Source organism: Phyllobates terribilis, unplaced genomic scaffold (assembly GCF_046119375.1).
Source record: "Phyllobates terribilis strain yellow unplaced genomic scaffold, ASM4611937v1 Scaffold_2__4_contigs__length_985480577, whole genome shotgun sequence".
Lineage (NCBI taxonomy): Eukaryota > Metazoa > Chordata > Amphibia > Anura > Dendrobatidae > Phyllobates > Phyllobates terribilis.
In genome coordinates, this window is record NW_027362762.1 from 172,685,964 (window position 1) to 172,830,142 (window position 144,179).

General features: G+C 44.0%; 1 protein-coding gene across 2 annotated transcripts; it reads right to left on the reverse strand.

Moving 5' to 3' along the window:
- Window positions 1–5,995: 5,995 nt before the first annotated feature.
- LOC141250856 (solute carrier family 26 member 10-like) lies at window positions 5,996–87,003 on the reverse strand. 2 transcript variants are annotated; one of them, XM_073670124.1, is made up of 18 exons: window positions 86,599–87,003; window positions 73,587–73,697; window positions 70,953–71,113; window positions 69,014–69,178; window positions 66,175–66,327; window positions 64,711–64,793; window positions 54,748–54,895; window positions 42,367–42,480; window positions 36,989–37,066; window positions 33,883–33,978; window positions 31,723–31,829; window positions 30,160–30,229; window positions 28,509–28,688; window positions 26,384–26,444; window positions 16,665–16,744; window positions 15,225–15,279; window positions 12,472–12,578; window positions 5,996–7,286 (listed from the first exon to the last, which is right to left on the reverse strand). In XM_073670124.1, the coding sequence occupies exons 1-18, from the start codon at window positions 86,861–86,863 to the stop codon at window positions 7,248–7,250; spliced, it is 2,073 nt and encodes a 690-aa protein (XP_073526225.1). In that variant the 5' UTR covers window positions 86,864–87,003; the 3' UTR covers window positions 5,996–7,247. The 2 variants fall into 2 exon arrangements, with proteins under 2 accessions (XP_073526225.1, XP_073526231.1); XM_073670130.1 differs by lacking the exon at window positions 15,225–15,279.
- Window positions 87,004–144,179: the final 57,176 nt, after the last annotated feature.

A 144,179-nucleotide genomic window follows, 5' to 3' on the forward strand; every position in this document is an offset into this window, starting at 1 on the left:
GGGTAGAGCTGGTCGTGCAGCGGTATGGTGGAGTAATGGTTACTGCAAGTTGTAGGCTTGTCGGAAGAGGTGGGTCTTCAGGTTCCTTTTGAAAGTTTCCACGGTAGGCGATAGCCTCATATGTTGGAGTAGAGAGTTCCAGAGTAGGGGGGATGCACGGGAGAAATTTTGTATGCGATTGTGGGAAGAGGAGATAAGAGGGTAGAAAAGAAGGAGATCTTGTGAGGATTGGAGGTTGCATGCAGGTAAGTACCGGGACACTAGGTCACAAATGTATGGAGGAGACAGGTTGTGGATGGCTTTGTATGCCAAGGTTACGGTTTTGAACTGGAGTCTCTGAAGCCAGTGAAGGGATTGACAAAGAGGAGAGGCCGGGGAATAGCGGGGGGATAGGTGGATTAGTCGGGCAGCAGAGTTTAGGATAGATTGGAGGGGTGCGAGAGTGTTAGAAGGGAACCCACAGAGCAGGAGGTTGCAGTAGTCGAGGCGGGAGATGATGAGGGCGTGCACTAGTGTTTTTGCAGATTCGTGGTTGAGGAATGTGTGGATCCGGGATATATTTTTGAGTTGGAGTTGGCAGGAAGTGGTAAGGGCTTGGATATGAGGTTTGAAGGAGAGATTAGAGTCCAGGGTTACCCCAAGGCAGCAAGCTTGCGGGACTGGGGAGAGTGGACAGCCATTGACGTTAATAGATAGGCCTGATGGGGGGGGTTGAATGAGATGGTGGAAAGATGATGAATTCTGTTTTATCCATGTTAAGTTTTAGAAATCTAGGAAAGAAGAAGGATGAAATAGCGGACAGACATTGTGGGATTCTGGTTAGTAGGGAGGAGATATCGAGTCCAGAGAGGTAGATCTGTGTGTCATCAGCATAGAGGTGATACTGAAAGCTGTGAGATTCTATGAGCTGTCCCAGGCCGAAGGTGTAAATGGAGAAGAGCAGGCACCCTAGAACTGAACCTTGTGGGACACCGACAGATAGGGGGCGAGATGAGGAGGTGGTGTGTGAGTGGGAGACACTGAATGTCCTGTCTGTTAGGTATGAGGAGATCCAAGATAGGGCCAAGTCTGTGATGCCAAGAGATGAGAGAGTTTGTAGTAAGAGGGAATGGTCAATGTGTCAAAGGCAGATGACAGGTCCCTGAGGAGGAGGACAGAGTAGTGCCGCTTTGATTTGGTGGTTAGTAGGTCGTTGGTGACTTTAGTCAGGGCAGTTTCAGTAGAATGGTGCGGTTGGAAGCCAGATTGTAAGCGGTCAAAGAGGGAGCAGAAGGAGAGGTGGGAGGACAGTTCTAAATGGACATGTTGTTCCAGTAGTTTTAAAGCATAGGGGAGAAGTGATATGGGGTGATAGCTATTCAGAGAGGATGGGTCAAGGGAGGGCTTTTTGAGGATGGGTGTGATCGAGGCATGTTTGAAGCATGAGGGGAAGACACCAGTTAGTAACAGGTTGAAAATGGTGTGTTAGGGTTGGGATGAAGGCTGGGGATGAGGTGGGACGGAATTAGGTCAAGTTCACAGGAGGTGAGGTGTGACTTTGAGAGTAAAGAGGAAAGTTGATCTACTGTAATGGTGGAGAAGCTGGTTTTGGAGCAGGAGGATTGAGTAAATATGAGGGGTGGGGCTGTGGGGACTTTAGGCAAAAGCTTTGTCTGATAATGTCAATCTTCTGCTTGAAATCTTTAGGCAAAATCTTTGGCTGAGATAAGAGGAGAGGGAGGAGGCACTGGGGGACAAAGGAGAGAATTGAAGGTGTTGAATAGCTGTTTAGGGTTGTGAGACAGGTAGGATATGAGAGATGAGAAGTATTTTTGTTTTGCTTCAGTGAGTGTGGACTTGAAGGTAGTGAGGGACTGTTTGAATGTGATGAAGTGCTCATTGGAATGGGACCTTTTCAATCTACGCTCAGCAACCCTGAAGGCCTGTCACAGTTCTTTAGTTACGCTGGTGTACCAGGGTTGCCTGTTGATTGTGCGAGCTTTGGTATGTGTGAGGGGGTGACCTAATTGAGAGCTGCAGCTGTTGTGTTGTATAAAGCGGCAGCAACATCTGCATAATGTAAGGAACTAATGTCTATAAGAGGGAGAAGGGATTCAGAGAGTGAGTGTAGGTCAAGGTGTTTGAGATTTCTGCAAGTGTTTGCAAGTTTATGGAGTGGGCATTGTGGCCCTGGAGAGGAAAGGGTATAGAATGTAAGTAGGTTGTGGTCAGAAAGAAGGAGAGGTGAGTTAGAGAGGTTAGATAGGGACAGAGGCAGATGAAGATGAGGTCCAGAGTGTGGCCATCTTTGTGAGTGACTGCGGAAGACCATTGAGCATGGCCAAAGGAGGAAGTGAGGGATAGAAGCTTAGCGACAGCTGTGTCAATGGGGATGTTGAAGTCGCTCATGATGATAGTGGGGATGTCAGCGGAAAGGAAATGAAGCAGCCAGGTTGTGAAGTGGTTAAAGAAGGTGGTGGCTGGTCCTTGGGGGGCGGTAAATGACAACTAGTTGGAGGTTGGAGAGGGGAGTAGATGTGCACACAGTGCACCTCAAAAGAGGGGAGAGTAACGGAGGGTGGCAGTGGGATTTGGGTGAAGGAGCAGTTATCTGACAGGAGAAAACCTACTCCTAAACACCATGCTTGCCAATGGGGTCGGGGTGTGTGAGAAAGATGAAATCCACCGTACGAAAGTGCAGCTGGAGAGGTTGTGTCAGAAGGGGTGAGCCAGGTTTCTGTAATGCTGAGGAAGGAAAGTTTGTAAGTGATGAAAAGATCATGGAAAGTTTGCTGCAGACGGAGCGAGTGTTCCATAGAGCTCCTGTTAGAGGGACTGGGGAAGTGGTGGCTGGGCGGATGTGCATAACGTTAGAAGGGTTGCAAGTTTTTGTGATAGATCGTGGATAGGAGGTGGAAGTGATTGTGGGGATGTGGTGAGGAGGGCCAGGATTTGGGGAGATATCGCCAGCAATGAGGAGGAGCAGAGAAAGTGTTAGTAGGTGGGAGCAGGAGAAAGCATGAGGTGGCTGTCTGTGCTTAGAGACACAGGATTGAATGTTGAGGAATAGTTTTGATGAGGTGTTGAGATGAATGGGGAGGATGGAGGGAGAGATGACCAGTTGCTTGCTAGTTTTAGGGCTTATGGGTGGTTGTAAAAAGTGAAGGATTAAGGGGGTGAGAGTGAAAACAAACACAAACATTGTTTACAGTGTCCAAGTATCCAGTTTCCTTCTGTTTCAATTCTGGTATAATTCTTATTTCTCACACTTAGGCAATGGACACTTAAGGTAATGGACGCAGTCTAAAGTCATTGTAGATAAGTAGCCCATTATCTCATTTAGTATGATGGCCCCAATGTCCACCACTCAGTATGATGGCATCAACAGCCTCCACTTAGTATGATGGCCCTCACAGCCCCCAGCCAGTATTATGGCCCCCCCACAGCCTCTCAATCAGTATGATGGCCCTCACAGTCCCTCACTTAGTTTGATGGCCCCCAGAACCCATCCCTCTCGCATTGTCTCCACAACCCCTCAGTATGATGGCATCCACAGTCCCCCACTCAATATGATGGCCCCACAACCTCTCAGTATCATGGCCCCTACAGCCCTTATTTAGAATGACCTACAGCCAATCCCTCCCTCATTATGATGGCCCTCACAGCCCATTAATCAATATGATGCCTCCACAGTCACTCACTTAGTATGATGGCCTCTACAGCCCATCACTGACTGAGTTTGATGGGCCCACACAGGCCCTTACTCAGTAAGATGGCCTCCACATCCACTCAGTATGATAGCTCACACAGCCCCTCACTTAGTAAAATGGACCCTTGATATCCACGCTTCTCTGTATAAGTAACGATCCGGTGTTTGTTTAAATTTTTTTTAAACTTTTCTTATTTTAATAAATAACATATATTGTAATAAGCTATGGTGAAATGCGTTTCATGGACGTCCTGTCTGCTTGTTCAGTGAATAGCTAATCACTACTACTACTACGTTACTTATATGGAGAAGCGCGGATATCAAGGCACATATATTTTCTTCTCATCCACGTGTTGATTTATCTGGACCCTGCCAGGGTTGGTGTCATCTGCAGCACTCCGCAAGCATTTACATTTGTTGTGCATTATCACAACACAATAAGGTGAGCATCATTTTTATATTCATTTATTGTCTACTGGGTAACGGCACTATTTGCACCCCTATTCTATTTCTAGATTAAAATGGACCCTGCAACACCCACTTAGTATGGTGCCACCCACAGCATCTCAGTCAGTCCGACGGCCTCACAGCCCCTCACTTAGTATGATTCAGCAACAGCCCTTCCCTCAGTATGATTGCCCTCATAGTCTCTCACTCAGTATAATGACCCTCACAGCCTCTTAGTATGATGACCTCCACAGCCCCTCAGTATGATGGGCCCCCACCACACCTCAATCAGTATAATGGCCTCCAACAGCCCCTCATTTAATATGATGGTTCCCACAGCCTCTGACTCAGTATGATGACCCCAACAGCACCTCAGTATGAAAGCCTTCACAGTCCCTCAATTAGTATCCCCACAGTAATATGGCACCCATAGCCCCTTATTTAGTTGGATGCCCCAACAAGTACTGACATTTCAAAAAAGTAAAGTCTACTTACCTACCCTTGTTCCCCCGGCATGTTGCTTGAGTCTGTACAGTACAAAGACTGTGGCGCCTCATAGCAGGCACAAAGTAGTGATGTCAACATGCCTGCAGAGTGCTTAGTCTCAGACTCAGGCAAAAGCCGTATACTACAGTAGTACATATAGGAAATGGTACAATTTCAGATGTGGTGTCATCTACTGATGTGGAAGTACACATACAATACAACAAGAAAAACAGAAAATCAGATGCGGGAGTATAATATGAAATTTAAATTAATTGGAATATCTTAATTAACAAATGCTAACTAAAACAATAAAAAAAAAATCATACTTTAAAATGAAAAAGAATACATAATCCACAAAATACTGTACAATATAATAAATTAACCCGTTCACCCCCCCAGCCTGTTTTCACCTTCCTAACCAATCCAATTTTTTCAATTCTGACCAGTGTCACTTTACGTTGTAATAACTCTGGAACGCTTCAACATATCCCAGTGTTTCAGAGATTTTTTTTCATGACATGTTGTACTTCATATTAGTGGTAAATTTAGGTTGATATGATTTGAAAGTATCAAAAATTTGACAAAAAAATAACAATTTTTGCATTTTTCAGACTTTGAATTTTTATGCCCTTATAACCACACAAAATAGATAATAAATACCATTTACCACATGTCTACTTCACATCAGCATTATTTTTAAAACATAATTTTGAGGACTTTGAGGGCCTATGTGACAGAAAATACCCAAAAGTTACATAATTTTAAAAACTACACCCAGCAAAGTGCTCAAAACTCCTTTAAAGAAATGTATTAACCATTTAGGGGCTTCACCAGAATTAAAGCAAAGTGGAAGGAAAAAATGAAAATTTTACTTTTTCCCACCAAAATATTGATTTAAACCCAAATTTTGCATTTTCAAGGGTAACAGGAGAAAATAGACCATCTAATTTGTTGTGCAGGTTCTTTTGAGTACACCGATATCGCATATGTGATGGAAAACTACTGTTTGGGTACACGGCAGAGCTCGGAAGGGTAGGAGCACCCTTCAACTTTTTGAGCGCAGAATTGGCTGGAATAGACAGCAGTTGCCATGTCACATTTGTATAGCTTCTGATGTGCTTATACAGGATTTTATAACATTGAGTGGCCAATCAGCGTCATATTAGTGTGGGCCCGGGAGCGGCGCTGCTTGTGCGGCTCCGTATTAGCGAGGACCGGGGAGCGGCGCTGCCTGTGCGGCTCCTTCTGCTGCGAGCAGCTGGGAGATGAGCGGCTGCTCGCAGCAGAAGCATCCCGACCGGCGGCGCCGCTCCCCGGTCCTCCGTTCACACTTGCTGTCGGGAGATCAGCGGGCCAAGCCACTGATCTTCCGACGTTAGCCGCATGGAGGTCAGCGGCGCCAGTAGGGGTAGTTGTGCTGCTAGCGCCGCTCATCTCCCCGCTGCATCGCTGCTGACCTCCGTCCGGCAGATGAGCCGCTAACGGCCGCCATCTTTTTTCAGAAATCCCGCGGCGGTGATTGGCCGCTGCCGGACCAATGAGCGACGCGGGATTTCCTGGACAGACAGACAGACAGAGAGATAGACAGACAGACAGACGGGATAAGACAATTATATATATAGATGACTGTAATATATTAAGAAGATAAAAACTTTGATGGGAGTGCTTCTTTAAATTAGGAAACTATTGATCATGTACATTTTTTAATGTAAATGTATGAAAACAAATCACACATGGACATCACAATGATGTCACACGGACGTAAAAAAACGGACACACGAATGTCACATTTATGAAAATCAGATGTACTGCTAATAAATATACTGCCTTCTCCCTAATGATAAACAAAAGATGGGTGCAAAGTATAGCAAAGAAACAACAAAGCAAAAATCCTTTGCTGGAATCTCACAGACTGGCTCCAAACATCAATAGAATTTCAGAACATCCAAATGAATCTATCACCAGCAGAAAACGCCAGAAGGGGGACAGAATAAAAAAGCTGCACCCAAATCGTGATATGATGGCAAATGAAAACACCTGTGTTAAACTAAGCAGACTGCAACCAGAAAAGCAGAGCCCAAACACCAAGAGAAAAGGTGTGTGACGGTATTCAGTACTGTGTGACAAATAAAGCATTCACCTTTAACACATAATTTATTATTTTTGTCAATACCATATTTAATCAAGACACTTCCATACTTCTTAATTGACAGCTTTATAGACCTTGAAAATTAAACTGATTGTGAAAGTTCCAGGTTGTTTGCCATCAAGGTTATACTACGAGTATCATTAATAGATCTTGAAGCAAAGTTCATGAGAAAACTGTGCTAAAAATTGTGAGGTTTCCCTGCCAGGTATAAGTTGTCACACCCTGATGGCATTTTGATACAGTAATTGTTAAGTTCATGTGTTTAATAAGCAATGTTGATTTCATAACCTAACAATGACCTGTTTTTGCGTTTCTTGTTTCAGCTGAGTAAAAATCATGGCTGATGATCAGTAACACTCAGTCTCAGTATCTTCACTAGAATCCAAACTGCTAAAAATGCTTCTACTTTTCAGCAAGTAATACTTTGGAATTAGTCTTTCATTGCTTTTTTTCAATATTTTCAGTAAAAGAAGGTTCTTACACCCACACCATTGGGCTCTTTGGTGTCATACTGTCCTGTTGGGAATCAAATAAAGTAAAAAATTAGACTAAATACTGGAACAGTTCTTTGACCAACTGAAGAACAAAATCATGCTTAAAAAGAATGTATGCAATGAAACTAAGGTGTAAGTTGTTTTATAAAACCATGTGTATGTGTAAAAACCATAATCATCAGATGTTACAGTACAAACAACATTCTTACATAGATATAATATAAATAGATCTCAGATCTGATGAGGATGATGTACTTACTTTGAAAACTTGTGACAGAATGGCCATTTAATTTTTGCCGTATATTTTTGAAAGTTTAATCTCATTCTCCGCTCTCCTAACCTGATGGACAGCTCCTCACTGTCCCTCTTGCTACTGAGAACTCACAATGCTAAGTACAAGCTGCAGCTGTCAGTCAGGAGGGTGGGTGGGTGGATTCTGAATACACTTGGATTTATGAGCTCTTTCACTATTTAACTGGAATCATAAAATGCTATTTTTAATATTTTGACTATGCCGACATTCTGACAAAGTATTTCAAAGTAAAGTTTTCAGATACTTCTATTTAATAATATATGCAGTTTATATTGTGTAATCTAGAGACAGAGTAGAAGGACAGCATTATTCACCAGGATTATATTGTCGTTCCATTATATTATGGGGATTACAATAATGTATATTTTAGGAGAGCTGAAAGGTCCTATTTAGACAGAAGACAGCATCCAGCCGTTACAGGTAAGAGGAGTGTATGGCGCTGGAGATCGCAGTATGCGTAGACACTGAACGCATACCATGATCTCCGGCGTCATACTTAAATACTTACCTGACCGGGAGGAGCGTTGCCACGGCGCCTCTCTTCGCCAGAGACCGGGGCAGGAGTGAGACGTCGGATCGGCGCATGCGCATAGCGCTATCTGGCGCTATTTTACTGAAGACACATTTGCACTGTGTCTTCAGCAAAATGGCGCTGGACAGCGCGGTGCTCCGGCGCTGCACTCCTCCCCCGGCCTCCAGCAGAACAGGACACAGAAGCGGTGGAGCACAGAGAAGAAAGGTGAGTATAACTGTTTATTTTTTTGTATGTGTGTACGTGAAAGGGATGAGGGGGCCACACATACCAGGATTGTGGGGTGAGGGGTCCATGCATACCAGGATTGTGGGGTGAGGGGTCCATGCATACCAGGATTGGGGGGTGAGCGGACCACACATACCAGGATTGGGGGGTGAGGGGACCATGCATACCAGGATTGGGGGGTGAGGGGACCATGCATACCAGGATTGGGGGGCGAGGGGACCATGCATACTAGGATTGGGGGGTGAGGGGACCATTCATACCAGGATTGTGGGGTGAGGGGATCATGCATACCAGGATTGGGGGGTGAGGGGACCATGCATACCAGGATTGGGGGATGAGGGGTGCCATGCATACCAGGATTGGGGGGTGAGGGGGATCATGCATACCAGGATTGGGGGATGAGGGGTACCACACATACCATTATTGGGGGACGAGGGGACCATGCATACCAGGATTGGGGGGTGATGGGTGCCATGCATACCAGAATTGGGATGAATGGTACAATGCATACCAGAATAGGGATGAGGGGTACCATACATACCAGGATAGAAATGCGGGGTACCATGCATACCAGGATGAGGGATGGGGTGCCATGCATTCCAGGATGAGGGGTACCATACATACTAGAATAGGGATGAGGGGTACCATACATGCCAGGATAGGGATGAGGGGTACCATGTATACCAGGATTGGGGGATGAGGGGCCCATGGATACCAGGATAGGGATGAGGAGTGCCTTGCATACCAGAATAGGGATGAGGGGTACCATACATACCAGGATAGGAATGCGGGGTACCATGCATACCAGGATGAGGGATTGGGTGCCATGCATTCCAGGCTGAGGGGTACCATACATACTAGGATAGGGATGAGGGGTACCATGCATACCAGGATGAGGGATGGGGTGCCATGCATACCAGGATTGAGGATGAGGGGTGCCATGCATACCAGGATTGGGGGTGAGGGGTGCCATGCATACCAGGATTGGGGGTGAGGGGTGCCATGCATACCAAGATTGGGGATGAGGAGTGCCATGCATACCGGGATTGGGGATGAGGGGTGCCATGCATACCGGGATTGGGGATGAGGGGTGCCATGCATACCAGGATGGGGGTGAGGGGTGCCATGCATACCAGGATGGGGGTGAGGGGCCCATGCATACCAGGATGAGGGATACCATGCATACCAAGATTGGGGATGAGGAGTGCCACGCATACCAGGATTGGGGGTGAGGGGTACCATGCATACCAGGATTGGGGATGAGGGGTGCCATGCATACTAGGATTGGGGGTGAGGGGTGCCATGCATACCAGGATTGGGGGTGAGGGGTGCCATGCATACCAGGATTGGGGGTGAGGGGTGCCATGCATACCAGGATGGGGATGAGGGGTGCCATGCATACCAGGATTGGGTGTGAGGGGTGCCATGCATACCAGGATTGGGTGTGAGGGGTGCCATGCATACCAGGATGGGGATGAGGGGTGCCATGCATACCAGGATAGGATGGTGGGGACAGGAGGGGGCAGCACAAATACCAGGATGGGGGCAGCACATACCAGCATGGGAGACCATATACCAATAAAAATGCTCGCCACCTGGGCGTAGAACAGGTTCAATAGCTAGAATATATATATCTACTACATCTATATCTATGTATCTATCTACTGTATCTATCTATCTATATCTATCTATATCTATCTCTGATAGAGATAGATATAGATAGATCTCTCTCTCTTGTCCTCTGCCCCGGCCGCCAAGTACAGGTCTCCTGGAAAAATATTCGAGTCCTTCATTGACTTACATTATGCTCGGTTCTTGAGTTGACGAGATCCAAGCATCCGACCTGCTCATTTCAAGTACTGAGCACTCAAGCAGTTTACTGATTGATCATCACTAGATCTGAGGTCTAGAGATGCTAGAGCGTAATAAGGAATATTTAACTTGTATCAAATACATTTCATGCAAATTGAATTTCCTTGCTAAATTTGAGCAAACTTCTGAATTTCAATATCAGCAGACTATCACATCAAAAGAAGTTGAGCAAAAAGATTTGCAGGATCACGATAGGAGGAGGTCTGGTCCAGCACCTCATTGGTAGCCAGTAGCTGCTGAACTAGACTTCCTCTTACTTGCTGGCATCCCTCTTCTGATTCCACAGCGCTTTACAAACATCATCAACACTGTCTCCAATGGGGCTCACAATCTAAATTTCCTACCAGTATGTCTTTGGTAATGCCACTTTTTGCTCTAAAAAGATGGAAAAAAGGTAAAAGATAAAAATAAAGAATATTTAAAGATTATTTATGATTTTGAGCAAAATTCAAGAACTTGCAGAGACACCATTTGAAGAATCTGGCTCTAAAATGGCAACAAATACGACAAGATAAAAAAGAAAAGTGACTTTAAAAAACACAAATGATGAATCTGGCCTTTGATCATTACAAAGCATATAAAAATACATAATAATTGATCAAATGAACTCCTTGTTTTCAAAAAGGAAGAAGATACACCAGGATATAATAAAGGCACATCCCCAATAGTGTTAGGAAAATATAAACACAAATATTCTTTATTAAAGACCCATAATTACCGTATTTTGCAGATTATAACACGCATCGGTTTATAAGACGCAACCCAAATTTTGGGGAGGAAAATAGGAAAAAAATGTTTTTTAATAAACTGGTGAGTGTTATAATCAGCTTACCTGGGGGAGTGGCGTTGATTAAGCGGTGTCCCAGGGTTGCTGCTGGCTGAGGCAGGAGATTCTGCGGAGGCAGGATGGGGTGTTCGGAGGCAGGAGTTGGGAGATGGCTATAGGCCCCATGCTGTCTGCCACGTTCTGCTGCAGCTGTTCGGTGGTGTGGGGGCTCTGCAGAGATTTTGTGGAAGCCGGAGCCCCGCACTTTCCATACTCTCCTTTGCCGGAGGCGGCGCATGCTCAAATTGATGTCTTGGCTTCGACTCCGGTGGCCATTTTCCTGGAGTTCACAGAATAGGAGAGTATGGATGGTGCGGAGCTCCGGCTTCCACAAAATGTCGTCAGAGCCCCCGCACCACCGAACACCTCCAGCAGAATGTGGCAGACAGCAAGGGGCCCGCTGCCATCTCCTGACTCCTGCCTCTGAACACCCCATCCTGCCTAAGCAGCATCTCCTGCCTCACCAGCAGCAACCCTGGGACCCCGCTCCACCGCAGCCAGTACGGTGATTTCGCTTTGTAAGATGCTCCCCTATTTTCCCCACAAAACTCGGGGAAAAAAGTGCGTTTTATAAAGCGAAAAATATGGTAATTTGTAGACAAAACCAGACATTGTTTTATTTTTTAAATATTTTTAAAACCAAGTATAAAAAAAAGACCTCACAGCAGTGACCTATAATAAAGTCAACTTACTTCCACATTGACAAGTATGAGTGAAACAATAGCCTTTTTGAACAACTGTCCCTAGGCATAATCTAAACCATGGAAGGAAAGAAAGGGCGAAATATAACCAAGTCATAAAAATAGTCGAAAGGATCCAGAGTAGGGAGGGAGACTTCAGTTCTGCCACGTTGCCTGGAGTCTGAAATTCCTCTGTAACTCCCCCATAGATCTTTTATTACAATATGTGAAATAAATAAAAAAAAATATATATAAAAATCAGGTAAAAAATAAATGAAAAAAAAGCCACTGCCAATTCAAATTGCTGTTACTAGCCCCGCCACTGTAAAAAAATGTGCAATATTTAAAAATAATTGCTAGAGAATGGGGAATTCTTTTTTAATTTAATTAATAGTTCTTTGCAAAAAAAATTTGAAAAACAAAACACGCATTTCCTTTATTTTCTCACCAATATCACCCAATATCAGCAAAGAAAATTTAAAAAAGAGATTATGACAATGACATGTATCACGATAACAAGATGCAAAGACCATTTGAATATCTGAATGAGAAAAAAAATTACACCTCTTTACCATATGTATGAAAAAAAACAAAAATTTTCCAGTTAAGGTACGGGGGTAAATAGTTTGGTCTAGAACTGGTTAATGAAGACAATTGTGATTGCTCACACCAGCCTTTGCGCACTGTCATGTTTTATGCATATGGATATTTTACGGTACCTGGTAAAATTCATTGATTCCAAAATTATTTCCTTACCATGTTCAGTTCAGCAAAACATGCAGCATCATGCACAGTTACAAAAACTTGCTGTTCAGTAAGATGATCCATGATACCAATAGAGACCAATGTTCTAAGCACTTTAGCTGGAAAGCAAAACGAATAATTCATTTAGGTATGTTAAACATTAACATTCTTTTATTTTTCAGGTGTTTTAAAGTAAAAAAAAAGGCACGCTGAAACACACACACACATATAGTGTGAATGTCCAATACTTTTTTGTTAAGTATATAATTCCACATGTGTTAATTCATAGTTTTGATGCCTTCAGTGTGAATGCACAATTTTCATAGTCATGAAAATACAGAAAAATCTTTACATGAAAAGGTGTGTCCAAACTTTTGGTCTGTACTGTATATATAGTGAAACAACTGAAAATATGTCTTATATTCTAGATTCTTCAAAGTAGCCACCTTTTGCTTTGATGACTGCTTTGCACACTCTTGGCATTCTCTTGATGAGCTTCAAGAGGTAGTCACCGGAAATGGTCTTCCAACAATCTTGAAGGAGTTCCCAGAGATGCTTAGCACTTGTTGGCCCTTTTGCCTTCACTCTGCGGTCCAGCTCACCCCAAACCATCTCGATTGGGTTCAGGTCTGGTGACTGTGGAGGCCAGGTCATCTGGGGTAGCACCCCATCACTCTCCATCTTGGTCAAATACCCCTTACACAGCCTGGAGGTGTGTTTGGGGTCATTGTCCTGTTGATAAATAAATGATGGTCCAACTAAACGCAAACTGGATGGAATAGCATGCCGCTGCAAGATGCTGTGGTAGCCATGCTGTTTCAGTATGCCTTCAATTTTGAATAAATCCCCAACAGTGTCACCAGCAAAGCACCCCTACACCATCACACCTCCTCCTCCATGCTTCACGGTGGGAGAAAGGCATGTAGAGTCCATCTGTTCACCTTTTCTGCATCGCATAAAGACACAGTGGTTGGAACCAAAGATCTCAAATTTGGACCAAAGCACAGATTTCCACTGGTCTAATGTCCATTCCTTGTGTTCTTTAGCCCAAACAAGTCTCTTCTGCTTGTTGCCTGTCCTTAGCCGTGGTTTCCTAGCAGCTATTTTACCATGAAGGCCTGCTGCACAAAGTCTACTCTTAACAGTTGTTGAAGAGATGTGTCTGCTGCTGGAACTCTGTGGCATTGACCTGGTCTCTAATCTGAGCTGCTGTTAATCTGCGATTTCTGAGGCTGGTGACTCGGATAAACTTATCCTCAGAAGCAGAGGTGACTCTTGGTCTTCCTTTCCTGGGACAGTCCTCATGTGAGCCAGTTTCTTTGCAGCGCTTGATGGTTTTTGCAACTGCACTTGGGGACACTTTCAAAGTTTTCCCAATTTTTCGCACTGAATGACCTTCATTTCTTAAAGTAATGATGGCCACTCGTTTTTCTTTACTTAGCTGCTTTTTTCTTGCCATAATACAAATTCTAACAGTCTATTCAGTAGGACTATCAGCTGTATATCCACCAGACTTCTGCACAACACAACTGATGGTCCCAACCCCATTTATAAGGCAAGAAATCCTACTTATTAAACCTGACAGGGCACACCTGTGAAGTGAAAACCACTTCCGGTGACTACCTCTTGAAGCTCATCAAGAGAATGCCAAGAGTGTGCAAAGCAGTGATCAAAGCAAAAGGTGACTACTTTGAAGAACCTAGAATATAAGACATATATTCAGTTGTTTCACACTTTTTTGTTAAGTATATAATTCCACATATAATTCAAACTAATGAAAATACAGAAAAATCTTTAAAAGAGAAGGTGTGTCCAAACTTTTGGTCTGTACTGATAGATATATATATATATATGTTGCTGTCTTCTGTGATGTGAAACCCAGAAGCTTATCTCCAGCATGTTAGGTGCTGAAAAGGTTAATCAGCCATCTTAGGTTGGGTTTTTTGTGAGCAGGTGTGAGATTGGCGGCATGCCTGCTTACCATATCTCTATCTCAAGGGTGTGGCTGGAGAAGTTAAATCTCCAGCATTGAATGTTGTCTGTTTGGAAACCAGAGAAGTCTCCAGACTGTGTGGGTGGAAGCCAGAGAGCTCCACAGAAGGCCTTTGGTGAAACTTTGTTGTGTGACCTGGAGGGGGCAAAACCCTGCTCACTTATGAACTGTGCTATACATTATATTTCTGTTTTGCTTCTCGTTATGCCAGAAATGCCGTGTTTATTTTGGTGGAACCCGGAGTGGTTTATGCCATGTCCTAATAATCCAGCAGGAAGTTAACCCAAGAAGTGTTCCTGTGTCTACCTCTGTAAGAGCCGAGCAAGTCGTCTTACCACATATTATATATATATATATATATATATATATATATATATATATATATATATATATATATATATATATATATATATATATATATATATATATATATATAGTAATTTTCAAGAGTACTGGTGTTTCAGCATACCTTTCTGTCTAATATATATATATATATATATATATATATATATATATATATATATATATATATATATATACACATATACATATATATATATATATATATATATATATACATACATACATACATACACACACACATATACATATACTGGACCTGATTCACTATATATGTAGTGAATCAGGTCCGGTTAGGTTTGTGATGCTATTAATACAGGTAACTAATAATTCTCTGTGTAATGCACTTGATTTTACTTTTAGTAATGTAACACTACTTGAAGAATTAGAAGTAAAGTGAGTATATGCTCACCATTGCATCCAGCAAGGAGCAGATGCATGCCAGCCTTCTGACACTCAACACACATCTAAATAATATGAAGAACATATTGTAGTAAGTTTGGGGCAAGATATTTTTCTAAAAATCAAGCAAAATTCACAAATTTTTACAATTTGTCTAATACCATAAACTGATCTCAGTAATTGTGTAAACCTTAGGGCTCTTTCAGACGTCCGTGAACATCAGTCCTATCTCAGATCGCAATGGACGGGCTGAACACACATCGCCAAACTGAGCGTGACAGCCTCATAGAAATATATGAAGCTGGGTCTGGAGACATGCGGCCAGTCCTTGCATTGCGATCCAATATCGGACCGATGATCACAACGTTTGAAAGAGCCCTTAATGTGATTTTTGAAATTAATTTGGAAATGGACATAACTCAGTGTTCCATTGTATGCCAATATCCATGCTACTATCCGAGTGGTAGTAGAGAAGGAAGGAGCACATTACAGAGTACTTAATACTTTCGTCATTTTTGGGCATAAATGTATTTACATAGTTATTTCTGGCTAACCCGGTACCACAATATAATTTTTTATTGTACATCTTAGTTTTTAGTGTTATGTGCTCACTTACTACCACATCAGTACTGAGCCCACTGACTGCAATAGTCATCTGCACTGTAGTTGTGACATCATGATAGCAGCCTGTCAACCAAGATCAGGGGCATTTGTAGAGAGCTGGTGGTGTTTACCGATAGGTTAATCAATTTTACCTTTTGATAGATCAGACTTTTATGAAGGCTCTGATACTACATATGTGTATTTTTTTCGTATCTTTATTTTTAATGGGGTAAAATTTAAGGTAATCCAGATTTTTATGTATTTTTAATTTTTTTCAAAGTTTTTTAAGCTCTTTTTTACTTTTTACTGCATTTGTTAGTCCCTTTATGGGGCTGGACCTGCGATCAGCTGATTTGCTTTATACAGTGAAAATTATGGCCTCCTTTAAAGTCTTGCCACAATCTGGGTTTCAATGGAGCTCCATAAAGGTAGGCAAAGGGGTCTTTGACAGACCCCCTGCTGTGATAGCTAACCATTAGAGCCCCTTTATTCCAGCGCGTTGTTAATGCTGCTGTCAGAGATTAAAGTCGCAACTCAGAATAGGACCGGAGTGACACTGGATAATGAAGAAGTTAGCGATAACTGAGTATATTAACACATTTGTATGACTCTACAGTAACATTTACACAGCTTTAGGGAATAAAAAATGCTTCAATATAGAAAACAGTTTTAGATCTTGCAAATTATATTCACTGCAGATGTTTATAAACAAATTCCATACAGACGGTATATGGATAACAATAAAGATAAAAATAGTCTTTTTTTTTCTGGATGACTTTTTTTATACGGTCATGTGAACTTAGCTTAATGAATGATTTATACTTAAACTGATAAGTCATCTACTGACCTGTATAAAAAGACGAGCTCCAGCAATGTCAATAAATATAATCCCACTGCAATCAATGATAAGTGACTTAATTTCAGGGTCTGCAGAAAAAAAAACTGTTTTATTGCAATTTTATCTTCCTTCATTGACTAAATGAAACATGTAAACTTCCCCCATCTCAATTGTTTATTTTCATCTGTTAAAGTGAGAATAATAACCAAACAACTAAAATAAATATCAGTGACCAATATAGCCCCCCTTCTTTTCAATAACAGTCATAAGCCTTACATCCATGGAATCTGCCAGTTTATCTGTTGACAATCAACTTTTTGGGCAGCTCCAACAACAGCCTCTCAGACTGTTCAGAGAGGTTTACTGTTTTTCTTCCTCATAAATCTTAAAAACTGTTTAAGAAGGGCCCAAGAGATCTCAATAGGGTTTTGGTCAGATGAGGAAGGGGCCATGTCTTTATTCTTTCATCTTTAAGGTCTTTACTGGCAGCCAAGCAGTGGAGAACTTCAGTGCATGCGGTGGAGCACTGTCCTGCATAAAAATCAGGGTTTCCTTGAAACCTACAGACTTTTTCCTGTACCACTGCTTGAAGAAAATGTCTTTTAGAAACTGGCAGTAGGTTTGAGAGTTAATTTTGAGTCCATTTTCAACTCGAAAAGCCCTGACTAGCTTATTTTTAATAATACCAGCCAATAGCAGTACCCCCTCCACCTTGCTGGTGTCTGAGTTGAAGTGGAGGTCTGTGCCCATTGGAGTTCCAGCCATGGGCCCATTCAATTGGTCCATCAAGAGTCACTCTCATCTCACTAGTCCATGAAACCTTTGAAAAATCTGTCTTCAGATATTTCTTGGCCCAGTCTTGACATTTTAATTTCTCTGTCTTGTTCAGTGGTGGTCGGGTTTCAGCCTTCATTACCTCGGCCAGGTCTCTGAGCACTGAAAACCTTGCCCTTCTGGGCTCTCCAGGGAGGTTGCAGTCCTGGAATATGACAGCACTGGATGATAATGGCTTCCTATTGGTTTCACACTTGAGCCTTCTCAAATCTTGGGCAGTTAATGTGCTTCTTTTTTTCTCAACAGGTTTTTTTGCAACCCTGTTGATTGTTTGCAACTAAACTTTTGATGCTTCTGTGATCGCTCCCCAATATCTTAGCAATTTCAAGAGTGCTGTATCTCCGTGTAAGACTTAGAATATATTGCTTTTACTTTTTAGAGTCAGTTAAATCCCTTTTTTGAACCATTTTGCCTGAGGAAAACAAGCTGCCTAATAATTCTGCACACATTGATAAAGGGTCTTAATATCGTTAGGCCACAACCTCCTCATTACACAAGAACACATCACCCGATATGCTTCATCCAATAAACATTCGTGTTCATACAGCTTACAGTTGGAAAATAATGATATGGTCACAATACTCACTTGCCTAATAATTTTGCACACATTGTACAACAGGCATTAGCCCCGTCACAGTTGTGGTAACAATGGCAAATTTAAACAATCGTGTACAAATTGGGAGTAATGCGTATTTCTGGGAAGAGCACAACAATGTGCCGAATCCAAATAAAAGTATAGCAAGTCAGCATAAAATATATTGTCAAAAACACCCTATTTAAAATGTATTCTTTTCATTGTTTCATTTGCAGTCCATCCTGATACTTTTGCTGCTAATTACAAATCAGCATCAAGGTTCTCAACCTAATTTTTTTTATGTAAAAAGCAACATATCCAAACATTCAAGCAAAGACAATATCTTGAGAAACAAACGTGAACATAAAAAATAATTCTAAAGATAAGTGGTGGGTAGGTGGCTGTCATCCTGAAGAGCTAAAAGTGTTCTTCAGTGGTCTTGTGTCATCTACTTTGACATTACTGATGAGTCTAGTCAGTGATTAACTGCTGTGGATTGCACTAGACAGGACATCAACACTCATAAGTAAAAAAAAGTTTTTTTCCTGCTCACCTGTCCCTTTGTGACTGGCTGCAATCCCAAAGAGTCCAATATAAATATGAAGAAATCCGGCACCAGAGCAATATGTTCCAAAGCTTTATTCCAAAAAGTTCTTAGGTATAAAAACACAGGCCAACATTTTTTGGAGGTGGAGGGCTTAATCCAGCAAGGTCCCAGGACACTGGTTGTGTCCTGGGACCTTGCTGGATTAAGCCCTCCACCTCCCAAAAATGTTGGCCTGTGTTTTTATACCTAAGAACTTTTTGGAATAAAGCTTTGGAACATATTGCTTTGGTGCCGGATTTCTTCATATTTCTATAGGACATCAACACTGCCTTTAGACACACCGAGGGCAGGGATTTCATAAAATCACATCCACTTTGCTTGGACCTTTAGACCATGTTCACAAGTAGTGTAAATGCGGTATATTTTATGCTGCATTTTTTGCACAGAAATTTTGCTGTGTTTAACTGTCTAAGCAAAGTTGATGTGATTTTATGAAAACTGCGCCCCCTGTGCATCTGAAGACGCAGCTGAACTATGCGGTTTTGGTCTCTTTTTTTTATCTCTGGAGGCTTCTATGAGGAGCCTAAAATAAACACATGTAAAAAACTACAGATACTTTTTTAAGTGCAGAATCAAAGCTTTTCTGTACTATAAAAAGCAATTAAAAATGCAGCTTTACATCTGCAATAAAACCACATCATATAAGAGGGAAAAAGGCATAAAAAAATGCAGCAATAATCAGGAAAGATTGTTATTGTGTAGTTTGGTGCGGATCCTGCAGAAAACAAAATACACAGTATTTATGCAACGTGTGTACACGGCTTAACAAACACCAAAAAGCCGAATGTCAAATAGTGAAGCTACATAAAGATGAGAAAGTTCTGGCGGCTCCGACTGTGAATGAGAAACAAAAAATAAATCCACAGGTCCCAACTAGAGATGAGCAGGATGCACAGATGATGTCGCTCCCTTGCTAATCAAAAGCTGTGCCGAGGACACCAGAAGGTAATAGACTTGTGGATCTCCTTGAAGCTCCCGGTAGCACTGACCTGGGCACTGGACCAGAATCCAGTGAATCAATCCACTCATCTCTAGTCCCAACTGTCTTGGATACAGCGGGACAGTCTCAGATTTGAGTCTGTCCCGGGGCGGTCTGCTGAATGACCCTCACTGCCACCGCCCCTCTGACATCTCCTCCTGCCAGGGTAGAAAGAAATGGTAAATGGGCATGTTTTGGTGTGTGGCAAGGGCATGGTTAAAATTTGCCACGCCATGCTAAGCGCGCCGCATAATTTGTCCCTCTTTAGGTTCTTAAAAAGTTAGGATGTATGCGTACCGGTACGTCCTATTTTTTAGTGAGTTCTCGCAAATGGACATACTGGTAGGTCCTGGTGATTATGCAGGCACAGACAGGAGCCAAGGCCGCACGATGGCTGTCAGGAGCTTGGCTTAATTGGTAGCTGAGCTACAGCTGTAACAGCCAGGGCCCACACCTCCCCCGGCTGTTTAACCCGCTAAATGCTGCAATCAATAGCCATCGCAGCACTTAGAACATTAGGAGAGGGAGGGGGTTCTCTCTCCCACCCGACATGATCACGATGGTTGAAATGACAGTAGCCAAAAGCATGGTCTCTAAGGGCGTTTTGTCACTGTAACACTGACAGGTGTGATTCATTGCAGTGCATATGGATTGCAATGCATGATACCAGTGAGACCAGTGGTCAGAGTAATAAACATTAAAGTCCGATAGAAGGGCTGAGTAAAAAAAAAAATAAAAAAATATTTAAAAAATTACAAAATAAAGAACAAAAAAATAAAAGAAATACTATACCAATAAATACACTTATTTATGTAAAAACAAAAAAAAAGTACACATTTTTGGTATTGACGTTTCCAGAACAACTCGATCTATAAAACTGTCAAACTATTTAACCCCTTCAGTGAACACTGTAAAAGATAAATAAAAAGCATGGCAAAAAACTATGCTTTTTCATCACAATGCCAAATAAAAAAGTGGAATAAAACACGATCAAATAGTCAAGTGTAAAGTATTGTTTGAAAATATAATTTTGTCCCGCAAAAAACAAGTTATTATACAGCCCTATTTGTGGAGAAATAAAAAATCTATAGCTCTCAGAATATAGTGATACTAAAACAATTCTTTTTTTCTTTAAAATTGTTTTTATTGTGTAAAAGAGGCAAAACATATAGAAAATTATATAAATGTGGTATCGCTGTAATTATACTAACCCGAAGAATAAAGCTGCCTTATCAATTTTACCACACGGCGAATGGCATGAAAAAAAAAACTATTCCTGAATTGCTATTTTTTGTTCATTTTACCTCCCAAAAATTGGAATAGACAGCTATAAAAAAATGTTATGTGCCCAAAAATTGCATCAATAACAACTTTAACTCATCGTGCAATATACAAGCCCTCACATGATTCTGTTGGCAGAAATATAGAAAAATTATAGCTCCTAAAATTTGGCGATGGAAAAATTGATTTGTAAAAACAAACAAACATTATTTATTGTGTGATAGTATCCAAAACATTAAAAAATATATAAATTTGGTATAGCTGTAATCGCGCTGACCCGAAGAATAAAGACGTCTTATCGCAGTGAACGGCGCAAAAAAATTAAATAAAACTAATTCTTGACCTGCTGTTGATTTGTTTAAAGAAGTTGTCCAGTAATTTACATTACCCCCCAATGTATCCCCCCTGGGCCCCTAAGGATTTTTGTAATTAGCTTACGTTATGTGACTCAGCGCTGGGGTCCCGCGGTGGCAGCTGGGTTGTGGGCAGGGTTACCACCCGCATCACACCCAGCATCCACCGCGTGCTTTCCCAATGAATGGGGAGAGGCAGAGGTAGTAGCAAAAATGTAATTTTTTGTTCTTCACTGCCCAATGATATGAAATACTGTGACACACCTGTTTTGTCAATATTATTACTGCACCCTTAGATGAATTCATTGAGAGGTATAGCTGTAAAATGAGGTCACTAATGGGGGGTTCTGCTGTTCTGGCACCTCAGGGGCTCTTCCCATGTGACATGGCACCCGCAAACCGTAACAGCAACATCTGCACTATAATATGGCGCTCCTTCCATTCTTAGCTTTCCACTCTGCCTGAAAAGTAGTTCCCGATTACATGTAGGGCATTGGCGCACTCAGGATAGAATGCACAACAAACTATGCAATTTATTTTTTCCTATTAGCCCTTATAAAAATTAAAAACTTGGGGCTAAAACAACATTATAGTGATAAAAATGTAATTATTCTTTTCTCACCGCCCAATGGTATAAAATTCTGTGAGGCACATGTGGTGTCAATATGGTCACTGCACCCCTAGATGAATTCAATGAGGGGTGTAGTTTATAAAATGGGGTCACTTATGGGAAGTCTGCTTTTCTAGCATGTCAAGAACTCTGTCAATGTGACTTGACACCCTGAAACCATTCCAACAAAATATGAACTCCAATATGGTGTTTCTTCGCTCCTGAGCTTTGCACTGTGCCTCAAAAGTAGTTCTCAAACACATAAGGGGTATTGTCATATGCAGGGGAAATTATGTAACAAAATGTACCATTCATTCGCTCCTGTTACACTTTATAAAAAATAAAAACGTTGGGCCAAAGCAACATTTTAGTGGTAATTTTCTCAGCCCAATGTTATACAAATCTGTGAATCACCTGAAGGTTAAAAATGCTCACTACACCCCCTAGATGAATTCCTCAAGAGATGTAGTTTCCAAAATGTGGTCACCTGAGGGGGTTTCTGCTGTTTTGGCATGTCAGGGGTTCTTCAAATGACATGACATCCGCAATCTTTTCCAGCCAAAATGACGCTCCAAAATTCACATAATTGTCCTGTTCTTCTGAGTCAAGCTGTGTGCGCAAATAGTAGGTTTCCGCCACATTTGGGGCATCTTCGTACTCAAGAAAAATTCCATAACAAATTGTGTGGAAAAAATTTTTTTTTCATTTTTACACTCAAATGTTGTAAAATTGTTTGAACTAGCTATGGGAACTAAATGCTCACTGCACTCCTAGATGTATTCTTTGAGAGGTGTAGTTTCCAAAATGGGGTCACTTGTGGGGGGTTTCTGCTGTTTTGGTACGCTGGGGGACTTTAAATGCGACATAGCGTCCACAATCTTTTCCAAATAAAATGGTGCTTCAAAATTCAAATACTGCTTCTTCCCTTCCGTGCCTTGCCGTGTGCCCAAACAGTAGTTTCCAACCTCATATAGGGTTTTACCGCACTCAGGAGAAATTGTACATACAACAAATTGTGCGGTCCATTTTCTCCTACTTTTGGGAAAGTGAAAAATTTGGGGCTAAAGCAAAATTTTTTGTGGGAAAAAAATTAAATTTTTTATTTTCACGTCCCAATGTTATAAAGTTCTGTAAAGCACATGTGGAACCTAGATGCTCAAAATACTGACCGTCACTTCCAAAACAGAAAATAGGTGTGTACAGGTGCTTACTAAGAGTACAAACTTCATATTTCATGTTCCCAAACTTAGCATTGCAGAGTGCTACTTTATTTGTCAGTTACAGGTGCTTCTCACAAAATTAGAATATCATCAAAAAGTTAATTTATTTCAGTTCGTCAATTCAAAAAGTGAAACTCATACTGTATATTATATAGTTTCATTACAAACAGAGTGATCTATTTCAAGTGTTTATTTCTGTTAATGTGGATGATTATGGTTTACAGCCAATGAAAACACAAAAGTCATTATCTCAGTAAATTAGAATACTTTATAACAGCTTTAAAAATGTTTTTAACCCCTTAAGCATTTTCCGTTTTTTGCATTTTCGTTTTTGCTCCCCTTGTTCCCAGAGCCATAGCGTTTTTATTTTTTGGTCAATATGGCCATGTGAGGGCTTATTTTTTGCGGGACGAGTTGTACTTTTCAACGCCATTACTAGTTTTACCATATCCTGTACGGGAAAACGGGAAAAAAATTCCAAGTGCGGTAAAATTGCAAAAAAAGTGCAATACCACAGTTGTTTTTTATTTATTTTTTTACCACGTTCACTGAATGCTGAAACTGACCTGCCCTTCTTATTCTACAGGTCATTACAAGTTCATAGACACCAAACATGTATAGGTTCTTTTATATTTAAGTGGTGAAAAAAAATTCCAAAATTTGGTAAAAAAATAAATAAAAAAATAGCGCCATTTTCTAAGACCCGTAGGGTCTCCATTTTTCGTGATCTGGGGCTGGTTGATGGCTTATTTTTTGCACACTGGGCTGAAATTTTTATTGATAACATTTGGGGTAGATCCGATGTTTTGATCGCCCATTATTGCATTTTATTGCAATTTTGCGGCGACCAAAAAACGTAATTCTGGCGTTTAGAATTTTTTTCTCGTTACGCCGTTTACCGATCGGATTAATTATTTTTTTATATTGATAGATCGGGCGATTCTGAACGCGGCGATACCAAATATGTGTATGTGGGGATTATTTTTTATTATTTTATTTTGAATGGGGCAAAAGGGGGGTGATGCAGCAGAAATGGTCCTGTGCTATGAGCGCCGACCACTAGGTGGCGCTCTTAGCGACAAGATCATGACAACCTCAGGCGTCTGCTGCAGACCCTGGGTTGTCATGCCCACCCATCGGCGACCCGCGATCACGTGACGGGGTCGCCGGTGGGCGGGGCTTATGACGCGCTACCCGGAAGCGCACGTTAAATGCTGCTGTCAGAGATTGACAGCGGCATTTAACATGTTAACAGCCGCGGGTGTATCGCGATTCCACCCGCGGCTGTTGCGGGCACATGTCAGCTGTAAGAATCAGCTGACATGTGCTCCGTTCAGTGAGGGCTCAGCGCAGCAGCCCTCACTGAACGAGCAGTACGCAAATATGCGTACTAATACGTCCCCGGTAATTAAGGGGTTAAAATCCGAAATGTTGGCCTATTGAAATAAATTAACTTTTTGATGATATACTAATTTTGTGAGAAGCACCTGTATATATGGAGATGGCGACTCTTTGTAAGCAACTGTACACACCTATTTTCTGTTCTGGAAGTGACAGTCAGTTTTTTGATATTTGTATACATAGGCTTTCTGGCTGGGCACTCCACCCCTGGGCCTCAGGTGTTTTTTTATTACAGCAGGATCTTACCTTCCCATACACATGCAGACTTTAGTCTCTAAGAGAGGATTCACATTAGGTTGTTTCCTGGTAACAGAAACACCTTATTGTGGCTACCAAGTACACATGAATTGGCCAATTTATGCACTAAGATTTCTCAGTTATTTCTATTTTCTAGTGCAGTAATGCTACTTTATTTGTTATCTAGATGCTCAAAATACATGAATTTCTTGAGGGGTGCAGTTAACAAAATGGGGTCACTTGTGTGGGGTTTCTGCTGTTTTGGCATATCAGGAGCTCTTCAAATGCATCCACAATCTATTCAAGCCAAAATTACGCTTCAAATTTGAAATGGTGCTCCTTCCCTTTTCAGCCTTTTCGTGTGCCTAAACAGTAGTTTCTGACCACATTAGGAGTATCATCATTATCAAGAGAAATTGCACAGCAAATTGTGTCCTCCATTTTCTCCATTTACTCTTGTGAAAATTAAACATTTGGGCCTAAAGTAACATTTTTTGTTAAAACAATTACATTTTTTATTTTCACGTCCCCATGTTATAAAAGTCTGTGAACAACCCGGGGGTTCAATGTGCTCACCACACCACTTGTTGAATTCCTTGAGGGATATAGTTTCCAAAATAAGGTCATTTGTGGGGGTTACTACTGTCTTGGCACATCTGGGGCTCGATAAATTCGACGTGTCTGCAATCTGTTCCAGCCAAAATTGAGCTCCAAAATTCAAATAGCGCTCCTTCCCTTCTGGGCCCTACCATGTGCCCAAACAGTAGTTTCTAACCCCATATGGGGTATTTCCATGCTCATGGGAAATTGCAAAACAAATTGTATGGTCTTGTGACCCTTGTGAAAATGAAAAAATTGGAACTAAATAACTTTTTTTTTACATTTTTGTAATTTTTAATTTATTATTTCCACTTTGTTTAAATTCCCTTGAAGCACCGGAAGAGTTAACAAACTTCCTTGAAGGGTGCAGTTTTTTAAAATGGGGTAACTTTTAGGTGTTTTTTGACATGTTTTTTGTCCCCTAAAAGTCACTTAAAAAGTTAAGTGTTCTCTAATAAAATTTGTTTTTGTAAATTTTGTTAGAAAAATTACTGCTAAACTTTTAACCCTTCTACATTTCTAACAGCATTATGACCATCTATTTTAAAGGCATAAAAATTCAGAGATCAAAAATTGCAAATTGTTCAAAATTTTCATCAAATTTCCAATTTTTTTCATGTCATCATAAATTTACCACTAATATGAAGTACAATGCGTCATGAATAAACAATTTCAGAATTAGGAGGATATGTTTAAGCGATCCATAGTTATTACCACATATAATGACACGTCAGAATTCAAAAATTTGGGCTGGTCAGAAAGGTGAAAACAGGCTTCGGCGCTAAGGGGTTAAAGATTAGAAATGGAACACAGGGATCTACACCAACATTCAATTTTTCTTGTAGTCACCGAACAGAAGCCTCCTGTATATACAGACTATGGTGTGAATTTATGTCTGATTGGCAGCTCTGCATGGCTCCCAAGCAGAGTAATATGTTATTGAGTTTTCCATTGTGTAATGCAAACGTCAATTTCACATTCACGGAGCAGTGCTTTTCTCATTAATGAAGTTATGAGTGAACTTTACTGTACCTTGTTCTAGCTTTATGTTGCAGCCATCTGGATGATATACCGGGTTTGCAATTCCGGTATCCTACAATATAAAACACAGTTAAAAACAAATCATAAATGTGTAACTGTGGGGCTTCTCTCCAAGTTTCCCTTTAAAGCACCATAGCTTTCGTACTCCTTACAGTTAATTAATTAATTACTGTTATTATTTCTGCTAAGTCATATTTATTTAACGAGTCAGTCAGGGATGACTTCACTTTTTTCCATATTTTATAGTGTCCTGCAGCGTAACAACTCTACCCAGGAGGAGAAAATCTTAAAATATCTGGCAAGGTACCTCTCAGAAATAATTATGCTTCCCTACAGCAGTCCACCATATTTAGTGGCTTTAACTTCCAGAGAATGTTCACACAGATTTTTTTTTTTATCTGGCCATGTTTTTCTTGTGCTTTTTTTGTTTTGTGCATTTTTTTCCACATTAATTCATTTAGTGGCCAGATTTGGAACTTTTTTCTTATGCAGAAATGCTTCAAGAACTGAAACAAAAAAAAAAAATCACAAGGCAAAAACAGCAACATTTGTACTAAAAGTGTGTTTTTTTTCACTGAAATGGATAAGATACTCACAGAATATATGAAGTGGATTTTGTAGTAAAATCCTCTTTGAGATTTATATCTGTTTGAACCTACCTTTGATCCTAGCATAGCTCTTTGGATTAGAAGATCATGAGGAATATTGCCTGAATGGCCAAAAGTTTGTCTATTATTGACTGCAGCACTGATGTCACATCGACGGTGCTGCAGTCAATCAATGAGCGTAGCGGTTCATGGCATCAACTTGGACAGAACCGATGAGCTCAGTAATTGGCTGAAGTGCTGTTGATGTGACATCAGCGTGTAGACAGTAACAAACACCCGGAGCAGTGGCATAGAGTCAGCGCTAGACCTGGTAAGGGTAAGTAAGGCGCAGCTGTAGGTAGGGGACATCAGTTTTCCCGAAACACAGAAAACCACATTAACCAAAACTGCTAATTAATAACACTGCTTAGTGTTTTGCCCAGAAAAGTTTCTAGTTAGTTGGCATATGTATAATGAACATGACCATGTTATTTCATTACAGATTTATGGAATGCAAATATGTTATCTTATTTCTTTAGGTTTATATTTAAAGTTCTTAAGCAAGATATCAAATAGAGCAGAAAAGAAGCTGATGTAGGGAATGCATAGAAGCAATTTACATAATAAGTGAGAGTAGTCACAGCCAGAAAAGTAAATGTCCTGTGGCAAATGCCATTATCTATGGAGAAAGCATGTTATCATTTGCCATAGCCTTAAATGGGTTGTCCAGAACTTATATACTGATGAGCTATCCTTAGTATAGATCATCAATGTCAGATCAGGTCTGACACATGGTACACCCAGTGATTAGCTTTCTGCAGCTCCTGCTGCAACCGGATTTGCACATTGTACCAACCTGGATCACCACAGCTCCAAACATTGTGTAGGGGCCTTCATCTCAGCTCCCATTCACTTTAATAAGCGCTGAACTGTACTACTCCCACCAATCTTATATTGATGATCCATCCTAGGTCATTAATATATTCATCCTGGACAACCCCTTTGAAAAAGAATCTGTCTCCAGATTTCACAAAACAAACTGCATGCATTATCACTTACGGTAGATTTCTTAGACCAGATGAGTTTAGGGTGTACTTACTTTAAAATTCCATGTCATGACGCATGTATTACTCTTTTTTGAAAGTGTATACTTAATCACCGCCCACCCGGCCTGACTGATATCTTCTCAGTGTACCTCCTATCTGCTGGTGACGAGATCTCACACTGCTCAGTACAAGCTGCAGCTGTCAGTCAGGCTCGCTGGACAGAAGCTGAATACACTTGGACTCATGAGCTATTTCACTCTCTTACTGAACTCATTTTAATGGATAAAATGTTAATTATATCTATCAGCATCATCCATGGATTTTCAAAGTAAATTCACCAACCAGGCTTTCTAGAGCTATTTGATTATGTATGGCATTTTCAATGCAAAAATCTAATGATGTATCCGCTTATAAAATATATCTTTCTGATGATACTGTCCTCGGTGTATAGTGTCTATATACATGCACAAGGAATAAGCTTACAACAACAGAGACGCTCATCTTCCTGCCTTGCTCCATGGCTTTTAATGCTTTCTCACTCCTCCTTATCTTTTCCTGTGTCAGCCCCACGATCCTTCTCATTGTTTCCTTAAAGATGTCCCTGTTGCCGTAGTAGATGGGGGAGTTATAAGACAGGATCTTCATGCCTGGGATTTCAAAACACTGAAAACAAGAGCGCAGACAAAGGGTCTATAATTCTTGGCAGTGGATCCTGGAGGCAGTTTTTTTTTTGTTTGGCTTAAGAAACTGGAAATTTATAGCTAAAATATGCCATTGTTTGAGAGATGTATTATTGGCAGCGGCATGCAGTATTCTTGTCGTGTGTGATTGTATTGCTCTAATTGTGGTTTGGATGGCGTCCATCTCCTTGTGTAGAAGAATATGTCACTGTATAATTTGGTTAAAGACCATGTGAATACAGAAAGATGACTACATCCAAATACAAGACTTCGGTAGGACTACATCCAAATACAAGACTTCAGTACTACTTTCTGTGTATTAGTTGATTCTTGATTAACTTGATTAGTCATTTCTAAAAACTGGACAAGTAGTAATTAGCCTAAAGTTCACTCCACGGTCATGCACGGTGTTAAGAGAGTGTTAGGACGTGTTCACACAACGTGTTTTGGTTTTTTTTGCAGAGATTTTTCAAAAATGCTGTAAGATTACAGCGTTTAAACCACATTTTCGGAAAACACTTTGAAGATACATTGTGTGAACACGGCCTTAGCTTCACCAAACTAATTATATTGATAGATAAAGTAGAAAAAAAAAACTAATTTGCACATCAACTTTGAATTTTCATATAAATAGTGCTGCAAATCTATAAAAGACTAGGAGATTCCCGGATTGTGCATCTCCACCTACCACCACCCTATGGACTTGACTGACGTCCATTCTCCTCTGCTGATCAAAGTGACGTAGCGGCGCTGAACAGACATCGAGCACCCAGAGATGACTTTCTTCCAAAGACAGTGCCACACCTGTCTACAGATTGTTTGTGGTACTGCAGCTCAACCACGTTTATCTAGGCGACAGTGCCAGACACAACCCATGGACAAGTCTAATGCTTTTTTCTGTAAGAAATGCAGCCATATACCACCCCTTTCAGACAGGAATCACATGTCTAGTATGTATAGCAGTTTTCGGTTTAGTGCTTTTATAATAATAATAATCTTTATTTTTATATAGCGCTAACATATTCCGCAGCGCTTTACAGACATTATCGTCGCTGTCCCCATCGGGGCTCACAATCTAGATTCCCTATCAATATGTCTTTTTTACCCAAAGCCAGGAGTTAATAAGAAAATACAATAAAGCAAAGATGAATATTTTTTTTCTCTACCCCTCTTACATTTGGCGCAAAGACTGTAGAAAAAAGCCTGCATGTATGAATGCATCCCTGCGGTACACAAAAGACAAATTCATCCAGAAAAAGTTTTCTATCATGCAGGAGATCAGTGGGTGCAGAGGAGTGACTGACTGACTGAAGGGTGATGACATGTTATTATGGTATTATATCTGGATTACGTATTTAAGATGTGTCACTAATTGATAAAAGACACAAAACACAACACTAAAATGAAGGAATGTGTGTTCTCTGTACTCTAAAGCCAAGTATTTAAGTATGTACCTTGTCGTTTTGTTCAATGGGCCGATAGATTTCTGTATTGATGGCTCTTCCCAGAACTGAACACTGTGCTCTGAAATGTTAGAATAAAATTGCAATAAGGTGAATAAACGGTAAAGAGAAAGATAAAGGAGCTTATAAAAGCAGCCGCAGGTGTATTGTGCTCCCATATTCTGTACTATATAAAATTATGCAATCAGCAAGAAAAAAAAGTGTCTAAATATATTTTTGTTATCTATTAATAGATTCAAAATCCTGTTTTGAGAAATTTCATAATATCTTTATAGGTGGCTAAGGCGCTGTTTTTCTGGTATATATCTCCAAACTCCTTGCTGCCCTTTTCCCCCACGATTATAATTAAAGGGAATGTGTCAGCAGGTTTTAGTAACCTAATCCCAGAGTAGCATAATGTAGGGGCAGAGACACTGATTCCAGTGATTTGTCACTTATTGGGCTGCTCATTGTACTTTTGATAAAATCACTGTTTTATCAGCAAGAGATTATCACTAGACGACTATTAAATCTGCTGTCATGTAGTTCTCCATATTCATGAGCTCTGTATAACCCCACCCCCACCACTGATTGGCAGCTTTCTACCTATGCACAGTGTACACAGAAAGCTGCCAATCAGCATTCAGAGATCTGATAGATCTGCAGAAGTTAAAACAATGATTTTATCAAAGCTGCAGCAAGAGGTCCACTGTTGAATCAGGGTTTCTGCCCCTACATCATGCTGTTCTTAGAGGTGGTAGTAAAAATCTGGTGACACATTTCCTTTAAATGTTCTGTATATGTAAATATCCTGTAGATTGCTATAGGGTCCGTGTCCTGAGACCCCTACTGACAGCTCAAAAGATTGTACATTCCGCTCCCGAATGTGTGCATGTACCAAGACTTTGTATTGAGCACATACACCACCATGTGTACACTCTTGTAGTAATGGGCACTTCTGCATGGTAATTTAAACATCCTGGAACTGGACCAATCTGCAAAATTTTTAAGATACTACAAAGTATAAAAGAAAGTTAGTTTAGTAAAACTATAAAGGTCCTTTTACATTGGGTTTATTCCCAAGTTCAGTGGCCCCGTCAAGACTTACATTCGAACTACCCTGTAAAAGGGGATTTGGATGTATACGCCAATGAGGCCATTGACTATAATGGTGCGTGCATCATTTTCAGCCTTATATGCCTACTGGAAACATACAGCTAGTCTGCAACGTTTTGGTGTCCACATCTAATAAGCCTATATGGCAGAAAATGATTCATGACAGAGCACACGGTGACTCCGCCTTCACCATTATAGTCAATGGTCCCATCGGCGTATATGTCGAAATCCCGTTCTGCTGGGGGATTCGGACATAAGCCCCAACATGGCCACTGAACATGAGAATAAACTCTGTCTGAAAGAGCCCTAAATGATAATATGTTGTCTGCCTGAAGCCCCCAGTAGGAGGATTTCAGGAGAGTTCTGCAATTAGATTTATTATAAAGTTCAACTAGAGCTGTATAAATCCATCTTCAGTATTATCCTTCCAGCGGTGGCTACAAATTTTTTAGCACCTACCTTTGCGTTCTGCAAATTACAGTCATCATAGAGAAAACTACACCGACAGCAAGGCCCATTTCCACATTGAGAATGACCACAGCCAGCCATGTGACCACCCAAACAGACTGGAAAACAAAATCAGGTAATGACATTCCCAATCTGTGTCATCCAGTATAGGAAATAAATGATTGTAATATATAATTTTTTTTTTTTTCAGAAAAAAATTTGAGTTGCTGTCTAAGAGCTCGCTCACATCGCATCAATTACATTGGACAAATGCTTTTTTATCGGAGAGCACTTGTTCCAATGTTATTTAGTGGGATATGCTGCGATTTCACTCTGAAACTAGATGCCACTCACCCATTTAAGTCTATGGAAAACATCAGACTGCACTCAGATGACATCTGACGCAGTCCAATTTCCGAGTACTGACAATGGAGAAGATGGAGAAATAATGTTTTCCATCTTCTCCAGTGTGCTACGATTCTCTCATCTGAGAGACTTGGCTCACATTATGCTGACACTGATGAAACTTGGATCAGAGTTTGGAGTGTCATAAACATAATCGGCCCAATTCTCTTGGATGAGAGAATCTACGGTCACGTGACCCTGGCCTCAGGCAATCAATCTGATGACAGCTCATATTTTTAGAGGCTTTTTTAAAAATAAAAGCTGCAGCCTCTTTATGGTTACGCTGTTCCATACATTGACTACGCTCCATATTTTGTAGCAGGTGTGTTCAATTCACTTCAACGAGACAAAGCTGCAATACTTAGCACAGGTCTTTCAGATATACGCCATTGTGGTGTACGAAGCAGTGTATGTAATGAAAAAGCTGCTGAGCTCAATATATCAGCACAGACCATTCAAACCTCTGATCATTGAGGCTCCATAGTGTCAAATTCCCACTGATCTAATATTCATGGCTCATCCTAAGGCTAGGGTCACACCACCGTATTTTCTCTCATCCAAGGTCATATATGCTAATCACACTCTGATCAGAGTTTGATAAAAGTGTGATTATAGTGCAATCTGATTTTCTCTGATGTGGAAAAAAATTCTCCATTTAGACCATAAAAATCAGACCACATTCGAATATCATCTGAGTGCAGTCTGATTTTTCTGACAGACCCATTGACTTGCATGGCCGAGTGCGATGATGCGATTTACAGATCCAAATCGAGCATGCTGCGAGATATCCTCGGGCACACTCCGAGGAAATGATTGGACATGTGCACAGCCCCATAGAATAACATTGGTCTGAGTGTGATCCGATGTTTTGTCAGATCTCACTTGAACTGAAAATACGGTCGTCTGCCCCCCGAGGTCTAAGGATAGGTCATACACATTAAAATCTTAAAAAAAATCCTTTAAAATTCTCTGGCTGCTCTGTTCACTCAGGGAATTATCTCTGCTCTTACCAGAAATGAATTTTTTTCAGCAATGTCTTAGGTTTTGTTAAAGGGGTTGTCTGTTTTAAGCAAAAGTCTGCAGTCACTCTATGTGACTGCGGACTTGTGAATCCTCACAGCGCACGCACTGTACTTTTGCATTGAGTGAGGCCATGTTCATGTAGTCAGAATGTGGCCCCAGGAGTATGTCATATACTTGCAGTCAGATGACTGCCTGCTCCCGGTGCTGGCACTGGAGAATCCTCACAGCGGCTGTTGCGCGATGTGACATAGCGTGACTGTGGACTTGTAGCTTAAGACTGGACAACCCCTTTAAGACACAGAATAACAGAGTTTTTCAAACCCCCATTACACATACAGTAGTGGAAAGAATCATCATGGATTTCAAGTCCTCAGATTTTTGTATTGTCACTCCGGTATCTAAGGGGTAACATTTCTCCTTGCGGAGAGTAACATGTTAAGCATGTCAAGCTGAGGAGACTTTTAAAGCCACTATGCTCCTCTGGGAAATATGCAAATTGTCTCTTCAGAGAGGAAGAGGACTAGAACTCTAGTGCCACCTACAAGAAGTAGCAATCCTAAAGGGTCACTATTGACTTTTAGGATTGCTACTGCTAGTAGGTGGTACTAGAGTTCTAGTCCTCTTCCTCTTTGAAGAGACAATTTGTATTGTCACTGTCACTCTATTTGTAATACAAGTAGTGATATCCTGTTGCCCAAAACCCAGCCTGAATGTTCTGTACTGTATAACTTGTGGAATACTCACAAAGTCAGTCTTACTGATTTTCCATAATTCTGGAAGCTCCTGGAATTGTAGGAACATTTGTCTGAGGCTCACAACATTTATACAGGCAAGTACCGCCTGGAAAAAAAAGAATAATAGAGGTTAGCAGTGCACCATATATTACAGTAATGTAGACATAGAGAAGACGATGAAATGGTCACGGTGTTTTTTAACTAACTTTACATAAATCCAACACTTGAGAGGATTTGATCAGGAGGAAAGCTTGAGTATTGTGGAATGACTAATTTTATGGGGACAGCATGGAAAATTCCCATTCATATTGTTGACCCCTTGGCAACAAATGTGCAACGCTTGCACTAATTTATAATGTCTGGGACAGAAGTAAACTTATTATGGGTGTGAGTGGATGCAATGAGTTATCCCCTATCTGGTTTCATAATAATTTCTCTGAATTCAATAAATTAGAGGATTTTCAAAGCTTGTTAGATAAGGGCATCTATACAATCAATAAGGTTCAGTCTGGGGGTACCATTAAAACCTTCAAACAACTTAAAGAGAAATTCAGTCTTAAGTTAATTATCTGAAGTTTAGACTTTCAGGCAATGTGAAAATAAGATTGACTCCTCTTTTAATTAATAATTATTCCTTTATTATGACAGTTATGGAAATAGGTACATCTAAAAGTCAGATTTCTAGCATATACCGCCTTCTTCTTAATTCACATTTGATGCAATTTCCAATACAAGCCAAACAAAAATGGGAGCAGGCTTTGGGATCTATCACAGATGGACAATAGAACTCGAAATTAATAACAAGGTTGTCCATTAGTGAGGCACAACACTTCTCACAAATTATTCTTATTCATAGGAAATCTAGGACAACTTGTTTTCTACATAAAATAGGAATCTGTACGATGCAAAGTGTCCTAGACGCAATATGAAAGAGGCTAATTTGATGCACACACTTTGGGAATGCTCGGGTTTGGGGATATACTGGAAAGGAATCCCGACCATCATTAAAGGGGTCTATAATATCGAGCTTGTAGCAGATCTCAAAATATGTATCTTCGGTAAATCCTCGCTGCTGGTACCTTATCCACAATTAAGATCCAAAAGATATGTAAAGATGTCTATGCGGTTTTAATCTCAACGCAAAAACAAACTTTTTCTTCAGGAGAACCGCAACAATCTTCAGTTCTCCTGAGGAAGAAGTTTGCTATCTTCGAAACGCGTTGAGATTAAAACCATCTAGAAATTTTTACATCGCTTTTTGATCTTTATTGTAAATATACCAACACAACAGCAGCGCAGATTTACCAACCTTTCTCTACTATTTGATTGCCACTTTGAAGTTTTCAACCTGTTGGTGTTGCCGCAGCTGAAATAATTGTCTCTTACACTCTTGTTGTGGATCAAACAACTTCACAAGGTAAGCAGTTACCGTATCCTTTTATCCTATACCATTTTATTGGATAAGACCCTATTGCGCTTGTATTGTGCTGTGCCGGCGTCCCTGCATGCTTCTCCCCTCCCCCAGCAGGGATGCCGACTCACTCACCACCATGGCCTCCGTCCCACACTTTGTCCTCCTCCGGCTGCTGGAGACACTTTAGAACGGCGTGCTGTCCCTTTAAGAAGGAGGGAGCGTGCGCACCGTCCTAAAGTGTCCCCAGCCAATGGCTGTTTGCATATCAGCAGTGCTCCCCAGCACCTGCCTGCCTGTATATCAGCCGTACCTGTCTGCATCTGCCATGCCAGTCTGTATACTTGCCGTACCTGCCTGCACCTGCCGTGCCAGTCTATATACTAGCCGTACCTGTCTGCACCTGCCGTGCCAGTCTGTATACTAGTTGTACTTGCCTGTACCAGCCGTGCTAGTCTGTATACCAGACTTATCTGCCTGCAGCAGCCGTGCTAGTCGGTATACCAGCCGTACTTGCCTGCATCAGCTGTGCCAGTCTGTATACCAGCCGTACCTGCCGGCATCAGCCGTGCCAGTCTGTATACCAGCCGTACCTGTCCACACCTGCCATGTCTCCCAGTATTTCTGTCGTGCCTGCCTGTAATTATCAAGTCCATCTAGTCTTGGCCGTTACATCTACCTGCCCCTTTGGGGATCAGCTGGCGTGCGTCCGAGGACTGTCCATCTGGAGCCAAGAGTAATCCAACCATCAGGGGCTCTAGCGGAGAGTCAGATGTTGCCTAGTCACACCCCCCCCAGGCTCTCCAGGGATCCTGGCACAGTGGTTCCTGCACTCCCGTTATATATTGTCTTCTCTGCCTTTCTAAAATATGAATCTTGGGATTGTTAGAAGATAAAATAGAATTTGATCCTACTCAGATAGTTTCTCATATATTATCTCAGGCTAGGAAACATATTGCATCTAGGTGGATTCAATTTACACCCCCGTCAGTGGTCGAATTTAAAAAATGGCTAAATGGTATTATTAAAATGGAAAAAAAGATATATAAAATATAATGCTCTTTATAAATTTCAGAGGATATGGGGTCCGTGGCTTGACACCCCTGGTGTACCATCCAGTGTATTGTTATTTGAGAGAACTTTTGATATATTTGAAAATGTTAGTCCTAGTAGTCCTAGCTTTAATGTGTTTGTATCTTTACACTAAAGTCTTTACCATTGTGCTGTCTTTATCATCCATATATCTATATACAGTTATATGTGGGTACTACTAGATTGGATATGCAAATGTGTATTAAGGTTTGGAAGAATGGACTAATAGACTGCTGAACACAGCTGCTGGTGACTATGAAGAACTGGACTAAACTCTCATATTGAAAAATATATTTAAATCCCTTTATACGTTATTGGGTATGGGGTGCTGAGATTCATTTTGTTTAATATTTGTTATGTAAATTGAAAATGACTTAAACCTAAAATATAAATTATCGGATTGAAAAAAACAGCCTTTACTAATATAAATCAATAGAACAAGCAAATCTAACAAACTGTAATAAGTATTATAAGAGAAATCTGCTTCTTTCTCCACTTATGAGCCTCTTCTTATGCTCCTCCCTGCTCCTGAACACACCATTCACTCTGAAATACAGCTAAAATCAATGTTTTCCAAGATCTCTCTCAGTCATTCCATTTCTTGATTTCTTACCTTTGGTAAGTAGTTGAAGAGTGGACCAACCCACATCAAAACAACAAGCACCACACTGCTAGTGAAGAACCCTGAAAGCTAAAAATATATTTATTTATTTATAATTATCCACATGATTATTGGAATTTTTTGTTGTGCAAAAAAATACATTTAGTTCCATTATTTTTTAAATAGTTTCGCATGATTCAGTTTTATGGCCAGGGGTCTTGAAAATCTGACCTGTTATGATCACCTGATCATCGTGGCGGCTTCCACCTAAAAGGAGTTGTGTGTAATAAGACTCATTTTTTAGAGGAATACATGTGGCCACCATCTCTCATGAAATGACATTAAATTGCATTATTTGCATATTCTTTATACTGTACATTAGCAGTCTTTAGAATCGACCATTAATGCTTTATTGGTAGGGATATAATCCTTAGGGGTACATTTCCAATTTATCAGAATAATAATGAGACTACATTACTTTCAGCAATAGCTGAGGTCCAGTAAATGGTTATTCAGGCTCAGCAGTCATCCCGAGCTTAGACCATCAATTTACAGTGAAGAGCCTTTTTGAGATTATCACCCAAAATTGCATTGAATAAACAAGGAAAAATGGCAATATATAGTATATGATAGATACAGCTATAAAAGCTGTCACTGCAAATTTGATCTGGATACAGGGATGATCTTTTGGAGAAGCTTTCTTTGTATATTACCGGAAAACCTCCTTCATTGTTATTTTTACAAGTTTTGGTGGAGTCTGCTAGGACAAAGTAACTTCATTTGGATGGATTTCTAAGTCTGTACAATGTCTTTCGGGCTGTAGTCTAACTTCAGTTTTCCTCATTTAACCCCTTCATGACCGGAGCATTTTCCATTTTCTTTTTTTTGCTCCCCTTCTTCCCAGAGCAATAACCTTTTTATTTTTCGGTCAATATGGCCATGTGGGGCTTATTCTTTGAGGGACAAGTTGTACTTTTGAAATTCATCACTGGTTTTACCATATCGTGTTCTGGAAAACGGGAAAAAAATTCCAAGTGCTGTGAAATTGCAAAAAAAATGCAATTCCACAATTTTTTTTTTTGTTTGTTTCTTTTACCACGTTCACTGAGTGCTAAAACTGACCTGCCATTATTATTCTCCAGGTCATTACGAATTCGTAGACATCAAACATGTATAGGTTCTTTTTTATTTAAGTGGTAAAAAAAAATCCAAAGTTTAGTAGATAAAAAAGAAATGGCGCCATTTTCCGAGACCCGTAGCGTCTCCATTTTTCTGGATCTGGGGCCATGTGAGGGCTTATTTTTTGCGTGTTGAGCTGACGTGTTTATTGATACCATTTTGGGATAACTCCAATGTTTTTATCGCCCGTTATTGCATTTTATTTCAATGTTGCGACAACCAAAAAAACTTAATTCTGGCATTTACAATTTTTTTCTCGTTACGCCGTTTACCGATCGGATTAATTCTTTTTTTATATTGATAGATCAGGCGACTCTGAACGCGGTGATACCAAATATGTGTGCGTGTTTTTTTTTATTATTATTTTATTTTAAATGGGGCAAAAGGGGGGGGTTAAACTTTTATATATTTTTTTTATCATATTTTTAAAAATATTTTTTATCCACTTCCTGCATGATTCAATAGTCTCCATAGGAGACTAGAAGCTGCAGTTATCTGATCGGCTCTGCTACACAGAGGCGATGAGCAGATCGCCTCTGTGTAGCAGAAATGCTCATGTGCTATGAGCGCCGACCACTTGGTGGCGCTCATAGCAAGCGAGACATGACAACCACAGGGGTCTGCTGCAGACCCCTGGTTGTCATGCCCACACATCGGTGACCCGCGATCACGTGACGGGGTCACCGACGGGTGGGGCTAATGCTGCGCTTCTAGCCCGGCAATGTTAATCGCCGCTGTCAGACATTGACAGCGGCATTTAACTGGTTAACAGCTGCAGGTGGATCGCGATTCCACTCACGGCTGTTGTGGGCACATGTCAGCTATAGGAATCAGTTCAGTGCGGGCTCAGTGCCGGAGCCCCCGCTGAACCGAGGGTGATGGCCTGGGGCGTAGTAATACGTCCCAGGCCACTAAGGGATTAAAATCACAGGTTTAAATCCATTAAAGAGTAACCATCGTTTTACTTTTTATTTCATAAATCAATAGTGCACATGAAAATAAGCAACTTTGTAATATATCTTAGCAGAGAAATCTGCTTCTTTCTCGGTCAGGTCTCATCATCATTCATTTTCAAAATTCTCAATTTATAGGTAAAATCTGTATTCAGTGAAGACAGATCTCTACATTACTTAAATAGGAGATGACAGCTGCTACTGATTAGATTTCTCTCAGGGGCAGACATATCATTAGTGCAGCCGCACAGGGGCCCACAAGGTAAGGGCTCCCATTTCCACCTCCAAAGTATGTGGAATTGTGCATTAGAATGACCTATTGGACTGTAAAGGGCCCGTATATGTTTCTTGCACAGGGGCCCCTTTCTGTTTGTGTCCACCAGTTATTTCTTCTCTGATATATATTATATAACATATATATATATATATATATATATATATATATATATATATATATATACAGTATATCTATAATATAATCGTAGAAGCGTGTCTCTGTCCGAAGCCTCGATAGACTGCGAATGCGTGACGCGCAGTCTGGCTCCAGACAGAAGCAGGCATCCAGCCGTTACAGGTAAGAGGTGCATGGCGCCGGAGATCGCGCGGTATGCGTAGACACTGAACGCTTACCGCGGATCTCCGGCGCCATACTTACATACTTACCTGACCGGGAGGAGCGTTGCCTCGGCGCCTCTCTTCGCTGGAGACCGGGGGGGCGGAGTGAAGGCGTCGGACCGGCGCGTGAACATTGCACTATCCGGCGCCATTTTACTGAAGACACATTTACAGTGTGTCTTCAGCAAAATGGCGCCGGACAGCGCGGTGCTCCGGCGCCGCACTCCTCCCCGGGCCTCCGGCAGAAGAGGACGCAGCAGCGCTGGAGTACAGAGAAGAAAGGTGAGCATAACTGTTTATTTTTTTTGCATGTGTGTACAGTGTGAAAGGGATGAGGGGGCCACACATACCAGGATTGGGGTGAGGGGTACCACACATACTGGGATTGGGGGTGAGGGGTACCACACATAACAGGATTGTGGGGTGAGGGGTACCACGTATACCAGGATTGGGGGTGGGGGGTACCACGCATACCGGGATTGGGGGTGAGGGGTACCACGCATACCGGGATTGGGGATGAGGGGTGCCATGCATACCGGGATTGGGGATAAGGGGTGCCACGCATACCGGGATTGGGGATGAGGGGTGCCACGCATACCGGGATTGGGGATGAGGGGTGCCACGCATACCGGGATTGGGGATGAGGGGTGCCACGCATACCGGGATTGGGGATGAGGGTGTGCCATGCATACCAGGATTGGAGGTGAGGGGTGCCACGCATACCGGGATTGGGGATGAGGGGTGCCATGCATACCGGGATTGGGAATGAGGGGTGCCACGCATACCGGGATTGGGGATGAGGGGTGCCACGCATACCGGGATTGGGGATGAGGGATGGAGTGCAATGCATACTGGGATGAGGAATGGGGTACCATGCATACCAGGATGAGGGATACCATACACACCAGGATAGGGATGAGGGGGCCACACATAACAGGATTGTGGGGTGAGGGGTACCACACATACCAGGATTGGGGGTGAGGGGTACCACACATACCAGGATTAGGAGTGAGGGGTACCACACATACCAGGATTAGGAGTGAGGGGTACCACGCATACCAGGATTGGGGGGTGAGGGGTACCACACATACCAGGATAGGGGTGAGGGGTGCCACGCATAATGGGATTGGGGGTGAGGGGTGCCACGCATACCGGAATTGGGGGTGAGGGGTGCCACGCTTACCGGGATTGGGGCTGAGGGGTACCACGCTTACCGGGAATGGGGGGGAGGGTTGCCATGCCTACAAGGATTGGGGATGAGGGGTGCCACGCACTCCGGGATTGGGGGGGTGAGGGGTGCCACGCATACCGAGATTGGGGGGATGAGAGGTGCCACGCATACCGGTATTGGGGGGGTGAGTGCTGCCACGCATACCGGGATTGGTGCGGGATGAGGGCTGCCACGCATACCGGGATTGGGGGGGATGAGGAGTGCCACGCATACCGGGATTGGGGGGATGAGGGGTGCCACGCATACCGGGATTGGTGGGATGAGGGGTGCCACGCATACCGGGATTGGGGGGATGAGGGGGGCCACGCACACCGGGATTCGGATGAGGGTGTGCCATGCACACCAGGATGAGGAATACCATGCATACCAGGATAGGGATGAGGTATGGGGTACCACGCATACCAGGATTGGGGTGAGGGGTACCACGCATACCAGGATTGGGGTGAGGGGTACCACGCATACCAGGATTTGGGTGAGGGGTACCACGCATACCAGGATTGGGGTGAGGGGTACCACACATACCAGGATTGGGGTGAGGGGTACCACACATACCAGGATTGGTGGTGAGGGGTACCACACATACCAGGATTGGGGTGAGGGGTACCATGCATACCAGTATAGGATGGTGGGGACAGGATGGGGGCAGCACAAATACCAGGAGGGGGGCAGCACATACCAGCATGAGAGACCATATGCCAATAAAAATGCTCGCCACCCGGGCGTAGAACGGGTGGTTCAATAGCTAGTATAATATATATATTACAAAGTTTATTATTTTCATATATATTGATTTTATAAGATAAAAATTAAAACAACGGTTACGTATTAAAATGAAAAAAAGAAAAGTGTTCTCATCCATTCAATGCCGTATTAGGTTGGTATTCTCTCTTTGAAACATTGCTTTGAGAGGAAGGATATAGCCAGATTATGCGATTGTAAGGCAATCATATGCATTCAAGTGCTCAATTCAGTTAATATGTTAATGATTCAATTTGAATTTGTATTACATACTGTATAAAAAAATATTCAAAAAGTGTCATTGATCAGATTACCGGCAATTAAAGCCTTAAATGGAGTTTGTCACCCCAAAAATACAAATAATGCTAAACACATGATCATATAGCAGACTTAGCCCCTAGAGAAAGCATATGTTTAGTGCAGTAATCATTGCCTTTACTGTACAGAGAGAGGAGAGAGAGGTCCCTAATTCTGGAAGCGGAATTTGTGTTTTGGGGGTGACAGACTCCCTTTAACATAGCACGAGCCATTGAATGAGTCAAGTTAGATGCCCAGTTTTCTGCATCATGATATCCAATCCTACTGTATTGTGGTAACTGTATCATGTTACAAAATGCTACATTTGTGTAAATACAAAATGGATATATAGAAATACACTATAATCTATATATTACCTGGGTATGACCTCCAGCACTTTCAAGAATATTGGTTGTAGCCAAAGTAGCAGAGCTGGGGAAACAGTGGAACAAGGAAGAGACCATATTGGATATTCCATGAGCTAACAGCTCCTAAAAAACAAAAATATCCTGCTAAAATTAAAACATTTATTCCTTTTTCTTTAAATATTAGTGCCTATCAGGTGGCCCAATGCATAGAACTTGTCACATAAGGACACCTCCTGTCATAGAGAAAATTAAAATCCTTGCAGAGATGAGAGAAAGAGCTTGCACTCTACAAGTTTTCTCCCCATGACTCTCTATGTAACTGACCCCCTCCTTTGGAATCATGTAATTAAGGAAACTCCTAATGGCTAACAGATGTTAGGCCATTGCACCAGGAATTTGGAGAAGGAGAAAGAACTCTGTGATCTTTGTCTGCTTATTAGAAATTCAGAAGGAAGGTTTGTAAGAACTGTGTCGATCTAATAGATAGGAAACTCATATTTTCGGAAACGTGATTAAGTGGCGAACACAAAGCATGGTTTCACATCGCTGGGCAATGGCCAGAATCCCTCCAATTCAATAATGTCCTTATAGACGAGGCTATACCTGCCATCTTTGGTCTCTGTGTAAAAATAAAATCATAATAGGAAAGATGAGGGTAATATCTCCTGCCTGTGACCCCCAGGGGCAGAGATATCCTGGATATTGGGAATCTCATAATTTTCTGACACTGAAGCCACATCCCATGACCAGCCCTGTTATGAGTCATCAAGGGGAAGTGTGTGTGTAATTTAGGAGCTAATAAAAGGCAAATGCCAAATTTTGGACCTTGTCAGTCCCTGAAGGTGCATCTAACTGTGGTTCTGTCTGTTTCTTTCTGCAGTACCTTCCTCCATAAATCTGAAGCTATTGCAGTGATGTCAGGCTTATTAAGTTTCTTTTGTTAATCCTTTTTATTTTATGTAATTGTATATGCTGTATTGTTTTGTCCCCTTTGTAAAATCTTTTGTATATTTTTTTGTAAACACTGCCTTTCTTTCTGGATTAAATATAAAATGTACTACTTCTGTTCCTTTTATTCTGTAAACTGCACCCCAAAGCCATACGCTAGTTGAAACCGGAGTTCAATCAGCCTGTAAAAACGATTGGTGGTGGCAGCTAATAATATTTCTCGGGTTACTTTGCAGTTGGTAGTGACCGTACTGAGGTATATATATATATTGCATGCATCGGAATCAGTTGTATATATACAATACACTCACTGTGAGTTCCCCAATAATCAGCCTAGTAGTGGTAACAGTCGCCATTAACAGTCGTCCATTAATCGTAGGTCAATTGCGTAATTGTCCTGATGATAGGGGGCAGCAGAGGGCTGTTTGTGACAAAAAGGTAACAGAGGGTTGGTTCAGCGCGCCCTCCCTCGGCTGTGATCTTTGACACCTCCCATTATCAATTAAATTGCACATGATCGAAAATAATGGACAAGATGATAAATATAGGTCACATTGGGTCTTCAGTAGTAAGAGGTGTGTTCTCTAAAAAGAAGAAATGGGGTCCAAGATTCCCTCATATACCTATATGTCCATATATCAGGACATATTGACAATAGGTTTAAAATGTACTGGAGATTATAGAAATATTGCCACAATTTCTAGAAAATTAAATCTAGATTCTTATACCATAACACCAATTAGATTAACTCCAGTGTAATATCAAAGTCAATGAAAAAAACAGGTGGATAACCAAATCACATTTCATGCCATGGTGTAACCCAGTGGTCCCCAACCTTTCTTACCTCAAGAGCCATATTTAGCTCTGACAGATTGTTCGTGAGTCACATTCAGTGGGATCTCCTTCCACTTACACCATAATGACACCAAAAGCCCCACAGTCCCGATATAATAGCAGCCAAGGGAAATCAAAACAACCCCCCCCCTCCTTTTAGGCATCATGCTTACATCCAGGGGTTCTCGCTTTACCCCCTTTCAGTATTATTGCATCGAGCACACTCACCACACTATTGCACCCAGCTTCAAGCAACCCTCTAATTGGCAGCATCATCCTATCTCCAGTTTACTATATTTACCCTCCACACCAGTATATAATGCATCCAGATCTGCTCTTCTGTGCAAGACTACTTACAAAAGTCATCATCTAAAGAACTTTCTTTCACAGTTGTGTGCTAAGTCTGGTGCTGATGTAACAAGCTGGCTAGTGGCTATGAGCCACACATCATGGACCCGCAAGCCACATATGGTTCCAGAGCCACAGGTTAGTGGCCCCTTGAATAACCTATGGATATTGCTAAATAAAGAATGCAATATCTGTTAAATGCTGCTAATATTCTAACTGCAACAAGGATTTGACATAAGAGGTGTCCCAATAGTCCAGCCCATGTCTGTACGCCGTATGGATGTGACGCGCCCCTGGGCCTGCTGTGTTGCGCAGCGTCTCGCGCACGGGGGCTTACCCGGAACCGGATCAGATGAGGGTTGTAGTCTCCGAGTGGCGGGGACCCGGTCCGTGCCCAGGGAGTCAAACGCGATGTGTGGCAGTCTTGATAGATGTTATTTGAGTGTCGACTACGCCACCCGTTGATTTGCAGCTATGGAGCTGCCGCTGCAGGGCAGACCGCTGAGGCCGGTGTAGAATTGTGCAGCGTGATAGTATAACCCCCAACGGGAGGGGTATGGCCTCAGGGCAGCCGACGTGGAAAATGGGGGTAGCAGGAACCACTCAGAGACGGTGCGGTGTAATTCAGGGTCTTTACTGGTAACAACGATAGACCCTCCCGGAGTACTTGCTAGCGAACGGGGCCTGGTCAGTCCTTGAGCAGATGGGATCTCCCCTGGCCAGGCGGAGTTGTAGGCCTCCCAAACTGACTGTACTCTTCTGGCTACCTTGCTAGAAGCGGATATAAGTAGCCCACGTCCCTGAGTGTACCGTGTGGTGCTCACCCGTATGGCCGGTGACTCGGGGCCTTCTAATGGCTTCCGCTCCACGATGGCGGTGCTGGTCCCACGCGTGTGACCGTGCCTTCGGGTTTTTGGGCCTGAGGACCTGAAATCCCCTGCCGGTCGGCTTCTGCTGCTGGGTAAGAGTTAGTCCCCACAGCCTCGGACGCCGGGTCCGGTAAGAAAGCTTCTCAGTCAGGGCGAGCTCTGCAGCTGCCTGCCCCTGACTTGTAGTAGTATTGCTCCCACTGAGCTTCTGCTGTTTCTTCCTGTGACTGTTTCTTGTCTCTACTCTCCTTGACTGACTAACCCTGCTTCAGCCCTGGGTTTATATAGGGGAAGGTCTTCCCCTCCCAAGACTGGGCAGGAGGTGTGGCATGCACAGGATCCCTGGCCAAGAGACCTCCCACCTGCTCTCAGACATAACATTGCTTGTTACTGTGGAAACCAGACCCCTGGGGTGCCACATTCCCCCCTAGTGAAATTTAGTACTCCGGGACTAAACATATTTTAGAAAAACATAACAAGATATAACAATAACAATACAATAAAGAAACACATAAAGGTGGTCACGGCATGTCCGTAACCGGGTGCAGTCTTTGAAGAAACAAAGGTGTCCATTTCACCAAAACAGGGAGACGTAACCAGGTAGGGGTCTGTCCTACCCCGAGTCCTTAACAGTCTCTAGTCCATCCTGGGTTACGCTCCAACTAATTGTACAAGGATTCCCGGTAGATCCACCAAGGATTCCTAAAAATAACTAGAAACACAAAATTATACACAAGCAACAATACACAGGTAAACATAAATAAAACAATTTATACACTTTAAATCCTCCAGTGTGCGGGTAACTGGCCTCTAGTGGCCTTAGTGGACCTACGGAGCTGACTGTCTAGCCCTGAACTACAGGGTGTAGGAGCTGTCAAGGGTAAACTGGGCAGCTGTCTACCGGCTCTTTGGCTCACTAGGGATATGGCAGGCTCACTGCAAGCAGAGGGTTGATCCTCCTGGTCTGCGGGTGTGGGGTCTTCTGCCTCCTGGACCGGCTGTTCTTCCAGCTCTACCTGTTGCTCCGTAGGTGCTTGGGATGCTGGTTGGAGGAAGGTGAGTACGGGTACCACAACTGCACCATTGACTTGAGTCCAAGACCGAGGGAAGTCCCCGAGCACAGTACTAACCATGTCTTCCCTTTCCTCTACGGGTCGATGGTCTTCTTGTTCCTCTTCAGGGTTCCTCAGTTGTTCGGGACACTTCTTCAGGTGGTCCCGGGATACAATGGCTGTAGTTTCCCCTCCGTCTTTACTGATGGTACAAACCTTCGGGTTCTCGTGGCTTGAGGGCAGTACGGTGTACGGGTCCTTCTCCCACTGGTCGTCCAACTTGTGGAGCCGTCTCTTCCTCTTCAAGACCTGCTCTCCGGGTACCAGGGGAACAGCGGGAGCATACTGGTTGTAAGTTTTCTCTTGTCTTTCCCTAGCCTGACAGAGACTTCGCTCCACGCTCTCCTGTACTCTCCGGTACTGCTGCTGCATCTCTGTGTCCCAGTCTGCTTCTGGTGAAGTGTCCTCGGGTGTCAGGACTCCCATTTCCAGGTCAACAGGTAACTTACCAGGTCTTGCCCTCATTAGGTAAGCCGGGGTACAGTTGGTGGAACCTACCGGGATGTGGTTGTATAGGTCCACCAGATCGGGCAGCTTCTCAGGCCACAGACTGCGTTCTTCCAGGGGCAACGTTTTTAGAAGATCCATTACCACCTGGTTCATTTTCTCACAAAGTCCATTAGTTTGCGGATGATAGGGTGTCGTCCTTATCTTCCGGCAGCCATACAGAGTGCAGAATTCTTGGAAGACCTCCGCTTCAAAGGCAGGTCCCTGGTCTGTCAACACTTGGTCCGGGTACCCGTGTGGACGGCAGAAATGCTGCTGGAAGGCTCTCGCTGCTGTTCGAGCTGTTAAGTCCTTGACGGGGACGACAACCAAGAACCGGGAGTAGTGATCCACGATGGTTAGTGCGTAGACGTAGCCACTTCTGCTTGGGGTCAGTTTTACATGATCCAAGGCTACCAGTTCCAACGGCTGCCGGGTGACGATGGACTGCAGGGGAGTCTTCTGGCTGGCACGGTCCTTCCTTCTTAGGTTGCACGGGCCACAGTCTCTGCACCACTTCTCAATGGTTCCCCTCATGCCTACCCAGTGGAATCGCTCGCGCAGCAGGAACTCCAGCTTCTTCCACCCGAAGTGTCCAGCTCCGTCGTGGTATGCCTCCATCACCATGGCTGCGTCTCTTCGTGGCACCACTACTTGCCAGAGTAGTTCATGCGTCCGGGAGTTAACCATTCTGCGGCACAACTTCCCCTTGTAAAGGAACAGTCGACTCCTCTCTGCCCATAGTTGTTTGGCTTCCTCCGGAGCGTCTGGTTCAAGGCAAGCCTCCGGGCGAGTCAGCATCTCCTTCACCAGTCGGACGGCAGGGTCGCTGTCTTGCGTTTCCGCCCAGTTGTAGTGAGGTAAGGGGTTCAACGTAGCAGCCTGCTTACTCCTTACCCGGTGGGAGTACTGGATAGTCCCATGACGGTGGAACGCAGGGAGTTCAACTTCTTCCAGTCCCTCCGGATCTTCTCCTTCGTCCGGCAGGTTGGGCATCCTGGACAGGGCGTCCGCGTTGGTATTGGAGCGTCCGGCCCGGTATTTGATTGTGAACTCGTAGTTGGACAGACGGGCCATCCACCTCTGCTCCAGGGCACCGAGTCTTGCCGTGTCCAGGTGTGTCAACGGGTTGTTATCCGTGTACACGGTGAACCGGGAAGAAGCGAGGTAATGCTTAAAGCGCTCGGTGACTGCCCATACTACGGCCAGGAACTCTAGCTTAAATGAGCTGTAATTCTCGGGGTTCCTTTCGGTGGGTCGCAGCTTTCGGCTGGCGTAGGCGATTACTCGTTCCTTCCCCTGCTGGATCTGGGACAGTACGGCTCCTAGCCCGATGTTACTGGCGTCGGTGTAGAGGATAAAGGGCTGGCTATAATCCGGGTACGCCAGGATTTCGTCCCCCGTGAGGGCCATCTTCAGCTGGCGGAAGGACTCTTCTTCCAGCTCCTCCCATTTGAAGGGCGACTTCTGGTTCTTGGCCTTCCGGGACTGGCCTATCAGGAGGTCCTGCATAGGTGCTGCCTTTTTGGTGAAACCGGGAATAAACCTTCGGTAGTAGCCTACCAACCCGAGGAACTGCCGCACTTCTTTTACGCTGGAGGGGCTTGGCCATTCCTTAATTGCGGTGATCTTATCAGGGTCGGGAGCCACTCCGTCAGCGCTCACCACGTGTCCCAGGTACTGCACCTTTGGTTTCAGGAGGTGACACTTGGAGGGTTTCACCTTTAGGCCGTAACTCGCCAGAGCTTCGAACACTTCCGCCAGGTGTTTCAGGTGGTCCTCATACGTCTTGGAATATACGATGACATCGTCCAGGTACAACAGGACCGTCTCAAAGTTTCTGTGGCCCAGACAACACTCCATTAGTCGTTGGAAGGTTCCTGGTGCGTTGCAGAGTCCGAACGGCATGCAGGTGAACTCGCTAAGTCCCATCGGGGTGGTGAATGCGGTCTTCTCCCGGTCCGCCTCTGCTACAGGAACCTGCCAGTACCCGCTAGTGAGATCCAAGGTAGAGAAGAAGTTAGCAGATCTTAAAGCAGCCAATGACTCCTCTATCCTTGGTAAGGGGTACGCATCCTTGTGTGTGATACGGTTGATTTTCCGGTAATCTACACACATCCTCATGGTGTTGTCTTTTTTTCTGACTAAGACTAGTGGAGCTGCCCAGGGGCTACAGCTATCCCTGATCACCCCAGCCTCCTTCATGTCTCTAAGCATCCCCTTGGCGTGTTGGTAGTGTGCAGGGGGTACGGGTCGATACCTCTCTTTTATGGGAGGATGGTCTCCCGTGGGGATGTGGTGTTCTACCCCCTTGACTCGCCCGAAGTCTAACGGGTGTTTACTAAACACTCTCTCGTACTCTTGAACCACCCGATAGACTCCCTGTTTCTGATGTGAGGGAGTGGAGTCAGTACCCAAATGTAGTTGCTGACACCAGTCCTCCATTGTTTTCTTAGAGCCGTTACCTTCCTCCGGGTGAGATGGAGGCAAGGGTTCCACAGATTGTATAGCATTTTGGTTAATGGTATATAATTTGGCTAGCGTGGCATACCGGGGCAGGTACACTTCCCTCTTCCCGATATTGATTATGCGAACGGGCACCCTCCCATGGCGTACATTAACCACCCCCCGTGCTGTCAAGATGGTGGGCCTACTGTCTGAGTAAACTGGTTCTACCATTGCCTGGTAATCTCTACCTCTCAGACCAATAGCTGCCCGGCACCAAATCATCATTTCACTTTTTGGGGGCATGGCAATAGGAAAAGGGTCACACATTCTTACGCTACCAATCTCACCGCCGGAGAGTTCCACCTGTTGCCGTCGCATCAGTGCCCGGATCTCTTTCTGGAGCACCCGCTGCTCGCCGGAGCTGGCGTTCTTGGCAACCTGCTGTAAAAGGAAAATCACCTCTGCAAGACAATTTTCAATTACATTAGTTCCTAGAGTTATTTTTGGGTGACTCTCATGTTTGTCAATATCTACAATGATCAGTCCCTGTGCTGCCAGTTCGACTCTACCGATTTTGATGGTCACCTCTTTAAATCCGATCTGTGGCACGGGCTGGCCATTGCTGGCGATGATACTCAAGTCGTCGTCAGGGTAGCGGGTAATATCCGAGTCATTCCAGTACTGCTTAAAGAGCACGTACGGGATGGTGGTGACCTGTGACCCGGTGTCCAGTAGGGCACTCATGGGAATGCCATCCAGTACCACAGGCAAGACTGGACGTCCTCCCACATATCTGTCGCGCCAGTTCGATGGGCCTGGTGATCTTTTTCCTGGGGGTTGGCCATCTACCCCAGGTTGTGCCCGTTTAAAGAACAGTACCTTGCCATATGTCCGGGTTGATTGCAGCGGCGGCAGATGGGTCGTCCGTCTTCGCTGTATCGGTCACTGGGTCTTCCTCTGGCCGGTGGGGTCCTCCTTGGTCGACGCCACGGGATGTCCTCCGGTCCGGATGCCAGCTGGATCTTCCCTGGGGTGGAAACCTGTAAAGACTGCACAGTTCGGGTTAGCGCAGCAACGCTCTTAGCTAGCTCTTGGACCTGATGGTGTAGGTCTGGAGCCGGGTCATTGTCCAAAGCCTGCGCATCAGCTCCCACAGGCCCTGCCGACAAGGGCGCCGCCTCCTGGTGGTAAGTGATAGCTGGGCGCCTGTGGGTCACAACGCCACCCGGTGCCGGTTCTCGGAGCACCCGGATGGCTCTGTCCTTGAACTGTGCAAAGCCCAGATGGGGATCCTGTAAGGCCATCGCTCGCAACTGGGTTCGGTGGGCATTACAATATAGTCCCTCTATAAATTGTTCGGTCAACAGCCTGTCCTCGTTTCCCACTCCATCAGGGTCGGTCTGCTTAATGGCCCTCAGGGCCTCTTGTAGGTTTAGTGCATAGTCCCTTATACTCTCATGCGCTCGCTGCTTGCACCCGTAGAATCTAAGCTTAATCTCGGCTGAGGTGCGGGTATCAAAGGTATCCTTCAGCCGGGTTAGTATCCCTGCGACAGTCTTCCTCCCAGGTGGCCAGGATTTTACTTCCCTTTTGGCTGCCCCGGTTAGTTGGGCCACCAGGATGCTCACTTTTTGCTCTTCTGTGAGGGGGTACACCTGGAAGAGGCTATCCAGCTTTTCTCTAAAGTCATGCAGGGTATGTGACTCCCCTGAGTACTGGGGTAGCCAAGCTGCTCCCGGGATATAGGGCATGGTGAAGGGCATAACTGCAGCAGCGGTGGCGCTGGCGGGGGTTGAGGCAATGAAGCTCTCCTCCGCATCCGACATCTTCCTCCCCCCTAGTGGACCGTGGCCTACCTTGCGATGATCCTGTTCCGTAGGCCGCGGCTCCGCAGTAGATCGTCAGGGTTGAGGACCTTCCGTCGCGCTCCGGTGACGTTGGCGTCTGCTGGGCTCCTTCCAGGACCTTACGCAACGTCCGGACGTGAGGCGGGGCTTCAGTTCTCGCGCGCTTTCGGAGTCCACGCCCCTCTTCTTCCCGCGCGGCGTCCTCAAGATGGCGTCCAACGGCGGGAAAACTCCACGGATGGCGGGAAGAAGGCTGAAGATGGCGCCGGATGGCGGGAATCTTCACAGATGGCGGGAAGAAGGCTGAAAATGGCGCCGGATGGCGGGAATCTTCACCAATGGCGGGAAAACTTCACGGATGGTAAGTTTTAAAAGTCTCTTTTTCAGGCACGCAGTACCCGGTGGTTGCGGGCACGAAATCCTGCCGACTACGCCAAAATTGACGCGCCCCTGGGCCTGCTGTGTTGCGCAGCGTCTCGCGCACGGGGGCTTACCCGGAACCGGATCAGATGAGGGTTGTAGTCTCCGAGTGGCGGGGACCCGGTCCGTGCCCAGGGAGTCAAACGCGATGTGTGGCAGTCTTGATAGAAGTTATTTGAGTGTCGACTACGCCACCCGTTGATTTGCAGCTATGGAGCTGCCGCTGCAGGGCATACCGCTGAGGCCGGTGTAGAATTGTGCAGCGTGATAGTATAACCCCCAACGGGAGGGGTATGGCCTCAGGGCAGCCGACGTGGAAAATGGGGGTAGCAGGAACCACTCAGAGACGGTGCGGTGTAATTCAGGGTCTTTACTGGTAACAACGATAGACCCTCCCGGAGTACTTGCTAGCGAACGGGGCCTGGTCAGTCCTTGAGCAGATGGGATCTCCCCTGGCCAGGCGGAGTTGTAGGCCTCCCAAACTGACTGTACTCTTCTGGCTACCTTGCTAGAAGCGGATATAAGTAGCCCACGTCCCTGAGTGTACCGTGTGGTGCTCACCCGTATGGCCGGTGACTCGGGGCCTTCTAATGGCTTCCGCTCCACGATGGCGGTGCTGGTCCCACGCGTGTGACCGTGCCTTCGGGTTTCTGGGCCTGAGGACCTGAAATCCCCTGCCGGTCGGCTTCTGCTGCTGGGTAAGAGTTAGTCCCCACAGCCTCGGACGCCGGGTCCGGTAAGAAAGCTTCTCAGTCAGGGCGAGCTCTGCAGCTGCCAGCCCCTGACTTGTAGTAGTATTGCTCCCACTGAGCTTCTGCTGTTTCTTCCTGTGACTGTTTCTTGTCTCTACTCTCCTTGACTGACTAACCCTGCTTCAGCCCCGGGTTTATATAGGGGAAGGTCTTCCCCTCCCAAGACTGGGCAGGAGGTGTGGCATGCACAGGATCCCTGGCCAAGAGACCTCCCACCTGCTCTCAGACATAACATTGCTTGTTACTGTGGAAACCAGACCCCTGGGGTGCCACAGATGTCATAACTGTAGCTACACTCAGGACACACCTCTGTTACCTTTATGATGCGCCACCTGGGCCGTGGGGTACCCGGTGATAGGCCGGTAGATCCTGGAGGTGATATCATGGTGGCTGCCCCGGTCCGTGGCCTAGGGCGGTCAACAAAAAGGGGAATATTATTTATAGGGGATTTTGTAATAGTGTTCGTGACGCCACCTGTGGTGTCTGGTAAAGATTACCAGCGCTGCGACAGTCCTCTGAGGCAGGTGTTTGGGCAGCTTTGTTAGGACAGCTCCCCACAGGTGGAGCGGGCCTCAGGGCAGTGTAGGGGTAGATGGTGGATGCTGGTGACAGATGGCAGGACGGTCCCGGAGGAAAGACGGACACTCACACGGGAGTAAGCTTCAGTACCTTTACTGGTGATGATGCAGGCACGGTCCAGGATACTCCGGACGAAGGGTGCACTTTTGGACTCTCCCCAGTGAGCGGGTATAGGGCCTCCTGATCCGTTGCTTCCTCTTGCTAAGCTTCTGACCTGTCTGGAGCTAGGCCTAGATTGGTTACTGTCTCTCTCTTGCACCTGCTGAACTGGTGGTAGGGCCTTCTCTTGGAGATCACTCTCCCTGGACGCTGGGGCCTCCATGACTCCTAGCCCTGGTACTGTAGTCAGCGTTTGGTAAACCTGGGACCTGTAGTCCTCCAGGTGTCCGGTGGTCCCTACTGGGTATAAAGGGACCCCGTAGGCGCGGACTCAGTGTCCGGTATATATCTCGGGGTGAGCCTGGTATGCTCCTCTGCCCCCTCGCTACTTCTTCCTTCTCCTCTCGTCTTCGGCCACACTCAGGGCCCTCACTAGGCTTCCACTCGTGTTGTAGGCCTTGGCTCGCCTAAGCACAGCAGCCAGCGTGCTGCCTCTTCTCTGGTCTAAGTGCCAGCACACTCTCTGACTCTAGACTAGTCACTGAGCTGCCTGGCTCCACCCTCCCTTTATATATCCCTAACGGGCTCCCTCTGGTGGTCTGAGGTGGTAGGGTGGAGGTGTGTGAATGTGTGAGGGCCTCTTGTGGAGAAGTCCATCCATGCACCCTTCTGGGTTCTGTGGCACCAGTGCGTAGCAGGGCGCCACATCTACAACGGCTCCCACACCATAAGACTCGGCATAACAATGTAATAGATGTTTAACTAAAGAAATACAGCCTCCTAAAACTTCACCTGGTGAAACTGTGGATAGGTTCTACTACTCAAAGTTTCAGTTTCTTGGACAATTCCTGTAATGTGATCAAGTTACCTACAATAGTAGGAACTGCATGGAAGACATATTATACCAGTCGGGATGAATTTGTCATGATAAAACTTGAAAGCAAAACTTCATAGACAAGAATAATTTAAATGGTAGCGGTCACTTCATCAGACTTTACTTAAATCAATAGTATAGGCAAATATAAGAAACATAATATAATGTGTTTTATCAATTAAATCTGTGTCTTTCCCCACTTTAGAACCACTTCTTCCTCTCCACCTTATCCCTGAACTCACCATTCAAAGCAGCTCAAATCTGCCTTGGTTAATGCAACAACCAGCACAATGAGGCGTCAGGTGGTTGCAACTCCAATTATACTCTATAGAGAAAGTAGATGGAGGAGGGTTGAGTAGCAGAGTGAGAAAACAAACAGAAGCAGACAAGACAGGGAGATTGTGCTATAGTTAGTGGGTTAGCTTATGCCAGAGCTGGGTTCACAGCTACAGTGCTTAGTACTGCTGTATAATATCTGCCATGCTGCTGGGCTTACTTTTAAACATGTCCTAAATAGACAAAGAAGAGCAGCAATTTTTTTGCTTCTGTCTACTGTGTCTAGATACATCATAGCAGTTAGTCCCTACCCACTAGGTCAAAGACAACTGAAAATTAGAGATAGTGCCTGCAGAGCAGAAAATTGGTGAAAAATGCAGGATACACAAACATGGCAGCTTATTCTGAAAAGTTATCTGAAATGACAGGCGCACATTAAAGTTATAAAAGTTACAAAAAATAAGTTGATTAACAAAGTAGTATAAAACATAATCTTACCTGGTTGGGATCAATGCTGTATCTGTGTTTTTCTGCATAGATCATAGCAAGTGAAACAGACACTGCATAACCCACAAACGTGATGGCGATAGTGTCTCCAATCACATTAGGAATAACATCAAGCGCAGGAAGCTTGGGGACTGGAAACCTGTTAAAAAAGCAAAAATGTTGAAAGATTTATTGTTTTCATCTATTATATTCATGAACAGTTTGTCTGCAATTTTAATAGAATTGTCTTGAAACAGGAAATTGGTTAAAGGGAACCTGTCACTAGGTTTGCCCCATATGAAGTAAGGCCAGTACCTTTCTGTCCTGATATACAGCATTCTAATATGTTGTATATATGCCCCCAATCCAGCCTTCAACAAAAAGGAAAACATCTTTTATTATAGTAACCTACAGAGCAGTAGGGTCCAATGGGTGTCACTGGTCTTGGTCCGGCGCCTCCTCTCTTCTTGCGATGCCGTCCGCCTTCTGTTCTTCGTGTGGGTAACGCGTCCTACGTCATCAACACAACGTCCTTTTCTTGCCATGTCTTCCTCCTTCTGTTTTTTGTGTGGATAACACGTCCTACATCATCCACACAACGTCCATCTTCATGCCATGCCTTCCTCCTTCTGCTCTTCGTGTGGATGACGTGACCATGTCATCCACACAATGTTCCCAGCATCGAGCTCCTGCACAGGCGTACTTCTCTGCCCTGTTGAGGGCAGAGCAAAGTACTGCCGGAAAAGGTCAAAGAGACGAGGCTCATGCGCACTGCAGTACTTTGCTCTGTCCTCGACAGGGCAGAGAAGTACGCCTGTGCAGGAGCTTGATGCCGGGAACATCGTGTGAATGACGTAGGATGCATTATCTACTCGAAGAACAGAAGGAGGAAGGCATGGCAAAAAGAAGGGAGGCACCAGACCAAGACCAACGACGCCCATCGGACCCGACCGCCCTATAGTTGAGTATAATAAAAGGTGTTTTTCTTTTGTTGCAGGCTGGATTGGTGACATATATACAGCATATTAGAATGTTGTATATCAGGGCAGAAAGCTACTGGGCTTAGCTCATATGAGACAAACTTGGAGACAGGTTCCCTTTAAAAGAAAAAATAATTACACTCCCCAGGTAAATGTCCTGCACTCCAATGCCATTGTACTCGAGGTCCTTACCTGTCCATCATTCATGTGACTTCTGCAGACATTCATTGGCATCATCAGTGATTCTTGCATTTTTGAGATCACTGAGGCCAATGATTGGCTACAGATGTCACGTGAATAATGGATATCTCATGTTTGTGGAAGGTCCATTCTGACATATTGCAATAACATTCAAAAGCTTGTTCCTTGTAAAATTCACAGAAATTCTGAAATATTTTTTATTTCTGACCTGAGTGGCCTTGCTTTGTTCTCTGAACTCTATTAAGAAATTCATGCTTTTACTGCTTAGTGCTTTCTTGTGTCAATATATATCTCACTGAGCCTTATGTAAGCTATTTCGGGGGGGTGTTCGTCTTTCTTTAGTGTGTTGCTGCCTGCTTTTGATTGGTCAGTGTCACAACAAGGAAGAAGTACACGCCCCAGTGAAATCTCTCTGGTAATGCTCACTTGCACTTAAAAAAAATAATTAACTGTTTAACTACCGAATACTTTGATTGGTTATATCTCTGCAATGGAAAGACAAAATAAAAAAAATGTTTTTACATTATGTATCCAGTTTAAAGTGAAAAATTTGGTGAACGGTCCTCTTTAAAGACATTACTTATAGTACTCAGGGAATGAACTCTGCATGTGCAAACTATGGTTCCTATTTAACCCCTTTACCACCTTGGATTTTCCTGCTTTTGTTTTTCGCTCCCCTTGTTCCCAGAGCCATAACTTTTTATTTTATTTTTCTGTCAATATGGCCATGTGAGGGCTTGTTTTTTTGTGGGACGAGTTGTACTTTTGAACGATTATATTGGTTTTCAATATTAAGTACTGGAAAACGGGAAAAAAAATTTAAAGTGCGGTGAAATTGCAAAAAAAATGCAATTCCACAATTGCTTCTTTTTTTTTTTTTTACCATGTTCATTAAATGCTAAAACTGACCTGCCATGATGAATCTCCAGATCATTAAGAGTTTGTAGATACCAAACATATATAGGTTCTTTTTTATTTAAGTGGTGAAAAAAAATCCAAAATTTGCAAAAAAAAAACAAAACACGCCATTTTCCAAGACCCGTAGCATCTTCATTTTTCGAGATCTTGGGCCGGGTGATGGCTTATTTTTTGCGCGCCGAGCTGACGTTTTTATTGATACCATTTTTGGGTACATAAAATCTTTTGATCGCCTATTATTGCATTTTAATTACAATGTTGCAGCTACCAAAAAAATGTAATTCTGGTGTTTCGATTTTTTTTCCTGTTGCACAGTTTACCGATTGGATATAGATCTGGCGATTCTGAACTCAGCAATACCAAATATGTGTTTATTTGATTTTTTTTATTATTTTTTTTTAAATGGGGCTAAAGGGGGGTGATTTGAACTTTCATTTTTTTAAAATCTTTTAAATATTTTTGAAAACATTTTTTTTACTATACACATGCTTCAATAGTTTCCATGGGAGACTTGAAGATGCGATCCTCCGATTGCCTGTGCTACACACAGCAGGGCTTCAGCCCTGCTGTGTGTAGCAAAAATGCTCATTTGCTATGAGCGTTGACCGCTTGACGGCACTCATAGCATCCCGGCAATAACAACCGCAGGGGTCTCCTGCAGACCCCAGGTTGTTATGCCAACCAATCGGTGACCCGCGGTCATGTGAAACAGGCGCGGCCATGTTAAATACCACTGTTGGAGATTGACAGCGGCAATTAACATGTTAACAGCAGCGGGTGGATCACGATTACACCCTTGGCTATTAGGGGCACATGTCAGCTGTACAGATCAGCTGTCATGTGCCCAAAAACACATGGGCTCAGCGCAGGAGCCCGCATGGAGTGTAGGGATATGACCTTGGTCATCTAAGGTCATAAAGAGGTTAATAAAAAATAAGTATAATACTTTTTTTTACAAAGTTTGTGAGGGCAACTTTGCAGAGCTACAGGTTCGGAAGCATTTGATAAGTTTCAATGTAATATTCAATCGAAGAGGAAATACAAAAACTTGGAACTTTAAGGAAGCTGATTTCAACAAATTAAGGGAAAAGCTAAATATTGTAGACTTGGATCATGTCCTGGTAACTGGGGAAAATGAACATAAATGTGGCGTGTTTAAAGATATACTACTAGAATCCTGTAGAAAGTTTATACCATCTGGTAATAAAATCTCCAGGAATAAAAAGAAATCGTAATGGATAAATAAGACCATACAAAGTATATTAAGGCAAAAACAAAGGGCATTAAAAACCTTGATGTGACGCCGGTGTATGTGGACCCACTGCGACACAGGCCGGGCTTAACCTGAAGGGGCATAACTAAGTGACTACCTGATCTTCACTAAAGCCTCTGATGGTGAGGATAGGCTTGGGCAGTTAGGGTAGTCAGTAGGTGCCACTCCAATGCAATCCACGAACCTTCATCAGCTGACCAACGGGTCAAGGCAGAATACGAGGCACTGAGAGCGAAGGCCGAGACGTGGTCAGAAAGACTCTGGGGAGGGCAGCATAGGTTCAAAATACGAAGCCGGGGTCAGAAGCAGAGAAATCAGACATAACGAGTAAACAAGCCGGGTTGGTAACAGGAAAGTCAGAACAATAAAGCACCTTGACAGGGAACTAGTGACAAACTGCATCTAGGACCTAAACTCAGGCAGTGTGGAGGGAGGAGCAGCCTAATATATCCACTGCTGGCCGGTGATAGGCAAGGGAAGCAAAACTCTGCAGGACACAGGGGTTTTAAATTCCTGCTGAGTCTGGCCTTGTCTCCCAAAAGTCGAGTGGAACCTTTCCAGCAACAGGAAGATGTAGAAGTGCTGGAAGTATTGAATGAGGCAGCTCAACGAGATGGTTTGACACTGGGAGGTGCAGAGCGGTGCACGCAGTGAGTAGGACGGCGCTTAAAAACTGTGCAAGTAACCACCATAACACTTGAAGGCCGAGAAATCAGAAAAAGCATTTCAGCAGTATAAAGATCTAATAAGAAATGTAAAAAAGAAATCAAGCTGGCAAAGTTATCTATTAAAAAAGCAAAAAGCCAACAACATTAAAGCAAATCCCAAATAATTTTATAAATAATGTCAAAAATTAAAATAAAAAAGGATGGCATTGGCCCCTTAAAAAATTAATAAGATAATTATAGAGGACAAAGAAAAAGCTGAGATATTAAACATGCACTTTTCATCCGTGTTCACCAATGAACTGACTGTTCCAGGGATCATTCAGCAAAACAAAAATCAAAGTTCATCACCTGTTATAACTAATTTAACACTAACACAAGAAGAAGTATTGCGGATTCTAAGCTGTTAAGGGGATGGCTGCAAACAACTTTATTAAATAATAGAAAGCAACCGAACCCGGGGTCCGCGATGCAGCCTGAAGGACTGTGGCCAAACACCTTCCAGGTAAGAAGGTAAAACAACCAACTGAAATAACAATCCCTTCCGTGTTACTGCACACCAGAACGGGAATAGGGATTCGCACTATCTCCGTTAACTGCACGAGAGATGTGCGATAAATAATGTATCTGTAGCCCTGTTTACTGCACAGGGACTACACAGCAGGCGCTAGGATGCGTGTGTGATACACGCCGGCGTATACGTGCTCCCAGCCGGTGTGCTACCGGACTGAGGAGTATCTCTCCGCGTGGCTTACAGGCGGTGCCGGGAATATGGCGTCTGCAGACTGCTCGGGGTGTATGGCGACCCCTTTGTCGGAGCCAGACTGTCAGACGAAGCTACATGCCTCCCTCCATCTAAGGCTGCCTATCCCCCGCTAAACCTGCCTGACAGAAGCTAAAGCACACGTGGAGCCCAAACGACCAAGCGTCCACACAACAACACCATCACAGCTCAATGATCAGAGCGCGCCACCATGTTTGTGGGCGGGTTATTTAAAGATTAAGCCCTGCCTACCGTCACACTATTGGTGACGTCACCCACGACCAATCAGGCGGTGCCAGGTCACCGGATCAGCTGACTCCCACACCAACAATCACGGTCCGCCATGTCACGGGCATGCTCAGTGCAGTGAATCCTGGACTTAGGCTGTAGCAGCCCTGTTTCCCTCCGCAACCTACGCTTCATGTTGCTAGGAACAAAGACCCGAGAGACAACATGTACATCTCATGCACCAGCTAGGCGTTGGGACTGATGATGATGCTGAGCAGCATCAGCCCTGGCTGGACCAAAATCCACTGATGGTTCTGAACCCATTTTGAATCCAGCAAATGCCTGATGCCTAACACTAAGCAAATTAAATATTGATAAATCCCTCAGGCCAGATGGCATTCATTGAGGGAATTGAGGTCAGTAATTGACAGACCGATGTATCACATATTCTTAGACTCTCTTGTAACAGGGTTGGTGCTACAGGATTATGCTATATTTATATTTTTTTTTATGTTTTGCATGCAACTACCATCTAGTAAGTCTGACATCAGTAGTGTGCAAAGATTTTGAGGGCTTTATAAGAAATAACCTGCAAAAATATATTGCAGAGAATAGTATAATAACTGACAACCAGCATGGATTCATGAAAGAATCCTTGAAATTCACCTTCTGTTGATTTGTTCATTCTGCCTCCCAAAGACCGGAGCAAGGCTCAGCTCATATATATCCTGCGCTCTGTGCTGATCGCTAATACCGGGGTTTCTGTGTAAATCTCTGAAATACGTGATTCAGATAGAAACCCCAGCAGAAGATTCCCTATAATGAGGCAGAAGGAGGAACTGTGGACACCGTCTGGCCCATGATCCGGCGGTGTCCGTCTTTTTATTAGGTGTGCATTAAAGTGCATTAAAGTGCCATTAAAGTGCCATCAGCCATAGTTTTGTGCACTTCTGAAAAGAAGGATGACACTGAACAGAGGCCAGACAGAGTCCAGAGTAACTCTGCTGCTTCATTATAGTGAATGGATCCCTTGGGGGTTTCATCTAAATCACATCACTCAGAGATTTAGATGAAAACCCCGATATAAGTGCTCAGTGTAGAGCGCAGGATAAATGTGATCCCAAATGTTATGTAAAATGTTCCCAATAAAAGCTTCAGCTCCATGCACAAAAAAAGCAAGTCCCCACTCGGGTCTGTTATCTGTTAATGGAAATATAGGGGTCTTCCACGTTACTGGTAGCACAAAGGCTCGGAAAAAACTAAATGGTTCCTCACCCTCCAAAAGAAATCCAGTGAATACTGTGCTCCCAAATCCAAATGTCCCCCTCCCTTCTGAGCTTCAAAGTGTGCCTAAACTTCAGTTAGCGACCACAAGTTTGGCATTCCTGTAGCGATGAGAGCCCGCCTAATTTATGGGTTCATGTCTCCAGAAGTATGAGCTGGGCATACCGTACTGGTCACTACAACGTACTTGTCACTACAACGTACTGGTCACTACAATGACAGTTTGTAATCTTCACTCAGCAACATCCACTGCTGCTTGTTTGTTGAAAACACCCATTGAGTCAAAATCGTCACTACACCTGTAGATAAATTCACAAAGGGGTATAATTTCCAAAATAGGGTCACTTGAGGGGGATTCTGCTTTTCTAGCACGTAGGAGCTCTGTATATGGAATCCACATACTATTCTAGGAAAATCTGCACTCCAGCAGGCAAAAAGCCCTCCGTTCCTCCCCAGTCTCGAGGTATGGCTAAGCAGTACTGTACAGCGACACATGGGTTATTTCTATATTCAGCAGAAATTGTGGGACAAATTTTGGTGCCATTTTTACCCATTTCCCCGTGTAAAAATGTAAAATATGGGGCTAAAATAAAATTTTGGTGGTAAAAATTTAATTTGTTTTTCTTCACTGCTGAATGGTATAAATTGCTGTGGCACACCTGTGGTGTCTATTTGATCCCCTAAGTGAATTCATTGAGAGGTGTAGTTTGTAAAACAGGGTCACTTATGGGGAGTTCGGCTGATCTCGCACTTCAGGGGCTCTACCAATGTGACATGGCACCCTCAAACCAGTCCAGCAAAATCTGAAGTAAATATGGCTCTTCTTCCCTTCTGAGCTTTGTACTATGCCTCAAAAGTAGATTTCAACCACATATGGGGTATCTGCGTATTCAGGAGAAACTGCACAACAAATTTTGGGGTCCATTTTCTGCTGATACCCTTGTGAAAATGCAAAAAGCAAAGCCACAATAAGAAGAATTAAAATTCCCCCCCCAGATTGAAGAAAAAAACACAGCAAAATAAGCAGCATAATATAATACTGCTGCTTAATTTGCTGTGTTTTTTCTTGAATCTTATGGGAATTTTAATTCTTCTTATTGTGTCTTTGCTTTTTGTATTTAGTGTAGGGACTGTTAAGCATGAGGACCCTTGACGCGGGTTACGAGCTTGCGTATTTTGGCCAAAATATTGACTAATACCTCATATATAGGTGCACCTGGATAGTACCGGGCAGCCCACCTAATCTAATAGTATGGGCATAACTCTTAGGCTGTAAGCTGGATACTGTGCACTACCCAAGTGTGAACAGCATCCTATACAAGTCTTTTTGTGTGCAATTCAAAAACGAAGCAGTCACCCCCTCCATGAAATGGTAGATTGTGAGTGATTGTCGCATCAGTATTTTGCACCTGTGTAGCCGCCATCTTTATATGGGTCTGTTGCACCCAGGCAGTGTATTTAGGCCTTGTGAAAATGCAAAATTTGGGGCTAAAAAATATTCTTGCAGGAAAAATTAAAGAAAATTATTTTCACGGCTCAACATTATAAACTTTTATGAAGCACATAGGAGTTCAAGGTGCTCACCACCTTGAACCCCTATTATTCCATCAAATTTTGCATTAAAAAGTCAGATGGCGCTCATTCCCTTCTGAGCCCAGTCGTGTGCCCAAACAGTGGTTTTCCCCCACGTATTGGATATCAGCGTACTCAGAAGAAATTGCACAACAAATTTTATGGTTTATTTTCTTCTCTTACCCTTGTGAAAGTAAAAAAAAAAATGGGTCTAAAGTAAATTTTTTGTGAAAAAAAAGTTAAATATTTATTTTTTCCTTTCACGTTCCATTAATTCCCGTGAAGCACTTGAAGGGTTAATAAACTTATTGAATGTGGTGTTGATTACCTTGAGGGGTGCAGTTTTTATAATGGTGTCACTTTTGGGTATTTTCTGTCACATAGACCCCTCAAAGTTACTTCAAATGTGATGTGGTCCCTAAAAAAATGGTTTTGTAAATTTTGTTGCAAAAATGAGAAATCACTGGTCAATTTTTAACCCTTAAAACTTCCTAACAAAAAAAAGTCGGTTCCAAAATTATTCTGATGTAAAGTAGACAGGTGGGAAATGTTATTTATTAACTATCTTGTTTGACATGACTCTCTCTGATTTGAGGGCATTAAAATAAAAAGTTTGAAAGTTTTCTAAATTTTTACCAACTTTCCGATTTTTCACAAATTAACGTAAGTCATATCAAATAAATTTTACTACTATCATGAAGTACAATATGTTTTGAAAAAAAACTCAGAATAACTAGGATCCATTGAAGCGTTCTTGAGTTATTACCTCATAAAGTGACAGTGCTCAGAATTAAAAAAATTGGTTTGGTCAGGAAGGTGAAAACAGGCTTCGGGACGAAAGGGTTAATGACCTCTTGGATGGGATTGAGAGTAAAGTGTCAGTCTTTGATGACACCAAACTATGTAGGATATTAAAAATTGATCTTGACAGTACAATATTACAAAACGATCTGGATAAGATGACTGAATGGGCAAACACTTGGCAGATGAGATTTAATGTTGATAAATGTAGAGTAATGCACCTAGGACAGAGTAATCCTATTGCTCCATATACATTAAATGGGAGTATACTCGGGACTACAGAACAGGAGAAGGACTTGGGTATTCTGGTTACAAGTAAGCTGAGCAGCAGTACTCAATGTCAAGCAGCAGCCGCAAAAGCTAACAAGATTTTAGAGTGTATAAAAAGATAGATAAATTCCTGTGATTCCAATGTATTATAACCCCTCTATAAATCAATTGCGAGGCCAAATCTAGAATATGGGATCCAGTTTTGGGCTTCACTTTTTAAACAGAATATTCGGAAGTTAGAGTCAGTTCAAAGGCGGGCAACTAGATTATTACAAGTGATAGAAGGCCTCTGATATGATGAGAGGATGGAAAAGCTGGGCTTGTTTTACTTAGAAAAAAGACGTCTCAGAGGAGATCTCATTTACATGTACAAATATATATGTGGTCAGTACAAAGGACTAGCACATGACTTATTCCTTTCAACGACCTTACAAAGGATTAGGGGGCGCTCATTACGGGTGGAAGAAAAGTGAAAGCGGCAGCTTAAAAGGAAGGGGTTCTTTACAGTCAGAGCAGTCAGAATGTGGAATGCCCGACCATAAGAGGTAGTAATGGCAGACACTGTAACAACTTTTTAAAAAGGGCTGGATGCTTTTCTCAGCAGAAATGGCATTGTGGGATATAGATAATTTAGTGACAGGGAATGTGTAATTGGTGGAGAAAAATTGCAGCTGATTGATCTTAGTCTTTTTTCAACCTCTGTAACTATGTAACTAACTATGTCAGCCCAACACAGTAGAATTTATTTTTTATAGCGCCAACATATTCTGCGGCGCTTTACAATTTTAGGGGGGAATTGTACAGACAATAAAGTTGTTAGAGAATAAGCGTAACTCTGATACCAGGAGGAGTGAGGGGCCTGCTCGCAAGCTTACAGTCTATGAAGAAATAGGGGAAACACAAAAGGTAAAATGTACTTATATTTTATAATACAGCCGTAATATACTACATATGGTATGCACATAACACGGCATGAACTAGTCGCCAGCCAGTATGTGTACGATACAAATAAGTTATTACCCTGCTGGTATACTTCCAACTATTTGCACATTATATCGGTCATCCAGAGAGGAAGCAAACGTTATTCCAGTAGCTACAAGAACCTGCAATACAAAGAAAATTCTTATTAAGAAGCTAAACAAGAGTTACACCATAATGTTAGTTTAATGATACATGATGTGGCGAAAGTATTTTTTCTTACAACACATTGCGTAGATGCTTTTATTATTTACAAATAAAAGTCCTTTCACAGATGCTTTTCTTATTATGGTGGGCCCCAAAGCTCCACCAGAAGACAGCCCCACTTGAAGCTTACTTTGGAGCCAATCACTTCCCACTTTGATTGGACAAAGAGCAATTTGAAATTTTGGTGATAATTCTTGGATGTGCAACAATAACAACAAAGTTTACAATGCCATTAAATGTGGACATACAGTACATGTGGATGTATTATTTATTATCTTGAAATAGCCAAAGGAACCATCAGTGGTTATCTGTCACGCAAGGTGTGGGAAAGACTTAGTGCAACACAAAGGGAAGAAGGAAAGGGAGCCCGAGCTCTAGGGAAAGGGGGGGAGTGGAGACCTCCTAGGCTGATCTAATGTCACCCAGTCTCCACTAACGTCCCTCTAGTGGTTCTTCACCAATCGCCGCACGCCACTAGGGAAGGGAGGGGGATGAGCGCTAGTCGATCCCCACTGACAACTAAAGACAACAAGGGGGAACAAACAAGAGAAGATAACTTAGCTTTTAGTCGACTTCAGAGAGATGAACACCCATCCTCATAGCTCCAGAGAGGATGAAGTAATGCACTTGGTCCGAGCCTTCACAATGGATAATGTGAGTATCGCCGGCACCCCCCTCTAGCAGACAGCGGGTATATACAACCAGACCAGGGTGTTAATTAGCAAGAGGAAGGTAGCCGCTGGGTCTTAGAGAGACAGCCTCTAAGAAGGTGTCTGTAATGCCAAACGAAGAGAACTCCTGCAACCAATTGCAGGGTGACTGTCTGTCACCTCTGACACACCCGTGACAATACCACTGTAAAGTTGTAGCACTTGGGTCCTGGGTTAAAATTTGACCAAGGACAACATCAGCATGGAGTTTGTATGTTCAAACATGTTTGTGCAGGTTTAATCCATGTACTCCGGTTTCCTCTCACACTCCAAAAAACATACTGATAGGGATTTAGATTGTAAGCCCCAATGGGAAAAGTGCCGATAATGTCTGTAAAGCCCTGTGGAAATGTCAGCTCTAAATAAGCAGACATCCTAAATAAAGCAGGACTGTATCAAATTTCATGTCAGCTCTCCTCAACTACTGGTCTATGACTTTGAAGTTGTGGACCTGATTAGAATGTCCCTATGAATGGTAAATATCATTTAAATGATGTACCTATGGGAAGGGATCACCCAGGTACCGCTCTTCTTCACTCTACCTTTCTACTACTTTTTAGTATTTGCATTACTTTCATAAAACACTTACCAGAATTATCTCCCCTGGAATTGGTGTCCGGAGCTTTGTGCGGAAATGAACATTAAGTTCTTTGATGGGTATAAGCACTGCTAAGCTGAGCATTGAAATAATCAACTCTGCAACATTTGTCATATGAGCAGCTCTAAAAACTGATGCCAGTGTCTAAAAAGAAAATAAAGACGAGTTTACTGATAGCTTCTTTAACCAGTTGATGTAATAATTTTTTAGTTGCTATCTTTGCATTTTAGTTCTTCTCTTAAAACAAATCTGTCAGCAGGCTTTTCTATGTAATCTGAGAGCACCATAATGTAGGAGTAGAGACCTTGATGACAGTGACGTGTCCCTTACTAGGCTGTGTGTTGCTGTTTCAATAAAATCAGTGTTTTATGAGTAGGAGATTATGACTGCAGGACTAGGTGTCTCATAACTCCTAGTCAGCTGCTTTGTGTAACTCCACCCCACTACCTCAACTTTCTGAGCACTGCTACATCTGCAGCAGATAAAACAGTGATTGTATGAAAATGACAGTATGCACTCAATCAAGTGACACATCACTGGAATCAGGGTTTCCACCGCTACATCTGCTGCTCTCAGATTACATAGTAAAAATCTTGTAACAGATTCTCTTTAAGCAAAGTGTCAACATTCCTTTTTTAATTTCTTTAATAAGTTTTATGCTCATAGTTCTGAAATATTTCATTAAAAATGGCAGCCAAGGTATACAAAATTGTACTAAGCCGTAATTATGCTCAGCTTTGGAAGCACACAATTTTTTTCCAGTATGAATCAGATGGACATGTGTAAATATAAGGGCTCAAGCAGATGACTGTATGTTCCGTCTGAGTGCAATACTACAAAACATCAGCTCGCACTCAAACCAATGTTATTCTATGGGATTGTGAACATGACTAATTTTTTCCTCGGACAGAGTCTATCCTAGGAAAAAATCACAGCATGTTCGATTTGCATCCGATATTCAAATCACACTTGGCCATGTAAGTCAATGAGTTTGTGAAAAAAAATTGGACCGCACTCAGATGACATCCGAGTGCAGTCCGATTTTCACTGACAGAATGAAGAAGATGGAGAATTTTTTTCTCCATCTTCTCCTTATCTGAGGAGAAGATCACACTGTCGGATTACACTATGATCAAACTCTGATCAGAGTGTGATTAGCATAATCGGACCGATTTTCTCTCATGAGAGATAATATGGTCCTGTGACCTGATTGGGTAATCCATGTCACGGTGGGATGACGTTTATGCTTTTTTGATCAAAATAGTGTTACCCTATGTTATTTACATGTGCTATTACTATTTTTTTTAAATTACTACAGGATATATGCTTACTTTGTTTTCATCTTAGGTTTTGTTTGTTAAATGGCCACAGTATGAATATGCTCCTACATATTGCATTTATACCAACTTAAAGGAGTTGTTCACTACTCGGACAACCCTTTCTTGATCAAAATTTTTGGCCCTGATAAAATTAAAAAATACTACATTCACCTAACATGCCGGTGCCATTCCCACGGTGTCAGCACTCGCTCTCCCGTGGCCTGCTATGCTATTGTTGTGACACGTGATGCTGAGGCCCAATCAGTGCTGGGGTCACTGTCCCAGCCTTCTGACAAATTGAACATGAAGACAAAGTCCCTCATTACTGTTTATCGGCCTACCCGTTCTCTACGCTCCACAAGCGACTTTCGACTAAAATCCGCATTAATCCGTACCTCTCACTCCCAGGTCTAAGACTTCTCCCGAGCTGCACCTATTCTTTGGAATGCTCTACCACTAGAAATTAGGGCGAACCACAACTTACACAGTTTTAGGCGCTCCCTAAAAACACACCTGTTTAGCGCGGCCTATCACGTTCCCTAATAAAAGTCCTTTTATATTTTTATAGCCCATTCATTATTTCTCCAAACAGAAGTCTCCACCGCACCGAAAAGCACTACAGATACTGGCTGGTGATGAGCGCATGCAGTCTTTATCTATCCCTCATCCCCTCAAGATGGCTGGACCTTCATTGTAAATAAGCCCCTGTCCTTTGTGTCACCCCCCCATTGTAGATTGTAAGCTCTTACGAGGGTCATCATTATTTTTGCTTTACTTATTGAATTATCTTTAGCTATGTTACTTATGACTGTTGTATATGAACCTCTGAATTGTAAAGCGCTGCGGAATATGTTGGCACTATATAAGATTATTATTATTATAAAGTCCAGGCTGCAGCTGATCTCGGACTTCGTCTTCATGCTAAATTCGACTGGAGAGTGACGCCAGCGCTGATAGGGCGCTGGCGTCTCGTGTCAAAACAACAGCACGAGAGCCCCGAGGAGAGCAGGTGCCAACACTGTGGAAACGGCACCAGCACGGGAGGTGAATAAAGGCTTTATTATTTTTTGGGGGCCAAGCGAGGGGTATGAACAGGGGTTGTCCAAGCAGTGGACAACTTCTTTAAGTTCCAGCTCATTTCTTTGGTTTTGCAGTATTTTTTGTGCTCTGTACAAACAGGAGCGCGACTTCCCCTTTCCACCCTCACTCAAGTAATAGGTACCCTTTATTTCTGCCCACCAAACTATACGTATGACTTATTCTTAATGGATGCAGCTTTTGTTGTGCAGGATCACTCATAACTAAGACTATAATCCCACAAGGGCAGGGTCCTCTCACCCTCTGTACCAGTTTGTTAATGTTATTTTGTTCATTGTATATTTGTATGTTCATTTTATATTTGTATTTTGTATGTAAACCCTTTTCACTTGTCCAGCACCATAAAATCAATGTTACTCTAAAAATAAGTGACAAGAATAATAGGAATAAGACTTCTAGTCTACTAGGTTCACCTTGAAAATGGCAAAGGATCCAGTTGGACGTGTAAGAGGGAGTCCCATCATGTTCTGGATCTGAGAAACAGTAACATGAAAAGCAGCAGCATTGGTGAAAGCTTTTACTATAGGCTCAGACAAGTATGTGGAAAGAAATCCCAGCTGAAGAACAAACATGACGACCTGGAGAGAAAAAGGCAGAATTACATCAGACGTGCCATTTTTTTTTCTATGGCAATGTTACTTAGGATTTATTTTTTATTTGTAGTTAAAAGGGTCAATTTTAAAAATATAATTAAATTTAAATAAGTTGAAGCACAATGCTGTATGGCAGGCCACGGGCCACATCCGGCCCTGTGGCTGTCCCCGTCTGGCCCGCTGACCGAGACAGCCATGGGCTGAAAACAGAAGCCCACTTGCCGCACCACGCCCTCCCCCCACCTGTCCGTCCCCGACACCGCTCACTGTCACCACTATGTGCATCCTCAGGATACAGACAGTGGTGATTGCATTGGTGGAAGATGGCGCCGCCGGCCCCTTCTTCCACCAATCAGCGAGTGAGACAGCTGACAAGATGACGTCGTGTCATCGCGTCAGCTCAGCTGAGCTGCGCACAGGAGACAGTAGCAGAGGCACAGCACCAGGGCAACGGGAATGAGAGCGAGGTGAGTGTGGTGGTTTTTTTTTTCATGGCTATGGGGGTCAGTTGCAGGACATGGGGAGGCTATGAGGGTCAATTGCAGGATATGGGGAGGCTATGAGGGTCAGTTGCAGGACATGGGGAGGCTATGGGGGTTAGTTGCAGGACATGGGGAGGCTATGGGGGTCAGTTGCAGGACATGGGGAGGCTATGGGGGTCAGTTGCAGGACATGAGGAGGCTATGAGGGTCAGTTGCAGGACATGGGGAGGCTATGGGGGTCAGTTGCAGGACATGGGGAGGCTATGGGGATCAGTTGCTGGACATGGGTAGGCTATGGGGGTCAGTTGCTGGACATGAGGAGGCTATGGTGGTCAGTTGCAGGACATGGGGAGGCTATGGCGGTCAGTTGCAGGACATGGAGGTCAGTTGCAGGACATGGGGAGGCTATGGGGTCAGTTGCAGGACATGGGGAGACTATGGGGGTCAGTTGCTGGACATGGGGAGGTTATGGGGGTCTCCTGCTGGACATGGGGAGGCTATGGGGGTCAGTTGCTGGACATGGGGAGGCTATGGGGGTCTCCTGCTGGACATGGGAAGGCTATGGGGGTCTCCTGCTGGACATAGGGAGGCTATGGGCGTCTCCAGCTGGACATGGGGAGGCTATGGGGGTCTCCTGCTGAACATGGGGGATGTCTGCATACTTAATTCTGCTCAATATTAAGTGATACAATTAATATTAATATAAAGTAATTGTAATTATTGTTAATATTAATATTGAGCAGAGTTAATTTCAGCCTATTGGTTCGGCCCTCCACAACAGTCACGGTCTCTCATGTGTCCCCTCTGGAAAATTAATTGCTCACACCTGCTCTATGTGAATTAGCTCATATTTAAATGGGTATTCCCATCTCTAAGATCCTATCCCAATATGTAGTAGGGATAATAATAATAATAGCAGATACCTCCAATTAGAAATGTAGAATAGTTCTTCTGATTTGCTATGTTTCTTTTCCCATGTGCAGGACATTGCAGTAGCTTAGATATCTATGGTTACGACCACTAGCAATTAGCTACCTGTTACAATATAAGTGGCCATAACCATGGATATCTAAGCTACTGCAATGTCCTGCATGTGGGAAAAGAAACAAAGCAAATCAGAAGAACTATACTACATTTCTAATTGGAGGTATTTGCTAATATTACTATTATTACACCTGCTACATTTTGGGATAGGATCTTGGAGATGAGAATATTCCTTTAATTTAAAATTGTAAATCTAATATATCAGTATGTGTCACAATCAATACTTAATTTACCATTATTAGTCCCATTAGAAAAGCAATAGCTGCAGCCAGGCCTATTCTCTGAGCATATATTTCCGATTGCTCCTCACTAGTGAGATTTCTGTCCAATGGGTTTCGAAAAAGATGTTCATCGATGATTGATCCAGTCATTAGACTTAGCACAGCAAATGTACCTTGGGTTCAAAAATGTAAAGCATACGTTGAAAATGTGGTTTTATATAAGCATAAACCAAATGGAAAGCAAAATAAACACTGAAGAGTCTGACGGGTTTGAAATATCCATTCATGAAATGAAATCTAATTCACGAATATTTTTTGTTTTACTAGAAATGTTGTCAAGCAGCAATTTTATATGCAGGTAAAATAATATTGCAAACTGCACATGAGAAACACATTACCTATAACTTTACAGGGAACCTGTCAGAAATGTCTATCTCCTGAACCATTTATGTGACTATGTAGATCAATGAAAAAAAATGATCAATTTGATCCCAAAGAAATGCTCCAGCAGCGAGAAATCACATTGTGAATTTCTGTCTCCATGAGTCTGGATTGGGGCATCACAGTGCACTTCCAGTGCTTAGCTACACCCTCCTCTGCTTGATTGACAGGTCATTGGCTGTGCACAAGAGCGAACAATCATCTGTCAATCAACCAGAGGAGGGTGGAGCTAAGCCTGGACTACACAGTGATGTGAACAGCTAGAATTGCACCATCATGACCCAATGCACTTCCAAGCTGATGTGTACAGAACTTTAAAATGCGATTTATTGCAGCTGCAGCAGTGCTTTGGGGTCATAAGGGGCTAGGTAACTATGGGATATGAATTAATTGTTGTTTTTGGTGGGGGCCAGGTTTCGATTTAAATCTTTAAAAAATCTTAATGTTAACATCTGAGAATGTAAATGACTATTTACGTCACTTGTTTATTCCTATAAATGTAATAAAAAATTATATTGTTTTTATATTATATACAGGCGCATCTCACTAAATTAGAATATAATCAAAAAGTTAATTTATTTCAGTTCTTCAATACAAAAAGTGAAACTCATATATTATATAGAGTCATTACAGAGTGATCTATTTCAAGTGTTTTTTTCTGTTAATGTTGATAATTATGGCTTACAGCCAATGAAAACACAAAAGTCATTATCTCAGTAAATTAAAATAATTAACAAAAAACACCTGCAAAGGCTTCCTAAGCATTTAAAAAGGTCCCTTAGTCTGTTTCAGCAGGCTCCACAATCATGGGGAAGACTGCTGACTTGACAAATATCCAGAAGGCAATCATTGACACACTCCACAAGGTCCCAGAGTTCCTATTTTCATTTGGAAATCAAGGTCCCAGAGTCTGGAGGAAGAGTGGAGAGGCCACAATCCAAACTGCTTGAGGTCTAGTGTGAAGTTTCCACAATCAGTGATGATTTGGGGAACCATGTCATGTATAAAGTATTCTAATTTACTGAGATAATGACTTTTGTGTTTTCATTGGCTGTAAGCCATAATCATCAACATTAATAGAAATAAAAACTTGAAATAGAATGAATGAAATTTCCATCTCCATAAAGCTTGCCGGCAGAGGGAAGCATGAAGTGCTCTAAAATTTCCGGGTAGACGGCTGCGCTGACTTTGATCTTGATAAAACACAGTGGATCTACATCAGCAGATGACATGGCTCCCCAAACCATCACTGATTGTGGAAACTTCACACTAGACCTCCAGCAGCTTGGATTGTGGCCTCTCCACTCTTCCTCCAGACTCTGGGACCTTGATTTCCAATTAAAAATTGTAACTCTGGGACCTTGTGGAGTGTGTCAATGACTGCCTTCTGGACATCTGTCAAGTCAGCAGTCTTCCCCATGATTGTGGAGCCTACTGAAACAGATTAAGGGACCTTTTTAAACACTTAGGAAGCCTTTGCAGGTATTTTTTGTTAATTATTTTAATTCACTGAGATAATGACTTTTGTGTTTTCATCGGCTGTAAGCCATAATCATCAACATTAACAGAAATAAACACTTGATATAGATCACTCTGTTTGTAATGACTCTATATAATATATGAGTTTCACATTTTGAATTGAAGAACTGAAATAAATTAACTTTTTTATGATATTCTAATTTAGTGAGATGCACCTGTATAGTATATTATGTATTAAAACTGAACCTCTCAGTCATTGTTTAAAATAGATATTCTCAAATGGGAAAGTTATTATCTATCTACGGGCTATGTAAATACTTGTTGATCATTGGCACCCTAATCAATCCCAGGCAAGGGGCTCTAAAATGTTATAATGAAGCTGTCATTGCATTAGTGTGTCTGCACTGCATTCATTGTCTTTGGGACTTCTGGGGGTATGTCAGATGCCTATTCATGGGATCGGTGGGAATCCCAGCTGTGAGATGATAAAAAAATGACAAAATGATCACTTCTGTGATAACTTGCTCCAGTGATAATAGCATAATGGTAAGAGACATAAAGAGAGATTACATGAAATCATCCTTCATTGATATCTGTTCTATGTCTTCTATTTTCAGCGATATTTCCCTTCGCTTTCTATACATGATGCATATATTAATATTACAGGACAGTTTATCCATTGGGGCTTTGAGATGAGATAAAAAGCTTTCTATCTAATGATCTCACCAGTGGAAATGTGATGTCCAGTTCCAAGTAACATGTACAGTACAACAGGAAAGAAAGATGTATAGAGTCCATACACTGGAGCCACTGACATCAGCAATGCAAAAGCCATTCCTAGAAGAAATGCATTCAACAAATACCATTATAGTCAAGACAGGTTTATAGAAACTTTTAATATTGGATGTCAACTGGTGCCAAGGGCTGACATACCATTGGCGCAACCTATGCAGCCGCTTAATGGCCGAAGAGCTAAGGGGGCCCACTGCCAAAGGTGGAATCGTGCATTATAATGAGCAATTGGACTGCAAAGGGCACATATAGTGTTCTTGCACAGGGACCCCTTCTGTCTGTGTCTGTCCCTGACTGGTGCACTACCTTAAAAAGAAATGTTTAATGTTGCCATTGAATTAACCCTTTCCTTCCATTCCAATATTTATTATTAATCAACAAAAAAGGGGGATCCAAAATATTTTCACCAGCTAGTCAAAATGGGCTCACTCATCAATCAAATGAAGTGGCATTAAACGCGCGTCGGGGTAGAGGCACACAGGATGGTGCTGATAATATTACATCTGTGACTGAACTTGCCAATTTATATACAAGTAATAATATCCTTTATTGTTTGTTGTATTTCCACCGCAAAGTATATCTATGATAACTATGGAAGGAATATGAGATACTATCATATGTGCATTAATATATAGGTTGAGTCTTGATAGTTGATACATGAAATTTATGTCTTGTGCCCCAGCATATTGAGGTATCCATCATTTGTAAATTGTTTTGTCTTGTGTTTTTCAATAAAGCTTTATGTTCTTATTAAATAGAGTGGTCACTTGATATATCCGACCAGTAAATACTAGGTTGAGGATATACTGTATATTGATATGCAATATTTATTTTTGTGGCTTAATAGTCTTAACTTTTTTTTTATCTTTTCATCAACAAAGCCATACGATAGACAAGTAATGTTTTTAAAAGAGATCATTTACTTTTCCATGTGCTGAAAAAGGGAAAGAAATTCTTTACTCTGCAATAAAAAATATCTGGTAAATTTTTTTCTACAAGTTAGTGTTATTACAACGAAACCAAAGTTATATATTTTTTTCTTCCAGCATTTCTTAAAATAAAAATTTGGCCTATGTGGCACACCAGCCTGACTAAAGAACTGAGACGGACCTCCAGGGTTGCTGAGGGGAGATGGAAAAAGTCCCACTCCAATGAGCACTTCATCACATTCAAACAGTCCCTCACTACTTTCAAGTCCACACTCACTGCAGCAAAACAAACCTACTTCTCATCTATAATATACTTACCTCGTAATGTCTTCACACCCTGTTCCATCCAGATGTGTCCGGATCCCAGAATTCCAATCGGTGGAAGTTCGTCGACCGCAATATTGGGACACCAGAGTGATGGGTGTTTCAATATGGAAACCGCTGGTGGTACCAGTCTTTTGCGTGGTACCACCAGCGGAACACCATTGCGAACATGCCGCACATGCCGCCGGGATCAGCCGAATGATTCACTGACCTCTGCCATCTTTGTACAGGAGGAGAGCATGCGCAGTTTTAATGTGACCGCCGCTATCTGCCTGCACAAAGATGGTGGCGGTCTGATTTACTGTGCGGGGAGACAGCTCAAACGAGAGAACACATGAGGGAAGAAGACAGCACAGGGGTGGAGAGAGAGCAGACAAGGGGGAGAGCACATGAGGTACACAGGTCAAACAAGAGATCACATGAGAGGAGAAGACTGCAGATGGGGGAGAGAGAAAGCGCACAAGGGGGAGAGAGACAGAGCACGGGGGAAGACAGCTCAAATGGGACAGTACATGAGGGGAGAGATAGCAGACATGGGGGATTGCACATGGGTTAGACATGTCAAAGAACATGGGGTAGACAGGTGAAAGAAGAGAGCACAGAAGTAAGCACATGGGGGATAGAGAGAGTGGATAGGTAGGTGAGCACATGGGGAGGAGAGATTCTCAACGCTGCTAAGCCTGCCCCCATCGTGATATTACTGCTCTCTAAATGCGATAGCATCGGGCCACCATCTAGTCTCTCATATCCTCCCTGTCACACAACCCTAAACAGCTATTCAACACTTTCAATTCTCTCCTCCGTCCCCCAGCACCTCCCTCTCTTCTCATCTCAGCTGAGGACTTTGCCTCATTCTTCAAGCAGAAGATTGACATTATCAGACAAAGCTTTTGCCTAAAGTCCCCACAGTCCCTCCTCATATCTACTCAATCCTCCTCCTCCAAAACCAGCTTCTCCGCCATTACGGAAGATTAACTTTCCTCCTTACTCTCCAAGTCACACCTTACCACCTGTGAACTTGACCCTATCCCATTCCCACCTCATCCCTAACCTTACTACAGTCTTCATCCCAACTCTAACCCACCTCTCCAACCTGTCACTAACAACTGGTGTCTTCCCCTCATGCTTCAATCATGCCTTGATCACACCCATCCTCAAAAAACCCTCCCTTGACCCATCCTCTCTGACCAGCTATCGCCCCATATCACTTCTCCTCTATGCCTCAAAACTACTTGAACAACACGTCCATTTTGAACTGTCCACCCACCTCTCCTCCTGCTCCCTCTTTGACCGCTTACAATCTGGCTTCCGACCACACCATTCTACTGAAACTGCCCTGACTAAAGTCACCAACGACCTTCTAACCGCCAAATCCAAGTGACACTATTCTGTCCTTCTACTCCTGGACCTGTCACCTGCCTTTGACACAGTGGACCATTCCATCTTACTACAGACTCTCTCATCTCATGGCATCAAACACTTGGCCCTATCTTGGATCTCCTCATACTTAACAGACAGGACTTTCAGTGTCTCTCACTCACACACCACCTCCTTATCTCGCCCCCTGTCGGTGTCCCCAAAGGTTCAGTCCTAGGATCCCTGCTCTTCTCCATTTACACCTTCGGCCTGGGACAGCTTATAGAGTCACACGGCTTTCAGTATCATCTCTATGCTGACGACACATAGATTTACCTCTCTGGACCTGATATCACCTCCTTACTAACTAGAATCCCACAATGTCTGTCTGCTATCTCATCCTTCTTCTCTACTAGATTTCTAAAACTCAACATGGATAAAACAGAATTCATGATCCTTCCCCCATCTCACTCAACCCCCCTATCTGACCTATCCATCAAAATCATTGGCTGTCCACTTTCCCCGGTCCCACAAGCTCGCTGCCTCGGGGTAACCCTTGACTCTAACCTCTCCTTCAAACCACATATCCAAGCTCTTTCCACTTCCTGCCAACTCCAACTCAAAAGCATCTCCCGGATCCACACATTCCTCAACCACGAATCTGCTAAAACACTAGTGCACGCCCTCATCATCTCCCGCCTCGACTACTGCAACCTCCTGCTCTGTGGACTCCCCTCTAACACTCTCGCACCCCTCCAATCTATCCTAAACTCTGCTGCCTGACTAATCCACCTGTCCTCCCGCTATTCCCTGCCTCTCCTCTCTGTCAAATGCTTCATTGGCTCCTCATTGCCCAGAGACTCTAGTTCAAAACCCTAACCATGGCATACAAAGCCATCCACAACCTGTCTCCTCCATACATCTGTGACCTAGTCTCCTAGTACACACCTACACCCAAACTACAATCCTCACAAGATCTCCTTCTCTACTCCCCTCTTATCGCCTCTTCCAACAATCGCATACAAGATTTCTCCCGTGCATCCCCCCTACTCTGGAACTCTCTACCCCAAAGCATCAGACTCTCGTCTACCATGGAAACCTTCAAAAGGAATCTGAAGACCCACCTCTTCCGACAAGCCTACAACCTGCAGTAACCATTGCTCCACCGCACCGCTGCCCGACCATCTCTACTCTCACCTACTGTATCCTCACCCATCCCTTGTAGACTGGAGCCCTTGCTGGCAGGGTTCTCTCTCCTCCTGTACCAGTTTGCTGTTGCGTTTTTGTTCAAGATTTTTGTAATTGTTTTTGCTATGTAAACCCCCTTTTTCACATGGAATAAATGGCGCTATAATAATAATAATTCTTCACACCATTTCAGAGTAAAACATACAGGTGCATCTCACTAAATTAGAATATTATCAAAAAGTTAATTTATTTCAGCTCTTCAATTCAAATCGTGAAACTCATATATTATATAGAGTCATTACAAACAGAGTGATCTATTTCAAGTGTCTTTTTTCTGTTAATATTGATAATTATGGCTTACAGCCAATGAAAACACAAAGGTCATTATCTCAGTAAATTAAAATAATTAACAAAAAACACCTGCAAAGGCTTCCTAAGCATTTAAAAAGGTCCCTTAGTTTGTTTCAGTAGGCTCCACAATTATGGGGAAGACTGCTGACTTGACAAATGTCCAGAAGGCAGTCATTGACATACTCCACAAGGTCCCAGAGTTCCTATTTTCATTTGGAAATCAATGTCCCAGAGTCTGGAGGAAGAGTGGAGAGGCCACAATCCAAGCTGCTTGAGGTCTAGTGTGAAGTTTCCACAATCAGTGATGGTTTGGCGAGCCATGTCATCTGCTGGTGCATGTCCACTGTGTTTTATCAAGACCAAAGTCAGTGCAGCCGTCTACTAGGAAATTTTAGAGCACTTCATGCTTCCCTCTGCCGACAAGCGTTTTGTAGATGGAAATTTCATTCTCCAGCAGGACTTGGCACCTGTCCACACTGCCAAAAGTACCAATACCTGGTTTAAAAACAACAGTATCACTGTGCTTGATTGGCAGCAAACTCACCTGACCTTAACCCCATAGGGAATATATAGGGTATTGTCAAGAAGAAGATGAGAGACACCAGACCCAACAATGCAGATGAGCTGAAGGCTGCTATCAAAGCAACCTGGGCTTCCATAACACCTCAGCATTTCAGTAGGACAACATTTCAAATTTTAAAAACATTTTTCAACCTGGTGTTATAAAGTATTCTAATTTACTGAGATAATGACTTTTGTGTTTTCATTGGCTGTAAGCCATAATCATCAACATTAACAGAAATAAACACTTGCAATAGATCACTCTGTTTGTAATGACTCTATATAATATCTGAGTTTCACTTTTTGTATTGAAGAACTGAAATAAATTAACTTTTTGATGATATTCTAATGTAGTGAGATGTATCTGTACATGAATGAAATGACAAGGCTGGACTCTGATTCATGCTGCCCATAGTTTGAGGAGCATGAATCAGCTGTAATGGTCCCTTGAAACAGTTAAAGGGAATCTGAGGACAGCATGAGATAGGAATTGAAACACTGAATTCAATGATGTGTCACTTATCAAACACTGTGCTGTTGTTTACTTACAGAGAAGGTTTTATCATTAAGACATTATCACTGCCAGATCTGATGGGCAGAAATTCTGCACCCAGTAAATTAAGTGATACATCGCAGGAATCAGGGTCTCTTTTCTTACATCATGCTGCTCTCAGATAAGGCAGCAAAAACCTGATGACAGATTCCCTTTAAGCAATTTGAACTTTATTTTTTTGCAAAGTAGGGAAGTGAGAGAATTCTGATGATGATGTTTTAGAACATGGATAACAGCTTAAACTAGATACAATTTTATGCCCGCCCAGGGTCAATTAGTACTTATTTTCTGAAATCTTAGATCCCTGTTGGTATAGATTTCAAGATTACAAGGAAGTAGCACTTACTCTGTCTAATCACAGTCTCGGGGATTTTCTGTCTTGGAGTACAGTCCTACAAAGTCCTGAAGGTCTGTATAGAGATAACCCCTGTTGGGACACTGAGGTAGACCCTAAAAACAGTCATTGCAATTTACATGTATATGCCATAATACATTACAATACTTAGGCATTCCAATGACATTGTAAGAAAAAAAACACTTAAAAATGTAAAATTCCTCTTCGCAAATAAAAATAGCTTAAAAATTAAAAATAAACCAAATTTTTTATTTTATATATAAAAGCAGTTTTTATTCTAATGGTAAAACTTGGACAATTATTAAGTGTTCTTTGATTTCTATAAACAGGGAATGGGAAGAGGTGAGCTGTGACTATTACCTACTGTGAATGCCATCTTGCCTCAGCTGCAGCTCTACTCTGTTGGCAGCATTTAAAGAAATGCTAAATAGCTGCCACATTAAAATAGGAGTTTGTAGTCTGGAGAGGATTTATCCATCTCATTTACTTTTATGGGAGAATGTTCTGGGCATGTTCGGTGACCTGTGTGGATGTCATTATAGAAGGATAGGGAGTAGGTGAGCTGGGCCCATATCTTAATTAAACTTTGGATTCTTTGTTCTCAAGTCCAGCTTTATAATAGAGGTATATCCCTTATAATATCATCTTGCCTGAGATGATGATGAGATGACTGCAGAAGAGTTATCCCCAAAAAACAGGAAGCTTTTATTATGAAAAACTGCAGCCTGAATGAAAACTGCAAGATTTCAGGACTATTTTGATATATATATAGCAACATGGAAAATCATAAAAATACATTACTAAACTTTTTTTTTACAGTTTATGTTTAACATAAAAAATAAATGTAACAAACATGATATTTTCTGATTATACTCTCATTAAAATGTTCTAAGATTTACAAAATAACTCAATGGTAGGATTCATTTTTTTTTTACACATTCTGATTAAACAATATATATGAACTGAAAGCTAAATTATATATACTAGAAATACACATTTAAACACAGGATACAAACTTCACTCTACTACAAATAAAATGGAACCTGGTTGGGTAAAAACAGGAAAAACAAACTATGCCACAAAAAGTAACTTGCCATTCACTACCAGTCTTTGGGGTGGACCAGGGGGCTGTTACATTTACCCCTCAGTATACGACATATGAGCGCAGAATAGGCTATTAATGTGCAAGGTTATGATTACAGTGCGCTCAATGTAACGATTGTAATAACTCCATGCATCACCCCAATAACTGGATGTGAGCAGCTACAGGGAGAATAAAACTTAATTTTCTTCCTATAGTTGCTGCAGCAAACCAATTGGATATGACTTAAATGCTATTTTTCTGCAGATTACCCCTATATCTGTAGATACAATGCCTTCAAAAACTATTTCCCACATTTTTTTCACGTTACATCCACAAAATTAAATGTATTTTATTAGGATTTTATGTGATTTGCGAGTAGTAAGTAATTGTGAATGATAAAGAAAATGATACATGATATTCTAATTATTTTAAAAATATAAATCTGAAAATAGTGAGGTCGTTTGTATTCAGCCCCCTGTAGTCTGATAACCCTGCATAAAATCCTGAGTGACCAATTGCCTTCAGGAGTCACAATTAGTAAACTGAGTCAACCTGTGGAATTTATTCTCCATAAAACTACAGCTGTTCTGTGAAGATCTCAGAAGTTTGTTTCAGAACATTAGGGATCAAACAGCATCATGAAAACCAAGAAAAAAAACCAGACAGGTCAGGGATAAAGTTTTGGAGAAGAGTAAAGCAGGGTTATTTTATAAAAAAAATAGCTCAAACTCTCAACATCTCATGACATACTGTTCAATCCAACATCCAAGATTGGAAGGAGTATGGCACAACTGCAGACCTACTAAACATGGCCATCCACCTACACTGACATCCCAATGAGAGCACTAATTAGAGAAGCAGCTAAAAGGCCCATTGTCACTCTGGTGGAGTAGCAGAGATTTACACTCCACAGCTCAGGTGGGAGAATCTGTCCACAGAACAACTATTAGGATTCGCTCACACTGTCGTAAAACACGAAGAGTTCTCTCTGATGTTTTCGACCCAATGTTACACTAATGGGACAGTGCAGATTATTTTCTCATGCAGATTCGGCATGAGAAAACAATTGCAGCATGCTGCGAGTGGCTCTGATATTTGGATCACACGCACTCATACAAGTCTATGGATGTGTGTGAAACATTGGACTGCACTTGGATGCCATCCGAGTGCAGTCTGATGTAAACTCACAGAGACAATGGAGAAGATGGAGAAATTAAGTTCTGTCTTCTTTGCATCTGTGCTGCGATGCTCTCATGCGAGAGAATCGGGCCACACTCAGATGACACTCGGCTTAAACTCTGACAGACTCTTACAGAGATTCAGCCGAGTGTCATTAGCATAATCGGTCCCATTCTCCTGCATGAGAGAATCTATGCTAGTGTGAGCACACTATTAGTCATTTACTCAACAAATTTGGCTTTTATGGAAGAATGGCAAGAATGCCAGTTTTGAAAGCAAGCCATAAGAAACCAGATGGTCAGATGAATCCAAAGTAGAACAAAGTAGAATTCTATGTGTGGCAGAAAATGCTGTACGTCAACTTAAAAACACCATCCCCAGCATCAAACACGGTGGTGGCATACTATTCTGTGAGGATGTTTTTCTTCAGCAAGGACATGGAAGCTGGTCAGAGTTGAGAAGATGGATGCAATTAAGTACAGGGCAATCTGGGAGGAAAACCATTAGAGTCTGTAAAAGACTTGAGACTGGGTAGTAGATTCACTTCACAGCAGGACAACGACCCTAAACATACTGCCAGAGCTACAGTGGACTTGTTTAGATGAAAGCGCATTCATGTGTTTGAATGGTTCAGTCAACATCCAGACATAAATCCCATTGAGAATCTGCGGCAAGATTTGAAAATTGCTGTTCACGGACGCCTCCATTCAATCTCACTGTGCTAGAGCTAGTGTGCGGAAAAGTTCACGGGGTATGAATATTTTTCAAGGTACTGTAAATAGTGTTTCTGGACTTGACAGGTTTCCTCTAAAATGGCTATACACATTTGAATTTTTTTTCCCATTAATTTCGTCAAGGTCTCCTGACAATTTTATGTTCATTGGGCAACCCACAAACTAGAAGAGAGGATAGTAAAACAGAAAAACTTAATTTTGTTTACAATCCCAATTCCAAAAAAGTTGGGAAACCTCTTGTTGCTAAATTTTATTCCCAACAGAACATAGAACACAGATCAGAAGTGGAAACTTAGACATCTTTTCTATCTCAATTGAAAAAAAAATATATATAAAATTGAAGTTGCATAAGTAATGCAGTTTTCGGACATCTTTACTAGACAATATGTAAATCATACTGAATTGACAACACGATTCAATGCTTTCTGAACCAGCGATACCATTGTTTATTATTATCAGTGGGTGTGTATACAATAGTTTCCTGTGATCTGAAATATTACTTATCCCTCCCTGGTATATAAGAGGGGCTCTTTCCGTTATGTGTTGGAAAATAAGTTTGTGACATTTGCTGCCACGTGTCTATTTTGAGATCTATTATAAGAGGGGTTTAAACAATAAGAAGCAGAGATTATACTCCATGAATTTAGGTGTGTCCTTTCCAACACAGACTGAATATCCTGCCTGAAATATTGTGCAGAAAAATCAAGGGTGGACATATAGCCAGTGCAGCAGCAATGGAGCCCGGAGGTGGAGGGGGGCCCTTCTAGGGTGGTTAATAATGAAGGCAATCTGGCCAGTCGTTCAGAGCACAATGCTCCAAGGGGTCCATGGACAGATCGCCCTCATCAAACACAGTGTGCCGGGCATGGAGCATTCCTGCAGCTCCGCTGCCTACAGTAGTAAATGGCAGCAGAGCCACAGGAATCCATTCTCAACTTACTGCCCCGTGCTTTCTCTATGACACAGGTGTGCGCGGTTTGATGTCAGCATGCAAGTGCGTGCCTGGGTCATTTAGAAAGTTCATGGTGTAGAAAAAAGAGGCAATGTTGCAGGGGAACATACGGAGAGGTGAGCAGCTTTTTTTAATACACTGGAGAAAGGACAATAAGGAGGAGGTTAGGATGGGAATAAAAGGTGTTAGAGGGACTTCAGGGACTTATAATAAATAAGTGGAGGGGGGGAGGAGGACATTTAAAGAAGCACTCCCATCAATGTTTTTTTGTGTGCTCAGATAACTTTGACCAAGGTTTCAGACCTTAATTAACCTGTTGGGGTTATGGCTTGTTCACTATCATCGTTAGGAAAGAACAGATGGTGCAAATTTTCCAGCTTTATAAAAACCCAGCCTCCTCTAACCTTGTGCCAAAAACTGCAGCCATGGGTTCTTCTAAGCAGCTGCCTAGCACTCTGAAAATGGTTGAGGCCCACAAAGCAAAAGAAGGCTATAAGAAGATAGCAATGCGTTTTCAAGATGCCATTTCCTCAGTTCTAAATTTAACTACATTGATGGTTGACCGTACAATACAAACAATTGCTACCATCCACCTTTCGTGTCTCCTCTATTTCCTCCTAGATTGTAAGCTTGCGAGCAGGGCCCTCTCTCCTCCTAGTATCTGTTAATTTATGTGACTATTGTTATTCTGTAATGTCTTTTATTGTCTGTACAATTCCCCTCTAAAATGTAAAGTGCTGCAGAATATGTTTGCGCTATAGAAATAAAAATTATTATTATTAATAATTAAGAAATGGCGGTTAACAGGAAAAGTGGAAACATAAGGTCTGGAAGACCAAGCAGAATTTTAGTGAGAGCTGCGCGTAGGATTACTAGAGAGGCAAATCAGAACCCCCGCTTGACTGCAAAAGACCTTCAGAAAGATTTAGCAGATTCTGGAGTTGTGGTACATTGTTCTACTATTCAGAGACACCTGCACAAATATGGCCTTCATGGAAGAGTCATCAGAAGAAAACCTCTCCTCTAACAAGAGAGGATGCTATAAAATTAAGACAGGGTGCTATAAATAACAAAAACAACAAGAGAATTGCCAGTCAGGCAATCCCTACATGTGTCACAGCTGTGTAACAGTCGCCACACATGCAGTCGTGGTGGCTGTAACTGAAATGCCGAGCACGCCGAAACTACTTGGCGAGTACCCGAGAGTGCTTGTTTAAAGGGTTAAACGAGCATGCTCACTCATCACTAATAATTATTTGAAATCTTGGACACATGGTGTCATAGTTTCATGTGAATCTAAACGACCTTAGGTGTGACATTTAAGGGGCATGTTGGCTTATTTTGGGAAATATCATTAGAGACTGGTAAAATAAGTTACATACAGTCAAAACATGATTTCTTGTAGTTTTTTTTTGGCCCATCCTCCTCCTATACAGAACCATATACATGTCAACTATAAAAAGGGTTGTCCTGTAAAGACAAGGTACCACCTATCCAAAGAATAAGTCATATCTTACTGATCCGTGGGGTATAACAGTTAGGACCAGGCTCGGACTGGCCACCTGGGGAATGGGTGAATTCTCTGGGGGGCCCCTGCCGGAAGAGGCACCCCCTTCACTCTCTATGCAATAGGTGGTTCAAAATATTTTTGATTCACTATGTACAGACAAAGTACAGCATCTCATCATTCATTTAATAAACTACTCAGTTTATTATTATATAGAAGAATAGGTAAGTTTTTCAAGAAGAGTAAATTAATATTTGCATATAGCTGAACAATGGACCTCCAAAGTCAAAGTTACTGGTGGGCCCTTGTTATCCCAGTCCGACAGTGTCTGGGACACATTAGAATTTTTATTCCCTACTGGTCACTTTTATCTCTGTTACAAAATGGAGCAGAAGGTTGGACGTCTGAATGCTGCTCGAGTTATTCCCTATGGGGCTGCCATAAAAAGCTAAGCACGGTGCTCAGTAGACCCATAAAAAAAGAATGGAGAGGTGGTCAAGCGTGAGCATTGCCGCTCTATTCTAACAGGGATAAAAGTTCTCCATTCTGCCAAGTGGTGTGGGTTCCAGCGGTCATATCTTCACCGATCAATAAATTATCACCTATCTGGTAGATAGATGATATTTTGTTTTCCTGGAAAACATCTTTAACTACATCATAAGCCTTATTATCATTGCACATACAGAACACTAATAAGGTCTAAAAGGTTATTTCTGAATTAACGCATAAGAAATAGACTTTGTTGGCGAGGGAGCAGGGCTAAATGAGGTTGCCTAGTTTTCTGGATTTTTAGGGACAATTATTGCATCAGATTCTGGAATAACAGGAATATCTTATGCTACACTAGCGAGCCAATCTGACAATGATTGCACTGGATATGGCCCTCAAATTTGCCTAATAACAGGGTTTCTTGATGCTGACCTGGCACACTCAGTACGAAATGCTCTAAGAGGGCATAGAGGATGGAGTTATACAATAAATAACCATTTTAATGCCCATAGCATAGCCACTCACAGGGAAAAGTGTAAAGGGCAAAGTCTGTCTCTGCTCTAATGCCAATACATTGATACATTGTACTATTTTATCTAAGGAGTAAAGAAAATCTTAGAAGCTAAAATTTCATTGAGAGGGTAAGATTTTTTTAATACATACACACACACATGTATATGTATATAGACAGCGCTGGGGTCCTGGGTTCAAATCCCACCAAATACAACATCTGCAAGGAGTTTGTATGTTCTCTCTGTGTTTGCGTGTGATTCCTCCGGGCTCTCCACTTTCCTCCACACTCCAAATACATCATACTGATGGGGAATGTAGATTGTGAGCCCCAATGTGGACAGTGATGATAATGTCTGTAAAGCTCTGTGGAATTAATGACGCTGTATAATTAAGTAAAGTAAATAAATATAAATATATATATATATATATATATATATTAAAAAACTTACCCTCTCAATGATATTCTCACATAAAAATTCTCAGAGCACAGCTCAGTAAACTGATGACACTGTTTAAGAATTTGAGAGCTTAGGTACAAGGTCCTATCTCTTTAAGCTTATATATAATAATTGTATTTGTGTGACATTTTTCTCAAAAAATGCACTATACATTTAAAGTTTTACATGCAATTCATAGCTAAAGTTTTCGACTGCTAAGATGAAATTTAAATCGAAATACATATCAATTGAAGGGGCGAAGACAACAGTATTGTCATTCGGTCATAGTAGGGCAAAGTATAAAGAGAAAGTCGTCAATCTACAATGAATCTTAAAAGATCCAAAATACAGTAAGAAAGGAAACTATAAAGATAAGTAAAGCGTAGAATATTACACCTATATACTGTATAGTAAGTCCAGCTGGGTGCACTTACCTTGTGGGATATGTACTATGCCAACCGTTAAGCCCGCAACCATATCTCCCAGAATCCATTTCTTTAGTTTGTACCTGGGTAACCAGCCTACTATAGGGATCCTATGCCTAAGAAAAGTGTGGAGACTATGAGTTGAGCATTTACAGCTCCTGGCTAATTTTTCCTTTAAAGTCAGCGGAGGCCTTTCCAAATCCTTAGCTGTGCCATACACCTTCTGAAACTGCTCTTCCGTGTAGACGTTCCTGTACACTGCCAGTGTACTCATAGTGAACGCTGCCAATGTAACCTGAGATCACTGGGGATGCAAGAGAGGGAAGCCCTTATATATTTGTCTGTAATCTTCGCTTGCTTTCCTGTATGAAGAGGTGGGCCAATCATACATTCGTCTGCTTTGGGAATATCCTCCCTGGAAACATCGTTTATTAACCACTTCTGTTTAAAAAGGCAAATATCAGGAAAAGGATGACATCCTCTATTTAAACCTATGGGACTAAGCATCAAAGAACAAGAGAAAGTTTCACCATGTGTCACCGGAAGAAAAAATATATTTTTTTTCCGCTGGAAATTTCTCTTTCTGTGCAGCTGTTAAACAAGTAGACACCTGAGATGAACTTTTACTGGCGTTTAATGACGGGAGGACATGAGAGAATGGACCCGAAAGAGAAGCAGATTGCAAGGACTATGTAGCAGATCACCTCAGTGGAAAGTATCGTAGATTATGTAGCAGATCACTTTGTTAGAAGCTATAGGTTAGTGATGTAGACCGTATAATATGTTACACATAAGTACATACTGTTATACGATTACTAGCTATTGAACCACCCGTTCTACGCCTGGGTGGCGAGCATTTTTATTGGTATATGGTCTCCCATGCTGGTATGTGCTGCCCCCATCCTGTCCCCACTAGAGATGAGCGTTGTTCTACTCGAACTGTTCGCCAATCTCAAATTCGAGCTGTTTTGGGCGGTGTTCGAGCCGGTCGGCGAACACGAACAATTTGAGAAAAATTCGGCTGTTCGAGGTTATGTTCGATAACTGTTCGTGCACCAAAATCATAACTGGATTTTTTCTCAGTAATGATGAAAATTAATGTTAATACGCAGTTTGAGTGTACAGCGGGGCGGGGGGAGGGGCAGGGGATGGATCTCTGCAGGAACAATGAAGATCTCCATTTTTTTTTCTCTTTCCCGCATTTGCAGTGGGGAGGTGCAATCTGTCAGCCTATCAGCAGCGCACACACGGAGCGAAGTGCTTTTTTTCACACAAGCAAGGGCATGTGTGATTGGCAGTGTATGTCACATGTCCTTGCCCTATAAGACCAAGCCATTTTCCCCGTCGCCACCATTTTCTCACTGCTGCAGCTGCGTGTTAGACGGCACCGCTGTTGCTGTGTGCGCTATACCTTGTTAATTTCAAGCCAATTTTCGCACAAATATACAGATAGCTTGGGAGTAGGGAATAGTTGTGATTGCAGTCCTTTTAAGGACTAGGTTACAGCATTTCCTACGACTTTTATCAGGGAGGTCTGTGCTCTTAAATAGATAGATTGTGGGAGTAAAGACTAATTGTAATTGGAGTCCTTTTCAGGACTAGGTTACATCAGTTCCTATCAGTTTTTGCCAGGCAGGTCTGTGCCAGTGCTGTGCAAGTTTTTTTCACAGCATTTGGCTGAATCTAGCAAAGCTAATCCTTTTTGGCCTATTGCAGAGTGTGTTAGTCAGTGGAGTAGCCTATCTGTGTTGCAAGATATACCACCTGTGTATAGAATACCAATTTTTTTACTGCACCTAGTGAAGTAAAATCTTTTGGGCATAGCATCATTCTATTAGTCCATCTATACTGACCTCCATCAGGTTGCAAACTGAATATAATTTTTTTCTGCATCTAGCTCTGAAAAAATATTTGGGCTTCTAGCAGTGTGTGGGACTTGGTCTATTAGTCCATCTATACTGACCTCCATCAGGTTGCAAATTAAAAATAATTTTTTTCTGCATCTAGCTCTGAAAAAATATTTGGGCTTCTAGCAGTGTGTGGGACTTGGTCTATTAGTCTATCTATACTGACCTCCATCAGGTTGCAAATTAAAAATTATTTTTTTCTGCATCTAGCTCTGAAAAAATATTTGGGCTTCTAGCGGTGTGTGGGACTTGGTCTATTAGTCCATCTATACTGACCTCCATCAGGTTGCAAATTAAAAATAATTTTTTTCTGCATCTAGCTCTGAAAAAATATTTGGGCTTCTAGCAGTGTGTGGGACTTGGTCTATTAGTCCATCTATACTGACCTCCATCAGGTTGCAAATTGAATAAAAAAAATTTCTGCATCTAGCTCTGAAAAAATATTTGGGCTTCTAGCGGTGTGTGGGACTTGGTCTATTAGTCCATCTATACTGACCTCCATCAGGTTGCAAATTAAAAATAATTTTTTTCTGCATCTAGCTCTGAAAAAATATTTGGGCTTCTAGCAGTGTGTGGGACTTGGTCTATTAGTCTATCTATACTGACCTCCATCAGGTTGCAAATTAAAAATAATTTTTTTCTTCATTTAGCTCTGAAAAAATATTTGGGCTTCTAGCAGTGTGTGGGACTTGTTCTATTAGTCCTTCTATACTGACCTCCAGCAGGTTGCAAATTGAATATAATTTTTTTCTGCATCTAGCTCTGAAAAAATATTTGGGCTTCTAGCGGTGTGTGGGACTTGGTCTATTAGTCCATCTATACTGACCTCCATCAGGTTGCAAATTAAAAATAATTTTTTTCTGCATCTAGCTCTGAAAAAATATTTGGGCTTCTAGCGGTGTGTGGGACTTGGTCTATTAGTCCATCTATACTGACCTCCATCAGGTTGCAAATTAAAAATAATTTTTTTCTGCATCTAGCTCTGAAAAAATATTTGGGCTTCTAGCAGTGTGTGGGACTTGGTCTATTAGTCCATCTATACTGACCTCCATCAGGTTGCAAATTGAATAAAAAAATTTTCTGCATCTAGCTCTGAAAAAATATTTGGGCTTCTAGCGGTGTGTGGGACTTGGTCTATTAGTCCATCTATACTGACCTCCATCAGGTTGCAAATTAAAAATAATTTTTTTCTGCATCTAGCTCTGAAAAAATATTTGGGCTTCTAGCAGTGTGTGGGACTTGGTCTATTAGTCTATCTATACTGACCTCCATCAGGTTGCAAATTAAAAATAATTTTTTTCTTCATTTAGCTCTGAAAAAATATTTGGGCTTCTAGCAGTGTGTGGGACTTGTTCTATTAGTCCTTCTATACTGACCTCCAGCAGGTTGCAAATTGAATATAATTTTTTTCTGCATCTAGCTCTGAAAAAATATTTGGGCTTCTAGCGGTGTGTGGGACTTGGTCTATTAGTCCATCTATACTGACCTCCATCAGGTTGCAAATTAAAAATAATTTTTTTCTGCATCTAGCTCTGAAAAAATATTTGGGCTTCTAGCGGTGTGTGGGACTTGGTCTATTAGTCCATCTATACTGACCTCCATCAGGTTGCAAATTAAAAATAATTTTTTTCTGCATCTAGCTCTGAAAAAATATTTGGGCTTCTAGCAGTGTGTGGGACTTGGTCTATTAGTCCATCTATACTGACCTCCATCAGGTTGCAAATTGAATAAAAAAATTTTCTGCATCTAGCTCTGAAAAAATATTTGGGCTTCTAGCGGTGTGTGGGACTTGGTCTATTAGTCCATCTATACTGACCTCCATCAGGTTGCAAATTAAAAATAATTTTTTTCTGCATCTAGCTCTGAAAAAATATTTGGGCTTCTAGCAGTGTGTGGGACTTGGTCTATTAGTCTATCTATACTGACCTCCATCAGGTTGCAAATTAAAAATAATTTTTTTCTTCATTTAGCTCTGAAAAAATATTTGGGCTTCTAGCAGTGTGTGGGACTTGTTCTATTAGTCCTTCTATACTGACCTCCAGCAGGTTGCAAATTGAATATAATTTTTTTCTGCATCTAGCTCTGAAAAAATATTTGGGCTTCTAGCGGTGTGTGGGACTTGGTCTATTAGTCCATCTATACTGATCTCCATCAGGTTGCAAATTAAAAATAATTTTTTTCTGCATCTAGCTCTGAAAAAATATTTGGGCTTCTAGCGGTGTGTGGGACTTGGTCTATTAGTCCATCTATACTGACCTCCATCAGGTTGCAAATTAAAAATAATTTTTTTCTGCATCTAGCTCTGAAAAAATATTTGGGCTTCTAGCAGTGTGTGGGACTTGGTCTATTAGTCCATCTATACTGACCTCCATCAGGTTGCAAATTGAATAAAAAAATTTTCTGCATCTAGCTCTGAAAAAATATTTGGGCTTCTAGCGGTGTGTGGGACTTGGTCTATTAGTCCATCTATACTGACCTCCATCAGGTTGCAAATTAAAAATATTTTTTTTCTGCATCTAACCCAGCCAATAGTTTTGGCCTAATACCACAGTTTGGCCACTCAGCTCTGCTCGGTTACCATCCATTGTTTTTTTGTGCAAACAACTCCAGAGTTGTGAATTAGTTAACCACCAAAATGAGTGGAAAAAGGCCTGCTGCTGGTGGAAAGGGGAATAGGCGTGTTGGGAAGGGGAAAAAAGGTTGTGTCCGTGGGGTAGGTGCAGAAGAAAGACCATCTTCCAGCCAAACTAAAATGTCTACTTCTTTTAGCGGACAATGTGATAAGATCCCTTTCTTACGGCCACGCCAATCGCTACAAATTCCAGATGAGGCACAAAAACAGCAGGTGCTTCAACGGATATCAAGTGCTCCTTTAAGTGGGCTCTCCTCCACATCAACTTCAACATCACAAATACTCCAGTCCTCAAAGGTGTCACCCAAATCGCACTTGCTTCCTCACAGCTCCCAAATCTCCAGCTGCCCGTCTGAGTATGAGGTAGAACAGATGGTTGAGTCTGCAGAGCTGTTTACTCATACTATAGCCTGGGAATCAGAGGTCGACTCCAGCGCTTCTGTGAATCCAGACGAGGAAATGATCTGCACTGATGCCCAGAATCTTTATGAGTCGGATCCAGGACCAGACGCAGAAGGTTCTGACCATAATGTAGACCCTCATTCCCAAACTGTAACTCCTGTTGGTGGAGACAATGAGGAAGACGATGATAAGACTCAAATACCTGATTGGAGCGACAACTTTAGTTTTTTGTCAGGGCAGGAACAGGTTGGCTCTGAGGACGACGGGTGTGATAACGCACAGGGTGATGATGATGAGGTCGGAGATCCCACTTACTGTCAACCCACAGTCAGCCAAGAGATGAGGTCAGCAGAGGAGGTGGAGGAAGATGCTAGTGACGACGAGGTCAGGTTGCGCCTTCCTGGACAGAGACGTAGTACTGGAAGCACGTCAACAACTGCATCCTCAAACACAACTCTGCCTCTCACCACAAGTCGTGGTGGCTCTTCAGGTCGCATGGGTGCTAAGCCTTGCATAGCCTGGGCATTTTTTCAGATCGATAAAGATGACCCAACTCGTGTTATCTGTAACATTTGTCAGCAAAAGCTAAGTAGAGGCCAAAAAATACATAGTTTGAGTACTTCATGCATGAACCGGCACATGGACATGAAGCATAAGTTGCAGTGGGAAGCTCAGTGTGCTACAATGCGGTCTAGCCGGCCGGGCCAACCACCGTCTGCCATATCTTGTGCATCCGCAGCCTCTTCATCCTCTGTGACTGGGGGGACAGCAGTCACACCTGTTTTGGGGCGCAGACCTGCCACCTCTTTACCCGCAACAGCCAGCGTGATTGGCAGGTCATCATTTTCTTTGGAGGTGGTAACACCAGCTGGTCTTGAGCGCTGTCCGACATCGATAGCACCACCTTTGGATCAAGGCAACCTAACATGTCCGCCTGCATCTTCCTCACAGACCGGCAGTTTGCCGGGGACACCCTTATCAACCCCGTCTAAGCACAATAGCCAGCCCTCGGTCCCTCAGATGTGGACAAGTAAAAGACCATTTCCTCCTAGCCATGAGAAAGCTAAGAGGTTGAATTTCACCATCTGCAAGCTCTTGGCTACAGAAATGCTGCCTTTCCGCCTGGTGGACACAGAGGATTTTCGAGACCTTATGTCCGTCGCAGTGCCCCAGTACCAGATGCCCAGTCGGCACTACTTCTCAAAGAAAGGTGTGCCTGCGCTCCACCAGCATGTCGCACACAACATCACCGCTTCTTTGAGAAACTCTGTGTGTGACAGGGTGCATTTCACCACAGACACTTGGACGAGTAGACATGGACAGGGGCGTTACATGTCGCTGACTGGGCACTGGGTAACTATGGTGACAGCAGGACAAGGGGCTGCTGTCCAAGTCTTGCCGTCCCCACGAGTTGTGCGTCAATCCTCTTTATGTCATTTTTCCTCCACTGCTTCTGCCTCCTCAACCTCCTCTCGGTCTTCCACCTGCACCCAAAGCCTGTCTGGTCATGCCACAAGCTTTCTAACTGCGCAGAAGGGATCCTGCACACCTCCTTACTATGCTGGCAGTAGGGCTCAACGTCATCAGGCGGTTTTTACATTGAAATGTCTGGGAAATGTGAGTCACACAGCTGAGGAGTTATGGTCAGCTCTGGAGAACCAATTTCATGAATGGTTGTCTCCACTGGACCTGAAACCAGGGAAGGCCGTGTGCGACAATGCTGCAAACCTGGGTGCGGCCCTTCGCCGGGGCAATGTCACACACGTGCCTTGTATGGCTCACGTGTTGAACCTGGTTGTCCAGCAATTTTTAGCCCACTATCCCAGACTAGATGGCCTTCTGCAGAGGGCACGGTCGCTGTGTGCTCACTTCCGCCGTTCGCATCCCGCAGCTCAGCGACTTACATCTCTACAGAAGTCGTTGGGCCTGCCACTTCACCGGCTAAAATGCGATGTGCCTACCCGGTGGAATTCAACTCTGCACATGTTGCAGCGACTGTGGCAGCACCGACAAGCCCTGGTGCAATACGTTCTGACGTATAGCCTGGGCCAACGAGATTCAGAGGTGGGGCAAATCACGCTGGAGGAGTGGTCTCAGATCAGGGACCTATGCACCCTTCTGCACAGTTTTGAAATGGCGACGAAGATGTTTAGTGCTGACGATGCCATTATCAGCATGACTATTCCGGTGATTTACATGCTGGAGCACATGTTAAACAGAATTCGGAGTCAGGTGGTGGCACAAGAGGAGGTGGAGGAAGTAGAGGAGGAGGAGTTGTATGCGGAAGGGCTAACATCTGCAAGGTCCAGACGGTCGGCAGCACCAGGGCGGCAGGCATGTGAGGGTGGGGGAGAGATGATTTTACCAGGGCGCATGGTAGCAGCCAAACTAGTGAGGAAGGTGCAGGAGCCCAGGAAGAAGTGGAGGACGAACTGATGGAAGACTCATCAGATGAGGGAGACCTTGATCACATTGCTGTTGTGCGAGGTTGGGGGGAGAGGACAGAGGAAGGAAGCATGATTGTTACCTCGCCACCAACACAACAGGGACTTGGTGCTCCTGGATGCGCAACACACATGAGTGCCTTCTTGCTGCACTACCTGCAACATGACCCTCGAATTGTGAGAATTAGAAATAATCCTGACTACTGGGTTGCCACACTGTTAGATCCCCGGTACAAAAGTAAATTTGCAGAAATTATTCCTGCCATAGAAAGGGATGCACGCATGCAGGAGTATCAGCAGAGACTGTTGCAGAATCTTACATGTGCTTTTCCACAAAATACCAGTGGTGCACGTAGTGAATCTCACAGTTCCAACTTGCCAACCGTGGGACCGTCAAGTGTTCAGCACTCAAACCGTAACAGAACCACAGTATCTGCTGGTAACATCAATTTTGCGGAATCATTTCACCACTTTTTTAGCCCATCCTTTGCAAGGCCACAGGAGACAAGAAGTCTGACACATAGTCAACGCCTAGAGACGATGGTACAGGAGTATCTCCAAGTAAACATTGAAGCCACGACTGTGTCACTGGACCCTTGCTCTTTTTGGGCTTCCAATCTGGATAAATGGCCGGAGCTAGCCACTTACGCCTTGGAGATCTTGTCATGCCCCGCAGCCAGCGTTCTGTCTGAACGTGTGTTCAGCGCTGCTGGTGGTGTGCTGACAGATAAGCGCACGCGGCTCTCCACTGATAATGTAGACAGACTCACGTTCATAAAGATGAACAAATCATGGATCCGAAACGACTTTTCTACCCCTGTGTCATCCTGGGGAGAGTAAAAGCTTGATGATTGGTTAAAATCACCCTACCAACCGTTTTAAGCTTTCAAATTACTAATCATGTTTATCTGTATCTTGACTGGAAAATAATTTGGGCTTTGTAGCAGTGTGCAGCACTGATCCTATTAGGCCATCTATAATAAGCTTCACCAGATTTAAAATTAAAAATAATTTTTAGCTGCATCTAGCCCGGAAAATAATTTTGGGGCTCCGAGATGCGCAAGACACATAAGTGCCTTCTTGCTGCACTACCTGCAGCATGACCCTCATATTGTCAGAATTCGAAGTAATCATGACTACTGGGTTGCCACACTCTTAGATCCCCCAAACTTTTCGATCAACCTTTTCATTTTAATAAAGACCAAAAAAATGGTCATTTTTGAAATTATAAGCATTAGCAGGTTGTTAGAAACTGAAATCAAACAGTTTTCAACTCAAAACTTTATTCTAGGTGATGTTACATTTTCACATAGGACCCCTTGTTCGAAAGGAGCTTCTGAACTCTCTCGTCCATTGAATTTGTCAGGTTTTGGATGGTTTCTGCTTCAATTGTTTTGCATGAGGACAGAATACCCTCCCAGAGCTGTTGCTTAGATGTGAACTGCCTCCCGCCATCATAGACACTCCTTTTAATGATGCTCCAAAGGTTCTGAATGGGGTAGAGGTCAGGGGAGCATGGGGGTCACACCATAAGTTTGTCCCCTTTTATGCCCATATCAGCCAGAGATGCAGATGTTTTATGTGCAGCATGAGATGGTGCATTATCATGCAGAAAAATGATCTTGCTGTGAAATACACGGTTCTTCTTCTTGAACCATGGCAGGAAGTGCTGTTTGAGAAAATCCACATACATTATGGAGTTCATCTTTAGCGCCTTCAGGGATCCTAAAGGGGCCGACAATCTCTCTCCCCATGATTCCAGCCCAAAACATTACTCCACCTCCTCCTTGTTGGCGCTGTAGCCGTGTTTGCGTGGGGTGTCCATCAACCAGCCATCCTCCACTCCATTCATCTGGACCATCGAGCGCTGCACGGCACTCATCCGTGAACAAAACAGTTTTGAAATCAGTCTTCATGTAATGTTTGGCCCACTGGAGCCGTTTCTGCTTGTGTGAAGTGGATAGAGGAGGTCGACAGGATGGCGTATGCACAGCTGCAAACCTCTGAAGGACCCTGCATCTTGTTGTTCGGGGGACGTTGGAGGCACAAGCAGCTTCAAAAACTTGTCTGCTGCTATGACAAGGCTTTTTTGCCGCTGCTCTTTCAACCTGACGTAATTGCCTGTAGGAAAGAGTCCTCAATTTGCCCTTATCAGCACGCACACGTGTGTACTGTGAATCAGCTACATACTTCTTGATTGCCAAGACACTTCATCCTGATCATCGCACAATGTTGATTGTAGTCATGCCTTGACCTAAACACTCCACAATTTGTTGCTTCTCAGCAGCCGACACATCCTTTTTCTTTCCCATTTTGGCAGAAAATGTAGGCTGCTTAATAATGTGAGAGAGCCTTCTTAAGTAGTCTTGCCTTTCATTGGACACACCTGCCAAACTAATTAGCACAGGTGTCTGCAATTGCTTACAGTGATATAAAGAGCCCTGACACACATCACCATCAATGAGTTTAACTGACAAACAAACAAATTCTTCCCTTATCACTAGTGTTGAGCCACCCCCGTAGTGTTCGAGTTCGGTTCGGTTCGTCGAACACCCGTGTGTTCGCCGAACTGTTCGTCGAACTGTTCGTCGAACACCTTCGAACACCGTTAAAACCAATGGCAGGCAAACAAAAACACATAGAAACACATAGAAAACACCTTCAAAGGTGTCCAAAAGCTGACAAACTGCTCAGAAGACATAACTAACACATGGAAAAGTGACAAGTACATATAGTCATGCGAAAATAAAAGAGGTGGAGGAGTAAAAGGAGGGGGAGACACAGATATAGGCATGTCATGCCCTTCTAAAATCCAAAAAGTGAGAAGCCGACACGGCCAGTCCGCTCCTGCCCGTGCCACCTCCGTGTCGCCGGGTTTGTGCCAGAGCCGCGGTGAACCCTGACGGCCAGCCCCCCTCTCCCAATACTGGTGCCTGTCCGCTGGTGGGTCGAGCGAGCCCCCCTGTGGTGGAGGCAGCTCTAAGCTTTTTAATTTAAATTGTCTCTCTAATTTGAATGAATACACTTTAAATCCATTTACAAGGATCTATTGGAGGGCAAGTCTCATGCCAGCAGCCGCGGTAATTCCAGCTCCAGTAGCGTCCACTAAAGCTGCTGCAGTTAAAAAGCTTTTATAAGGATCGAGCTCGGCTGTCCACCGCAAGGCATCCTACTGCCAGTCCCAGCCCCTATGCCTTGGGGTGCCTCCTGATGCTCTTCACTAAGTATCCCATGGTCCCGAAGCATTTCCTTTGAAAAAATTAAGTGTCTAAACTACAGGTGGTGCAGCTTGCTTAACAGCCGGGATAATCCGCTTACTAGCAGACACTGCTACTAGGCACAAAGTATTTCCTGGGCTAGATGCAGTTAAAAATTTGTAATTAGATACTCTCGTTGGATGCTGAGAAAGCATTCCATAGAGTCTCCTGGCACGCCATATATGATTCTCTTAAAAAGCTTGGGGTAGGGGTCTAGGGGACCCTTTTATAGCCAAAATCACGGCCCTGTATCGCAATACGTCACCTAGGCTGAAGATAAATGGAACTGTAGCACCCTGAGGGCTCGGTTGCTAAAGACGTATTGCACCTCACCCAGAGGTGTGATATCTCACTCTCAGGTAAGGATGGAGTGTGGATCAGGACCCGACACCTGCATGCATTACACCACATTGCCGTGGGGCAGGGCGACCAATATGCCCCTGAGATGGGCACGACAGTCCCTGTCCCTGGCTGGAGTGGGGGGAGGGAACACTGAGGAAGGGGAACCCTGTAGTGCAGGAGCAGGGAGGAAGCAGTTCCTGGGTGCATTGAGAAGGGAGTATAAAAGGTGGGCACCATCTTAGTTCAGTGCAGAGAAGTCTGATCAGAAGTGGCAGGGAGCAGGGGCTCTGCATGAGCTCTGCTCCGGAGGCGGGCCTAGTAACAGAGGCCCAGGCCTGGAAGAGGGAGAAGGAAGGAAGAGGAGTGGAGAAGGCTCCAGGAACGAGGAATGAAGGGATCCCAGGGGTGCGGACGGGCGAGTCGCCACCGCACGCCCGAATCCACCTGCGTGGAGGGGTCAGGCCAAAGGGGGAGACCGGTCCCCGAACTAGTGGAGGCAGGAAACGACCCTCAGCTAGAAACCGGAGGCTCTGACATTTTATGTGGCGCAGCCCCTCGCTACACCCGCTAGGAAGGCACCACATAGGGTCAGGGAAACTGGTGCCAAGTTTACCAAGAGGAGGCCCGAGGCAGCCGGACAGAAGTGTTGGTAAGAAAGGCCAGACAAAGGACACACAAAGGGGGTCCTGTGAAGTGCTCCAAAGTTATCTGGGAGTTGTCTGAGCCCCTCACCTGGTGAGCACAGTACGACGTGGGCAGCCGTTACCTGCAGACGTGGTCTGGATAATAAGAACTGTGAGTAAAGGCCCTGAACTGCATCACTGACTCCGTGTCGTTACTGCTGCTGCCCTGCACCATCACCCCCATCCTCCGCATACACTGCCCTGAGGCTATACTCCTCCCGTGGGGAGTTATGCTACGCTCTGCTGCACCCACAACACCAGCCTCAGTGGTCTGCCCTGTAGCGGCGGTTCACTCTGACCGCAATCCACGGGTGGCGTAGTCGGACATTTAAACATGAAAACCACATAAATAGTTCCGCCACTGGTTTGACCGCCCTGAGCCACGGAACTGGGTCGCTGCCACGAAGACTACAACCACCAGCATCCACCAAAAAGGGTCCGGCTCCGGGTGTCCCAAGGCCCAGGGGGTGCGTCAGAACATTTTCATCACCTTTCACAATCACCAATGGGACAAGGCAGTGATGTCCTCTGTCCCCTCTCTTATACATCCTAGTGACGGAGCACCTGCTCTCATCAATTCGCCATAACCCCAATATTAGGTGGATTGAGGTGGGAGGCACCGAGTACAAGTGCTCTCTATTTGCTGATGATGTCCTAGTATATATCACTCAATCACATATATCCATCCATGCTGTTATGGCTGAAATAGATCACTTTGTTACATGGTAAAATTTTAAAATCAATGCAGCGAAGTCTGAGGCCCTCGATGTCTCCCTCCCCAAATCCATATAGGATTCCATCCAGTCCAACTTTCCCTTTGCCTGGCCCTCACAGGGTATCAAATACTTAGGAATTCCTATTCATAGAGATCTCTCCCCCTTCTATGTTATCTTAATTTTGGGCCCTTTATTGAACAACTCCATACAGACCACGGTTGGCAAGTTAGAACTGTAAGATTCACTACGTGAACCACTGGTGTTTTGTGGAAAAGCACATGTACACTGCGTTCCAAATTATTATACAAAAAGTGTTTAGGAGTGATAAGGGAAGAATTTGTTTGTTTGTCAGTTAAACTCATTGATGGTGATGTGTGTCAGGGCTCTTTATATCACTGTAAGCAATTGCAGACACCTGTGCTAATTAGTTTGGCAGGTGTGTCCAATGAAATTCAAGACTACTTAAGAAGGCTCTCTCACATTATTAAGCAGCCTACATTTTCTGCCAAAATGGGAAAGAAAAAGGATGTGTCGGCTGCTGAGAAGCAACAAATTGTGGAGTGTTTAGGTCAAGGCATGACTACAATCAACATTGTGCGATGATCAGGATGAAGTGTCCTGGCAATCAAGAAGTATGTAGCTGATTCACAGTACACACGTGTGCGTGCTGATAAGGGCAAATTGAGGACTCTTTCCTACAGGCAATTACGTCAGGTTGAAAGAGCAGCGGCAAAAAAGCCTTGTCATAGCAGCAGACAAGTTTTTGAAGCTGCTTGTGCCTCCAACGTCCCCCGAACAACAAGATGCAGGGTCCTTCAGAGGTTTGCAGCTGTGCATGCGCCATCCTGTCGACCTCCTCTATCCACTTCACACAAGCAGAAACGGCTCCAGTGGGCCAAACATTACATGAAGACTGATTTCAAAACTGTTTTGTTCACGGATGAGTGCCGTGCAGCGCTCGATGGTCCAGATGGATGGAGTGGAGGATGACTGGTTGATGGACACCCCACGCAAACACGGCTACAGCGCCAACAAGGAGGAGGTGGAGTAATGTTTTGGGCTGGAATCATGGGGAGAGAGATTGTCGGCCCCTTTAGGATCCCTGAAGGCGCTAAAGATGAACTCCATAATGTATGTGGATTTTCTCAAACAGCACTTCCTGCCATGGTTCAAGAAGAAGAACCGTGTATTTCACAGCAAGATCATTTTTCTGCATGATAATGCACCATCTCATGCTGCACATAAAACATCTGCATCTCTGGCTGATATGGGCATAAAAGGGGACAAACTTATGGTGTGACCCCCATGCTCCCCTGACCTCTACCCCATTCAGAACCTTTGGAGCATCATTAAAAGGAGTGTCTATGATGGCGGGAGGCAGTTCACATCTAAGCAACAGCTCTGGGAGGGTATTCTGTCCTCATGCAAAACAATTGAAGCAGAAACCATCCAAAACCTGACAAATTCAATGGACGAGAGAGTTCAGAAGCTCCTTTCGAACAAGGGGTCCTATGTGAAAATGTAACATCACCTAGAATAAAGTTTTGAGTTGAAAACTGTTTGATTTCAGTTTCTAACAACCTGCTAATGCTTATAATTTCAAAAATGACCATTTTTTTGGTCTTTATTAAAATGAAAAGGTTGATCGAAAAGTTTGGGGGATCTAAGAGTGTGGCAACCCAGTAGTCATGATTACTTCGAATTCTGACAATATGAGGGTCATGCTGCAGGTAGTGCAGCAAGAAGGCACTTATGTGCCTTGCGCATCTCGGAGCCCCAAAATTATTTTCCGGGCTAGATGCAGCTAAAAATTATTTTTAATTTTAAATCTGGTGAAGCTTTAGTATAGATGGCCTAATAGGATCAGTGCTGCACACTGCTACAAAGCCCAAATTATTTTCCAGTCAAGATACAGATAAACATGATTAGTAATTTGAAAGCTTAAAACGGTTGGTAGGGTGATTTTAACCAATCATCAAGCTTTTACTCTCCCCAGGATGACACAGGGGTAGAAAAGTCGTTTCGGATCCATGATTTGTTCATCTTTATGAACGTGAGTCTGTCTACATTATCAGTGGAGAGCCGCGTGCGCTTATCTGTCAGCACACCACCAGCAGCGCTGAACACACGTTCAGACAGAACGCTGGCTGCGGGGCATGACAAGATCTCCAAGGCGTAAGTGGCTAGCTCCGGCCATTTATCCAGATTGGAAGCCCAAAAAGAGCAAGGGTCCAGTGACACAGTCGTGGCTTCAATGTTTACTTGGAGATACTCCTGTACCATCGTCTCTAGGCGTTGACTATGTGTCAGACTTCTTGTCTCCTGTGGCCTTGCAAAGGATGGGCTAAAAAAGTGGTGAAATGATTCCGCAAAATTGATGTTACCAGCAGATACTGTGGTTCTGTTACGGTTTGAGTGCTGAACACTTGACGGTCCCACGGTTGGCAAGTTGGAACTGTGAGATTCACTACGTGCACCACTGGTATTTTGTGGAAAAGCACATGTAAGATTCTGCAACAGTCTCTGCTGATACTCCTGCATGCGTGCATCCCTTTCTATGGCAGGAATAATTTCTGCAAATTTACTTTTGTACCGGGGATCTAACAGTGTGGCAACCCAGTAGTCAGGATTATTTCTAATTCTCACAATTTGAGGGTCATGTTGCAGGTAGTGCAGCAAGAAGGCACTCATGTGTGTTGCGCATCCAGGAGCACCAAGTCCCTGTTGTGTTGGTGGCGAGGTAACAATCATGCTTCCTTCCTCTGTCCTCTCCCCCCAACCTCGCACAACAGAAATGTGATCAAGGTCTCCCTCATCTGATGAGTCTTCCATCAGTTCGTCCTCCACTTCTTCCTGGGCTCCTGCACCTTCCTCACTAGTTTGGCTGCTACCATGCGCCCTGGTAAAACCATCTCCCCCACCCTCACATGCCTGCCGCCTTGGTGCTGCCGACTGTCTGGACCTTGCAGATGTTAGCCCTTCCGCATACAACTCCTCCTCCTCTACTTCCTCCACCTCCTCTTGTGCCACCACCTGACTCCGAATTCTGTTTAACATGTGCTCCAGCATGTAAATCACCGGAATAGTCATGCTGATAATGGCATCGTCAGCACTAAACATCTTCGTCGCCATTTCAAAACTGTGCAGAAGGGTGCATAGGTCCCTGATCTGAGACCACTCCTCCAGCGTGATTTGCCCCACCTCTGAATCTCATTGGCCCAGGCTATACGTCAGAACGTATTGCACCAGGGCTTGTCGGTGCTGCCACAGTCGCTGCAACATGTGCAGAGTTGAATTCCACCGGGTAGGCACATCGCATTTTAGCCGGTGAAGTGGCAGGCCCAACGACTTCTGTAGAGATGTAAGTCGCTGAGCTGCGGGATGCGAACGGCGGAAGTGAGCACACAGCGACCGTGCCCTCTGCAGAAGGCCATCTAGTCTGGGATAGTGGGCTAAAAATTGCTGGACAACCAGGTTCAACACGTGAGCCATACAAGGCACGTGTGTGACATTGCCCCGGCGAAGGGCCGCACCCAGGTTTGCAGCATTGTCGCACACGGCCTTCCCTGGTTTCAGGTCCAGTGGAGACAACCATTCATGAAATTGGTTCTCCAGAGCTGACCACAACTCCTCAGCTGTGTGACTCACATTTCCCAGACATTTCAATGTAAAAACCGCCTGATGACGTTGAGCCCTACTGCCAGCATAGTAAGGAGGTGTGCAGGATCTCTTCTGCGCAGTTAGAAAGCTTGTGGCATGACCAGACAGGCTTTGGGTGCAGGTGGAAGACTGAGAGGAGGTTGAGGAGGCAGAAGCAGTGGAGGAACTTTGACATAAAGAGGATTGACGCACAACTCGTGGGGACGGCAAGACTTGGACAGCAGCCCCTTGTCCTGCTGTCACCATAGTTACCCAGTGCCCAGTCAGCGACATGTAACGCCCCTGTCCATGCCTACTCGCCCAAGTGTCTGTGGTGAAATGCACCCTGTCACACACAGAGTTTCTCAAAGAAGCGGTGATGTTGTGTGCGACATGCTGGTGGAGCGCAGGCACACCTTTCTTTGAGAAGTAGTGCCGACTGGGCATCTGGTACTGGGGCACTGCGACGGACATAAGGTCTCGAAAATCCTCTGTGTCCACCAGGCGGAAAGGCAGCATTTCTGTAGCCAAGAGCTTGCAGATGGTGAAATTCAACCTCTTAGCTTTCTCATGGCTAGGAGGAAATGGTCTTTTACTTGTCCACATCTGAGGGACCGAGGGCTGGCTATTGTGCTTAGACGGGGTTGATAAGGGTGTCCCCGGCAAACTGCCGGTCTGTGAGGAAGATGCAGGCGGACATGTTAGGTTGCCTTGATCCAAAGGTGGTGCTATCGATGTCGGACAGCGCTCAACACCAGCTGGTGTTACCACCTCCAAAGAAAATGATGACCTGCCAATCACGCTGGCTGTTGCGGGTAAAGAGGTGGCAGGTCTGCGCCCCAAAACAGGTGTGACTGCTGTCCCCCCAGTCACAGAGGATGAAGAGGCCGCGGATGCACAAGATATGGCAGACGGTGATTGGCCCGGCCGGCTAGGCCGCATTGTAGCACACTGAGCTTCCCACTGCAACTTATGCTTCATGTCCATGTGCCGGTTCATGCATGAAGTACTCAAACTATGTATTTTTTGGCCTCTACTTAGCTTTTGCTGACAAATGTTACAGATAACACGAGTTGGATCATCTTTATCGATCTGAAAAAATGCCCAGGCTATGCAAGGCTTAGCACCCATGCGACCTGAAGAGCCACCACGACTTGTGGTGAGAGGCAGAGTTGTGTTTGAGGATGCAGTTGTTGACGTGCTTCCAGTACTACGTCTCTGTCCAGGAAGGCGCAACCTGACCTCGTCGTCACTAGCATCTTCCTCCACCTCCTCTGCTGACCTCATCTCTTGGCTGACTGTGGGTTGACAGTAAGTGGGATCTCCGACCTCATCATCATCACCCTGTGCGTTATCACACCCGTCGTCCTCAGAGCCAACCTGTTCCTGCCCTGACAAAAAACTAAAGTTGTCGCTCCAATCAGGTATTTGAGTCTTATCATCGTCTTCCTCATTGTCTCCACCAACAGGAGTTACAGTTTGGGAATGAGGGTCTACATTATGGTCAGAACCTTCTGCGTCTGGTCCTGGATCCGACTCATAAAGATTCTGGGCATCAGTGCAGATCATTTCCTCGTCTGGATTCACAGAAGCGCTGGAGTCGACCTCTGATTCCCAGGCTATAGTATGAGTAAACAGCTCTGCAGACTCAACCATCTGTTCTACCTCATACTCAGACGGGCAGCTGGAGATTTGGGAGCTGTGAGGAAGCAAGTGCGATTGGGGTGACACCTTTGAGGACTGGAGTATTTGTGATGTTGAAGTTGATGTGGAGGAGAGACCACTTAAAGGAGCACTTGATATCCGTTGAAGCACCTGCTGTTTTTGTGCCTCATCTGGAATTTGTAGCGATTGGCGTGGCCGTAAGAAAGGGATCTTATCACATTGTCCGCTAAAAGAAGTAGACATTTTAGTTTGGCTGGAAGATGGTCTTTCTTCTGCAGATGTTACTGTTGCTTTAACACCTACCCCACGGACACAACCTTTTTTCCCCTTCCCAACACGCCTATTCCCCTTTCCACCAGCAGCAGGCCTTTTTCCACTCATTTTGGTGGTTAACTAATTCACAACTCTGGAGTTGTTTGCACAAAAAAACAATGGATGGTAACCGAGCAGAGCTGAGTGGCCAAACTGTGGTATTAGGCCAAAACTATTGGCTGGGTTAGATGCAGAAAAAAATTATTTTGAATTTGCAACCTGACGGAGGTCAGTATAGATGGACTAACACAAATAGTCCCACACACTGCTAGAAGCCCAAATATTTTTTCAGAGGTACTGTAGATGCAGATAAAAATTATTTTTAATTTGCAACCTGATGGAGGTCAGTATAGATGGACTAATAGACCAAGTCCCACACACTGCTGGAAGCCCAAATATTTTTTCAGAGCTAGATGCAGAAAAAAATTATTTTTAATTTGCAACCTGATGGAGGTCAGTATAGATGGACTAATAGACCAAGTCCCACACACCGCTAGAAGCCCAACTATTTTTTCAGAGCTAGATGCAGAAAAAAATTATATTCAATTTGCAACCTGCTGGAGGTCAGTATAGAAGGACTAATAGAACAAGTCCCACACACTGCTAGAAGCCCAAATATTTTTTCAGAGCTAAATGAAGAAAAAAATTATTTTTAATTTGCAACCTGATGGAGGTCAGTATAGATGGACTAATAGACCAAGTCCCACACACTGCTAGAAGCCTAAATATTTTTTCAGAGCTCGATGCAGAAAAAAATTATTTTTAATTTGCAACCTGATGGAGGTCAGTATAGATGGACTAATAGACCAAGTCCCACACACCGCTAGAAGCCCAAATATTTTTTCAGAGCTAGATGCAGAAAAAAATTATTTTTAATTTGCAACCTGATGGAGGTCAGTATAGATGGACTAATAGACCAAGTCCCACACACTGCTAGAAGCCCAAATATTTTTTCAGAGCTAGATGCAGAAAAAAATTATTTTTAATTTGCAACCTGATGGAGGTCAGTATAGATGGACTAATAGACCAAGTCCCACACACCGCTAGAAGCCCAAATATTTTTTCAGAGCTAGATGCAGAAAAAAATTATTTTTAATTTGCAACCTGATGGAGGTCAGTATAGATGGACTAATAGACCAAGTCCCACACACCGCTAGAAGCCCAACTATTTTTTCAGAGCTAGATGCAGAAAAAAATTATATTCAATTTGCAACCTGCTGGAGGTCAGTATAGAAGGACTAATAGAACAAGTCCCACACACTGCTAGAAGCCCAAATATTTTTTCAGAGCTAAATGAAGAAAAAAATTATTTTTAATTTGCAACCTGATGGAGGTCAGTATAGATGGACTAATAGACCAAGTTCCACACACTGCTAGAAGCCCAAATATTTTTTCAGAGCTAGATGCAGAAAAAAATTATTTTTAGTTTGCAACCTGATGGAGGTCAGTATAGATGGACTAATAGACCAAGTCCCACACACCGCTAGAAGCCCAAATATTTTTTCAGAGCTAGATGCAGAAAAAAATTATTTTTAATTTGCAACCTGATGGAGGTCAGTATAGATGGACTAATAGACCAAGTCCCACACACTGCTAGAAGCCCAAATATTTTTTCAGAGCTAGATGCAGAAAAAAATTATTTTTAATTTGCAACCTGATGGAGGTCAGTATAGATGGACTAATAGACCAAGTCCCACACACCGCTAGAAGCCCAAATATTTTTTCAGAGCTAGATGCAGAAAAAAATTATTTTTAATTTGCAACCTGATGTAGGTCAGTATAGATGGACTAATAGACCAAGTCCCACACACTGCTAGAAGCCCAAATATTTTTTCAGAGCTAGATGCAGAAAAAAATTATTTTTAATTTGCAACCTGATGGAGGTCAGTATAGATGGACTAATAGACCAAGTCCCACACACCGCTAGAAGCCCAAATATGTTTTCAGAGCTAGATGCAGAAAAAAATTATTTTTAATTTGCAACCTGATGGAGGTCAGTATAGATGGACTAATAGACCAAGTCCCACACACCGCTAGAAGCCCAAATATTTTTTCAGAGCTAGATGCAGAAAAAAATTATTTTTAATTTGCAACCTGATGGAGGTCAGTATAGATGGACTAATAGACCAAGTCCCACACACCGCTAGAAGCCCAACTATTTTTTCAGAGCTAGATGCAGAAAAAAATTATATTCAATTTGCAACCTGCTGGAGGTCAGTATAGAAGGACTAATAGAACAAGTCCCACACACTGCTAGAAGCCCAAATATTTTTTCAGAGCTAAATGAAGAAAAAAATTATTTTTAATTTGCAACCTGATGGAGGTCAGTATAGATGGACTAATAGACCAAGTCCCACACACTGCTAGAAGCCCAAATATTTTTTCAGAGCTAGATGCAGAAAAAAATTATTTTTAGTTTGCAACCTGATGGAGGTCAGTATAGATGGACTAATAGACCAAGTCCCACACACCGCTAGAAGCCCAAATATTTTTTCAGAGCTAGATGCAGAAAAAAATTATTTTTAATTTGCAACCTGATGGAGGTCAGTATAGATGGACTAATAGACCAAGTCCCACACACTGCTAGAAGCCCAAATATTTTTTCAGAGCTAGATGCAGAAAAAAATTATTTTTAATTTGCAACCTGATGGAGGTCAGTATAGATGGACTAATAGACCAAGTCCCACACACCGCTAGAAGCCCAAATATTTTTTCAGAGCTAGATGCAGAAAAAAATTATTTTTAATTTGCAACCTGATGTAGGTCAGTATAGATGGACTAATAGACCAAGTCCCACACACTGCTAGAAGCCCAAATATTTTTTCAGAGCTAGATGCAGAAAAAAATTATTTTTAATTTGCAACCTGATGGAGGTCAGTATAGATGGACTAATAGACCAAGTCCCACACACCGCTAGAAGCCCAAATATTTTTTCAGAGCTAGATGCAGAAAAAAATTATTTTTAATTTGCAACCTGATGGAGGTCAGTATAGATGGACTAATAGACCAAGTCCCACACACCGCTGGAAGCCCAAATATTTTTTCAGAGCTAGATGCAGAAAAAAATTATTTTTAATTTGCAACCTGATGTAGGTCAGTATAGATGGACTAATAGACCAAGTCCCACACACTGCTAGAAGCCCAAATATTTTTTCAGAGCTAGATGCAGAAAAAAATTATTTTTAATTTGCAACCTGATGGAGGTCAGTATAGATGGACTAATAGACCAAGTCCCACACACTGCTAGAAGCCCAAATATTTTTTCAGAGCTAGATGCAGAAAAAAATTATTTTTAATTTGCAACCTGATGGAGGTCAGTATAGATGGACTAATAGACCAAGTCCCACACACCGCTAGAAGCCCAAATATTTTTTCAGAGCTAGATGCAGAAAAAAATTATATTCAGTTTGCAACCTGATGGAGGTCAGTATAGATGGACTAATAGAATGATGCTATGCCCAAAAGATTTTACTTCACTAGGTGCAGTAAAAAAATTGGTATTCTATACACAGGTGTTATATCTTGCAACACAGATAGGCTACTCCACTGACTAACACACTCTGCAATAGGCCAAAAAGGATTAGCTTTGCTAGATTCAGCCAAATGCTGTGAAAAAAACTTGCACAGCACTGGCACAGACCTGCCTGGCAAAAACTGATAGGAACTCATGTAACCTAGTCCTGAAAAGGACTCCAATTACAATTAGTCTTTACTCCCACAACCTATCTATTTAAGAGCACAGACCTCCCTGATAAAAGTCATAGGAAATGCTGTAACCTAGTCCTTAAAAGGACTGCAATCACAACTATTCCCTACTCCCAAGCTATCTGTATATTTGTGCGAAAATTGGCTTGAAATTAACAAGGTATAGCACACACAGCAACAGCGGTGCCATCTAACACGCAGCTGCAGCAGTGAGAAAATGGTGGCGACGGGGAAAATGGCTTGGTCTTATAGGGCAAGGACATGTGACATACACTGCCAATCACACATGCCCTTGCTTGTGTGAAAAAAAGCACTTCGCTCCGTGTGTGCGCTGCTGATAGGCTGACAGATTGCACCTCCCCACTGCAAATGCGGGAAAGAGAAAAAAAAATGGAGATCTTCATTGTTCCTGCAGAGATCCATCCCCTGCCCCTCCCCCCGCCCCGCTGTACACTCAAACTGCGTATTAACATTAATTTTCATCATTACTGAGAAAAAATCCAGTTATGATTTTGGTGCACGAACAGTTATCGAACATAACCTCGAACAGCCGAATTTTTCTCAAATTGTTCGTGTTCGCCGACCGGCTCGAACACCGCCCAAAACAGCTCGAATTTGAGATTGGCGAACAGTTCGAGTAGAACAACGCTCATCTCTACTTATCACTCCTAAACACTTTTTGCATAATAATTTGGAACGCGGTGTACATGTGCTTTTCCACAAAACACCAGTGGTTCACGTAGTGAATCTTACAGTTCTAACTTGCCAACCGTGGTCTGTATGGAATTGTTCAATAAAGGGCCCAAAATTAAGATAACATAGATGGGAGAGGTCTCTATGAATAGGAATTCCTAAGTATTTGATACCCTGTGAGGGCCAGGCAAAGGGAAAGTTGGACTGGATGGAATCCTATATGGATTTAGGGAGGGAGACATCGAGGGCCTCAGACTTCGCTGCATTGATTTTAAAATTTTACCATGTAACAAAGTGATCTATTTCAGCCATAACAGCAGGGATGGATATATGTGATTGAGTGATATATACTAGGACATCATCAGCAAATAGAGAGCACTTGTACTCGGTGCCTCCCACCTCAATCCACCTAATATTGGGGTTATGGCGAATTGATGAGAGCAGGTGCTCCGTCACTAGGATGTATAAGAGAGGGGACAGAGGACATCCCTGCCTTGTCCCATTGGTGATTGTGAAAGGTGATGAAAATGTTCTGACGCACCCCCTGGGCCTTGGGACACCCGGAGCCGGACCCTTTTTGGTGGATGCTGGTGGTTGTAGTCTTCGTGGCGGCGATCCGGTTCCGTGGCTCAGGGCGGTCAAACCAGTGGCGGAACTATTTATGTGGTTTTGATGTTTAAATGTCCGACTACGCCACCCGTGGATTGCGGTCAGAGTGAACCGCCGCTACAGGGCAGACCGCTAAGGCTGGTGTTGTGGGTGCAGCAGAGCGTAGCATAACTCCCCACGGGAGGAGTATAGCCTCAGGGCAGTGTATGCGGAGGATGGGGGTGATGGTGCAGGGCAGCAGCAGTAACGACACGGAGTCAGTGATGCAGTTCAGGGCCTTTACTCACAGTTCTTATTATCCAGACCACGTCTGCAGGTAACAGCTGCCCACGTCGTACTGTGCTCACCAGGTGAGGGGCTCAGACAACTCCCAGATAACTTTGGAGCGCTTCACAGGACCCCCTTTGTGTGTCCTTTGTCTGGCCTTTCTTACCAACACTTCTGTCCGGCTGCCTCGGGCCTCCTCTTGGTAAACTTGGCGCCAGTTTCCCTGACCCTATGTGGTGCCTTCCTAGCGGGTGGAGCAAGGGGCTGCGCCACATAAAATGTCAGAGCCTCCGGTTTCTAGCTGAGGGTCGTTTCCTGCCTCCACTAGTTCGGGGACCGGTCTCCCCCTTTGGCCTGACCCCTCCACGCAGGTGGATTCGGGCGTGCGGTGGCGACTCGCCCGTCCGCACCCCTGGGATCCCTTCATTCCTCGTTCCTGGAGCCTTCTCCGCTCCTCTTCCTTCCTTCTCCCTCTTGCAGGCCTGGGCCTCTGTTACTAGGCCCGCCTCCGGAGCAGAGCTCATGCAGAGCCCCTGCTCCCTGCCACTTCTGCTCAGACTTCTCTGCACTGAACTAAGATGGTGCCCACCTTTTATACTCCCTTCTCAATGCACCCAGGAACTGCTTCCTCCCTGCTCCTGCACTGCAGGGTTCCCCTTCCTCAGTGTTCCCTCCCCCCACTCCAGCCAGGGACAGGGACTGTCGTGCCCATCTCAGGGGCATATTGGTCGCCCTGCCCCACGGCAATGTGGTGTAATGCATGCAGGTGTCGGGTCCTGATCCACACTCCATCCTTATCTGAGAGTGAGATATCACACCTCTGGGTGAGGTGCAATACATCTGTAGCAACCGAGCCCTCGGTGCTACAGTTCCATTTATCTTCAGCCTAGGTGACGTATTGTGATACAGGGCCGTGATTTTGGCTATAAAAGGGTCCCCTAGACCCCTACCCCAAGCTTTTTAAGAGAATCATATATGGCGTGCCAGGAGACTCTATGGAATGCTTTCTCAGCATCCAACGAGAGTATCTACTTACAAATTTTTAACTGCATCTAGCCCAGGAAATACTTTGTGCCTAGTAGCAGTGTCTGCTAGTCAGCGGATTATCCCACCTGTAGTTTGGACACTTAATTTTTTCAAAGGAAATGCTTCGGGACCACGGGATACTTAGTGAAGAGCATCAGGAGGCACCCCAAGGCATAGGGGCTGGGACTGGCACTAGGATGCCTTGCGGTGGACAGCCGAGCTCGATCCTTATAAAAGCTTTTTAACTGCAGCAGCTTTAGTGGACGCTACTGGAGCTGGAATTACGCGGCTGCTGGCATGAGACTTGCCCTCCAATAGATCCTTGTAAATGGATTTAAAGTGTATTCATTCAAATTAGAGGGACAATTTAAATTAAAAAGCTTAGAGCTGCCTCCACCACAGGGGGGCTCTCTCGACCCACCAGCGGACAGGCACCAGTATTGGGAGAGGGGGGCTGGCCGTCAGGGTTCACCGCGGCTCTGGCACAAACCCGGCGACACGGAGGTGGCACGGGCAGGAGCGGACTGGCCGTCTCGGCTTCTCACTTTTTGGATTTTAGAAGGGCATGACATGCCTATATCTGTGTCTCCCCCTCCTTTTACTCCTCCACCTCTTTTCTTTTCGCATGACTATATGTACTTGTCACTTTTCCATGTGTTAGTTGTGTCTTCTGAGCAGTTTGTCAGCTTTTGGACACCTTTGAAGGTGTTTTCTATGTGTTTCTATGTGTTTTTGTTTGCCTGCCATTGGTTTTAACGGTGTTCGAAGGTGTTCGACGAACAGTTCGACGAACAGTTCGGCGAACACACGGGTGTTCGACGAACCGAACCGAACTCGAACACTACGGGGGTGGCTCAACACTAGTCCCCACCATCCAATCCCGGTATGCGTGGTTCTCCTCATCCCCGATCCCGGTATCCGTGGCTACCCTCATCCCCGATCCCGGTATGCGTGGCTCTCCTCATCCCCGATCCCGGTATGCGTGGCTCTCCTCATCCCCAATCCCAGTATGCGTGACTCCCCTCATCCCCGATCCCGGTATGCGTGGCTCCCCTCATCCCCGATCCCGGTATACGTGGCTCTCCTCATCCTCGATCCCAGTATGCGTGGCGCCCCTCATCCCCGATCCCGGAATGCGTGGCTCCCCTCATCCCCATTTCCGGTATGTGTGGCTCCCCTCATCCCCATTTCCGGTATGCGTGGCTCCCCTCAACCCCATTTCTGGTATGCGTGGCTCCCCTCATTCCCATTTCCGGCGTGGCTCCCCTCATCCCCATTTCCGGTATGCGTGGCCCCCTCATCCCCATTTCCGGTATGCGTGGCTCCCCTCATCCCCATTTCCGGTATGCGTGGCTCCCCTCATCCCCATTTCCGGTATGCGTGGCTCCCCTCATCCCCATTTCCGGTATGCGTTGCTCCCCTCATCCCCATTTCCGGTAGGCGTGGCTCCCCTCATCCCCATTTCCGGTATGCGTGGCTCCCCTCATCCCCATTTCCGGTATGCGTGGCTCCTCTCATCCCCATTTCTGGTATGCGTGGCTCCCCTCATCCCCATTTCCGGTATGCGTGGCTCCCATCATCCCCATTTCCGGTATGCGTGGCTCCCCTCATCCCCATTTCTGGTATACGTGGCTCCCCTCATCCCCATTTCCGGTATGCGTGGATCCCCTCATCCCCATTTCCGGTAAGCGTGGCTCCCCTCATCCCCATTTCCGGTATGCGTGGCTCCCCTCATCCCCAATCCTGGTATGCGTGGCACCCCTCATCCCTATCCTGGTGTGTATGGTATCCCTCATCCTGGTATGCATGGCACCCTATCCCTCACTCCCAATCCCAGTATGCGTGGCACCCCTCACCCCCAATCCCGGTATGCGTGGCACCCCTCACCCCCCAAATCCTGGTATGCGTGGCACCTCTCACCCCCCAATCCTGGTATGTGTGGCCTCCTCAACCCCCCAATCCTGGTATGTGTGGCCTTCTCAACCCCCCATTCCTGGTATGTGTGGCCTCCACAATCCCCCATTCCTGGTATGTGTGGCCTCCTCAATCCAAGTATCCTGGTATGTGTGGCCTCCTCAATCCCCTAATCCCTGGTATGTGTGGCCTCCACAATCCCCCATCCCTAGTATGTGTGGCCTCCTCAATCCGCCATCCCTGGTATGTGTGGCCCCCTCAATCCCCTAATCCCAGGTATGTGTGGCCTCCTCAATCCCCCATCCCTGGTATGTGTGGCCTCCTCAATCCCCTATCCCTGGTATGTGTGGCCTCCTCAATCCCCTAATCCCTGGTATGTGTTGCCTCCTCAATCCCCCATCCCTGGTATGTGTGGCCCTCTAAATCCCCTAATCCCTGGTATGTGTGGCTTCCTCATCCCCCATTCCTGGTATGTGTGGCCTCCTCCATCCCCCATCCCTGGTATGTGTGGCCTCCTCAATCCCCCATTCCTGGTATGTGTTGCCTCCTCAATCCCCCATTCCTGGTATGTGTGACATCCACAATCCCCCATTCCTGGTATGTGTGGACTTCACAATCCCCCATTCCTGGTATGTGTGGCCTCCTCAATCCCCCATCCCTGGTATGTGTGGCCCTCTAAATCCCCTAATCCCTGGTATGTGTGGCTTCCTCATCCCCCATTCCTGGTATGTGTGGCCTCCTCCATCCCCCATCCCTGGTATGTGTGGCCTCCTCAATCCCCCATTCCTGGTATGTGTTGCCTCCTCAATCCCCCATTCCTGGTATGTGTGGCATCCACAATCCCCCATTACTGGTATGTGTGGACTTCACAATCCCCCATTCCTGGTATGTGTGGCCTCCTCAATCCCCCATCCCTGGTATGTGTTGCCTCCTCAATCTCCCATTCCTGGTATGTGTGGCCTCCACAATCCCCCATTCCTGGTATGTGTGGCCTCCTCAATCCAAGTATCCTGGTATGTGTGGTCTCCTCAATCCCTTAATCCCTGGTATGTGTGGCCTCCTCAATCCCCCATCCCTGGTATGTGTGGCCCCCTCAATCCCCTAATCCCTGGTATGTGTGGCCTCCTCAATCCCCCATCACTGGTATGTGTGGCCTCCTCAATCCCCCATTCCTGGTATGTGTGGCCTCCTCAATCCCCCATTCCTGGTATGTGTGGCCTCCTCAATCCCCCATTCCTGGTATGTGTGGCCTCCTCAATCCCCCATTCCTGGTATGTGTGGCCTCCTCAATCCCCCATTCCTGGTATGTGTGGCTTCCTCATCCCCCATTCCTGGTATGTGTGGCTTCCTCATCCCCCATTCCTGGTATGTGTGGCCTCCTCAATCCCCCATTCCTGGTATGTGTGGCCTCCTCAATCCCCCATTCCTGGTATGTGTGGCCTCCTCAATCCCCCATTCCTGGTATGTGTGGCCTCCTCAATCCCCCATTCCTGGTATGTGTGGCTTCCTCATCCCCCATTCCTGGTATGTGTGGCTTCCTCATCCCCCCAATCACTGCACACATAAAACAATAAACACTTATACTCACCTTCTTTCCTCACCTCTGCTCCAGCGCTTAGTCCTGTCTGCAGCAGCTCATGTCGGCATCTGAGCTGCGCGCGCTCTCAGACAAAGAGGTAAGCTGCTGCCGGCACATTCACGCTTCTCCATGTGGGGACTATGGGCGTGGAGAAGCGGAATATGCTTTCTCTTTAGCGGTGGCCACTGACCGCAGGAGCCGGGGCTCAGCGCTCCTCCGTGGCCGCTACTAAAGAGAATGAATATTCCGTCTTCTCCACGCTCATGGGAGTGGCCTCAGAGGGAATATTCATGTCCCTTTAGCAGCGGGCACACGTGGTAGTGTGCTCCGCTCGTTCACTGCCGCAACTCGCTCCTCTGCCGCCGCAACCTCCTACTCACCTATCCTCCTCGTTCCCACGCTGCTTGGGGCCCTCACGGGCCCCCTCCGGCCACGGGCCGGGCCCCATAGCAGTGGCCGTCTTACCTGTAACAGCTGGATGCGGGTCTTCTGTCTGGAGCAAGACTGCGCGTCACGCATGCGCAGTCTATCGAGGCTTCGGACAGAGACACGCTTCTGCCGTTATATTATAGATACTGTACACCATACTATGGAATGAATTATAGCAAATATGTTGTGTACGTGCACGTATCCTATAAAGCAACATTCAGACATGACAGATGTGTTGCAGATTTTTATTTCAGAATTTTTCATAGAATTTTTGGCAATAAATATACATGAGAATTAAATTTTCAAAGCTTTATTTACATTATCGCCGATCAGTAAACATTTACCAATAGCATTCAAATAATAACCTGTCTACGCAAGCAGATCATGGTAAATGATGCACACAGTACAATCCATAGTAGTTTCGCTCGTTCATCGGGTGATCGGCAGATGGTTTACACTAAAAGATTATCGCGAATGAGTCTTATTAAGAACATTCGTTAATGATAATCTTTCAAGATAAATGCAGCTTTAGTATATGCAGTATGTATTATATAATCATATTATATAATCATAGCTCAATGAATATTAAAGTTAATCTTGCTGGTATTATAAGGGTTAACAGATATCTCAGGAAACTTTTAAACAAAACCTGCCCTGGATGTTGGGTGAGGCATTCCCCTGAGCCTTATTGTCTGCGCTAGTTACGTGCGACTAAGAACAATATTAGATTCTAATAGCTCATTTAACCTCTTGTTGTGGAGGTGACTTCACCAAGCCCTAAAGACCATTGGATGATCCGATCCAACGTTGGACTTGTCACTCTTTCTATAAAGCCTAATCTGGCCCATAAATTGGACCAAAGCTGTGCTTGCTGCGATTTTTTCCATGCAGACCATTGGTCCGTGTGGAAAATTTGCCATGTGCAGTGGCAAGTTGGATATAATGGGTGTTTGTGCTCTTCAGGTGTGATTCGTGGTGCACATGAAGGAAAACGTCTGTATACTATACTTGTCTGAATGAGCCCTTAACCATAGTTTTTTCCAATTTCTGCCTTTAGTAATTTCTTTATTCAGAATAGCTGGACTCCATTTCTATCAGTAATTAACGGAAATTTGTGAACAAGTGAATTTTATTGTTGAAGCAATATCAGGTGAACATTTTAAGTGATATTTGGTAAGAATGTGGGGCTGGGATCTAACTAGGCACAGATCAGTGCTCTAGACTAACTTTAGGCATTTTGAGGAACACATACTGTATGTATTAAAGGAGTTGTCCAATACTCAGACAACCCCTTCTCAATCACTATGTCCCCCCCTACCCCGTTATAAAACAACAACACCTTATACTCACCTCCTGTGCTGGTGCTGTTCTAGTAGTGTCAGCACTGGTTCTCCCGGCAATGTTACGCAGTTGACGCGCCCCCTGGGCCGTTGGGTACTCGGTGCCGGGCCGGTCATTGCTAGGGGAGATGTCACAGTGGCGGTGACCCTGTCCGTGACCCAGGGCGGTCAGTAAAAAGGGGATTTTATCGTTTTTATGTACAAAGTTCGTGACGCCACCTGTGGAGCCGCCGCTGCGGAGCAGGTCCTCTGGAACTGATGTTAGTGCAGCAAAGCTGGTGTGACGCTCCACAGGTAGACCTTAGCTCCAGGGCAGTGTAGATGTTATAGGTGATATAAGTGATGCTGGACATTGTAGTGCAGGGGTGATTGCGCACATAATAATCACAGAGACAGTGATTACTCACAGTTGTTAAGTTCCTCAGGTTGCACTGTCCAGTTTACAGCCTCCCACATTGCGCTGCGTTCACCAGGCAGGAGTTCAGCAATCCCTCAGGTAGTTCAAGAGTGCCTGACAGGACCCCTTTCTATGTGCCTTCCTCAGTCATCTTCCTGCGCTGGCTCTCGGCCTCCTGCCCTGTGCCTCACAATCAGTGTCCCAATCCAGTAGCCTCGGGTCTTGTCGGGCGACCTGCAGTCCCCTGGACCCTCTGTGGCCACCTTTTCGGCGATGTAATTGTGGTTGTGGCCACTGCACCTTGCAAGTACAGCAGCCTCCGGTTTCTAGCTGAGCCTTGTAGTTCTCACTGCCAGTACCCCTAGGATCTCTTCCTTCTCTTGGAGCCTTCCTTTCTACTCCTTTCCTCTCTTCTCTCCTTCTCCTCCTGGGCCTCTCTGCTAGGCCCACTCTGGAGCAGAGCTCGTACAGAGCCCTTGCTCCCTCCTCTCCTCTTCTCAGACTGAACTTCACTCCTCACTGACCTGTCCTTTCGAGATGGTTCCCTCTTTTATATCACTACCTCACAAGTGCTCCCCTGATCTACGTCCTCCACCCACACCCACTACATGGTTCCCCCTCACTTGGTTCCCCTCCACTCCAGCCATGGACCAGGGTCTGTGCTCTCCCTTATGAGCAATCTCGCCCTGCCCTGCTGAAGTGGATGTGTTGGATGCAGGTGTTAGGGTCCCGGGCTGCACTCTATCCTTACCTGAGAGTGGGATACCACACCTCTGGGTGAGATGCAGTACCTCTGTGGCGACTGACCCGCAGGGGCGCTACACAATCCCTGTGACCAATCAGCACTGGCTTCACTGTTCCCTCCTTCAGTCTCCGTTGAATGGCTGAAGGGATCATATGACATAACAATGTCACATGAGCTCCGGGAGAGCCAATGCCGACACTGCTGGAATGAGGCTAACACCAGAGGTGTGTAAACGTGTAATTATTTTACTGATTGGGAAACATAGGGACTGGGAAAAGGCTGTCTGAGAAGTGGACAAGCCCTTTAAGATTTACATTAAAGGGAGTCTGTCACCCCCAAAACAATGGAAACTGAGTACATAGTCATATGGGTGGACTTACGTCCCATAAAATGTTTGCTGAATAAAATCTCTCCATTGTGTAAAAAACGTTTTTTAGTCCCTCATCTTAATTACGAAGTTTGGTGCACCCTTGGTGTAGCCCTCTGTATTTAGGATACACCCTGATTGTGATAGGTTGCACAGCACCAGCGAAGACTCAGGATAAAGCTGAAGCCTGTGCTCACTCACTGTTGGAGTTCCTAGATTGGAGAGTGTGTGCACACAGCTCTCTTCTCTCGGCTATGGCCTCATGTGGAAAATGATGCATGACGGCCAACCTTCATTTCACCCTTAAAGTAACAATACTAAGTGTAAAGTCATTGTGTGCGTCTTCCTCCACAAAGCTATGTAATTGTGTTTTCACCATGTCTAGGCAAAATAGTCCCATTCCCATTGTACAATTTCTTTGAAAATAAACAGAATTTGTTAAATGACATTCTTCCAAAATTATGCTAAGAATGATGTTACATCCGCCAGGAGCAGACAAATAACACTGATGTACAGATGCCATTCTTCAACTCTTTTGGCTTTTTCTGAGTTTTTTACTGTTTGAAACAACTATACAGACGTATCAAATAAAATATAAAATGAAAATGGAATAATATAGATGGTGCCAGGAACAATCTCTATGATAATTGGCTACATGCTGTATGGCACTGGAGTCTGATCTCTTGTGTTTTCCACTACAGGGGACATAAGAAAAAAAGAATGAAATAACACCTATTGCTGGAAACCCTTACCGTTTCCTCTACTCCGATGGTCTCAGCTGGGTCCGCTGGCCCTGCAATGAATCAGTGGCCTCGGTGGTCAGGTAGCAGTTGGAACGGCATCACTTGTGTTGAAAAACTTTCTCTAGAGAACAAGAAGTATTAGACTTTTATAAGGCTCTGTTCCCAGACTAAGATATATCAAGATAAAAAAAAGATATAGAAAATGAAGAAAAAAATACCCACATTTTTTAAAATGTATAACTTAAAGTTTTGATTCAAACACTGTTAGCACTGTAGCCTTGCAGCGCTAGGGTCCCGGTTCCAAAAATCCCACCAATCACAACATCTGCAAACAGTTTATATGATATCTCTGTGTTTGCATAGGTTTCCTCTGGGCACTCCAGTTTACTCCCACACTCCAAAGATGTACTGATAGGGAACAAGAATTATGAGCCCTGTTGGGGTAATGATGATGTCTGTAAAATGCTGAGGAATATGATTGCGATATGTAAGTGAGTAAAATAAATAATAAATAATCAATAAACTTCCGGGCATTTTCTAATTAACATTCCCTGCAATTAATCATTAGCTACATTATGCCGAGGAGGCCTGTACAACATACAGCCCATGAGCTGCATGCAACCAGCCGAAGGATTTGCTGTGGCCTTCAGAGTTGTCTGGGAGACGCCGGCTCCTTTCTGCCTATATTCTCATGCATTCAAGTCTTTCAGACACAAATACATTTGACACTTGGATGCCGGAACTTGGGCAGAGGAGCGCCCGTCAGCCTCCGCCCCGATGTGCAGTGGCATGATGAGGTCAGTATGCTGCTGATATCAACACACTGCTGATGGGACCTCAGTGCCGCAAAGGCAGTGGAGACAGAGGGCAACAGTAAGTGCTGCATGAAGGAGCCAAAGATTAGATGTGCTATCCTTTTGGATGAGGAAGGAAGGGGGTTGATGTTACTGTGAGGGCATATAATGGGGTGACAATGGTGAAAGGGGGCACAGTATGGCGGGGGAGAGTACTTTATGCAGAGGGGCAGTGTGGGGAATATTTTGCAGAGGGGCATTGTAGAGGGATATTTTGGAAAGGGCAGTGTGGAGGAACATTTTGGAGAGCAGCAGTGTGTGGGTGGGGGGTATACACTGCTCAAAAAAATAAAGGGAACACTCAAATAACAAATCCTAGATATGAATTAATGAAATATTCTCATTGAATACTTTGTTCTGTACAAAGTTGAATGTGTTGACAACAAAATCACACAAAAATTATCAATGGAAATCAAATTTATTACCCAATGGAGGCTTGGATTTGGAGTCACCCCCAAAATTAAAGTGGAAAAACACACTACAGGCTGATCCAACTTTGATGAAATGTCCTTAAAACAAGTCAAAATGAGGCTCAGTATTGTGTGTGGCCTCCACGTGCCTGTATGACATCCCTACAACGCCTGGGCATGCTCCTGATGAGGTTGCAGATGGTCTCCTGTGAGATTTCCTCCCAGACCTGAACTAAAGCATCCGCCAACTCCTGGACAGTCTGTGGTGCAACGTGAAGTTTGTGGGTGGAGCGAGACATGATGTCCCAGATGTCCTCAATCGGATTCAGGTCTGGGGAACGGGCGGGCCAGTCCATAGCTTCAATGCCTTCATCTTGCAGGAACTACTGACACACTCCAGCCACATGAGGTCTGGCATTGTCCTGCATTAGGAGGAACCCAGGGCCAACCACACCAGCATATGGTCTCACAAGGGGTCTGAGGATCTCATCTCGGTACCTAATGGAAGTCAGGCTACCTCTGGCAAGCACATGAAGGGCTGTGCGACCCTGCAAAGAAATGCCATCTCACACCATTACTGACCCACTGCCAAACCAGTCATGCTGAAGGATGTTGCCCGCAGCAGATCACTCTCCACGGCATCTCCATACTCTGCCACGTCTGTCACATGTGCTCAGTGTGAACCTGCTTTCATCTGTGAAGAGCACAGGGCACCAGTGGTGACTTTGCCAATCCTGGTGTTCTGTGGCAAATTCCAAGCATTCTGCACGGTGTTGGGCTGTGAGCACAATCCCCACCTGTGGACGTCGGGCCCTCATACCACCCTCATGGAGTCGGTTTCTAACCGTTTGTGCAGACACATGCACATTTGTGGCCTGCTGGAGGTCATTTTGCAGGGCTCTGGCAGTGCTCCTCCTGTTCCTCCTTGCACAAAGGCGGAGGTAGCGGTCCTGCTGCTGGGTTGTTGCCCTCCTACGGCCCCCTGCACATCTCCTGGTGTACTGGCCTGTCCCCTGCTAGCGCCTCCAGCCTCTGGACGCTACGCTGACAGACACAGCAAACCTTCTTGCCACAGCTCGCATTGATGTGCCCTTCTGGATGAGCTGCATTACCTGAGCAACTTCTGTGGGTTGTAGAGTCCGTCTCATCCACCACGAGTGTGAAAGCACAACCAACATTAAAAAGTGACCAAAACATCAGCCAGAAAGCATTGGTACTGAGATGTGGTCTGTGGTCCCCACCTGCAGAACCACTCCTTTATTGAGGGTGTCTTGATAATTGCCAATAATTTCCATCTATTGTATATTCCATTTGCACAACAGCATGTGAAATTGATTGTCAATCAGTGTTGCTTCCGAAGTGGACAGTTTGATTTCACAGAAGTTTGATTTACTTGGAGTTATATTCTGTTGTTTAAGTGTTCCCTTTATTTTTTTGAGCAGTGTATTATGGAGAGGAGCAGTGTGAGGGAATATTATGGAGAAGGACAGTGTGGAGGGGAACATTTTGTTCAGTAAGCACAGCAATTATTTATTCAGGAGCTTAGCATATGGGAGATATTTTTATTTATGGGGCACTACATTCATGTACAGACGACGGTTCTGGTACTGCATTCATGTACTGATGGTGGTTCTGAATTCATGTACTGATGGTGATTCTGGGGCTACATTCATGTGCTGACTGTGGTTCTGAACTTGCATTCATGTACTGACGGTGATGCTGACACTACATTCACAAGCTGACAGTGGTTTTGAACTTTTACAAATATAGCAATCCAAAACATGCTTCATGGCTATGTTAAAACTTAAAGTTCCTCAAAACCTAGAGTTTTGAGATTATGAGGAGGATTTGATGAGTTTCTGCTACAAAAACTCAGTGTAAGTTAGCATATGTTCACAATTATTTCTTGGAGCAGAAACTGAGCAGAATCTTTCTAAATCCTCCTCAAATAGTCAAAACTTGGTTCTGGTGATGTATTAGTGTACTGGTTCTGGCAATATAGGATATAATGCAAGCTGTAAGTACATGTGTCATTGATGAGGGATGTGACTGACCGCAAATTTAGCAGCACTTCCATCTTCTATCCCCACCTGCCTTGACTTTAAAGGGAACCTGTCACCAGAATTTTTTTTTATTTCCCTGCAGACATGGGGTTAATCATCAGGTTAATAGAACACTGCGGGGAGAAAATTTACTTTACTCCCCCCGCAGCTTTCGGATTTCAGTGAAGGGGCCGGTGCCCGCGCAGGTTCAGTCACTGCTCTGAGTATACAGAGCTGCGGCTGTAACCGCGCCCGGGGCGCTGACTGACACTGGCTCTGCACTGGGGCCGGTTGAACCAGCGCTGGCGCCGCCCTCGTGACTGAAACCGGGATGCTGCCGGGGAGAATAAAGTTCATTTTCTCCCCGCAGTGTCTGGCTAAGTGCGGGCGTCAGGCTGCTTAGTAACGCTATTTACCTGCTGATTAATAGCATTTTTTCTCGTGACAGGTTCCCTTTAAACATATTTTGCTATAACTTCACTATAAGATGCCTCAAATATACAGTATACCGTGTATGTATAAATACCTTTTGCTAAGGAAAGCACTTGCATCACTCATATGACCTCAAAATAGGATTTCACATTGAAATTGTTTCCTTTATCATACATTTTATTCAGACATATTTTCCTATTTTTTTTTCATGAGATTTTCCTTACACGTAAGCTGAAAGAGTTCTGACTCCTATTAAAATGGATGTTGCTGGATCCCTGTTGCTAACAAGAAGGAAATGGTTTCTCACTGTTCATTCTTGGGACATTTTATTAGCTAAGCAGGTACAAATAGGTTTTGGTGTACGTGGTACAGACCATGTTATGCATGCGCTATGATAGTGATCGCTAAAGAAAACTACACCCTAATATTTAGATGTTTGAGAAGCAAAATAAATGCATCGAAGACTTTGAGAGACCATGGAAGTCAAATTAAGGGGGCAGAGTACAGAAAAACTTTGAAGGGGTGGGGGCACTCCAGAAAACAATGTGGCTCCGTCTGTAGATTCGTGGGTGAGTCAGCTCCACTAATTACATATTCATGGCTTATGCTAAGGATGGGCCATTATTGTGCATTCCTTGAAAATGTCTTTTAGTAAATACCAATTTAAAATAATTATTATAGTTGGCAGGTATTAACTACAGTCATGGCCAAAAGTATTGAGAATGAGACAAATAGTAATTTTTCCAAAGTTTACTGCTTAATTTTTTGTAATGGCAATTTGCATATACTCCTGAATGTCAAAGAGTGATCAGCTTAACGGCAATTACTGTACTTGCAAAGTCAATATTTGCCCAGAAAATGAACTTTAACCCCCAAAACACATTTCAACATCATTGCAGTCCTGCCTTAAAAGGAGCAGCTAACATAGTTTTAGTGATTAATCCATTAACACAGGTGTGGGTGTTGATGAGGACAGGGCTGGCGATCAATAAGTCATGATTAAGTAAGAATGACATCACTGGACACTTTAAAAGGAGGCTGGTTCTTGGTATCATTGTTTCTCTTCAGTTAACCATGGTTATCTCTAAAGAAACACGTGCAGCCATCATTGCACTGCACAAAAATGGCCTAACAGGGAAGAGTATCGCAGCTACAAAGATTGCACCTCAGTCAACAATCTATCGCATCATCAAGAACTTCAAGGAGAGAGCTTCCATTGTTGTCAAAAAGGCTCCAGGGCGCCCAAGAAAGACCAGCAAGCGCCAGGACCGTATCTTAAAACTACTTTCAGCTGCGGGATCGGACTACCAGCAGTGCCGAGCTTGCTCAGGAATGGCAGCAGGCTGGTGTGAGTGCTTCTGCACGCACTGTGAGGCGGAGACTCTTTGATCAAGGGCTGGTTTCAAGGAGGGCAGCAAAGAAGCCACTTCTCTCCAGAAAAAACATCAGGGACCGACTGATATTCTGCAAAAGGTACAGGGAGTGGACTGCTGAGGACTGGGGCAAAGCCATTTTCTCTGATGAATCCCCTTTTCGATTGTTTGGGACATCTGGAAAACAGCTTATTCGGAGAAGAAGAGGTGAGCGCTACCACCAGTCTTGTCTCATGCCAACTGTAAAGCATCCTGAAACCATTCATGTGTGGGGTTGCTTCTCAGCCAAGGGAATCGGCTCACTCACAGTCTTGCCTAAAAACACAGCCATGAATAAAGAATGGTACCAGAATGTCCTCCAAGAGCAACTTCTCCCAACCGTCCAAGAGCAGTTTGGCGCCCAAAAATGCCTTTTCCAGCATGATGGAGCACCTTGCCATAAAGCAAAGGTGATAACAAAATGGCTCATGGAACAAAACATAGAGATTTTGGGTCCATGGCCTGGAAACTCCCCAGATCTTAATCCCATTGAGAACTTGTGGTCAATCATCAAGAGACAGGTGGACAAACAAAAACCAACAAATTCTGGCAAAATGCAAGCATTGATTATGCAAGAATGGACTGCTATCAGTCAGGATTTGGTCCAAAAGTTGATTGAGAGCATGCCAGGGAGAATTACAGAGGTCTTGAAGAAGAAGGGGCAACACTGCAAATATTGACTTGCTGCATTAACTCATTCTAACTGTCAATATAACCTATTGGTACTCATAATATGATTGCAATTATATTTCTGTATGTGATATAAACATCAGACAAACACTAATAAAAACCAGAGGCCAGCAGATCATGTGAAAATATAATTTTGGTGTCATTCTCAAAACTTTTGGCCATGACTGTACAAGCACCGCCAGTCATGTAATTGTTGGGACTTCCAGCTCACAGATCCCACACAATTACATATTCTCAAATATCTCAATAACATATGAATATATGTGTAAGAGGAACCTCCACATACTGTATATGAGCGCAGGAGGTGTTCTTTTTACACATGAACTCGAACTCACACATTACATTATCTTTCATCTACTTGTTGAATCTATTGAAGGAAGTCATAAAACTGCCATTGCGTAAAGATGGCCAATTAGGTTTGATGTGTATGAGTTGAAGATAGTCAGTAGGATGATGCAATCTCCTTGTCTAGTACTTTTCTGCACATTTGCAGCCTACTTTTTACAGTTACTGTAATCCTTTACTGCAGTGCTGAAGCACATTAAAAATAGGGATGGTAGACACAGCCCTTAAATAATATTCCAAATTTCAGTGTGACTGTCAATTAATTGATTTCCGATATACTGCTATACAGCACCTTAACAACAACATTGTATTTTCATTGTATTTTCATTATTCATACTCTGCAAACAAGGAGGGCAGTTTAATACTCTTCGGTTGTAATTTTGCTATTGAAGAAAAATCCTGAAACCAAGGCTTGTGTGTCACTAAAACTGTGCTTCCTGGCTTGTGAGACAAGCAAACCTTATATCTTTCTATTTTTTTTAAAAGCCAAAGGAAAAAATCTCCCCATTCCAAAAATGGCAACACAAATATATACCTCACACAGTTTGCATGTAAAAAATAATTATTTTTTTTGTGCACTTCCTTGTTGTAATAATTAGTGTTGAGCGAGCATGCTCGACACTGCTCGGTACTCGTCCGAGCATCTCACTACTCGGGATGTTCGGCGAGCACAAAGCATTTCCGGGTTACTCGGGCGGGAGCTCGGGTCTCTGCCCTGCACGTTTGGGGCTCTTTACAGAGCAAATGAACATGCAGGGATTGCCAGCCAGTCACTGCAATGCCGCAGCCATGTTGGATGTGGGCATTACAGTGATTGGCTGGCCGCACGGCGACACCTTGAGTATTTAAAACCGGGAGCCGCCATCTTGGACACAGTCGCTCCGGATCAGACAGTGTAGGGTCAGTGCTGCTGAGCTAGAGAGAGATATATAGTGCGAAATAGGTAGTGTAGGGTCTCTAAAGCCTGGCAAATCAAACAAACAGTCCTTCTCAGGACTAATATCCATCCCAGATATCAGGCAGGCAGGCAGGCTGTATACCAACAAAGACTGCATTACAGTCCTGTGTGCTACCACTGCTCAAATTGCTAGACTTAGCCCCAGGTCTCAGGGGCCAGGAAAAAAACTTTTTTTTCATCTAAATCCTCTTTTATTTTTTTTTCCCTCAGTCAGACTGTACAAATACCCATCTTATTAACCTTTTGGTATCCCCCCCCGCCCAAAAAAAAAAAATTGAGTGTGTCTGCGAGTGTTCAGACAGAAATATATCTGTTTAAAAGAGTCTGGTGTAAGCCAGATAACTAGAACTGTGGTTTTGCAGTTCCACGGTTCAAATCTCTGTATTATCCACTTTTTTGCCTTTTTTGCATAAAAAAAACATTTTGAGTGTCTCGCTGACTGTTCAGACACAAATATATCTGCTTAAAAGAGTCTGGTGTAGGCCAGATTACTAGAACTGTGGTTTTGCAGTTCCACGGTTCAAATCTCTGTATTATCCACTTTTTTGAATAAAAAAAAACATTTTGAGTGTCTCGCTGACTGTTCAGACACAAATATATCTGTTTAAAAGAGTCTGGTGTAGGCCAGATAACTAGAACTGTAGTTTTGCAGTTCCACGGTTCAAATCTCTGTATTATCCACTTTTTTGCCTTTTTTTCAATAAAAAAAACATTTTCAGTGTCTCGCTGACTATTCAGACACAAATATATCTGTTTAAAGGAGCCTGGTGTAGGCCAGATAACTAGAACTGTGGTTTCCTCTCCCACGGTTAAAATCTGGGTGTAATCCACCTTTTTGCATAAAAAAAAACATTTTGAGTGTCTTGCTGACTGTTCAGATGTGACGCCTCATGCTCGAAAAAGCCCTTTAGTTTACCCTGGGTGATGGGGGACTCGGAGTCGGGTCCTGTGATGAAGAGGTGGGGTGCAGCCATGGCCCGGACCCGACCCGTGCTCTTGGCGGTCACATTAAAAGAGATGGTGTGGGCTCATCCTGGTTGAGTGGCAGATTAACGACTATGCCACCTGTGGTGTCTGGTGAAGGGCCACCAGCGCCACTGCAGTCCGCTGAGGCATGGTATTATGGCGGCCAAATTATTACTACTCCCCACAGGCGGAGCAAGGCCTCAGGGCAGAGGGACAGGATGGAAGGGGTAGTAGTAGAGGAGAACGGATGCCGAGTCACGCAGTGTGGCGCAGAATAAACAGTCCGGAGGCCATAGGGGTGACCTTCCAAGGCTTTACTCACTTTAGAGATGGCAGAAGGAAGGCGACTCCCTGCTCCCCGCGGAGTCCTGCGGTCACCAGGGACGGGGGTCCGACAACCTCCGAGTAAGTCCAGAATTCAGTCGGGACCCTACACCAGAGTGTTCCTGAACTACAGACCGAATCCTTTTCTGTCCGTGTGCGTGCAAATAGGCCGGGACTCCCTCTGAACTCCTCTCAGAACTAGGGCACGGGTGGCAGCTCCACTCCGTCCGATACCCGTTGGGATCATCAGGGCCTACCGGGCTTTCCCGACCAGGACGTGGAGTAGCAAGGTCGGGTGTCGGGGGCCGGTACCCCTCTTGCAGCCAGAGTCCCTCTGAATATATCAGCATGGTGAGGACAGGTGGCGTACTCCGCTCCGTCTGCATCCTGCCTGGGATCCATTTGCTGTGGAGCCACACTCTTGAGCTCCGGGCCTTCTTGGTCCTGGTCATTGGCCGGGTTGAAACATTCCTCGTCTGCAACCTGCCTCTTGTCCCAAGGCCGGGGTACGAGGGCCGTGTCTCCCTCCCCTGCAGGTCCACACAGGATCCACTATCAGGGTGGGAGATCACAGTACTTGACAGTCAGAAGAACCAAAGACCAAAGATGGCTTTTTATTAAATATGAAATTTAAAGTGTAACTAATTTGTAAGTCCTCCACCCTCACCCACTAACTGGTTCAACTCACTCTTGGTTCCCCAGTCTCCCTGTAACCAGGGGAGCAGCACCTAGTGCATACTAGCTCCCTCTGGTGGAGAAATGTGGTGATGGATGCCAAGGATGGGTCACGACTATCACACTGTTCTTACCTCAGAGGAGGAACACTACACTCCATTAAAGAAGTGCAGCATCCCTGTGGCGGTCGAACCCTCAGGGGCGCCACACAGACACAAATATATCTGTTTAAAAGAGCCTGGTGTAGGCCAGATAACTAGAACTGTGGTTTTCCTCTCCCACGGTTCAAATCTGGGTGTAATCCATCTTTTTGCATAAAAAAAAACATTTTGAGTGTCTCGCTGACTGTTCAGACATAAATGTATCTGTTTAAAAGAGTCTGGTGTAGGCCAGATAACTAGAACTGTGTTTTTGCAGTTCCACGGTTCAAATCTCTGTATTATCCACTTTTATGCCTTTTATGCATAAAAAAAGATTTTGAGTGTCACGCTGACTGTTCAGACACAATTATATCTGTTTAAAAGAGTCTGGTGAAGGCCAGATAACTAGAATTGTGCTTTTACAGTTCCACGGTTCAAATCTCTGTATTATCCACTTTTTTGCCTTTTATGCATAAAAAATAGATTTTGAGTGTCTCGCTGACTGTTCAAACACAATTGTATCTGTTTAAAAGAGTCTGGTGTAGGCGAGATAACTAGAACTGTGGTTTTCCTCTCCCACGGTTCAAATCTGGGTGTAATCCGCCTTTTTGCATAAAAAAAACATTTTGAGTGTCTCGCTGACTGTTCAGACACAAATATATCTGTTTAAAAGAGTCTGGTGTAGGCCACATAACTAGAACTGTGGTTTTACAATTCCACGGTTCAAATCTCTGTATTATCCTCTTTTTTGCCTTTTTTCAATAAAAAAAAACAATTTCAGTGTCTCGCTGACTATACAGACACAAATATATCTGTTTAAAAGAGTCTGGTGTAGGCCAGATAACTAGAACTGTGGTTTTACAGTTCCACGGTTCAAATCTCTGTATTATCCACTTTTTTGCCTTTTATGCATAAAAAAAGATTTTGAGCGTCTCGCTGACTGTTCAGACACAAATGTATCTGTTTAAAAGAGTCTGGTGTAGGCTAGATAACTAGAACTGTGGTGTTGCAGTTCCACGGTTCAAATCTCTGTATTATCCACTTTTTTTCATAACAAAAAAAACATTTTGAGTGTCTCGCTGACTGTTCAGACACAAATATATCTGTTTAAAAGAGTCTGGTGTAGGCCAGATAACTAGAACTGTGGTTTTCCTCTCCCACGGTTAAAATCTGGGTGTAATCCACCTTTTTGCATAAAAAAAAACATTTTGAGTGTCTCGCTGACTATACAGACACAAATATATCTGTTTAAAAGAGCCTGTTGTAGGCCAGATACCTAGAACTGTGGTTTTCCTCTCCCACAGTTCAAATATGGGTGTGATCCACCTTTTTGCATAAAAAAAACATTTTGAGTGTCTCGCTGACTGTTCAGACACAATTATATCTGTTTAAAAGAGTCTGATGAAGGCCAGATAACTAGAATTGTGGTCTTCCTCTCCCACGGTTCAAATCTGGGTGTAATCCACCTTTTTGCATAAAAAAAACATTTTGAGTGTCTCGCTGACTGTTCAGACATAAATATATCTGTTTAAAAGAGTCTGGTGTAGGCCAGATAACTAGAACTGTGGTTTGGCAGTTCCACGGTTCAAATCTCTGTATTAGCCACTTTTTGTGCTTTTTTCAATAAAAATAAACATTTTTAGTGTCTCGCTGACTGTTCAGACACAAATATATCTGTTTAAAAGAGTCTGGTGTAGGCCAGATAACTAGAACTGTGGATTTCCTCTTCCACGGTTCAAATCTCTGTATTATCCACTTTTTTGCATAAAAAAAAACATTTTGAGTGTCTAGCTGACTGTTCAGACAGAAATATATCTGTTTAAAAGAGTCTGGTGTAGGCCAGATAACTAGAACTGTGGTTTTCCTCTCCCACGGTTCAAATCTGGGTGTAATCCACCTTTCTGCATAAAAAAAACATTTTGAGTGTCTCGCTGACTGTTCAGACACAAATATATTTGTTTAAAAGAGTCTGGTGTAGTCCAGATAACTAGAACTGTGGTTTTCCTCTCCCAGGGTTCAAATCTGGTTGTAATCCACCTTTTTGCATAAAAAAAAACATTTTGAGTGTCTCACTGACTGTTCAGACACAAATGTATCTGTTTAAAAGAGTCTGATGAAGGCCAGATAACTAGAATTGTGGTCTTCCTCTCCCACGGTTCAAATCTGGGTGTAATCCACCTTTTTGCATAAAAAAAACATTTTGAGTGTCTCGCTGACTGTTCAGACACAAATATATCTGTTTAAAAGAGTCTGGTGTAGGCCAGATAACTAGAACTGTGGTTTGGCAGTTCCACGGTTCAAATCTCTGTATTAGCCACTTTTTGTGCTTTTTCAATAAAAATAAACATTTTTAGTGTCTCGCTGACTGTTCAGACACAAATATATCTGTTTAAAAGAGTCTGGTGTAGGCCAGATAACTAGAACTGTGGATTTCCTCTTCCACGGTTCAAATCTCTGTATTATCCACTTTTTTGCATAAAAAAAAACATTTTGAGTGTCTAGCTGACTGTTCAGACAGAAATATATCTGTTTAAAAGAGTCTGGTGTAGGCCAGATAACTAGAACTGTGGTTTTCCTCTCCCACGGTTCAAATCTGGGTGTAATCCACCTTTCTGCATAAAAAAAACATTTTGAGTGTCTCGCTGACTGTTCAGACACAAATATATTTGTTTAAAAGAGTCTGGTGTAGTCCAGATAACTAGAACTGTGGTTTTCCTCTCCCAGGGTTCAAATCTGGTTGTAATCCACCTTTTTGCATAAAAAAAAACATTTTGAGTGTCTCACTGACTGTTCAGACACAAATGTATCTGTTTAAAAGAGTCTGGTGTAGGCCAGATAACTAGAACTGTGGTGATGCAGTTCCACGTTTCAAATCTCTGTATTATCCACTTTTTTGCATAAAAAAAAACATTTTGAGTGTCTCTCTGACTGTTCAGACACAAATATATCTGTTTAAAAGAGTCTGGTGTAGGCCAGATAACTAGAACTGTGGTTTTCCTTTCCCACGGTTAAAATTTGGGTGTAATCCACCTTTTTGCATGAAAAAAAACCATTGTGAGTGTCTCGCTGACTGTTCATATACAAATATATCTGTTTAAAAGAGTCTGGTGTAGGCCAGATAACTAAAAGTGTAGTTTTCCTCTCCCACGTTACAAATCTGGGTGTAATCCACCTTTTTGCATAAAAAAAACATTTTGAGTGTCTCGCTCACTGTTCAGACACAAATATATCTGTTTAAAAGAGTCTGGTGTAGGCCAGATAACTAGAACTGTGTTTTTGCAGTTCCACGGTTCAAATCTCTGTATTATCCACTTTTATGCCTTTTATGCATAAAAAAAGATTTTGAGTGTCTCGCTGACTGTTCAGACACAATTATATCTGTTTAAAAGAGTCTGGTGAAGGCCAGATAACTAGAATTGTGCTTTTACAGTTCCACGGTTCAAATCTCTGTATTATCCACTTTTTTGCCTTTTATGCATAAAAAATAGATTTTGAGTGTCTCGCTGACTGTTCAAACACAATTGTATCTGTTTAAAAGAGTCTGGTGTAGGCGAGATAACTAGAACTGTGGTTTTCCTCTCCCACGGTTCAAATCTGGGTGTAATCCGCCTTTTTGCATAAAAAAAACATTTTGAGTGTCTCGCTGACTGTTCAGACACAAATATATCTGTTTAAAAGAGTCTGGTGTAGGCCACATAACTAGAACTGTGGTTTTACAATTCCACGGTTCAAATCTCTGTATTATCCACTTTTTTGCCTTTTTTCAATAAAAAAAAACAATTTCAGTGTCTCGCTGACTATACAGACACAAATATATCTGTTTAAAAGAGCCTGGTGTAGGCCATATAACTAGAACTGTGATTTTCCTTTCCCACGATTCAAATCTGGGTGTAATCCACCTTTTTGCATAAAAAAAAAACATTTTGAGTGTCTAGCTGACTGTTCAGACACAAATATATCTGTTTGAAAGAGTCTGGTGAAGGCCAGATAACTAGAATTGTGGTTTTCCTCTCCCACGGTTCAAATCTGGGTGTAATCCACCTTTTTGCATAAAAAAAACATTTTGAGTATCTCGCTGACTGTTCAGACACAAATATATCTGTTTAAAAGAGTCTGGTGTAGGCCAGATAACTAGAACTGTGGTTTTACAGTTCCACGGTTCAAATCTCTGTATTATCCACTTTTTTGCCTTTTATGCATAAAAAAAGATTTTGAGTGTCTCGCTGACTGTTCAGACACAAATGTATCTGTTTAACCCCTTAAGCCCCGCGGGTGGTTTGCACGTTAATGACCGGGCCAATTTTTACAATTCTGACCACTGTCACTTTATGAGGTAATTACTCTGGAACGCTTCAACGGATCCCCCTGATTCTGAGATTGTTTTTTCGTGACATATTGTACTTCATGATTGTGGAAAAATTTCTTCGATATCACTTGCGTTTATTTGTGAAAAAAACGGAAATTTGGCGAAAATTTTGAAAATTTTGCAATTTTCAAAATTTGAATTTTTAAGCCCTGAAATCAGAGCGATATGTCACACAAAAGAGTTAATAAATAACATTTCCCACATGTCTACTTTACATCAGCACAATTTTGGAACCAAAATTTTTTTTTGTTAGGGAGCTATAAGGGTTAAAAGTTGACCAGCGATTTCTCATTTTTCCAACAAAATTTACAAAACCATTTTTTTAGGGACCACATCACATTTGAAGTCACTTTGAGAGGTCTTTATGACAGAAAATACCCAAAAGTGACACCATTCTAAAAACTGCACCCCTCAAGGTGCTCAAAACCACATTCAAGAACTTTATTAACCCTTCAGGTGCTTCACAGGAATTTTTTGAATGTGGAAGAAAAAAATGAACATTTAACTTTTTTCACAAAAATGTTACTTTAGACCCAATTTTTTTTATTTTCACAGGGGTAACAAGAAAATATGGACCCCAAAATTTGTTGTGCAATTTCCCCTGGGCACGCAGATACCCAATATTTGGGGAAAAAATACTGTTTGGGCGCACGGCAGGGCTCGGAAGGGAAGGAGCGCCATTTGACTTTTTGATTGTAAAATTTGCTTGAATAATTAGCGGACGCCATGTTGTGTTTGGAGAGCCCATGTGTGCCCAAACTTTGGAGCTCCCCCACAAGTGACCCCATTTTGGAAACTAGACCCCCCAAGGCACCTTTCTAGATGCATAGTGAGCACTTGGAACCCCCAGGTGCTTCACAAATTGATTCGTAACAATGAAAAAGTGAAAAAAAACAACACTTTTTCATTTTTATGAATCAATTTGTGAAGCACCTGAGGGTTCCAAGTGCTCACAATGCATCTAGATAGGTGCCTTGGGGGGTCTAGTTTCCAAAATGGGGTCACTTGTGGGGGAGCTCCAATGTTTGGGCACACAGCGGCTCTCCAAACGCAACATGGTGTCGCTAACAATTTGAGCCGATTTTCCGTTAAATTTGTTAGAGGACACCATGTTGCATTTAGAGAGTCCCTGTGTGCCCAAACATTGGAGCTCCCCCACAAGTGACCCCATTTTGGAAACTAGACCCCCCAAGGCACCTATCTAGATGCATAGTGAGCACTTGGAACCCCCAAGTGCTTCACAAATTGATTCGTAACAATGAAAAAGTGAAAAAAAAAACACTTTTTCATTTGTATGAATCAATTTGTGAAGCATCCGAGGGTTCCAAGTGCTCACTATGCATCTAGATAGGTGCCTTGGGTGGTCTAGTTTCCAAAATGGGGTCACTTGTGGGGGAGCTCCAATATTTGGGCACACAGCGGCTCTCTAAATGCAACATGGTGTCCGCTAACAAATTTAACGCAAAATTGGCTCAAATTGTTAGCGACACCATGTTGCGTTTGGAGAGCTGCTGTGTGCCCAAACATTGGAGCTCCCCCACAAGTGACCCCATTTTGGAAACTAGACCCCCCAAGGCACCTATCTAGATGCATAGTGAGCACTTGGAACCCCCAGGTGCTTCACAAATTGATTCGTAACAATGAAAAAGTGAAAAAAAAAACACTTTTTCATTTTTATGAATCAATTTGTGAAGCACCTGGGGGTTCCAAGTGCTCACTATGCATCTAGATAGGTGCCTTGGGGGGTCTAGTTTCCAAAATGGGGTCACTTGTGGGGGAGCTCCAATGTTTGGGCACACAGGGACTCTCTAAATGCAACATGGTATCCGCTAACAAATTGAATGGAAAATCGGCTCAAATTGTTAGCGGACGCCACATTGCGTTTGGAGAGCCCCTCTGTGCCCAAACTTTGGAGCTCCCCCATAAGTGACCCCATTTTGGAAACTAGACCCCCCAAGGCACCTTTCTAGATGCATAGTGAGCACTTGGAACCCCCAGGTGCTTCACAAATTGATTCGTAATAATGAAAAAGTGAAAAAAAAAACACTTTTTCATTTTTACGAATTAATTTGTGAAGCACCTAGGGGTTCCAAGTGCTCACTATGCATCTAGATAGGTGCCTTGGGGGGTCTAGTTTCCAAAATGGGGTCACTTGTGGAGGAGCTCCAATGTTTGGGCACACAGGGACTCTCCAAATGCAACATGATATCCGCTAACAATTTGAGCCGACAATTTGTTAGCGGATATCATGTTGCATTTGGAGAGTCCCTGTGTGCCCAAACATTGGAGCTCCCCCACAAGTGACCCCATTTTGGAAACTAGACCCCCCAAGGCACCTATCTAGATTCATAGTGAGCACTTGGAACCCCAGGTGCTTCACAAATTGATTCATAAAAATGAAAAAGTGTTTTTTTTTTCACTTTTTCATTTTTACGAATCAATTTGTGAAGCACCTGGGGGTTCCAAGTGCTCACTATGCATCTAGAAAGGTGCCTTGGGGGGTCTAGTTTACAAAATGGGGTCACTTGTGGGGGAGCTCCAAAGTTTGGGCACAGAGGGGCTCTCCAAACGCAATGTGGTGTCCGCTAACAATTTGAGCCGATTTTCCATTCAATTTGTTAGCGGATACCATGTTGCATTTAGAGAGTCCCTGTGTGCCCAAACATTGGAGCTCCCCACAAGTGACCCCATTTTGGAAACTAGACCCCCAAGGCACCTATCTAGATTCATAGTGAGCACTTGGAACTCCAGGTGCTTCACAAATTGATTCATAAAAATGAAAAAGTGTTTTATTTTCACTTTTTCATTTTTACGAATCAATTTGTGAAGCACCTGGGGGTTCTAAGTGCTCACTATGCATCTAGATAGGTGCCTTGGGGGGTCTAGTTTCCAAAATGGGGTCACTTGTGGGGGAGCTCCAATGTTTGGGCACACAGGGGCTCTCTAAACGCAACATGGCGTCCGCTAACAATTTGAGCCGATTTTCCATTCAATTTGTTAGCGGACACCATGTCGCGTTTAGAGAGCCCGTGATGTGCCTAAACAGTGGAGCTCCCCCACAAGTGTCCCCATTTTGGAAACTATACCCCTCAAAGATTTTATTAAGGTGTATAGTGAACATTTTGAACCCAGAGGTACGGCACATTATTTGTTTACATTAGGTCATCATATTGAATAAGTTGTCATTATTCTTGAGCGCAAGTGCTCGCTACTTGAGTTTGCATCGGGTACTCAGGTATGCACCATGTACAGCGTGTGCTCGAGTGACATGCTCGAGTCCCTGCTCCGCATGTTTCACGGTTATTATACACCCAAAAAAAAACATGCGGGGATCGCTCGTGCATGGCAGGCAATCCCCGTAAAGTTTTGTGGCCGCGAAGCATATGGGGCAGAGACTCGAGCATGTCACTCAAATACCCACGATACTAAATGCATACCAGAGCACCCGATGCAAACTCAAGTAGCGAGCACTTGCTCTCAACACTAGTCGCCATATCGTCATCTTTTTTTCTTACTTTTGAAAAAAATCCCAACCCCAGCCCTAACCCTAGCACAACCCTAGCCCCAGCACAACCCTAGCCCCAGCACAACCCTAGCCCCAGCACAACCCTAGCCCCAGCACAACCCTAGCCCCAAACCCAGCCCTAACCCTAGCCCAATCCTAACTCAAGAGTTTATTTTTGACGCCGTTCCTTGTGCGGTATAAGTGATTAGACGACTTTATTCTTCGGGTCGGTGTGATTACAGCAATGCCAGAATCATATGGGGTTTTTATGACTGACAGCTGTCACACACTAAAAGACGCATTTTTTGTAAAATCTAGTTTTTGCATCGCCATATTTTGAGAGCTATAATTTTTCCAGATTTTGGCAGACAGTCATGTGACGGCTCGTTTTTTGCGGGATGACTTGACGTTGTTATTGGTGCCATTTTCAGGCACGTGACATTTTTTGATCGCTTTCTATTCCGATTTTTGGGAGGCAGAATAAACAAAAACCAACAATTCAGGAATTGTTTTTTTTTTTATTTTTTTATTCTGTTCCGTGTGTGGTAAAATTGATGAGGCAGCTTTACTCTTCGGGTCAGTACGTTTACAGCGGTACCACATTTGTATCATTTTTCTATGTTTTGGCGCTTATACACAATAAAAGCTATTTTATAGAAAAAAATATTTTTTAGTATCGCTTTATTCTGAGAGCTATAACTTTTTTATTTTTCGGCTGATGGAGCTATATGGCGGCTTGTTTTTTGCGGGACGAGATGACGTTTTCAGAGGTATCATTTTTATTTATATGCGTCTTTTTGATCGCGTGTTATTCCACTTTTTGTTTGGCGGTATGGTGATAAAGCATTGTTTTTTGCTTGTTTTTTTTTTTTTTTTTTTTACCGTGTTCACTGAAGGGGTTAACTAGTGGGACAGTTTTATAGGTCAGGTTGTTCCGGACGCGGCGATACCAAATATGTGTACTTTTATTGTTTTTTTTTATTTTTTTTATAATAATATTTATTGATGGGTACATTATATTTTTATTTTTGGTGTATTATTTTTTTTATTTTTTTATAATATTTTTGCACATTTTTTTTTTTTTTTTTTTTTACCACTTTCACACAGTTTATACACTTTATTACTTTGTCCCACTCTGGGACTTTCACTTTTTTTTTCTGATCGCCTGCATGGCACAGGAATGGAGCACCATCCCTATGCCATGAAGGCTGTCAGAAGTGCACAGTGTGAAGATTGCTTGGAGATGCACTGCGCATGTCCAAGCAATCTTCCTGCTCTCTGGTGACCCGGATGTTGTCATGACGACATCGGGTCGTCATGGCAACACCCGGGAAGCCTTTGCAGACTGCGCTGGAAGCCGGAAGAGGAGGTGAGTATCGCCGATCACCTCCCCTTGCCCCCGCAATGCCGCGATCGACTTCGATCGACTTCGATCGCAGCATCGCGGGGGTTAATGTGCTGGGAGCGGTGCGTGACCGCTCCCTGCACATAGTACCGGGTGTCAGCTGTGACAATCAGCTGACACCCGGCGGCGATCGCGCCCGCACAGCCTGTGTGCGCGCGCGATCGCGATGACGTACTAATACGGGTCTGGCTCTTAAGTCCCAGGGCACAGACGCGTATTAGTACGTCAGATGTTATTAAGGGGTTAAATTAGTCTAGTGTAGGCCAGATAACTAGAACTGTGGTGTTGCAGTTCCACGGTTCAAAGCTCTGTATTATCCACTTTTTTGCATAAAAAAAAAACATTTTGAGTGTCTCGCTGACTGTTCAGACACAAATATATCTGTTTAAAAGAGCCTGGTATAGGCCAGATAACTAGAACTGTGGTTTTCCTCTCCCACGGTTCAAATCTGGGTGTAATCCACCTTTTTACATAAAAAAAACATTTTGAGGGTCTCGATGACTGTTCAGACACAAATATATCTGTTTAAAAGAGTCTGGTGTAGGCCAGATAACTAGAACTGTGGTTTTCCTCTCCCACAGTTCACATCTGGGTGTAATCCACCTTTTTGCATAAAAAAAAAACATTTTGAGTGTCTCGCTGACTGTTCAGACACAAATATATCTGTTTAAAAGTGTCTGGTGTAGGCCAGATAACTAGAACTTTGAATTTGCAGTTCCACGGTTCAAATCTCTGTATTATCCACTTTTTTGCCTTTTATGCATAAAAAAAGATTTTGAGTGTCTCGCTGACTGTTCAGACACAAATGTATCTGTTTAAATGAGTCTAGTGTAGGCCAGATAACTAGAACTGTGGTGTTGCAGTTCCACGGTTCAAAGCTCTGTATTATCCACTTTTTTGCATAAAAAAAAAACATTTTGAGTGTCTCGCTGACTGTTCAGACACAAATATATCTGTTTAAAAGAGCCTGGTATAGGCCAGATAACTAGAACTGTGGTTTTCCTCTCCCACGGTTCAAATCTGGGTGTAATCCACCTTTTTACATAAAAAAAAACATTTTGAGGGTCTCGATGACTGTTCAGACACAAATATATCTGTTTAAAAGAGTCTGGTGTAGGCCAGATAACTAGAACTGTGGTTTTCCTCTCCCACAGTTCACATCTGGGTGTAATCCACCTTTTTGCATAAAAAAAAACATTTTGAGTGTCTCGCTGACTGTTCAGATACAAATATATCTGTTTTAAAGAGTCTGGTGTAGGCCAGATAACTAGAACTGTGGTTTTGCAGTTCCACGGTTCAAATCTCTGTATTATCCACTTTTTTGCATAAAAAAAAAACATTTTGAGTGTCTCGCTGACTGTTCAGACACAAATATATCTGTTTAAAAGAGTCTGGTGTAGGCCAGATAACTAGAACTGTGGTTTTTCTTTCCCACGGTTAAAATCTGGGTTTAATCCACCTTTTTGCATGAAAAAAAAACATTTTGAGTGTCTCGCTGACTGTTCATACACAAATATATCTGTTTTAAAGAGTCTGGCGTAGGCCAGATAACTAGAACTGTGGTTTTCCTCTTCCACGGTTCAAATCTCCTTTTTATTACCCTTTTGCCATTGATAGTTTAAGCTATTTTACTTCCTTTACAAATGGCAAGGCGCGTGGCAAGGGACGTTGCACTGGACGTTCTGGTTATGGTGCGTGCAGAGGACGGGGCCGCGGCCAAGGTGAAAATGTGCCACAGCCAACAGCCACATCTTCTCGCCCCCAGTTCTTGACTTGGGAAGCACACAACAGCACCACTATTGTGAACTGATCAGTGTGAACAGGTTATTAATTGGATAGCAGATAATACTTCCAGTCACCTGGGCACCACCACCTCCGGTCTGTCTTCCACACGGTCAAGTGTTAGTAGCCATGAGTCTCAACTGCATACTCCTCCTCACCCTGATGCTCCTTCCTCCCACCATGCCGAGTGTCGTCAGACAGCAACTGATCCCACAGTTGGACACTCAGAAGAGCTGTTCACTGGTCCATTTCCATATTTGTGCCCCTCGACTGCTCCGCTTGAAGTGGTGGAAGAGGAGATCCCATGTAGCGATGGCCAAATATTTGAACAGCCACGGCCAAAGTAAGGCGATGCTGGCAATTTGTCACAAGAGGTGAACGATGACGAGATACAATTGCCACGAAGTGAGGAGGAGGACCGTTGGTGCGGAAGTGGAAGAGGAGGAGGTGGTGGATGATCTAGTAATTGACCCAACGTGGCAATAGGACATGCAGAGTGAGGCCAGCAGCACACAGGGGGAGGGAGGCAGAGTACCCCAACAGGCAGGAAGAAGCAGTGTGGTGGCCCCAACCGTTCCCCGTAACACCAACACGAGGGACGTTGCCAGTACAATCGGTAGGTCTTCCAGAGTCTGGAATTTTTTTAAAGACTCTGCTGATAACCCCAAAAAGGCCATTTATACCACCTGCCAGGCCAGCATCAGCAGGGGTGACAAAGCTACCAGCCTGACGACCACCAGCATGATCAGGCACATGTCAGCAAAGCTCCCAACTTTGTGGGGCGAACCCCAGGGTCCACAACCAGTGCCAGCGGGTGTCACCACTGCTTCTTCCGCTGTTGTGCATGTAAGAGAACCCCCTGTTGTGCGTGCAAGGCAATCCCCTGTCCATACTGCATGCAAATATGCCCCCTCCTCTCAGTCTTCACTTGTTATGGCAGTTTCTCAAGAAACAGCATCGTCCACGTCCACGTCCCACCGCAGCGTTCAATTGTCCATATCCCACACCTTTGAATTAAAGCGCAAATTCGCAGCCAACGCCCCACAGGCCACAGTCCTAAATTCGCATATTTCACGACTGCTTGCGTTGGAAATGCTGCCTTTTAGGCTGGTCGAGACGGAATCCTTACCCAACCTTATAGCGGTGGCCGTCCCTCGATACTCGGTCCCCAGCCGACACTAATTTGCCCGGTGTGCCATCCCCGCACTACACAAGCACGTGTCCCAAAACATCTGCCGTGCCCTCAACAATTCAGTTACTGGGAGAGTCCACCTGACAACGGACACGTGGACAAGTGTTTGTGGCCAGGGACGGTACATCTCCCTGACGGCACACTGGGTAAACATAGTGGAAGCCGGGACCCAGTCGGACCTTGGGACGGAACACATCCTCCCCACACCGAGGATTGCGGGCCCTATGTCAGTCAAAGTTGCCCCCACAGTGTACAGCTCCTGCGCATTATCCTCCTCCTCCTCCTCATGTTCAGCCTCCATCTCAGATATCACCACATCAGTTACAAGCTGGAAGCACTGCAGTACTGCCTCAGCCAAGCGGCAACAGGCTGTGCTGAAACTCATAAGCTTAGGTGATAAACCTCACACTGCTTGTGAGTTGTGGACAGCTGTGAAAGAGCAGGCAGATCTGTGGCTGAGACCGCTGAACCTACATCCAGGCATGGTCGTGTGTGACAATGGCCGTAACCTGGTGGCGGCTCTGAGGCGAGATCACATACGTACCATGCCTGGCTCATGTGCTTAACCTCGTGGTTCAGTGGTTTCTTAAATTGTACCCCGAGTTGCCAGATCTGCTCGTCCAAGTACGTCGCCTGTCAGCTCATTTTCAGAAGTCGGCTACAGCTTCCGCCGCCCTTGCTGTGTTGCAGCAGCGTTTGCAGCTTCCGGCACATCGACTGGTGTGTGATGTCCCCACACGTTGGAACTCTACCCTCCACATGTTGCAAAGGATTTGTGAGCAGAAGAGAGCAGTTGTGGAGTACCAGCTGAAACAAGGCTGTTGATATTCAGGTCAGACTCCACACATAAGACTTCAGGAGTGGACCTGGATGTCTGACATATGTACCATCCTGACAAACTTTGAGGAGTCCACCATGATGGTAAGTGGAGATGACGCCATCATTAGCGTCAGCATCCGACTTGTCTGTCTTTTGCAACACTCTCTGCAGAGAATTAAAGAGGAGGCATTGCAGCCAGAGTATGATGAGATGGATCAAGAAGCCATAGCGGTCGATTACACACAGCCCAGCCTCATCTCATTCCAACGTGCATTGGGGGACAATGAGGGAGAGGAGGAGGAGGAAGAACAGGAGCTGGTAACATGCGCTGTAGACGGTAGTACCTGTACAAGTGTCATACCGTCGGTTCAGCGTGGGTGGCCTGAAGACAGGGGGGAGGAGGAGGAGGAGGGTAGCATGGTCAGTCGTCATCTTGGTGAGGACACGGAAGTCTTGCCCGTTACCAGTCTGGCACGCATGGCTGACTTTATGTTACGCTGCATTAACCGTGACCCTCGCGTTGTCAAAATGTTGGGTGACAGTCATTACTGGTTGGTGACACCTTTAGACCCCTGCTACAAGGAGAACTTTCACTCTCTTATTTCTGAGGTGGAGAGGTCTACAAAAATGGGGCAGTACCAGAAGGCCCTTGCTGCAGAACTGTTAAAAAAATTCCCATCTGAACACGCTAGCGGCAGAGGTCACAGTTTGTTGCCCAACCAAGGCGTACAGGCGAGAGAGACGCAACTCCAATCCAGCAGAGGCAGGGGAACACTGTCAACATTCTGGGACAGTTTTCTGAGACCCGCCCAGCTTACAGGCCCTGAGGAGCGGGGTACTCTCACAAGGAGTGGAAAGTTTCAAAAGATGGTGAGGGAGTACCTTGCCGACCGTACCAGCGTCCTCCGTGATTCCTCTGTGCCTTTTAATTATTGGGTATCCAAGCTGGACACTTGGAATGAACTCGCGCTGTACGCCTTGGAGGTCCTGGCCTGCTCTGCCACTAGCGTGTTATCGGAGCGTGTTTTAAGTGCCGCTGGGGCAATTATAACTAATAAGCGCACTCGCCTGTCAACTGACAATGCTGACAAGCTGACCCTTATCAAAATGAACAAGGGCTGGATTGTGCCAGACTTCTCATCACTACCAAATGACAGCAGAGTAACATAAAGTCAAATCCACTGTGTTATTTCGGGAGGTGTATTCCCATGCACTCCCACACATGGGTATACGCTTCCTCATTTCAGCTGTTTTTTGCTCTTCTCCTTATCCTCAGCCTCCACCACCACTATACCACCAGGGTGACCGTGGTCCATGTTGCCAGCATTGCAAGTTCCTCCGTCCTAATATTTGGCAGCTTTTGCTTGGAAGGCATAGGCAAAGACTATGGGAGACCCACTCCCCAATAATGGGAATAATGTTTTTAATATGCTGTACTGCATGGCTCTTGTAAGGGGCATTAAAATCGTCTTGTTAAGCTACTGTGACCTCCATGTCTCTTCCAAGGGGCATTAAAACCATCTTGTTAAGCTACTGCGACCTCCACGTCTCTTCCAAGGGGCATTAAAACCGTCTTGTTAAACCACTCTGACCTCCACGTCTCTTCCAAGGGGCATTAAAACCATCTTGTTAAACCACTCTCACCTCCACATCTCTTCCAAGGGACATTAAAACCGTCTTGTTAAACCACTCTGACCTCCACGTCTCTTCCGAGGGGTATTAAAACCATCTTGTTAAGCTACTGTGACCTCCACGTCTCTTCCAAGGGGCATTAAAACCATCTTGTTAAACCACTCTGACCTCCACGTCTCTTCCAAGGGGCATTAAAACCATCTTGTTAAGCTACTGTGACCTCCACGTCTCTTCCAAGGGGCATTAAAACCGTCTTGTTAAACCACTCTGACCTCCACGTCTCTTCCAAGGGGCATTAAAACCATCTTGTTAAACCACTCTCACCTCCACATCTCTTCCAAGGGGCATTAAAACCGTCTTGTTAAACCACTCTGACCTCCACGTCTCTTCCGAGGGGTATTAAAACCATCTTGTTAAGCTACTGTGACCTCCACGTCTCTTCCAAGGGGCATTAAAACCGTCTTGTTAAACCACTCTGACCTCCATGTCTCTTCCAAGAGGCATTAAAACCGTCTTGTTAAGCTACTCGTCTCGGGACCACTACCTGCCAGGTCAGCTCATGTGTCCGGGAGTTGACAGTTCTCTGGCACAGCTTCCCCTTGTAGAGAAACAGTTTACTCTTCTCCTTCCACAGCTGTTTGGTCTCCTCCAGGGCGTCTGGGTCAAGGCGTACATCAGCCTGCGTCAGCATTTCTTTTACCAGGCGGACTGCTGGGTCACTGTCTTGCGTCTCCGCCCAGCTGTAGTGGGGTAAGGGATTGAACGTGGCTGAGTGCCTGTCCCTTACCCGGTGGGAATACTGGGTAATCCCATGACGGTGAAACGCGGGGAGTTCAATCTCTTCCAGTTCCTCTGGATCTTCCCCTCCGTCCGGTAAGTTCGGCATCCTGGACAGGGCGTCTGCGTTGGCATTTGAGCGTCCTGCCCGGTATCTGATGGTGAAGTCATAGTTGGACAGGCGGGCCATCCATCTCTGCTCCAGGGCACCATGTTTCGCAGTGTACAGATGTGTCAACGGGTTGTTGTCCGTGTACACGGTGAACTTGGAAGAGGCAAGGTAATGCTTGAATCGTTCCGTCACTGCCCACACCACTGCCAGGAACTCTAGCTTGAAGGAGCTATAATTCTCAGGGTTTCTCTCTGTGGGCCATAGTTTTCGGCTGGCGTAAGCGATTACCCGTTCTCTCCCCTGCTGGATCTGGGACAGCACCGCTCCTAGTCCGATGTTGCTCGCGTCCGTGTGGAGAATAAAGGGCTGGCCGTAATCAGGGTACGCCAGGATTTCATCCCCCGTGAGGGCCATCTTCAGCTGGCGGAAGGACTCCTCTTCCAGCTTGTCCCACCTGAAGGGTGGCTTCTGGTTTTTGTCCTTTCTGGACTGGCCTATTAGGAGGTCCTGCATAGGAGCGGCCATTTTAGTGAAACCAGGAATGAATCTTCGGTAGTAGCCTACCAACCCGAGGAACTGCCTCACTTCCTTTATGTTGGAGGGTCTTGGCCAGTCCTTAATCACTGTGATCTTATCGGGGTACTCCATCAGCACTCACCACGTGTCCCAGGTACTGCACCCTTGGTTTCAGTAGATGACACTTGGAGGGTTTCACCTTTAGGCCGAAGCCTGCCAGGGCATCGAACACTTCTGCCAGGTGCTTTAGGTGGTCCTCATAGGTCTTGGAATACATGATGACATCGTCCAGGTATAGCAGAACCGTCTCGAAATTTCTGTGCCCCAGACAGCACTCCATCAGCCTCTGGAAGGTCCCTGGTGTGTTGCAGAGTCCGAACGGCATACAGTTGAATTCACTGAGACCCATCGGGGTGGTAAACG

Coding starts and splice junctions, on each gene's coding strand:
- LOC141250856 (XM_073670124.1), bottom strand. CDS start 86,863: ATGAGTACACTGGCAGTGTACAGGAACGTCTACACGGAAGAGCAGTTT. Junction 66,328..69,013: donor GATCCTTTGCCATTTTCAAG/GTGAACCTAGTA, acceptor TTTTCTTTTTAG/ACACTGGCATCAGTTTTTAG. Junction 37,067..42,366: donor GTGCTGGAGGTCATACCCAG/GTAATATATAGA, acceptor ATATATTTTTAG/CTTTCAGGGTTCTTCACTAG.